Source organism: Oncorhynchus keta, chromosome 9 (genome assembly GCF_023373465.1).
Source record: "Oncorhynchus keta strain PuntledgeMale-10-30-2019 chromosome 9, Oket_V2, whole genome shotgun sequence".
NCBI lineage: Eukaryota > Metazoa > Chordata > Actinopteri > Salmoniformes > Salmonidae > Oncorhynchus > Oncorhynchus keta.
This window is the reverse complement of record NC_068429.1, coordinates 34,801,554-34,906,775: the sequence shown is the minus strand read 5'-3', so window position 1 is coordinate 34,906,775 and position 105,222 is coordinate 34,801,554. Positions and strand designations below refer to the sequence as shown.

The 105,222-nt window shown below is 43.4% G+C and overlaps 4 protein-coding genes and 1 pseudogene across 7 annotated transcripts; 3 read left to right on the top strand and 2 right to left on the bottom strand.

Annotated features, from left to right (window-relative positions):
- Window positions 1–30,087: 30,087 nt before the first annotated feature.
- LOC118387604 (PHD finger protein 24-like) lies at window positions 30,088–60,274 on the top strand. Of its 2 annotated transcripts, XM_035776138.2 has the most exons (9): window positions 30,088–30,489; window positions 37,892–38,316; window positions 40,055–40,240; window positions 50,571–50,649; window positions 52,310–52,512; window positions 57,458–57,624; window positions 59,005–59,037; window positions 59,957–60,037; window positions 60,126–60,274. In XM_035776138.2, exons 2-9 carry the CDS (start codon window positions 37,894–37,896, stop codon window positions 60,220–60,222), a joined length of 1,269 nt encoding a protein of 422 aa, XP_035632031.1. In that variant the 5' UTR covers window positions 30,088–30,489; window positions 37,892–37,893; the 3' UTR covers window positions 60,223–60,274. The 2 variants fall into 2 exon arrangements, with proteins under 2 accessions (XP_035632031.1, XP_035632032.1); XM_035776139.2 differs by lacking the exon at window positions 59,005–59,037 and having other exon boundaries at window positions 30,090–30,489.
- An 87-nt stretch (window positions 60,275–60,361) lies between these two features.
- On the bottom strand, window positions 60,362–62,098 carry LOC127931608 (uncharacterized). Its single transcript, XM_052524741.1, has 4 exons — window positions 62,084–62,098; window positions 61,070–61,185; window positions 60,801–61,022; window positions 60,362–60,752 (listed from the first exon to the last, which is right to left on the bottom strand). Exons 1-4 carry the CDS (start codon window positions 62,096–62,098, stop codon window positions 60,362–60,364), a joined length of 744 nt encoding a protein of 247 aa, XP_052380701.1.
- A 5,625-nt stretch (window positions 62,099–67,723) lies between these two features.
- prkab1a (protein kinase, AMP-activated, beta 1 non-catalytic subunit, a) lies at window positions 67,724–84,710 on the top strand. Of its 3 annotated transcripts, XM_052525729.1 has the most exons (9): window positions 67,734–67,870; window positions 73,092–73,299; window positions 74,413–74,571; window positions 75,449–75,615; window positions 82,692–82,785; window positions 82,956–83,082; window positions 83,263–83,396; window positions 83,529–83,597; window positions 83,773–84,710. In XM_052525729.1, exons 3-9 carry the CDS (start codon window positions 74,443–74,445, stop codon window positions 83,848–83,850), a joined length of 798 nt encoding a protein of 265 aa, XP_052381689.1. In that variant the 5' UTR covers window positions 67,734–67,870; window positions 73,092–73,299; window positions 74,413–74,442; the 3' UTR covers window positions 83,851–84,710. The 3 variants fall into 3 exon arrangements, with proteins under 3 accessions (XP_035632030.1, XP_035632029.1, XP_052381689.1); XM_035776137.1 differs by lacking the exon at window positions 73,092–73,299 and having other exon boundaries at window positions 67,724–67,870; window positions 82,956–83,070; XM_035776136.1 differs by lacking the exon at window positions 73,092–73,299 and having other exon boundaries at window positions 67,724–67,870.
- Window positions 84,711–87,140: 2,430 nt separating this feature from the next.
- LOC118388004 (phospholipase A2, major isoenzyme-like) lies at window positions 87,141–88,174 on the top strand (annotated as a pseudogene).
- Window positions 88,175–94,028: 5,854 nt separating this feature from the next.
- On the bottom strand, window positions 94,029–97,247 carry LOC118387602 (protein phosphatase 1 regulatory subunit 3C-B-like). Its single transcript, XM_035776135.2, has 4 exons — window positions 97,017–97,247; window positions 95,941–96,017; window positions 95,554–95,827; window positions 94,029–95,386 (listed from the first exon to the last, which is right to left on the bottom strand). The coding sequence occupies exons 2-4, from the start codon at window positions 95,952–95,954 to the stop codon at window positions 94,640–94,642; spliced, it is 1,035 nt and encodes a 344-aa protein (XP_035632028.1). The 5' UTR covers window positions 95,955–96,017; window positions 97,017–97,247; the 3' UTR covers window positions 94,029–94,639.
- Window positions 97,248–105,222: the final 7,975 nt, after the last annotated feature.

Below are 105,222 nucleotides of genomic sequence, written 5' to 3'. Positions count from 1 at the left end.
CTGTACTGACCTCGCCTTCTGGATGATAGCGGCGTGAACAGGCAGTGGTTGTTGTCCTGGAGGGCAGGTAGTTTTCCCCCGGTGATGAGTTGTGCAGACTTTCACCACCCTCTGGAAAGCCTTGTGGTTGTGGGTGGTGCAGTTGCCATACCAGGCGGTAAAAGTTTGTGAGTGTTTTCGGTGACAAAACACATTTCTTCAGCCTCCTGAGGTTGAAGAGGGGCTGTTGCACCTTCTTCACCACACTGTCTGTGTGGACTATTTCAGTTTGTCCAATATATGTACGCAGAGGAACTTAAAACTGTACACCTTCTCCACTGTTGTCCTGTCGATGTGGATAAAGGGGTGCTCCCTCTTCTGTTTCCTGAAGTCCACGATCATCTCCTTTGTTTTGTTGATGTTGAGTGAGAGGTTGTTTTGCTGACACCACACTCCCGAGTGCCTCCATCTCCTCCCTGTAGGCTGTCTCATCGTTGTTGGTAATCAAGCCTACTGCTGTTGTGTTGTCTGCACTTGAGAACAACTGCGACCTGGCCAAGATAAAGCAAAGCAGTGCAACACAGACAACGACATAGAGTTACACATGGAATGAACAAACATACAGTCAATAACACAATAGAAAAAAAGTCTATATACAGTGTGTGCAAATGAGGTAAGATAAGGGAGGTAAGGCAATACATAGGCCATAGTGGCGAAATAATAACATTTAGCAATTAAACACTGGAGTGATAGATGTGCAGAAGATGAATGTGCAAGTAGAGATACTGGGGTGCAAAGGAGCAACAACAACAAAAATAACAGCATGGGGATGAGGTAGTTGGATGGGCTATTTACAGATGGGCTATGTACCGGTGCAGTGATCTGTGAGATGCTCTAACAGCTGGTGCTTAAAGTTAGTGAGGGACATATGAGTCTCCAGCTTCAGTGATTTTTGCAATTTGTTCCAGTCATTGGCAGCAGAGAACTGGAAGGAAAGGCGGCCAAATAAGGAATTGACTTTGGGGGTGACTAGTGAGATATACCTACTAGAGCGCATGCTACGGGTGGGTGTTGCTATGGTGACCCGTGAGCTGAGATAAGGCTGTGCTTTACCTAGCAAAGACTTACAGATGACCTGGAGCCAGTGGGTTTGGCGACGAATATGAAGCGAGGGCAAGCCAACAAGAGCATACTGTTCGCAGTGATGGGTAGTATATGGGGCTTTGGTGACAAAACGGATGGCACTGTGATAGACTGCATCCAATTTGCTGAGTAGGGTATTGGAGGCTATTTTGTAAATGACATCGCCGAAGTCGAGGATTGGTAGGATGGTCAGTTTTACAAGGGTATGTTTGGCAGCATGCGTGAAGGATGCTTTGTTGCGAAATAGGAAGCCAATTCTAGATTTAACTTTGGATTGGAGATGTTTGATGTGGGTCTGGAAAGAGAGTTTACAGTCTAACCAGACACCTTGGTATTTGTAGTTGTCCACATATTCTAAGTCAGAGCCGTCCAGAGTAGAGTGTTGGAGGCTATTTTGTAAATTACATCGCCGAAGTCGAGGATCGGCAGGATAGTCAGTTTTATGATGGTATGTTTGGCAGCATGAGTGAAGGATGCTTTGTTGCGAAATAGGAAGCCGATTCTAGATTTAATTTTGGATTATAGATGCTTAATGTGTGTCTGGAATGCTGAGCTATGGTCAATGAACAGCATTCTTACATAGGTGTTCCTCTTGTCCAGATAGGATAGGGCAGTGTGCAGTGTTATGGCGATTGCGTTGTCTGTGGACCTATTGGGGCGGTAAGCAAATTGAAGTGGGTCTAGGGTGACAGGTAAGGTGGAGGTGATGTGATCCTTGACTAGCGTCTCAAAGCACTTCATGATGATAGAAGCGAGTGCTACGGGGCGATCGTCATTTAGTTCAATTACCTTGGCCTTCTTGGGTACAGGAACAATGGTGGCCATCTTGAAGCATGTGGGGACAGTAGACTGGGATAGGGAGAGATTTAATATGTTCGTAAACACACCAGCCAGCTGGTCTGCGCATGCTCTGAGGACGCGGCTAGGGATGCTGTCTGGGCCGGCAGCCTTACGAGGGTTAACACGGAGTCGGAGAGCCCACAGTCCTTGGTAGTGGGCCGCGTTGGTGGCACTGTATTATCCTCAAAGCGGGCAAAGAAGGTGTTTAGTTTGTCTAGAAGCAAGACGTCGGTGTCCGTGATGTGGCTGGTTTTCTTTTTGTAGTCCGTGATTGTCTGTAGACCCTGCCACATCTCGTGCCTGCTACGCTGAATTGCGACTCGACTTTGTCTCTATACTGACATTTTGCTTGTTTGATTGCCTTGCGGAGGGAATAACTACAATGTTTGTATTCGGCCATAATCCCAGTCACTTTACCATGGTTAAATGCGGTGGTTCGCGCTTTCAGTTTTGCGTGAATGCCACCATCTATCCATGGTTTCTGGTTAGGGTAGGTTTAAATAGTCACAGTGGGTACAACATCTCCTATGCATTTCCTTATAAACTCACTCACCGAATCAGCATATACATCGATATTATCCATCAAGCTGGCATCAGAGAGAGGTATGCTAGGCCTAGAGCAGGTTCTAACAACATCAAGGGATAGGTACAGAGAAACAAGTCTCTGAGTTACAGTACATGCTTAAGGTGTTAATACTTTGATGAGGTTACTTAGGAACAAGCTGGTGCAAGAAATGTCTTCTTTGCCATGAACAACTCTCTTGACACTTTACAAATAAAGCATGAACACACTTTAAGTCAGATTTACACTTTTACTTGAATTGGTTATTCCTTATTCTCATAACCTTCATTTCATAATTCTGTTCTTTGCAAGTTCTATGTTTAATTTCCTCTAAAAAAATAATCTGGGGGCCTCCTGGGTGGCGCAGTGGTCTAGGGCACTGCAAAGCTGTGCCACCAGAGACTCTGGGTTCGTGCCCAGGCTCTGTCGTAGCCAGCCGCGATCAGGAGGTCTGTGGGGCGACGCACAATTGGCCTAGCGTCGTCCGGGTTAGGGAGGGTTTGACCGGTAGGGATATCCTTGTCTCATTGCGTACTAGCGACTCCTGTGGCGGGCCGGGCGCAGTGCCTTGCTAACCAGGTTGCCAGGTGCACGGTGTGTCCTCCGACACATTGGTGCGGCTGGCTTCCGGGTTGGATGCGCACTGTGTGAAGAAGCAGTGCGGCTTGGTTGGGTTGTGTTTCGGAGGACGCATGACCTTCGTCTCTCTCTCGAGCCCGTACGGGAGTTGTAGACAAGATAGTAACTACTAACAATTGGATACCACAAATTTGGGGAGAAAAGGGGGTAAATTTTTAAAAAATATATAAAAAAATATAAAAATAATCTGGCCCAAGTTGTGGCCTAGCATATCTCTCTCCGATGATAACAGTATGCCAAAGAATTGAGCATTGGGACATCAGCTTCATGTCTCCCTGTAACTCACCATCTAATGGCTCATGAGAATGTGACATCTCTATATTCATGGAAGCCCCATGTAGGTGAAGTTTCCTCAGGTTACTCCTCTAAATCCCAGCGTCACACCCAGACCTGTCAGACTAATGTGGGAACATACTAACTCCCTCAGATTGACAGTTGAAGTTGAAACAACCAGTCTGTTCTGTCAGGGATGTGACAGAGCCTGGGCTGTATTCATATTCCTATCAAGTTTCAATCCTCTATCCATATATAATGTGTTTCTAGTATTTCTAACCCATGCTGTATGAAAAATAACTCAAATGGGATGTGCCACTGAAAGTCATTTATACAGACATTAGATGAGGGCAGATCATTACAGTGGCTGATTGTCTCCATTTTCTGATACAGGGCCAATTTGGCTGATTTGAGCAGAATCAACAGTCATGAACAGGTGATGGTCAACATGCGTCATCTTCTGGTGATTTATGAAGATGAGGTGAGGTAGAGCATGCTTTGTAAATTAGATTAATTTCCCCTTTTGCTCCACAGGAAATGTGTACCTGCTGTGTGGATGGCTACAGGGTAATGGAATAGAATTACAAAGTCATTTTGCTGCATGAAAACAATATTTAGTGCTAGTGTAACGGATGTGAAACGGCTAGCTTAGTTAGCGGTGCGCGCTAAAATAGTGTTTCAATCGGTGACGTCACCTGCTCTGAGACCTTGAAGTAGTAGTTCCCCTTCCTCTGCAAGAGCCGCGGCTTTTGTGGAGCGATGGTTAACGATGCTTCGTGGGTGACTGTTGTTGAAGTGTGCAGAGGGTCCCTGGTTCGCGCCCGGGTATGGGCGAGGGGACGGTCTAAAGTTATACTGTTACACTGGGGATACTTTGAGTATGACCTTAGAGCAATTCACATAAATCATTTTCGGGCTGGATTTGATTGATATCAAAAGCTGTCTAATGCTAATGTTATATTACAGAAACAGTAGCAGACATACATAGGATCACACACACCAGACAGATCCTGATTTCTTTTGGATATGATATTTTCCCAGCCGGCGGGTAATGATCTGATTTCTCTCTCCACTGGGGCTACTGCTAAGATTAGGAACTTGGACAACACAGCACACACACGCACGCACGCACGCACGCACGCACGCACGCACGCACGCACGCACGCACACACACACACACACACACACACACACACACACACACACACACACACACACACACACACACACACACACACACACACACACACACACACACACACACACACACACACACACACACACACACACACACACACACACACACACACACACACACACACACACACACACACACACACACACACACACACACACCCCAGATGCCCCAGAATCCATCATTGCCTGCAGCCCTGAACGCACCGATTACAGTCCTACACTCTATGATATGAGACTAAATTCAGCTTTTCTCACCACGGTCAATTACTTTCTCAGCAAGGGTGAGGATGTTACTGTAGTTCTCTTCACCAACATTGAGGATATCTGGGGAATGCTTTTCATTCATTATAAAATATAAACAACGTTTTTACATCAAAGCACATTTTGGATTAGCCTTCATCAATTTTGCAGCAGTGGAACAGGAAAGGGCTTGTGTACGAAAATAAAGTTCCCATCTGTCTCTTGCTGCTCTATTTTCTTTCCCTTCCATTTATTCCCTTTCATAGTCATTTTGAGTCAGTCTCATGCACTGCACCCTGTTTCTGGTCCTCCCAGTGTTCAATCCCACTGGTAACTGTTACACTCTGCAATCTGCAATCAAACACCCATTCAGCAGCCTCTTACTCTGCCTCTGCCTCTCTCCCCATCTCTCTCTCTGTCTGTCTCTGTCTCTCTATCGCTCTCTCTGTCTACCTCTCGCTCTCTGGGCTCCCCTCAGCAGTACACTCATGTGGGCACTTCACAGAGCTGCTCCCGCCCTTCTCAACCCCTTGCCACTTTGAGGATGAGAGAGAGCGAGAGACGAGGGGCTGTGATATCTCTTTTCTTTCTTTCAGTTCCCCGGAGCAGAGCTCTGACAGTGCACTGAAAGAGGATGGGAGGGTGTGTGTGTGTGTATCTCTGTGTTTGGGATGGGGCAGTGGTACTGATTTGGCTGAAGGAACACAGGCTAATGGATGGAGCCAGTGGGCTACTCCTTACACTCCTCTAACCTCCAACCTCTGTTCACTAATGCACCATCTACCCAAAGCGTGCAGGGTAATCACTGGGTCTGCCTGGGAGAAACTATGGTAGGCTTTTTATCAGTGTGTTGCAAGAGCAGACTTTGTTGGAGAAGCTACAGTATACTATTTTCTTATACAAATATTGAGCCTATTTTTGTATTTATACTCGAGATATAATGTATCAAGGATTATCTATTATACTGACAAGATACTGACTGTCTAGTCTAACAATGGGAGTACATTTCCTCAAAGGCTGAAGGCAGGCTGGAGGAGGGGGGAACAGGCGGGAATATTCTAGCCAATGAGAGGGAAGATACACGTGAACAACAGGCACAACAACGATATAAAATATTTTTTCTCAAAGTTGCCAGGAAGCCACGTGCATCCGCTTATATCAGTACATTCATAACAACCAAAACATTACAAAACGTCTATTTCACTTAGAAAATTACCAATTCAATTTTATGTTGACCAAATTCGACACTCTCATTGACCTCCATACAAAACATCTCCACTTGGTCTCCTTCACTCTTTATTCTCACACGGACAGATTTTGGGGGGCAGAGTCAGCCCTCTCGCTTCGCCTCTTCCTCTCTAGCTGTATTGGAAGAATATCATAAGAGAGTTCTGAACTATGACCTAATGGCTGTTTAAAGTATTAAACAGTGCTAGGTGCCACGGTTGTTGTGGGCAACTATAGACCTTCTCATCCTTTCAGGACTTGCCTGTCATGACTAGAGGTATAAGCTAACCTGGAGTCGATGTTTTCACTGGTCCATCACATCCTGGTCCGGCTGTGGACTTCCCAATGTGTTCTCAAAACCCATCAGTATAGTTCAGTATGGGATGTGTTAGTTAGAGCAGTGGTTCCCAAACTTCGTATAGTTCCGTACCGCTTCTAAAAATTCAACCTCCAGCTGCGTACCCCCTCTAGCACCAGGGTCAGCGCACTCTCATTATTATCTGACCCTGCTGGTCATCTATGAACATTTGAACATCTTGGCCATGTTCTGTTATAATCTTCACCTGGCACAGCCAGAAGAGGACTGGCCAACCCTCAGAGCCTGGTTCCTCTCTAGGTTACTTCCTAGGTTCTGGCCTTTCTAGGGAGTTTTTCCTAGCCACCATGCTTCTACATCTGCATTGCTTGCTGTTTGGGGTTTTACACATACAGACCGTTAGGGGAATTCCCGCTAGAGAGTAACGGTTAATGTGATTGGATGTTAATTATTTGACTCGGCTACCTGTATTTGACATTGTGTTGTTATTTCGCTGAACACTAGATGGTTTAATTTTATTTATGGCAGTGAAATGAGGCTACTCAGGCCAGAAAAAAACCTCACCTAAATGTACAGCCACGTTGTAAAATATAAAATGGACTGTTTGAAAATGTGTTAGAGGACATGGAAGCAAGCCTTCAAACCAATTCTGTATCTTATTCCATCTTACATGTTTATCTGCAGTTGTTAACATCATTGGGAAATGGGAGGGGAGTGGATAACTTCTGCATTGATAAAGTGAAACAGGATGAGGATGCTGAGTAAATAATCTCCACAACTAACCATCATTATTGATGAGAGCAAAGGGCAGGCGTTTTCTACGTTTGTCTGTGCAAGGCAGGAGGAAAGCAATGGAAGAACCAAACTAAATCACCAAAATAGGCCTCTTTTCCAGATGTGGATCTTTGTGGAGGGCTCCTTTGCTTACCTTCCAAATGCACCTCTCTTCACCAACTGGCATTCTAACAATTATCTGCTTTTGAGCAGATGAGATTAAAGTCTTTATTGTAAATATACAGAAGTTCTATCCCTTCTATAATAAGCTTAAAGTGCATCACACCACAGTCAAGGGTTGCTCGGCTGTGGATTGCAGAAAGCTCCATGTCTTATTGTTGCATACTAAATGTCCAAGTCTGTGAGTGGATACTCAGGGAGTCCCTTATTCTCCAGTAAACCCCTTAAGTGCTCCTAAGAAGCCATGTAAGAGGAATGTGCATGGCTGATCATAGCCCTGGAGGTCTTCAGGGGACCATAATGATAATGAAGCCTGTTCAGGATCACCACTCTTGGCGGATTGGATCATGAAATCCTGCCTGATTCCCAGAGGCTGTCTATCACTGCTCTGTTATGTTACTGCAGCTACTGGCAACACAGAGGAAGGATGTTTTCAGGACTACAGGGTGAAAGCCTCTTCACCGGCTACCACTCACTTCCTGGAGTGAGCAGAATCGATAGTGTTGGAAAATTTATAATGGAGAGAGAAAAAGAGGGACAGTGTTTTTGCTGAGTGTGTTTTGTGTTTTTGCAGTGTGTTTTTGTCCACCTATCTTATTTTGAAGCGTGTGCACAGTCTGCTGTCTGAGTTATTGTTTAGTCCAGTGAGATAGCATGTTGGAATTTTACAGCATTACCTGACCTTACTTGGGGGGCCCAGGAATAAAACGTTGAGGCAGAAACGACCAACTTTGCTGGAAATAATTGAGCCTCTAAAAGCTGTTGAGCAGCTGATGAGCTTTATATCATCAGATTATGCAAATAGTCTGGGCAGTCATTTGGGTAGATGTTCAGGAGTCTTATGGTTTGGGGGTAGAAGCTGTTTAGAAGCCTCTTGGACCTAGACGTGGCGCTCCGGTACCGTTTGCCATGCGGTAACAGAGAGAACAGTCTAATACTAGGGTGGCGGAGTCTTTGAACATTTTTAGGGCCTATCTCTAACACCGCCTGGTATAGAGCTCCTGGATGGCAGGAAGCTTGGCCCCAGTGATGTACTGGGCCATACGTACTACCCTCTGTAGTGCCTTGCGGTCGGAAACCGAGCAGTTGCCATACCATGCAAGATTGCTCTTGAAGGTGCAGCTGTAGAACCTTTTGAGGAGTTGAGAACCCATGCCAAATATTTTCAGTCTCCTGAGGGGGAATAGGTTTTGCTGTGCCCTCTTCACGACTGTCTTGGTGTGCTTGGACCATGTTAGTTTGTTGGTGATGTGGACGCCAAGGAACTTGAAGCTCTCAACCTGCTCCATTACAGCCCTGTCGATGAGAATGGGGGTGTTCTCTGTCCTCCTTTTCCTGTAGTCCACAATCATCTCCTTTGTCTTGATCACGTTGAGGTTATTGTCATTGCACCATAAGGACAGGTCTCTGACCTCCTCCCTATAAGCTGTCTCGTCGTTGTCGGTGATCAGGCCTACCACTGTTGTGTCATCGGCAAACTTAATGATGGTGTTGGAGTCGTGCCTGGCCGTGTAGTCATGAGTGAACAGGGTGTACAGGAGGAGACTGAGCACGCACCCCTGAGGGGCCCCCGTGTTGATGATCAGCGCGGCGGATGTGTTGTTACCTACCCTTACCACCTGGGGGTGGCCTGTCAGGAAGTTCAGGATACAGTTGCAGAGGGAGGTGTTTAGTCCCAAGATCCTTAGCTAAGTGATGAGCTTTGAGTGAACTTTGGTGTTGAACGCTGAGCTGTAGTCAATGCATAGCATTCTCACACACTGAAGGTGTTCCCTATGTCCAGCTGTGAAATGGCAGTGTGGAGTGCAATAGAGATTGCATCATCTGTGGATCTGTTGGGACGGTATGCAAATTGGAGTGGGTCTAGGGTTTCTGGGAAAATGGTGTTGATGTGAGCCATTAACAACCTTTCAAAGCATTTCATAGCTACAGACGTGAATGCTACGGGTTGGTAGTCATTTAGGCAGGTTACCTTAGGGTTCTTGGGTACAGGGACTATGGTGGTCTGCTTGAAACATGTTGGTATTACAGACTCGGACAGGGAGAGGTTGAGAATGTCAGTGAAGACACTTGCCAGTTGGTCAGCGCATGCACGGAGTACACGTCTTGGTAATTTGTCAGGCCCTGCGGCCTTGTGAATGTTGACCTGTTTGAAGGTCTTACTCACATCGGCTGCCGAGAACGTGATCACACAGTCATCCAGAACAGCTGATGCTCTCATGCATGTTTCAGTGTTCCTTGCCTCAAAGTGTGCATAGAAGTAGTTTAGTTTGTCTGGTAGGCTCGTGTCACTGGGAAGCTCTCGGCTGTGTTTCCCTTTGTAGTCTGTAATAGTTTGCAAGCCCTGCCACATCTGACGAGCGTCGGAGCCGGTGTAGTACGATTCGATCTTAGTCCTGTTTGGATGCTTTGCCTGTTTGATGGTTAGTCTGAGGTCATAGCAGGATATCTTATAAGCTTCCGGGTTAGAGTCCTGCTCTACCCTTTAGCTCAGTGAGGATGTTGCCTGTAATCCATGGCTAATGGTTGGGGTATGTACGTACAGTCACTGTGGGGACGATGTCATCAATGCACTTATTGATGAAGCCAGTGACTGATGTGATGTACTCCTCAATGCCATCGGAAGAATCCCGGAACATATTCCAGTCTGTCCTAGAAAAACTGTCCTGTATCTTAGCATCTGCTTCATCTGACCTCTTTTTTATTGACTGAGTCACTGGTACTTCCTGCTTTGATTTTTGCTTGTAAGCAGGAATCAGGAGGATAGAATTATGTTCAGATTTGTCAAATGGAGGGAGAGCTTTGTACGCATCTCTGTGTGTGGAGTAACGGTAGTCTAGAGTTTTTTCCCCCTCTGGTTGCACATTTAACATGCTGGTAGAAATTTGGTAAAAATGGATTTAAATTTCCCTGCATTAAAGTCCCCAGCCACTAGGAACGTTGCCTCTGGATGAGCGTTTTCCTGTTTGCTTATGGCGGATACAGCTCATTGAGTGCGGTCTTAGTGCCATTATCGGTCTGTGGTGGTATGTAGACAGCTGCAAGAAAACTCTCAAGGTGGATAGTATGGTCTACAGCTTATCATGAGATACTCTACCTCAGGTGAGCAAAACCTCGAGACTTCCTTAGATATGGTGCACCAGCTGTTGTTTACAAATATACATAGACCGTCACCCCTTGTCTTACCAGAGTCTGCTGTTCTTTCCTGGCGATACAGTGTATAACCCGATAGCTGTATGTTATTCATGTTGTAATTCATCCACAACTTGGTGAAACATAAGATACTACAGTTTTTAATGTCTTGTTGGCAGTTTATACGTGCTTTTAGTTTGTCCAATTTATTATCCAGTGATTGTACATTGGCCAATAGGACCGATGGCAAAGGCAGATTAACCGTTGGTCAGCGGATCATTACAAGGCGCCCTGATTTCCTTCCTCGATACCTCTTCCGTCTCTTTCTCCTGCAAATGACAGGGATGTGGGCCTGTTCTGGTGTCTGGAGAAAATCCCTGTCGTCTGACTCATTAAAGAAATATTCTTAGTCCAATTCAAGGTGAGTCATCCCTGTTCTGATGTCCAGAAGCTCTTTTCGGTCATATGAGACGGTAGCAGCAATATTATGTACAATATAAGTTACAAACAGTGCGAAAAAAACTAGCAAAATAATATGGTTGAGCCAATAAAACAGCAGCCATCCTCTCCAGCGTCATTACATCACAGTGCACCATCAAAACTGCAACAGATGTTCACTTATCAAGTAAATAGAAATGTGCTTGTGGACACAAACGAGCCAGCATATGTTGGTCTCAGAATTGGAGCTTAGTTTAGTTTAGTTTATTTTATTTTTACAGGGACAGTGCACATTAATCAACGTTTCAGTAAAAGTGCCGGTTTTAGCCAGCCGGCTAATTTTCAACCACAATCCCTGGGCAGGTTATTAAAAACAATTACAATATAGACAATAGCACCATAGACATAGCAACATAGCAACATAGGACAAGCAAGACATAGCATACAGACAGAGCAACATAGAACAAAAAGCAGCAAGACAAAATTCATAAAAGCAACAAAGTGTTTCCATACCTCACAAGCTACAGACAACATGGAAAGCGGCAACACACAGCTAGGGACCATGTTCACAAATCTGATTGACCTTTAGCCATGTCTTCAAGAATTTTGTGAAAGTGTGATATGTGGTGCAGTTATGTGTGTCTGATGGCAGTGTATTCCAGACATGGGAAGCTCTCACAGAGAATGCAGATTTACTAAAGGTGCTTTTCCTTAGGGGAACTATACAGTCACCTCTCATGGCAGACCTTGTGGATCTGCTGCCATATGTCTGGGTTTTCTGTTTAACCAAAATATTGAGTGGAGGGGGAGACAGGCCATTAAGGATCTTGAATACAAGACATGCGTCGGTGTATTGCACAAGATTTTCCCAACTCAAGAGCTCATGTTTTCTAAGGATGTGACAATGATGATGGCTATTGGGCTTCCTATCAAGCACTTTGAGAGCCTGTTTGTAGACAGACTGAATAGGTTTTAATGTTGTACAGCAAGCTTGGGCCCAACTAGTCAAGCAGTATGTTAAGTGGGGGAGTATCATAGATTTGAAGTACAGTTTTGCTACCTCTGTAGTCAAACAATTTCGTATAAATCGGAAATTAGCTAGATTGAATTTAGTTATTTGAATGACCTTTTTCACATGCTTTTTAAAAGAGAGGTTGGAATCAAGTATGATGCCACGGTACTTAAAATCGGATACCACCTGGAGCTTCTCCCCTGACACATAGACATCTGGCTCAGTAGCATCTGTTGCCCTTTTTGTGAAGAACATGCAAACAGTTTTTTTCACATTGAGATGCAAACACGAGTCACAGAGCCACTTTGTAACCTGGACCATTACAGTAGTGAGTTCTTGTGCAGCTTGTTGTTTGCTCTTTGCATGCACATATATCACTGTATCATCTGCATACATTTGAACTTCAGACCCAGTACATACAGAAGGCAGATCATTAATGTACAGGCTGAACAGGAGGGGCCCCAGTATTGACCCGTGGGGCACGCCCACATCATAGCTACGAGTGGGCGACAGCTCATTGCTCACTCTGACACACTGAGTTCTGCCTTCAAGGTATGATTTCATCCATCTCAAGGCATCAGGGGAAAAGTTGAACTTGGACAATTTTGTGATGAGAATCTCATGGTTAACAGTATCAAAAGCCTTCCTTAGGTCCAGAAACACAGCCCCAACAGCACCCCCTTTGTCCATCTTGGACTTCACATTTTCAGAAGAAAGCAGTTGGCCGTTTCTGTGGAGTGTTTCGCTCTGAAGCCAAACTGCATGGAGTGTAATGTGAAGGGGCTGTTGTTGAGGTGGGCAATCAGTTGTTCTGCTACACACTTTTCAACAACCTTTGACACCACAGGTAGTATACTAATGGGCCTGTAGTTACTCACGTCAGCAGGGTCGCCTGATTTAAAGATGGCCGTTATTATGGCCGACTTCCATACCCTTGGAAACACACCGAGACCAATAGATGTGTTGGTGACCTTAGTAATGGGGCCAATGAGTGACTCTTTGTAGTTTTTAAGAAAGGTAGAGTCCATCCCAAACACATCTTTGAGCGATAACCATTTAAAACAAATGGAAGGAGTTTGGTACTGTAAACTCCATGTTACACTGTGGTGAAGGGACAATCTATCTTCATCAGCTTATCTCTGCAGCCACACTCAGCACAACACCAACTGGGGCAAAAAAATAACATAGGGAGAAAAAAGGACTAAATGAGACCAGTCAGTATTGCATGTACCTGTATTTTGTCAAAATGTTTCTCTCACAGCCAATTACTACTTTGTAATTCACAATGTGAACGAGAACGACTCTATGTGTTTGTGTACTTCCTAATTATAGATTTGTCCTCAGAATGGGATATGTCATAATAAAGAATCTATGGCAATCCTACTGGGCGCACACTGGTTGAATCAACGTTGTTTCAACGTAATTTGTCAACGTATTATGACGTGGAATCAATGGATTTGAAAAAGTAATCAACCAGTACATCATCTAATTTCAACCAGCTTTGCAAACATTGAAATTATGGGTCAAACGTTGACTTAAATACATTGACTAACCTCACTAACAGTCCGTTACATAAATCTGATTTAAACATAATCTTCAGAACTACACTGAACAAAAAGATAAACTCAAAATGTAAAGTGTTGGTCCCATGTTTCATGAGCTGAAATAAAAGATTCCAGAAAATGTCCATACGCACAAAAAGCTTATTTCTAGATTTTCTTTTGTGCACACATTTGTTTACATCCCTGTTAGTGAGCATTTCTCCCTTGCCAAGATAATCCATCCACTTAACAGGTGTGGCATATCAAGAAGCTGATTAAACAGCATGATCATTACACAGGTGCAGCTTGTGCTGGGGACAATTAAAAGGCCACTAAAATGTGCAGTCACACCAGATACGGATTGGTTTTCTGATCCATTTTTTGTTTTTTAAGGTATCTGTGACCAACAGATGCATATCTGTATTCTCAGTCATGTGAAATCAATAGATTAGGGCCTAAACAATTCATTTAAATTTCCTTATATGAACTGTGACTTTGAAATTGTTGCATTTATATTTTTGTTCAGTGTACATTTAACTATGCAAGTCACTTAAGAACAAATTATTATTTACAATAACAGCCTAGGGACAGCCTTGTCAGTTCAGGGATTCAATCTAGCAACCTTTCGGTTACTGGCCAACGCTCTAACCACTAGGCTACCTAGTATATGTTGAAATTGTGTTGAAAATTCCTTGTAGACACATTACAAATATTTTGTAAAATATTTTTAAAAATCTCATCCAATATTCAATATATATTTTATATCCAATATTCAAAGGTAAATGTTTTCTATTTATATCATGAATTTGGCTTCCTAATTTTCGGGCTATTGGTAACTACTTCTAAACTTCCATATCAACCATGGATGACTCATAGTATACCTAGCTTCATATTGAAATGATGATGTCCTTTGTTTGGCAAATCAGATGTCAATGTAACCGACATAAACCCAACCTCACTCTGAATTTACTTTCACATACAGCTTGTATAAGAAAAGTTAGAGTTACTTTCAACTATTCAATGTTATTTAGATAGTCTACACAAATGAGTATGAAAGCTGATCAATACCTAAATGTGTTGACATGATAACTCAGCTGAAACGAACACAGCTTATTTCTAACGATAAGCAGGTTACATAAAGGTAATGTAGGCATTTGGATGGTAGCTTGTTCTCACTGAAGTGTGTTCTCACTACTGTACCAGTAGGAGTCACTGTTCAGGCAGAAATAGCTGAACTGTAGCTTCACATTGTATTTCAATACATCTCTTCATCTAGGTTGATAGCATGATGTTGAGACAAGCCTCTGGTTCAAATCCAGGCTGTATCACATCCGTCTGTGATTGGGAGTCCCACAGGGCAGTGCACAATTGGCCCAGCGTCGTCCGGGGTAGGCAGTCATTGTAAATAAATATTTGTTCTTAACTGACTTGCCAAGTTAAATAAAGGTTAAATAAATAAACATTTTATGTTTCCATGTGGTGTGGGGGCTGTGCTTTGGCAAAGTGGGTGGGGTTATATCCTTCCTGTTTGGCCCTGTCCGGGGGTGTCCTCGGATGGGGCCACAGTGTCTCCTGACCCCTCCTGTCTCAGCCTCCAGTATTTATGCTGCAGTAGTTTATGTGTCGGGGGGCTAGGGTCAGTTTGTTATATCTGGAGTACTTCTCCTGTCCTATTCGGTGTCCTGTGTGAATCTAAGTGTGCGTTCTCTAATTCTCTCCTTCTCTCTTTCTTTCTCTCTCTCGGAGGACCTGAGCCCTAGGACCATGCCCCAGGACTACCTGACATGATGACTCCTTGCTGTCCCCAGTCCACCTGGCCATGCTGCTGCTCCAGTTTCAACTGGCCTGGGCCCTAGGACCATGTCCCAGGACTACCTGACATGATGACTCCTTGCTGTCCCCAGTCCACCTGGCCATGCTGCTGCTCCAGTTTCAACTGTTCTGCCTTACTATTATTCAACCATGCTGGTCATTTATGAACATTTGAACATCTTGGCCACGTTCTGTTATAATCTCCACCTGGCACAGCCAGAAGAGGACTGGCCACCCCACATATGCTCTCTCTAATTCTCTCTTTCTTTCTCTCTCTCGGAGGACCTGAGCCCTAGGACCGTGCCCCAGGACTACCTGACATGATGGCTCCTTGCTGTCCCCAGTCCACCTGACTGTGCTGCTGCTCCAGTTTCAACTGTTCTGCCTTATTATTATTCGACCATGCTGGTCATTTATGAACATTTGAACATCTTGGTCATGTTCTGTTATGATCTCAACCCGGCACAGCCAGAAGAGGACTGGCCACCCCACATAGCCCGGTTCCTCTCTAGGTTTCTTCCTAGGTTTTGGCCTTTCTAGGGAGTTTTTCCTAGCCACCGTGCTTTTACACCTGCATTGTTTGCTGTTTGGGGTTTTAGGCTGGGTTTCTGTACAGCACTTTGAGATATCAGCTGATGTACGAAGGGCTATATAAATAAATTTGATTTGATTTGATTTGATGTGGAATTTTGTACGCAATTTCAATGTACACATAGTTCTGATGATTATGTTGAAATGAGATTGATGTAACAACCCGTCAGTCAGGTTAAGTCAATATACCTTTATTGAACTATTTAACTAAGCAAGTCAGTTAAAAACAAATTCTTATTTACAATGACAGCCTACCCTGAACAAACCCAGATGACGCTTGGCCGATTGTGCACTGCCCAATCACAGCCGGATGTGATACAGCCTGGATTCGAACCAGGGACTGTGGTGACACCTCTTGCATTGAGATGCAGTGCCTTAGACCATGTTTACAGCGCTGGTTGAAATGAGATGATAACAGTACTAGTTGATAACTTTTTTCAAATCCAATGTATTTCCCACGTTGATTCCATGTCACAATATGTTGACAAATTACATTAAAAACAACGTTGATTCAACCAGTGTGTGCTCAATGGGATGTGTCAATGCTCATAACAATCCTCCAGGCATATATGTTCTCAGTTTTAAGGGCCCCAGAAATTGATTATTCAATATAAAAGCATATGGAATCTCAACTTTACAGGCATTAAAACAATTAAAAGTCATTCTTTCGAGAGGCTGTGATAAATGCATGAAAAAGAGACATCTCAGAGAAGTATAAGTCAGATAAAAATGACAGCATTCAGTGCTGCATTCAGAAATAAGCAATCGGAAGGGAATACATACTCACCCATTTGTCCACATAGCCACCTTTCTTATCTAATAACACACAGACAAACAGCTAGAAGCATGTAATATCTTAGCCTATCTTGTTCCTGTCATTTCAATCTAGTTGCTACAAGAGACTGTCCTATCTGCTTCCAAACAATAATCCTCTTTCAAACACATTTGAATATCTACAAGAAAAAATAATGGAAAATGTTAATAGGTTCGAAATAGTGATTTTCAAAGACATGCAGAAAGAAAGACCTGCCGGGTATGAAGGAAGAGCGGATGTAGCAGATGACTCAGCCATCTTTATACTGTCAAGTGTAAAATACTTAAAACATGAAAAAAACATCAACATTTAACAAAATACAAAATCCATGGGCTCCGGAGTCTGTTGTCTTGGATCCAATAACAGCTTATACCGTAGGTACGGTTTTTACACTGCTCTCCTTGTCCAATTACTGTAAGTGCACATCCTCACCACAAGGCCGTACAGCCATCCAGGCAGCCTGAAACAGTACCAGTCAAACGTTTGGACACACCTACTCATTCCAGGGTGTTTCTTGAGTATTACTATTTTCTACAATGTAGAATAATAGTGCAGACATCAAAACTATGAAATAACACATATGGAATCATGTAGTAACCAAAACACAAGTGTTAAACAAATCAAAATATATTTTATATTTGAGATTGGTGTGCCTTGTTAAACGTTAATTTGTGGAATTTCTTTCCTTCTTAATGAGTTTGAGCCAATCAGTTGTGTTATGACAAGGTAGGGGTGGTACAGTATACAGAAGATAGCCCTATTTGGTTAAAGAACAAGTCCATATTATGGCAAGAACAGCTCAAATTAGCAAAGAGAAACGACAGTCCATCGTTACTTTAAGACATGAAGGCCAGTCATACCTGAAAATTTCAAGAACTTTTTTCAAGTTCAGTCACAAAAACCATCAAATGCTGAGATGAAACTGGCTCTCATGAAGACTGCCACAGGAAAGGAAGAAGCAGAATTTCCTCTGCTGAAGAGGATATGTTCATTAGAGTTGACTGCACCTCAGATTGCAACCCAAATAAATGCTTCACAGAGTTCAAGTAACAGACACATCTCAACATAAACTATTCAGAGGAGTCTGCGTGAATCAGGCCTTCATGGTCGATTGCTGCAAAGAATCCCCTACTAAAGGACACAAGTGAGAATAATAGACTTGCTTGGGCCAAGAAACATGAGCAATGGAGATTAGACCGGTGGAAATCTGTCCTTCGGTCTGATGAGTCAAAATGTGTGATTTTTGGTTCTAACCGACATGTCTTTGTGAGACACAGAGTATGTGAATGGATGATCTCCGCATGTGTGGTTCCCACCGTGAAGCTTGGAGGAGGAGGTGTGATGGTGTGTGGGTGCTTTGCTGGTGACACGGTCTGTAATTTATTTAGAATTCAAGGCTCTCTTAACCAGCATGTGATACGCCATCCCATCTGGTTTGTGCTTAGTGGGACTATCATTTGTTTTTCAACAGGTCAATGATCCAACACACCTTCAAGTTGTGTTAGGGCTATTTGACCAAGAAGGAGAGTGATGGAGTCCTGCATCAGATGACCTGGCCTCTACAATAACCCGACCATAACCCAATTGAGATGGTTTGGGATGAGTTGGACCGCAGAGTGAAGGAAAGTGCTCAGCATATGTGGGAACTCCTTCAAGACCGTATGAATCTTGAATCTTGAATGAATCGTGAATAATGAGAGAGAAAAACTCTCAAAAGATGCTCAAATATCGTACCCCCACTCAATAGTATTCACTACAAAAGTGCTGTAATGTCTAAACGGTTCACCTGATTTGGAAGAAAATACCCTCAAATTAAAGCTGACAGTCTGCACTTTAACCTCATAGTCATTATATCATTTCACATCCACAGTGCTGGAGCACAGAGCCAAATCAACAAAACATGTGTCACTGACCCAATACTTTTGGAGCTCACTGTAGATTCAGACTCTTGATCTCTCCCCTCTCTTTGTCTCACCCTCTCTTTTCACACTGTAGCCATGCCGACAACAGGATGAGTTGAACCAACAAACAAGGCATTCATAACAGTACATCTCTGATAAGTGGCAGTCCATTTCCTTTCACATTAGTGCCAAAGGGAAAACATTTTCCGCCTCTCATCGCGCACAAAAGCATGCCCATCTTTAATCTGGCCCAGCGACGAAATCAATTATGCATGCAAGCTGAGCCTGTCTTTCTGACTCAAGTACATTAGAGCATCATGGCTGGAGCGGTGACGCCTGCAGTTTGGATGTGATGGATGTATGTCTTTATCTTGTGTCTCCCTTGCACCCATTTTTCCGCAATCTCAGGAAGCACAGCTGGGTTCATTGGTCAAGAATCTGAACAAAAACAAACTTGAGCGCAGTGAGTTGATGAGATCATGTCTCTCCACCTCTCTGTTTGCAAGGTGTCATGCTGCCATGGAGAGAGGCACTTTTTACTTATCCAACTGGTGATTTGGATAGACAGCCGTACAGTAATTTGTGAGGATGTGCGGAAGAGGGTAATTAGATCAGTGAGATGGTAGATTTTCCCCTGCAGCTCTCAGTTTTCAAGCATTACCTCCAAATTATGTCACATATTCCCTTACGCAACAGTAATTTGTTGACCACTTATTAAAGTAGGCCTATATTATGTTGTGTTGATTTATTCAACATTATAGTGATTACTTTTTTATGTTCATTTGGAAGGACATACAAAGTTCAAATATATTCTGGTAAATAGGGCACTGTAATAGGGTACAGTTGCTGCCTTATGGTTGTGAGGCCAATGTAACAATGCCAAGACTATGCTACGATGTTCATTAGCGGCGAAGTCCTCTAAGGTACTAAAAATCTGCTTGAGCTGGCAAATATGAAAATGAACAGACCAAGACCAAGTAAAGAGTCATTTATTTTCTCTTTACATACAAAGAAGTGTTTACTGTAGGTGCGCTCAGTTTGAACGTTTGCTATGTTGTGGTACGGTGTACTGAACGACACGTTTCCACCAAAATGTTCTTAAACGGACTTTGGGGTACGTTTGGTCTCCTTTGGTGGGTGTGGCTTGAAGTAATAAGTGACGTATTTCAAGGGAAATGGCTGACAGCCTTCAATTGGTTGCAAATAGCATGCAATGGAAAGCAGTGCAGACAGGCTTTGTCACATGTGTGGTCTTAACACTCTGGCAGGAGATGTTCCCTCTGATGCTTTGAAAGTTTGAATGCTCAGTGCACCACAACATCAGGTTCTGGTTATACCTATTTCCTTTACAGGAAGAAGTGCTGTAAATCGGTTTGTTGGATTACTGCCACGGTAAGATGGAATTCCTTTTGTACCATCAACACTATTTATATTTGACATCTGAGTGATTGTCTGGCAGACAGAAGGGGCCTTCTTTCTCCTTACTCTAAAGCTAATGCACTTTCAATTCATTACTGTCCAACTTTTATGAAGTTACTCTTCAGTGAAGTGCCCTCACAGTAAATCATAGATATATTGCTAAAAGACAAATTAACAATGAACTACCCTATTGGAAAATAAGAGGAATGAAGTCAGAGGTGGCCATTTTCTGCTCATCTCTTTCTCCTCTTTAATCAGCAGAGATCCTCTCATGTTGAGGTTTTGTCAGGCTGCTGTCAGCCACAGTTTTCAGCTGGCTGTATAAAAAGTATTTAAACATATCTATTTTTGTTAGTAATCCTGTTTGACTTATTACTGCTTGAGGCAGCAGATCTATTCAATTAAAGGAATACTTAAAGCTGAAATCGGCATAAGGGAAACAGTGCCACTGTTCGCCCGAGCACTTTTTATTTTTGTTTTGTTAATGGAACTGAGGAGCATCCAGCATCGTGGTAAATGTGTGCAATGATGTCAGGAGAAAACAAAAACATTGTTCGTTGTTTGAAGTAACTTCTCTGTCGTTGCAATATCGCAAACAGACATGGCAGTCACCATTAGGGATTCCTGCTTTAAAATAACCTAATTAAATCATTTGAATTAGAATCCATTCTAATTAAATTCACACTTTCATAGGAGGAAAAGTGACGCAATCATGCTAATTGTCAAGACTAGATATGTGTTCCTCTGCAGCTATGCATTTAATCTCAGCAGGTTTTTTAAAATATACTTATGAAAGTAGCACGTTTTCAGTCAACTTTTTGTCTTAAGTCTGTAAACTCAACAAAACCCAAAAATATTTTTTCTGCTTTCAAATAAATATGTACCAAATGCCTGTGGATTTATTGTATCACGCAACTGTAATGACGAAGAGTTTCTTTCACTTTCATCATCCAGACACAGAAATAAATATGAAAAATGCTTGAACGCTATTTATGGTTTGTAGAATAATCATGACACATTTCCAGATGAAGCATTACTGTACACAGCTTGATAATCCTATCTATTAATGTAAACTGCTAATTGCATTTCTTCAGATGATTCATTGCTAGTCAAGTTAATGCTTCCTCTCTGACAGTGTACATTTTAGAGAGGAAGCATTAACTTGATTTACATTGTACAAACACAACCCTCTCTCTCTCTCTCTCTCTCTCTCTCTCTCTCTCTCTCTCTCTCTCTCTCTCTCTCTCTCTCTCTCTCTCTTCTCTCTCTCTCTCTCTCTCTCTCTCTCTCTCTCTCTCTCTCTCTCTCTCTCTCTCTCTCTCTCTCTCTCTCTCTCTCTCTCTCCCCTCTCTCTCTCTCTCTCTCTCTCTCTCTCTCTCTCTCTCTCTCTCTCTCTCTCTCTCTCTCTCTCTCTCTCTCTCTCTCAGGTAGAGATGTGGCAGATACTCTCCCCGATGCCCCATTTCTGAAAACCATATGTTTCATTGGGTGCTAATGTCCTCATTCTGGCATAATCAATATCCATCAACTTAATGTAGGGCTATGCGATGTACACACAGCTGGACATTTATATGTTTGTCATTTAGCAGACACTCCTGTCCAGAGTGACTTATAGTAGTGAGTGCATACTTTTGTTGTACTGGTCCCCCATGGGAATTGTATCAAACCCACAACCCTGACGTTGCATGCACCATGCTCTACCAACGGAGCCACAAGTGACCCAAGAGTCATGACGGAAAAGACTGTGTAAATAGAAAAAAAAGTCATTGATTGCCTCACCAAAACATCAAACATGAATCCCCTTAGCACAGCATTTTCCAGGGGGGAATTAGACCCTCCAGCTGATCTGTTCAATTGCATTTATCTTTCTTCTCTTTTTCCGCCCATATTGTTGACAGGTCGGTGTATATATCACATTTATCTGCATTTAAGATTTTTTTATATTTATTTTTCCTCTTGGCAAGCAACACATCATAGTGTCTAGGTTTTGAAATATTGTTTGGTCTAATTATTTTTTATCAGGGGAGATTAAATTATATAAATCTCCTGCTGTGCTCACCAGCATTACAGCCTGTCCTCTGTACTCCAGCTGTGCCATAAATAGGCAGAAACCTGTGACACATTTAATTAAATTCATTGCTCAAGGCTGTCAGCGGTTCTGCCTGGCCGTCTCACTGGTCCTAATGGATGTCTTGTGGTCCATAATGACTGTTTGGCAGGTCCACACTGTTGGCTCAGCTCACATTACTACTGATGCGCCGTCACCTAGCCTTAAAGGCCAACTCCGACACTTTTCAACCTCATATTCATTATCTCCAGCACCAAACCAGTGTCTGTGAAAATGACGCTATCTGTGAAAAATGCTTCTGTGACATCACACGATAGGAATAAAAGTAATAAAAACAGTGATTTTCAAAACCTGCAATGAGTTTATAGCCAGAGGGATGGTATTTTCTTGCTCCCCATGTCACCGTGATTTTCAGTGTTTGAAAACCACTGTTTTTAAAATATAACTTTTGATGTCATTGGGTAGAACTTTAAAAAAATACGTTTTCTACCAAACTTAAAAATGTGCAGTTTTCACATGTAGACACTGGTTTTCATGAATATGAGGTTGAAAGTGGCGGAGTTGCCCTTTTAAGGTTTAAGCTGTAAAATGCAAGGGTCAAAACCTCAAGATTGAACTGTTCCTATCCAAGAGGAGACAAGCACCATTCCGCAGGGTTTCTTCCCTCGTATGTGAATTATTGACTTGGTTCCAATCAGAGGCCGTAAAGCATTGCAATCGACTGCTCAGCAGGAGGCACCATCGATAGATTTCATCTAGCAAACTCAACCAGTCAATTATTTGTTTAATACATTAGTGTCGGTATCTATGCATTGTGTAAGATAACTGGTCCTAACCCTGAACCTATAGACTCTACAAGAAGCAACATCTCTTATCATCCATAATATTAGTCAAGCTATGTTGCTTGATTGTGAATGCTAAGCCACAGACTAATTAACCAGTCCTAGGATCCTAGGCTCTGACAAGTGCTTGTGTGCTTAAAGCAATTTAGTGATGTCTCTGTCACTCAGCATAGGGGTGCAACAGGGTTGCGTGCCTCCCCCCCACTCACTCTACGCATCTGTCAAGCTACTCAAATTTGCAGATGACACCACCTTGATTTGCCTTATCTCTAACGGTGATGAGTCTATATACTGGAGAGAGGTTGGCCGGATAGTTTCCTGGTGCAGTCACAGTAGTATAATATATGCTTTCATCCATGGTAACTTAGTCAGGCATGCATACATTTTATGTATGGGTGGTCCCAGGAATTAAAACCCACTATCCTGGCATTGCACGTGACATGCTCTACCAACTGAGCTACAGAGGACCAGCTCAATAACCTGGAGCTGAACATTATCAAAACCGTGGAAATGGTGATTGTCTTCAGGTAGCATATTGATTGTGTATGTAATATTTTATATTTAATTTTGTGTTTTTAAATTGTGTATAATTTTATTTTCTGCATTTTTGCAAATGAGACCTAGATCTCAATGCCTTTTCCCCTAAATAATAAATGAAAATAATCTATGGCTCAGCTGTAAGTATGGTTGAATCATTCAGATTCCTGGGGACCATCATCTCCCTCAAGGAGGAGGACAACATTACAGCAGTCACAAAGGCACACCAGATGATGTACTTCTTGCACCAGCTGAAGAAATTCAGACTCTTCCAGACGATACTGATCTGGTTCTACAAAGCCATCCTTGAGTCCATTCTCACCTCTTCGATCAATGTCTGGTTTGGGAATGCGTGTGCCTGGTCCAAGGGCAAACTGCAACGGATTGTCTGCTGAGAGGGTCATCGGTTGCACCTGCACTCCATCGAGGTCCTGCCCTGCAGGAAAAGGACGCTTGCAGAAAAGATCCTCGCCGACCTCTTTCACTCCGAGCCTTCCCTCTTCAGAAGACTCCCCCCTCTGGCAAACGGTTCAGGTCAATCACAACAAAAACCTCCAGCCAACTTAATAGCTTTCCCCCTGCGCCATGAACCTTACTAACCGGCCATCTGGTCCACTTTGATCTTCCCGCATTTCACTATTCATGTACGAACTCTGCACCATGCACTTTCATCCCGGACTGCACATTGCTCTCTGCACTGCCTTTTGCACTATGCCACGGACTGACTCCAACATATACACTACACCTGTGTTTCCCAACCCTGGTCCTCCAGTACCCTCAATAGTACACATTTTATTGTAACCCTGGACAAGGACACCTGATTCAACTTGTTAACTAATCATTGTGCCCTCAATGAACTGAATGAGGTGTGTTTTGTGCCGTGCTACAACGAACATGTGTACTGGAGGACCAGGGTTTGGAAACACTGCAGTACGTGGCCAACATTATGTGGACAACTGCTCGTCAAACATCTCATTCCAAAATCATGGACTTTAATGTGGAGTTGCTACCCTCTTTGCTGCTATAACATCCTCCATTCTTCTGGGATGGCTTTCCACTAGATGTTGGAACATTGATGCGGGGACTTGCTTCCATTCAGCTACAAGAGCATTAGTGAGGTTGGGCACTGATGTTGGCCAATTAGGCCTGGCTCACAGTCAGCATTCGATGGGGTTGAGGGCAGGGCTCTGAGCAGGCCAGTAATGTTCTTCCACACTGATCTCGACAAACCATTTCTGTATGGACCTTGCTTTGTGCATGGGGGCAATATCATGCTGAACAGGAAAGGTCATTGCCACAATGTTGGAAGAGCAGAATAGGCTAGACTGTCATTTTATGCTGTAGCGTTAAGATTTCCCTTCACTGGAACTAAGAGGCCTAGCCCGAACCATGAAAAACAGCCCCAGACCATTATTTCTCATACACCAACATTTACAGTTGGCACTATGCATTCGGCCTGGTAGCGTTCTCTTGGCATCTGCCAAACCCAGATTAGTCCGTCGGACTACCAAATGGTGAAACTTGATTCCTCACTCCAGAGAACACATTTCCACTGCACCCGCGTCCAATGGCGACGAGCTTTACATCACTCCAGCCGATGCTTGGCATTGCGCAAGGTGTTTTTAGGCTTGTGTGCGGCTGCTCGGCCATGGAAACCCCTTCCATTAAACTCCTGATGAACAGCTCTTGTGCTGACATTGCTTCGAGGCAGTTTGGAACTTGGCTTTGAATGTTGCAACCGAGAACAGAAGATTTTATGCGCTACACGCTTCAGCCCTCGGCGGTCCCGTTCTGTGAGCTTGTGTGACCTACCACTTTGCGACTGAGCCGTTGTTGCTCCTAGATGTTTCCTCTTCACAATAACAGCACTTACAGTTGACCGGGGCAGCTCTAGCAGGGCAAGAATGTGAAGAACTGACTTGTTGGAAAGGTGGCATCCTATGACGGTGCTAAGTTGAAAGTCACTGAGCTCTTCAGAAATGCCATTTTACTGCCAATGTCTGTCTTTGGAGTTTGCATAGGCTCTGTGTTTGGTTTTATACACTTGTCAGCAACGGGTGTGGCTGAAATGGCTTAATATACTAATTTGAAGGGGGGGTCCACATACATGTATGTGTGTATATATACCTTTACCCCATTGCACATCATCCTGTTACATTGTTTCTCTTCGATTTTATATACAGTCGCAAGTTTACATACACCTTAGCCAAATGCATTTAAACTCTTTTTCACAATTCCTGACATTTAATCCTAGTAAAAATTCCATGTCTTAAGTTTTTCAAACATAACGATGGTCATTATGGCAAACAGTTCTACTTTTGTTTCATCAGACCAGAGGACATTTCTTGAAAAGGTACAATCTTTGTCCCCATGTGCAGTTGCAAATGTTAGTCTGGCTTTTTTTATAGCGGTTTTGGAGCAGTGGCTTCTTCCTTTTCTGAACGGCGTTTCAGATTATGTCGATTTATAAGACCTGTTTTACTGAGGATATAGATACTTTTGTACCTGTTTCCTCCAGCATCTTCACAAGGTTCTTTGCTGTTGTTCTGGGATTGATTTGCACTTTTAGCACCAAGGTACATTCATCTATAGGAGATAGAACGCTTTTCCTTTCTGAGCGGTATGACAGCTGCGTGGTCCCATGGTGTTTATACTTGTGTACTATTGTTTGTACAGATGAACGTGGTACCTTCAGATGTTTGGAAATTGCTTCCAAGGATGAACCAGACTTGTGGAGGTCTATAATTATTTTGGCTGATTTCTTTTGATTTTTTTCCCATGATGTCAAGCAAAGAGGCATGGAGTTTGAAGGTAGGCCTTGAAATACATCCACAGGTACACCTCTAACTGACTCAAAAACTTCTGAAGCCATGACATTTTCTGGAATTTTCCAAGCTGTTTAAAGGCACAATCAACTTAGTGTATGTAAACTTCTGACCCACTGGAATTGTGATACAGTGAAATAATCTGTCTGTAAACAATTGTTGGAAAAATGACTTGTGTCATGCACACAGTAGATGTACTAACTTGCGAAAACTACTTTGTTAACAAGAAATGTGTGGAGTGGTTGTAAAATGAGTTTTAATGCCTCCAACCTAAGTGTATGTAAACTTCCGACTTCAACTGTATATTAGCTACAATGTAGCTTAAGGTGTTTTAAAGTATAGTCTGTAGTTTTTAGCTTCAGTGCCTATAGCGTGAATAAATGTGATTCAGACACCTGAATGACGGAGACTATTGACTGTAGTAGTCTCTATCGCGTTTCAGCATTAGGACCCTAATCCAATTACCATTACATTCTATTATGTCTGGTAAGGTGGTGTGACCAGCAGTTTCTAACTCCCAGGTTTATGAAGGAAGGACCTATAAGGACAGTTGCACAGTGCCAATCGAGACATGACACTTTGCAAGAGCAACAATTCACAAATTGGAGTAATTCTAACTCAGTTGTTTTAGTTGCTCGGCTACAGTCCTGGCATCAACATACATCACTATACTTTTACAACCGCCTCCTATTCATGTTTAAATCTAATTGGTATATGTCACATGCGCCGACTATAACAGGTGTAGTAGACCTTACAGTGAAATGCTTACTTTACAAGCCCTTAACCAACAACGCAGTTAACAAACGTTCCTTTTTAAAAAAAAACTTTAGTTTATTTAGTAAATATCAACACAATACAGTAACATAGGGATGCACAAATATGTTTCTATTTTAAATCCTATCTAACCATGAAGGACTGTTTTAACCTAGTTTTGAAAGAAGGAGGCTAAATGTTATCCCAGAGAATGACACACTCCAGGGTCAGTCATATATAGGTCGTTGATTATTTTTGGAGGGGTGTAAACCCATAGGGTTCTATCTCTTTGTGTAAACCCCTGCACTACTAGAATATTCTATCGTAGCTATTTGAAAAGAGAAGAAAGACCAACCGCCAAGGTTGGGAGTTTCCCTATAGTGAAGCATTGCACTTAAAGTCTTATGCTGTACAGCCTCCGGTTACATGATTGAATCATGTTCGACTAAATAGGTTTGACAGCACCACGTCAGTTTTAAACTCACTTTTCCTCCTATACTGTCTGCTCACTCTGTTATTGAGTTTTGATGGTCCTCTGATGGGGACTGCGTTGAACTGAAGAGAAAAAAGAAAATTCCCCATATTCTCTGAAAAAACTAAGATTTTTTTGGTTAATATTTCAATCATGACTCACAATGATCTGGAACAATCTCCTTGCGGCAGCACATTTGGCCTCTAAACATTCCGGACACTGTTTGGCAGTGTGAGCTGATTTGATGAAGAGTACACTGTGAAAGAACCCTGATAGGTATCGTTGTCTTGGACAAAATACAGATACAGTATAACTGCACTTGGAAGGAGAGGCTGTGGGCATATCAGTAATTGTAATGCAACAGTCCAGCTTGAACAAAAAAGGGAATTAAAGAAGATCAATCTGGAGACACTGAAATATTTTTATAACCTTTGAAAATCTCCAAATTAAAACAACTTGGATAATAGCCAGCTCTCTTTTGTGCTCTCTAAATCTTAATTTATTTGCATGGTATACAACAGATGAAAGCCTTGAATTGCCCTTTGATGAATTCATGTTTTGGGGTTGTTTGATAAAACAGATAATTGAATTACATTTTTATTTTATTAATCATCTTTTGAACAGAGCGAGAGCGTGGATGTGCTTTTCATTATGTTGGTTTGAATCCTGAGCAGTCAACCATTCAGGAAATTCCATCTACAGTGTGACAGTGATGAGGTCACAAGGATCGCAGATTGCAAGGACACTGAAGAATGAAAGGCATTGTAAAGGATCATACTTGAGTTGATGCTCTGTATAAGAAAAGGACAAAGGAAGCAAGCATATCACTCACTCACATCAATCTTGGCTCAACCATAAGGCAATGCAACAATGCAGCAAGGGGATAGGGGACTGTGACACCCTGTCTCTGGTATGGTGCTGGGGCATTTGTTCATTAGGGTGCATGAAAAGCAGCCAAGGCTATTCTCCTAAATCCAGCCAAATGAATACTAATGGAAAATGCTATTGCATTGTGGATGAACTGCTAATGATTTGTTCCATTGCACCATCCCAGCCGATCAGTGTAAAGGAAACTAGTCACTTAAAGGGTAAGATGTCAAAAGCTGTTAGTATTTGGTCCCATATTCCTTGCCCGCAATGACCACATCATGCTTCTGACTCTACAAACTCATTGGATGCATTTGCAGTTTGTTTTGTGTTATGTTTTTCCCAATAGTAAGTGAATAAGTAATTTATTTTTAAGTGATTAGATAAGATGTTTATGAACAATGTATAAATGAATCCTGATAATGCCAGGATTTAAAATGAATCATGAATAATGATGATAAAGGTTAGAGGCTACACCAAAACATGCTAACTAACCTCTTTCCAATAACAGGGGAGCTTAGCATTTGTATGATCTTTGTGCCTCTGTAAATTCACTCATCATTATTCATGATTATGCATAATCATGGTAGCATCCACACAAATGTAGGAGTGTTCAGAATCATCCTCTATTCTTACTTATGACAAAAGTGACTCCAAAATACGACAATATTTTTCAACATTCAGTTCCTTTTGGGCTAAAGATAATCCAAAACAAACATCAAATGCATCCAACAAAATGCATCTCAAATCTAAAATGATGGAATATAGAGCCAGATTAAAAAATGTTGCTTCACTGTCCAAACACTCCCCTCCATATGTAGAAAGGGCAATCTTAGTGAAGTGATGTGCTCAGAAACTGAGGGCTTTTAAAGCTGAGTGTTCAGGCACAAGGACGACAATTTATGATATTAATTTGAATTTCTCCTCTGTTCAAATGTGCAGTACTGCAATTGAATGTGTCTAAATATAATTTCCAATCAATTTGGAAGATGCCTGAACTTCAATTTGAACTATTTGGTATTTATTAGGATCCCCCATTAGCAGCTTCAAAAGCAGCAGCTACTCTTCCTGAGGTCCACATGAATCATGATATAATCCACAGTACAGAACATATTAGTCAAGGACTGAAATACATACATTTTAAAACATCACACAGCCTACATGTCAGCATATACACACAATATCTAGGTCTAATACATTGTGTATATATATTTATATATATGGCTGTGTCTCTCCAGGGCCCTTTGTGCAGTAAAGTGTTATTTTATCTGTTTAAAAAAAACTGGTTTTATTGCTAGCTTGAGTTACCAGGGGTGGCAGAGAGTTCCATGTAGAGTTTCCCAGCCTCTGTTCTGGACCTGGGGACTGTGAAGAGTCCTTTGGTTGCATGTCTTGTGCTGTACCGATGAGTATCCCGAACTGTGTGTCAACAGATAGTTCTATAGGCTTCCATTAAATCTCCAGATTGTATCATGTTGTTTTGAGTTGATGATGATATTGATCCATGAGAGCAGTGAGTGAGGGCTGTGAAAGCCTCCACGTTCCATTTACATGACGTTCTCAACCTTTCTGGGAGGTTATTGGCTATAAGTGTATCCTGGCGGAAACTTCATTTTTTTTAGAACTGGTCCCGGCCAATCAAGAAGGTAGATTTAGTAGCCTACAAGTTATCTATCTCCTCGATGCTTTCGATTGACTAGCAAGGCGTGTTAGTGTGGGTGTGATTAGTGCATAGCACTTGCTCCATGGTTATTTATTCTGGCTGTAACTGTGCTGTGCGTACGGCTGCATTTTCAAGGGCGCGTTCCTCTTGGCGGAGCTGCACTGTCGCTCTCCACACGTGCAAGTGTCAAGAAAAATATTTCAGCACTGGAGCTGTCCACTTCAGCGTTTTGACGGACTCTTGTCACTCTTATCACGGATAGGTAATTCGTGTCACATTTGCAGTATATATTTTTGAAATCCAGGCTATTTTGAGTAGGCTAAACGCGTACTTTTCATTCAATCGAAGCCTTGCAATGCTGGGTAGCTGTTCGTGAGACACAAGGAAAAAAAGTCCCAAATCGCGGTGGAGAGTTGTCCGATTTTATCTCAGGTAAATTCCATTTATTTTCAATATGACATACAGACCAAAAGCAAAATTGTTGCATAACACATTTCAGAGTTGCATTTAATTTAATGCATGACGAAAAGGCTTCTCGGTGATTTGCAGGAGCTAGGCTATAGCATTTTTCTTCATCTGCCAATGATTGATGGCTGTGTTTTTAAACTAAACATTCATAGGCTGGATATAGTGACCTGGTGTCAGCAAGGCCTTCGCAACGCTATGTGTGTGCTATAGGGTTGAAACCACAGATGTCTTATTCAATTACTAGAGTGGCTATGGCCCCAATTTCCAAAATGATATGAAAATGGCAGCCATTGTGGTCAGGGAGAAATCCAAACCAGTCTAATTTGAATGAATGGTAGTTGTGGCATAGGTGATGCAATTCTTGCTTTTTCTTATGCAGGAACTTGAAAGTAAGGCATCTGATGTATATCAGAGATTGTGTTATATACTGTCAACCTAATATTGTCATATGATTATAAATACATTAAACTGGTTTTATACCAATATAAATAGCCTCTAAAATATATGTAAACAGACCATAAATGTTTGTTTTCTAGGAAAACTGAGTGTTATGATAAAATATCAGTACTTGTTGCATTAAGTCCTATCATCAACTGATTTCAGCTACTGTATGGCTGTTGATTGACTGCATTGTTTGTATGGAAAGTTGGCATACTGACAGTTAATTTGAAAACTATTTGGAATCATTCCACTTATACTGGCTGGAATACAGCACGTTTCGCAACCGATTTAGGTCGGCACTCAGCTGGGGGCTAGATCCTAGCCACGTTTGATCATTTTGTGCATCATAACCTCTCTTTGGGCAGTGTAGGATGGCTCACTTCAATTAATGGTGGCAGGAAAAGGAGTTAGTCGTGTGGGTGGGGGGAAATAACATCCTGCTATTCCTCAAGACCAAAGGCTGAATCATGTCCCACTATGTAGGCTACCTGCAACAGAGCAGAACAGAGCAACAGAGTTCATTACTACCCCAGGTAGTATGTCCCATCCTGTGGTAATCCTGGGGTCAACACAGGTCCAGTACCTAGGGAGTTCTGGATCCCTGGACTGAGTCATGCTCAACAGCCTGCGACAGATCCCTGCAGCCTGTGCATGTTCCTCTGCCGTTCTCACAGTGACCATTGTCCTCTTCTCTCAGCCTCAGTGTATTGACTGGCACAGCCGTTCTGCTTGCCTGGCAGCCTGTCAATGCCAACATAGGAGCTGCTCTCTAAGGATGCATTTAGATTTAAATTCCTCTACTTCCAGGCGCCTCTGTCTGTGCACCATGGTACAGCACACAAACAGAATTTGTTGTTGGGACCAACCAAACAGTTTGTCAGCCCGCTGGGTGTCTTTGTTGGGTTCTAGGACAGAGAAGAGAAGAGGTGTTCTCGGTGTACCAGAGATGAGGAGTCCCAGCAGGGCAAGGAGATTTGGTCTCAGTCATTCTCTACATGCACAGATAACTATGGCAGTGGCTAACACAGATGTGATTATACAGCTTCTGCGTGATGGACTGTGTTTCCAAAAAAAAAAAATGTTGTCTCTGCCATTTTTGTGTATGCTTACCAGTGTGTGTGGTTGTGTTTGTGTACGTTTTGTAAACCATTCTGCTCATTGGCGAACTTGTTAGTGTAATTAGTTCCAGGTCCTTGCTCTGTGGGTCCGTGGATGAGATCTTTGGCTAAATAGGATTCATTCCCATGAATGCTTTGTGACCCCCCCCAATGATCCCAGCATGAAAAGGAGGACTGGTTGGGATTCTAATCAGCACATACCCAGAATGGACCTGTGAAGAGAAACATGTCACAACTCTAGTCAGACCTAGAACCTCAAGCCTTACTGTGAAAATGGATTCATTGAACTAATCTTTTAAATCCACCAGCTTGTATAATGCAGGAAGGGGAAAAAAATCATGTAGGCGCTAAACTTGGATGACATTCCACAGTAGCTAGGTTTCCATCCAATTTGCGACAGATTTTCATGCGAATATTATATAAAATCTGCATGGGGGGGGGGGAAAAATCTCATTTTTCCCAGCAGAGGTTTGTTTCCATCGACCTGACTTGTTGCAAATAAAAGGCTGTGTGTGACGACAGTGCACATAAAAACCACTCTTGATAAGTTCTCATGTACCAAAAAAAAACAAATTCAATGTTTCCATTGGAAAATGCAATCTATTGATGGTTTTGTCACAAACTATTGCAATAAAGGGCAAACTTACCCAATCAGGTTTTTGCGCATGCTCTCAAGGCATAAGTTCACTCCCATCTCCAATTACTCAAGCTAATAGCAAAATGACCTTTATTAAATAATGGTTTAAACAACATCTCATGGAATGGCAGGGACTGTGAGGACACACACACACAGAGAGACACATGATGTCATTGCATACAAATTATGACCCTAGATATTTATTTGTGAAGGAGCATCAAGCTCATCACCATACACTTTCACCACCCTGTGAAGTTCATTCTAACTTTCATCTGTAGCCTAATAAACTGCATGCTTTTTCAAATTGTAGTGGGCACACACTGGTTGAATCAACTTTGTTTCCACACCATTTTAATGAAATTATGTTGAATTGATGTCTGTGCCTAGTGGGATGACCGCAACTTTGCCTTTACATGATGGTTATTCTATCAAAAATTGAGCAAGAAATCGTTTCCACTTCAATTTGTCGCATAAATAATTTTACAGGCACAAAAAGATCCCACTGTGTCAAACGAATAAATTGTCTTTTGACAATTATAAAACTGTACCGACCCTTCCTGTTTCCATCACAGATGTCATGATTTATTTTTGTTATACGGTATGACTTTAGGCACATAAAACGTGTTTAGAGACCTGTGCAGAGGAGGTGTCAGACTGAATACTAATGGAGAACCAGGGTGTCCTGATCTGCCCCTGATACACGGCTCACAGGATTCAACCCATTCTAATTCCAGTCCACGATTACTTTCCTGTTTGGCATATGCTCTGTCTTTGCCAAAAATGTCTCTGCGGGACAAAACTAGATTCTATATAACACCCAATAACTCCCATCAGAGCTACCTGGCAGTGCCAGACATGGTCTCGTTCTGATAGATCATGTCTGACCAGTGGAGTGTAGACAGCCTACATACAGGATTACTGGGAGTGAGCGCTAGATCAGAGGGATTTAAAGAGCACCATGGTGCTCTTATCTTCCTCCAAAATTATCAATATTTAACTACACCAAGACGGTGCAGTGAGCGTCACCCATCTTGTTCACCACCATTGGGTGCCTTGCTTCTACAGAGCGCAAACACAGGTTGAGGTCTTAGTTCAAATTAACAAGCTAATCAAACGGATTCAGAAGTTTCTGTAGAAAACAATCCACACTTGGATCCACACATTGAGTAAGTAGTAGTGTAAGAAATCTAACAGTGTGTGTTGACCACTCATTCACAAAATTACATTCAGAGATGGTCACTGCATGTGAAAGTGCTCCTCTTTTAGCTTGAGCAAATTCACTATGCTGTTGCTCTGCCAAAAACACTGCACAATCGTTTTTCTTGCTTTATTACAGTAATACCCAGTTCTTCATAGGTATTACGGGTCTTGTTAAACGGAAAAATATGAAAGATACAAGTGCCAATAAAAGGGTCTAGAATGAAACCCATATCTCAAGACCTAGTGGAAGAATATTCAGGCTGTCGCAGTGCAGCTCATTCAGACTGGGCTTCTCTCTCTGCCGTGCATGTATGTCAGGTCCGGCCCCAAGGAGTGGCCATGTTTTCCGCTCCATCCACCCCCACCCCCCAAAAGTATCCAGGGGCATTTAAATCATTCAGAGTGGTCTGACCCAGCTGCTCCTGCAGGAAACGAATGAGAAGCCAGCCTGACAGAACCACAGCACTCATCCCCTACATATTTCTCTGGATTTAGCCTGAGTTGTATGTGGGCCAAAAGATAAAGGTTGTTGCCATCTTAGACATATTGAGTCTTTATCCCCTTTTGTAAATAAATGTCGTTTTCACTGGAGTAAATTCTGGATCATAGGCTACACATTCTGAGTGTCTCATGAGGTAAGATTCGTGTAAAACATTCTTACGAAAACACCAGCCAAGTGTGAGGGGAAGTATATTATTTTGTGACAGTTACTTGGCAAAAGCTTTGGTTTAGGAGACCTGCTAGACAACCAGTGGAATATTTCTCAATTCCCTTTATGGTACAAAGCACTGACCAACTTGTCAGCTTCACCTTGCCTCCACAAGAAAAATAAATAAGTTAAAACCCCCATTCAGTCTTTGTTATTCATTTAAGTAATCACTATGTCTAAACCACTGTTTAATAATTTATTTCCCTCAGCCTGTTTTGGCCCTTGAAATGCTCAGTGGTCGTGCAGGCATTAGGAAACAAATGGGATGATATTTACAGACATTGTCACGTCTACTCCAGCTCACCCACTCTGGTGCTCATTGTTGCCAGTTTACTTATTATTACGCACACCTGCCACCATCGTTATGCACACCTGCGCCTCATCAGACTCACCTGGACTCAATCACCTGCTTGATTACCTTCCCTATGTCACTCCCTTTGGTTCTTTCCTTAGGCATTATTGTTTCATGTCTGTATGCTACCCGTGTTTCTTGGTTTGGTCCATGTTCATTTATTTATTAAATGATTCACTCCCTATACTTGTTTCCCGACTCCCAGTGAACATGTTACAGTATAACGCCTCACCAAAGGGGAGCATCGGGGAGTGTTTTGCGTTATTATTATTTTTGTTAGTGTAGGTAATGTCGGGTCCAGGTACCGGAGAAATCGGGGATGCCTCAGCTGGCTCATCAGGCTTCCATACCTCAGCTGGCTCATCAGGCTTCCATGCCTCAGCTGGCTCGTCAGGTTTACAAGACCCGGTTTCGCCATCAAGCGTCCGTTGCCATGTCTACCGAGGATGCCTCAGCTAGCTCAGGCTCCCATACCTCAGCTTGCGCGACAGGTTCTCCATGCCTCATCCGGTTTGTCACGCCCCCGCGCCTCAGCAGAATCTATCGACTCGCTCCTGGTCTCCGGGATCGTACCTCTCGTCGACGGCTGGAGCTGTGCGTCAGGGAGAGGGTACTGTCACGTATACTCCCTCTCTGGCGCTCAAGGTTGTCAGGCTGCTCATTATTATGCACACCTGTCACCATCGTTACGCGCCTCATCACTCACCTGGACTCAATCACCTGCCTGATTACCTTCCCTGTAACTGTCACTCCCTTTGGTTCTTTTCCTAGGCGTTATTGACTCTGTGTTTATGTCTGTACGCTGCTCATGTTTCTTATTTTGTCCATATTTGTCTATTTATTATTAAATTCACTCCCTGTACTTGCTTCCCGACTCCCAGTGTACACGTTACACACAGCCTTGATTGGCTGATAGGATGTTCTAGAGCCCACTCCCTTACCCAGATGAACAGTCATTGGTCTATTATAATCAGATCACATTGTGACATCATGTGGGCCAAAAATTCCATCCTTCCTGAAAAGGCTGAAATTCTGTTTTCTTTTTCTTCTCCAAACGGCTCACACAAAGGGCATTTTATGTAATCTTCACAATTTCAGAGTGTTATTTGGAAATATAATATAAAAAAAAACGGAAAATCATGTTTATAATTGCACTGCCCCTTTAACCTCAAAACGGTGAGGACTGCTACACTGCTCAGTCTCTCTATGAGCAGTTCCAGCTCCAGGGGAAGATGTTTAGTAATGAGAGGCGGATTATTTATTAGATCTATCAGGGAGTGCCAGGCCCTGTAGTCAGGATGGTAGTGTGTGTGTGCCAGGTCTGGTCAGCCAGCGATAGCCTCCCTGTGGTTTCCCTCGGATGCCCTGTGAGCTCTATAGACTCTTCCCACAACCGGGTGCCATGAGTCTTGCAGCAATATGTGAGCTCCAATTCCCAGATACAGTCAGACTTCCCATCATAGAAGATATCTAACACGAGCAAAGGAGATGATTATTCTTTTTAACCTGCTCTTGTTTTTATATGATCCTCTGCATGATCTTTCCTCTCCTTATTCACAGTGCAAGCTCTTCACTTTCATATAACTTAGTTCTAGTGTCTGGAAACACCTTTTACACTAGCTAACATTTGAAATTATTTCCTCTTTCCATTGATATTTAATACTGCATTGTTGGGAAAGAGCTTGCAAGTAAGCATTTTCACTGTACTGATTTACACCTGTTATATCCTGTGCACGTGACAAATCGTATGTTTCCTCAGTACATTTTGAGTAGATTCAACAAAGATGACCACCCTGGACCTTGCTACTCCTGATTTCAATACCGTCTAATATGAGACAGCACACAGACAGACCACTCCGCAGACACATCCTCGCTCCTAAGCCTCATCACTGCGTCTCTGTATCACCCGTCCCCCATCACCTCAACACTCTGAGCTAAGGGAGGAAGGACACATCACTGGGTGAGGTTAATTACACCAGCATAATTATCGCCTCCTGTCACTTAGAGGACTTTGATGAGCTTGTGTTCACAATCTGTCTCTGTCTGTCTGAGCTGCTAGTTAGTGGAGGTCCACAGAAGGAGTCTGTATCAGTAAAGGGCTATGGGTGTGAGGAGAGAGTGTCCTCCAAATCCTGTCATTGAGCAGGAGGGAATAGTACACCAAAAGCCCTAAGAACTGAAGCCTAAAGCCCTTCAACTGGAGAATGACAGGAGAGGACAGAGTCACAGAAGGACAGAGTCACGGAAGGACAGAGTCACAGAAGGACAGAGTCACAGAAGGACAGAGTCGGGACTCCTGTTGTACTCTGGATGAATGGGATTGGATTTCAGATCACAACATGTGTCCTTTAAGTACCGTGTAATCAACTTGAATCCAACTGCCCCATTTTCAATCATGGACTTCATGGTCACTTATAAACCGAGCGGAATGAGCACAAGTAGTTAGTTACATGTGTTGTGTTTGTTGTCTGGAGATTACTGGGTTTTGTTCTACGATTCCCATCCATTTCATTTGTTGGTTTATGTTTACTGCTCCATTTCATCCCCCTGTGCACTTACTGGTTGAATCAACGTTGTTTCTACGTGTTTCTATTTCAATGAAATTATGTTTGAACCAAGTGGAATAGATGTTGAATTGACATCTGTGCCCAGTGGGATGTGATTGAGCTCAGCTGCTTCTGCTCATCAATCTGGTGATGGATCATATGTCACTAGGCCTGAGAATGGAACCATTAAGAGCAAGGCATGTAATGCAAGCACACAAACACCACACAAAGTTGTTCAGTATATCAGTTTGATAGTAACTCTTGATAAAATGGCAAGTCTAATTAACCATATTGCTCAACCGATATTTATGCCATGCACACAGTAATGAACACCTCTCTCACCCCCCCCCTCTCTATCTATAGTAATGGGAGTGCTCATGTCTAAGAAGCAGCAGGTGCAGAAATGCACCTCGGTCGTCTCTGCCTTTCAGCAGGGCATGAAGGAACGCCCTCCAAACACAACAAACCAGGGGGAAAGATCTGGAGAGGGGCCGGCTGAATCCTTGCCACTACCAAATCCAAAGGAGGAGGGGGAGCACGGGGAGGCAGACGGCAAAGTGGGACCCTCGGGGACCTCCCAGCAAGCTGCTGCTCCAGGTCCGGCTCCCACCAGGGACGAGTGTAAGGTCAACCAGGAGGCCTGGAATAGGTTACGGGATGGGAAGGGGGTGGAACCTGAGGATCTGGACAAGACCGGCCATCAGCTCATCCCACCTGCATTTGTACGTCCCAAGAGAGATGCCAATGATGACCAGCCTGTTGAAATAGCACTGGGACAGAGAGAGCAGGTAGGGTATTCTACAATAAGGGTTTACTTTGACTAAATCCCCGGATCTTGGAATTTTAAAGATGAGTGTGAGATTTTAAAGGAATTACCATGGCAACCGTATTATCTCCCATGCATTCCAGTTGAGTTGATGTTCTGACTGAAAAGAGACCTAAACAACTGTTAAGTATGGTGAGTCTTATCATTTTCTACCATAGGTGAAATAAGCATTTATAGATGAGGAAGGAAGCATTTCGTTGGACGGTGTATACCATGTCTATCCCGTGCATATGACTATGATTAAACACACCAGCTATTTCCACGCCATGATATAATTTTTGTCTAAGTGCTCTTCATAGAGCGCGCGTGCTGTGGTGTGGGCGGGTACTCGGGCTGTCTCAGAGAGGAGTCCTTGGCCCTGCCTCACCATAACTAACTAATTGGGATCCTGATGTGGTCAGGGATGGGGGCGGGGTTCAGGAGTGTACCAGATGACCAATCAGCCGGTTGGGGCTATTGGGAAGAGCACATTGTTATAATAGGAGTCTTAGAGAGGATTGTTATGCTTTCTATCACTAATGGTGCTCATCAGATATACCAAATTGAATAGAGAGTGGACTACTTGCAGCAATTAACAATGATATGCTACAATAATACGAGCTCCAGGGTCCGACTGGAGAGGAAAAGATAAAACATTAACATCTGACTGAAACGGATGGCCATAGCAGCAACAAAATGAATGGCATATATTACTATAGCACTTACAGATCAGACCTAAATTACACTGTTTATATTTGGAGCTGTAGGATACTTGGCATAAGAGTAAAAAAAGTAAAAATAATTTGTCATCAAGGAATTACAAAAACATCTGCTATAATTGTGATATTGGAAAGCAGTTTCAGCCTCCTTCCTGGTTGGGTAGAACCAATAGTCATTTCTCCATTCCGATCAGCCTCTTCAGAATAATAAGAATCCTCCCACATAATGAGAAGACAAGCTAGTTGGAAACTACTGTTGAGTTGCATTCGTTTCATAATGTGATGAGTGTAGACCACACTGTCTGTGGGATATAATTAATAGGTTTGAGTATTGAGCATGGAGGAGGTATGGTTCCTTCTGGCTATGGTCACCTGTCAAGGACCAGGTTTGACAAGGTCAGTCCAGAGGACCATGATAGGATAAAATCTATGGTTAAAAAGGTAAGTACACAGACAGTGAATTGAATCTAACTTATTATTCTAATAATAATAACTTCCTGTGCTTTGGTCAAACTTCCCACTATAATCATTTTCACTGTGTTGACAGTCAAGTGTGTACCTCCTGTAAATACAGTCCTGAGGGACAGACCTGAAATCAGAGGAGACTAAACCCGATACTGCTAGAATGTCACTCCAAACGTATCAAATTACTACGAAAGAAATCATTGCTGTCTAAGCTTTGAATCCAAACATAAATAAACATATTTGAGTATGTGACATAATCAGCAGACAATGGCATAATTATTTGTATTCACTGTTTAATCAAGCCAATACCCAGTCAAGACTTTAACTTCAAGGAGTGGACCGCTAGACTTCATCATGGTGCCATCTGATTCAAAGCTGCTCTGTCTGAGAGTCTGTGTGTGAGTGAATTTCACAGACCTACGGATGCATCTTTCACCTAGTTGATTTGAAATAGAACTCGCAGTCCTCCTACGTAGGCATCAAACCCCAATGAGTTTTATGATTTAACCTAGTGACCTTAATTGTCTTTTCCTCCAGCCGGTCAATGATGAGATGTGTGAGGTGTGTGAGGTGTGGACGGCCAACGACCTGTTCCCCTGCAGGACCTGCACACGAGTCTTCCATGACGGCTGTCTGAGGGAGTTGGGCTACCTGCGCACCGAACTCCTGCAGGAGATGAGGGAGACAGCACACACTTCGACAGGCTGGAGCTGCTACTACTGCGTGAGTCACTCAGTCTGAACCTCCCATTGGCTATTCACATGGACCAACCACGCTCCGCAAAGTTCTGTTTCAAATATTTTTATTAAACACACACAAGAATGGTGTATAGGTATACATGACAGGTATACAATTCTTATCTAAACATAAAAGAGCAGACAGGAACAACAAGACCCAGAGTTCTGGGTGCAGAACAAATAATACAAAACACGACATACAAAACAAGGACACGTAGAAAGAAAGAGGGAAGATGTACCCCCCAGATGCAGATTTAACCCTGTGAATCATTCGGTCATTCACATTTTTTCGAAGTTGTCTGGCGAGTAATTTGTGTGATTTGTCACCAAACTCAAAATATTTTTGCTTGGCATAGAGAAAAGATTTAGCAATTTTAGCTGAGAGAATCTGATTATATTCAAATTTTAAAGAGGTAATTTTTTTATGTTTCTCCATAGATGGGTGGCTAGCATTCTCCCTATCCAGTAAGTGAATTTGTCCCTCTAGTTCTTCCAGTTTTCCTCTGTTTTGCCTACTCCTGGCAGCCTGAAAGGAGATGATACAGCCTCTCAGATAAGCCTTCAGTGTTTCCCACAATAATGCTGGGGAGGTCTCTGTGTTGTCGTTGGTATCAAAGAAAAATTTAATTTGGTCTTTAAGATATTCACAGAATGTTGGTTCTGTGAGGAGCTGAGGATTCAACCTCCAGACCCTCTCGTTTGGTACAATGTCACCCAATCTCAGGGAGAAGGTGAGTGGACTATGGTCCGAGATTATAATATCATGATACCTCACATTACAGGTATAGGGGAGTAGTCTAGCATCCAACAAAAAGTAGTCAATTCGAGTGTAAACCTTGTGAACATGAGAGTAAAGGAGTATTCCCTACCCGTAGGGTTAGCGATCCTCCATATATCAAATAAGTTTGAATTTTTTTATGTAGGTATTCAAGAATTCGCTTGAATAGGAGGTAGGGGTTCGCCGGGTAGAGGATCTATCCAAATATTGGTCTAGCACACAGTTAAGGTCCCCTCCAATGACCAGGTTAGTATGGGAGATATCTGGAATCAGGGCAAGGACTCTTTTGAAAAAAGAGGGGTTGTCAATGTTTGGCCCATAGATATTTAGTAGAGTTACTGAGGTAGAGTGGATTTCTCCTATTGCGATCACATACCGACCCTCTTTATCTGCAATAGTGGTTTTATGTAGAAAGGGAATTCCTTTCCGTACCAGAATCGCTGTGCCTCTCGTTTTGGCAGAGAGGTTAGAGTGATACACTTGCCCCACCCACCTACACTTAAGTCTGCTATGAGAGTTATTCTTCAGATGGGTTTCTTGCAAAAATATAATATCAGACGAGAGTGCTTTCAAGTGGGCTAGGACCTTGCCCCTCTTAATTGGTTCGTTTAAACCCTTGACATTCCAGGAAGTGAATGTAAGCCCCGCCCTCCTCTCGTTTGTAGTTCCTATGGTGGCCTGCATACAATGTAACTTGATAAAAAGGTAAGAAAGCGCACCAAACCATCACGATCAGCATATGTAGCACCTACACCCGAGCAGTATCCAACCCACCCCTCCCCCCTGCAAGCACCTTTACTTCCCACCCTGTTCCCCTAATTTCCCCAACACTTACCCCCCCATCAACCCACATTTAACAGGCATGTACAAACAGGAGAGAAAAAAAAGGAAAAATAAAAATAATAAACACATTGTCTGGCCGATGCCAAAAAAGCACGGCGCGACCTCGAACCAGAGGTAAAACAAAAATAAAATACCAACTATACGTTCACCTCTCACTATCCTAGAACTTCTACTAACATATGAACTGAGGAGGCTCCCGCGAGTTAAGTGTTCAGTTAGCATCTAATAAACCTAAACCGAATAAGTTGCATATTGCGCATTTAAGCGCCATCCTGATTCAATCCCAGAGATAAGCAAGATATAGCCTCAAGATAATATTGCTAAGCACTGCCGGTCAAAAAATAAACCGTCCGCAAACGACAAAGTCAGCTGTACTTTTACATACTGTGGGTCAGGAGATCGGAACAAGGATTTGTTAAATTAAACGTTCCCCCCATAAAAAAAAATGTGTTTAATAAAAAAAAAAAAATATATATATATATATACACATACACACATACACACATATATACATACATACACATACCTGTATATAATATATATAATAATAATAATATATGCAATTTAGCAGACGCTTTTATATACATACATGCGTCCTTACAGTCATGTGTGCATACATTTTACGTATGGTAGTGGTCCCGGGATCGAATGTATGCCACTACCCTGGCGTTAAAAGCGCCATGCTCTACCAACTTAGCTACAGAAGGATACATACACATACCTATATATATATATACATACACACACACACACACACACATATACATGTATGTATACATACCCACACAAAAAAATCATATATAAAAATATATATTTAAAGAATATGTATATACATCCATATGCACACATACACATACAAACATTCATACCCCAGAATAACAATCTACACTGATTTAAAATATACACGTACATAATACTAAAATGCTAAGTGAAAATAGTAATAAAGTACAAATAGTAATTATATGTACGCACACCTACACATACATAAGCACTACAGAGGGCTGGTGGGACTCTAGTCGGGAGAGAGGCCCACGGCCAGACAAAGGCAGAACAGCACAAAACATCAACTTGCTAACCAGGCGTCTGCCCCCTCCCAACCATCACCCCCAGTCCCCTGCAAGCAATAAATAAATGGTATGGTAGTAAGAGTGATGCAAGGATTGTAAAATAAATAACGAAACAAAACAAAAGTGGGGGAATATAAGTATATCCATCCGAAGGTGTCAGTGATCAAACCTGGAAGTAAAAAATATGCATCGCTGAGCACAGCCGGGATGGAAGTTAATTTAACGTTAAATGAGAGCTCTGACCGCCATCCATTGGTCTGCTCAGCGTCTTACATGCTCTGTAGCCCTTGTTGAGCCCATTTAATACGTTTTCACCCAATATGGTATAGTATGGATTCGAGTCCATGAGCAGACCCTAACACGCAACAACAAGGTACTCTAACCTGTACGGGGGATTGGTGTATATCCCCGGATAAACTTCTCTGCATCCAAAACCGAGGAGAGCCAAATCTTCTCACCGGAAGGCGGGGTAATTCTTAGTCTTGCAGGGAAGAGTAAGGCTGGGCGAAGATGGAGTTTGTAGAGTTTGGTCATGACATCTCTGTAGTCGGCGCGATGCTTTGCCACATCGGGCGCATAATCCTCATAGACACGGAATGGATGCCCTTTATGTGACAGGTTGCCCCTCATTCGAGCTTCACGCAGGATAAGATCCCTGGTCTTGAAACTGTGACAACAGATGATTACTGGGCAAGGAAGTTGGCCCGGTCCAGGCACTGGGACAAGGGAGCGATGTGCACGGTCCAGCTGGGGATCCGAAGCCAAAACATCCGATCCCATTGCATCCTTCAATAGCTTGGCGAAGAAGTCGGTAGGGCGAGAGCCCGCCTCTATCCCCTCTGCCAGACCAACAACGCGAAGGTTATTACGTCTGGATCGGCCCTCCAGGTCCACCACTTTCACAGAAAGCCTCTGCACAGTATCCTGCAATGACGTGCATAGCTTCTCTAACTCGTCGATCCTACCAGCGTTGAATTCAGAAGCTTTCTCAAGGTCCACAATACTCTGGCCATGCGAAGCGACCGTTCGAATGACGCTCTCGATTTTGGTGTCCAGCTCAGCAATAGTGGCCTTAAGATCCTCAGCTATAGCAACACGTAGCTCCCCCAAAGCTCCCCCAAAGCCCGGGTAAGTTACATGTGCCTCCCGCAATGTCTGTCTCGTTGTTTAGTGGGGAGTAGGCCTCCGAGTGTGGATTTATTGTCCTTTGGTCGCTTATTACTCGGCATTTTCATATAAAAAGTTACAATCTTGTATTAGAAAGAAACGTTTGTTGTAAAAAGTGCCATAAAGTAGGTTAAATTAGATTATTTCGCAAAAAGTTGCAGGAGCCTCTCACGCACAGCCGTTCACTCCAACATGCTAGCTCCGCCCCCACGCTCCACAAAGTTGTTTTACATTTTTTGTATCTCTATTTTTTTACCTTGAGTCATACCCGCTACTGTTAAAAAATAAGAAAAAAATAGTTTTATTGTCACATACACCGGATTGGTGCTGTGACATGTTGTTTTACAGGGCAGCCCTAGCAGTACAAATTAAGGTTAAGTGCCTTGCTCAAGGGCACAAACATATTTTTCACCTTTTCAGCTCAGGTATTTGAACCAGCAACCTTTCGGTTACTGGCCCAACGCTCTGACCACTAACAGCACACACTTTATGAACATGAACACACCATGTACCCAAATACTATGCAGCACAATTCTGCCAATTGACTTTTTCCTATCTGGCCCAAGATCAGTGTTTTTTATTTTTTAAATTTTATTTCACCTTTATTTAACCAGGTAGGCTAGTTGATAACAAGTTCTCATTTGCAACTGAGACTTGGCCAAGATAAAGCATAGCAGTTTGACATATACAACAACACAGTTACACATGGAATAAACAAAACATACAGTCAATAATACAGTAGAAAAAAAAAAAGTCTATATACAGTGAGTGCAAATGAGGTAAGATAAGGGAGTTAAGGCAATAAATAGGCCATGGTGGCAAAGTAATTACAATATAGCAATAAACACTGGAATGGTAGATGTACAGAAGATGACTGTGCAAGTAGAGATACTGGGGTGCAAAGGAGCAAGATAAATAAATAAATACAGTATGGTGATGAGGTAGTTGGATGGGCTGTTTACAGATTGGCTATGTGCAGTGATCTGTGAGCTGCTCTAACAGCTGGTGCTTAAAGCTAGTGAGGGAGATATGAGTCTCCAGCTTCAGTGATTTTTGCAGTTCGTTCCAGTCATTGGCAGTGGAGAACTGGAAGGAAAGGTGGACAAAGGATGAATTGGCTTTGGGGGTGACCAGTGAGATATACCTGCTGGAGCGCGTGCTATGAGTGGGTGCTGCTATAGTGAGCTGAGATAAGGCGGGGCTTTACCTAGCAGAGACTTGTAGATGACCTGGAGCCAGTGGGTTTGGCAACGAGAGTGAAGCGAGGGCCAGCCAACGAGAGCGTACAGGTCGCAGTGATGGGTAGTATATGGGGCTTTGGTGACAAAACGGATGGCACTGTGATAGACTGCATCCAATTTGTTGAGTAGAGTGTTGGAGGCTATTTTGTAAATGACATTACTAAAGTCGAGGATCAGTAGGATGGTCAGTTTTACAAGGGTATCCTTGGCAGCATGAGTGAAGGATGCTTTGTTGCGAAGTAGGAAGTCAATTCTAGATTTAATTTTGGATTGGAGATGCTTAATGTGAGTCTGGAAGGAGAGTTTACAGTCTAACCAGACACCTAGGTATTTATATTTATCCACATATTCTAAGTCAGAGCCGTCCAGAGTAGTGATGCTGGATGGGCGGGCAGGTGCGGGCAGTGATCGGTTGAAGAGCAGGCATTTAGTTTGGGGGAGAAGGAGAAAGTGAAGAGATGAAGAGTGATAGTAGAAGAGGGTGACAGTGAGAAAAAGACACCTTTTCATCTCAGAAGATTTCAGCTCTACACTCAATGTGCTATCTAGAAGCTAAAAGTGGTTTTTGGCTGTCCTCATAGGAGAACCCTTTGAAGAACCCTTTTTGGTTCCAGGTAGAACCTTTTCCACAAAGGGTTCTACATGGAACCCCAAAGAGTGGAACCAAAAAAGGTTATCCAATGGGGACAGCCAAAGAACCTTCGTCAACGCTGCAGAAACAAATACTATTTATTTTATCGCCTAGTACAGTCATCCAAAATGTCTAGCTGTGTCCCCATTTGACATTTTAATTTCACAGCTTTGGTGTTGTGCCATTATCACCTCTCTTCTCATCCACAGGCTTGGGGCTTTGACTGAAGTGGTTAGAGCTCATGCTGCTATCACTTCTGACTAGACTTTTCCACTGTCAAGGGGACCAGAAAGTCACAGCAACATTGTCCCTACATTTTATTGTTATTGCTTAAGGGTCTTTGTAACATAAAAGGAATTACTTTTAATATGTTATAATTTGATTCGGTGCACAAATCCCCAAAGTGCTCATGATAGGTTATTCTATTTAAATTTGTTTGGATTGTGGATTAACACATACATAAAAAAAACTCCAGGTGTTACTCGGGAGATGACAATATCATCAGAAATATCTAGGGCAGGTCATCCAATTTATTACTGTTGTTGTACTATATAAAAGTATGTGGACACCCCTTCAAATTAGTGGATTCAGCCACACTCATTCATGACGTGTATACAATTGAGCACACAGCCATGCAATCTCCATAGACACACATTGGTAGTAGAATGGCCGTACTTGTAATGTCCGGGATGTAGTGGAGGAAGGAGTCAGACGCAGGAGACAGAGAGTTCAGAGTAGGCACGTCTTTAATACACCGACCAGGTGAAAAAGCAGACGCCACTCAACACAAATACCCCAAACCACAGGGGAACTAAACTGTATCCAAAAAACAGCTCATGTACATGAAACAGCCGTGACATACATGCGTGCACGACAAGTACACATAGAACAATCCCGCACAAAGAGCAGGCGGGCCGGCTGGCTAATAACGCCCAACTAATATCCAAATTAACAACCGGTGTAACCAATAAACAGACAAGGAGGGGGAGGAAAAAAATCAGTGGCAGCTAGTAGGCCGGTGACGACGAGCGACACCCGAACGGGAAGGGGAGCCACCTTCGGTAGGAGTCTTCAGTACTGAAGAGCTCTGTGAATTTCAATGTGGCACAGTCATAGGATGTCACCTTTTGAAAAAAGTAAGATTGTCAATTTTCTTCCTGCTAGAGCTGCCCCGGTCAACAGTAAGTGCTGTTCTTGTGAAGTGGAAACATCTAGGAGCAACAACAGCTCAGCCACGATGTGGTAGGCCACACAATCTCACAGAATGGGACTGCTGAGTGCTGAAGCGTTTAAAAATCATCTGTCCTCGGTTGCAACACTCACTACCGAGTTCCAAACTGCCTCTGGATCAACATCCGCACAATAACTGTTTGTTGGGAGCTTCATGACATGTGTTTCCATGGCCGAGCAGCCGCACACAAGCCTAAGATCAGCATGCCAAGCGTCGGCTGGAGTGGTCATTGGACTCTGGAGCAGGGGAAACCACGTTCTGGAGTGATGAATCACGCTTCACCATCTGGCAGTCCGACGGACGAATCTGGGTATGGTGGATGCCAGGAGAGCGCTACCTGCCCGAATGCAAAGTGCCAACTGTAAAATTTGGTGGAGGAGGAATAATGGTCTGGGGCTGTTTGTCATGATTCGTGCTTGGCCTCTTTGTTCCAGTGAAGGGAAATCTTAATGCTACAGCATACAATGACATTCTAGAATATTCTGCTCTTCCAACTTTGTGGCAACAGTTTGGGGAAGGCCATTCCTGTTTCAGCATGATAATGCCCACATGCGCAAAGCTAGGTCCATACAGAAATGGTTTGTCGAGATCGGTGTGGAAGAACATTACTGGCCTGCACAAAGCCCTGACCTCAATCCCATCGAACACCTTTGGGATGAATTGCCTAATCGTACATACATCAGTGCCGACCTCCCTAATGCTCTTGTGGCTGAATGGAAGCAAGTCCCTGCAGCAATGTTCAAACATCTAGTGGGAAGCCTTCCCAGAAGAGTGGAGGCTGTTATAGCAGCAAAGGGGGCATCAAATCCATATTAATGCCCATGATTTTGCAATAAGATGTTCGATGAGCAGGTGTCCACATACACTACGTGAGAAAAAGTATGTTTACTATAGCTCCCTGAGGATTTCAAATGGGATTATTTTCACCATGAACTGATCTTGAGCAATAGTTTAACAAACCTACCAGAGAATACACATACATACAGTAGCCAAGAAAGTGGGTTGTGGTGTTTTAATTATACACCAAGTTCAACACATCCCACTATGTACAGATACAGAACAGATTTTGCTCTTTCAAACATGAAGTCAGCAGTCTCCCAGTGCTGAGGTGATTTGATCATGGTGGATATTGAGTGAGAGTGCGTATGGAAGACTGCCAGGCCCAGGAAATTCCGTCCCCATGCAGACTAATCAATGCACTCACAAGTATGGGATTATTTGTTGACTCAGCGGACCCGGGTGCTAGAGGAGGTACGCAGCTGGAGGTTGAATGTTTGAAGGGGTACGGGACTATAAAAAGTTTGGAACCACTGCACTACTCCCATCTTTCCTGAAGCTACTGTTGATTTGATTCCTTAAAGGGGCTAGTGAAAGCCCAAAGAGCACTGGACTCCATATCCTGTTTTCAAGCTCCATAGTAGTGCGTAAAGCTTTAATCTAAATATATTTTGGTGGGTGACGCTACTGGAAATCAAATTGGTTTGATATTCATGTGATCTCATAACCCTGGGTGACCCAGAGATTTCACCCATCATGGCCAATTATCCAACCCAATTATTACCTTCTGTCCTCCAACTGCCTCCTCTCAACCTGCTCATCAGGGTTGAGGGCCTCTGCATCCACCACACACCTGCAGATAATTAACTTAATTTAAGTTTTAATGTGTTCGACCTGAACTGCTCCCTCTTTTTAGCGTGAACAGCATGGTAGACAGAATCAGGTAGACATATGGTGCACATTCAGACTCATCACCTTTCTGGAGTGTAGTAAAATGGCTGCTAGGCTTATATTTTCCTATTACCGTGGTTGTTAATTTCAGGACAGGTTCTAAGAAGCAATACTATAAAACCATCTAGCAGCCATTTTACGACAGCGCATGCACTTGACATACTTGATAATAATAGCTTCAGAGAAACTGCATAATAAGCACACCAAGGCTTTCTGGAACATGTATGACGCATGCTGAACTTAATGCATTCAGACACACTGCACATTAATCCATAAGGGCACGCACCATATAATCTACTACAGAACACTTCAAATAATTATGATACACGCCACTATAGCGCATGCAGTGGGTCACACCTTTTGCTAGGGCTGGGCGGTATCCAGATTTTCATATCGTCATACCGTCCTTCTCTCATCCTGGAATGTATGGTATTACTGGCTTAGTATACAATGGGGCAACAAAAACAACTCACAAAATCCCATTGGGTGTCTATTACCAAATTTGCAGAAGTAATAGTGAATTTCCACGCTAGCTAAATATTCTAACGAGCGCAAACAAATATAAGTGAATTGCAAAGGTCAAAGTTTTATACATATAGGTAGGAGCTACCGAATTTAGAGCAGCATGTGTACATGCCCTGCCTGCTCTGCTCGGAGAAGAGGGGGGGAGAGCAGAGGCACAAGAACAGAGAGGAGAAAAAATGCAAGGAAATCATAGCAGCTGTACAGACTTCTCAAACACAGCCGAAAGCGAACACTATATGATGCCCCATCTCCTCATTAATTCAACCACTTGCTTAGTTAACTAGCAAGTTAAACTTAGGGGAAGCGTCAACGCAAAATTATGATATTTGTTTTTCACAAAATGAAAAAAAGATAAAACCCGTAAGGAATGGATCGAAATGTACAGAATAAGTACCTGGAGTAAAATTGGAGGGTGAAGGGTCATGCTTTTTCAATTTCAATCAAGAGGAGGATTTTAGTTAAAAAAATAAAATCTAGTCCATGGGAGGGTCATGTAATTGTTTGATTACATTTTGAGAATGACCTTAGTAATTAAAACAATCTTGGGTATAGGGGAGGGTCAACTTTTAGGGAGGGTTTAGGTCATATATATATATTTTAGAGGGACATTTTCATTTAAGAGATGTCCAATTTTCTCCATGTAACCCTTATTATAGTTTTCAATCCCTAAGATATCTTGCTGCATTTTGTAAACACAAATGCTTCTTATTTAAATTTTTACTAGGCATCAGACACATTTTGTCCTCCAGTTGCTTCTTTTCTCTGGTAAAATGCAAGATTAACTTTAAAGCAAAACATTAGGAAATGTAGCTGGCTACATTATTTCTATGTTAAACATTAGAAATATGATGGCCATGTGTCGTTTTTGCCAAAAAAGACCTTGCACAAGTTGACTGGAGGTATTTACTTAAATAAGCTATAAGTATAAAAATGTATTGATGGTATTGAAAAAAACATCCCGAGGCTATTTCCAAATACCTCAGTATACGGTATCCCGCCCAAGCTAACTTTGTGCTGCTTTCCAGTACCTTCTACTTGACTTGACTTCAGATGCCAGTTTGTATCAGATCTCTCCCCATTTAACCGTGACCTTTCCCTCCCACAGGACAATGTGAACCTGCTTCTGACTGAAGAGGAGATGTACAGCCTAATGGAAACCTTCAAGCAGTGCAAGATCATCCCTGGTCAGTAATACTGCTGCAGCTCTAGAGAACAATACATTTCATAGCTGACAGATCTCCATAAGCCGGGACAAGTATGCTTTATTTGGTACAGCACAGTTGACAGATTAATAGATCAGTACATGTATACAGGACTGTTCTCATGTGATTATTATTATTTGACCATGCTGGTCATTTATGAACATTTGAACATCTTGGCCATGTTCTGTTATAATCTCCAACCGGCACAGCCAGAAGAGGACTGGCCACCCCTCATAGCCTGGTTCCTCTCTAGGTTTCTTCCTAGGTTTTGGCCTTTCTAGGGAGTTTTTCCTAGCCACTGTGCTTCTACACCTGCATTGCCTGCTTTTTGGGGTTGTAGGCTGGGTTTCTGTACAGCACTTTGAGATATCAGCTGATGTAAGAAGGGCTATATAAATAAATTTGATTTGATTCTCATACAGCTCTTCAAGTATCTCTGAAACAACCCTCTGAGCGCATTGAGTACAGAAAGGTGCCAAAAGCTCTCTGTTTTGTAATGCGCACATGCCTATAACTAAAAAATGTCTCTATACAGGAATCTGTACCTGTTAATGTACAGTGGCGAGAACAAATACTTGATACACTGCCGATTTTGCAGGTTTTCCTACTTACAAAGCGTGTAGAGGTCTGTAATTTTTTAAATCATAGATACACTTCAACTGTGAAAGACGGAATCTAAAACAAAAATCCAGAAAATCACATTGTATGATTTAAGTAATTAATTTGCATTTTATTGCATGACATAAGTATTTGATCACCTACCAACCAGTAAGAATTCCGGCTCTCACAGACATGTTAGTTTTTCTTTAAGAAGCCCTCCTGTTCTCCACTCATTACCTGTATTAACTGCACCTGTTTGAACTCGTTACCTGTATAAAAGACACCTGTCCACACACTCAATATCCCTAGCGTCGTCTGGGTTAGGGAGGGCTTGGCCGGTAGGGATGTCCTTGTCTCATCGCGCACCAGAGAGTCCTGTGGCGGGCCGGGCGCAGTGCGCGCTATCCAAGGTTGCCAGGTGCACGGTGTTTCCTCTGACACATTGGTGCGGCTGGCTTCCGGGTTGGATGTGCGCTGTGTTAAGAAGCAGTGCGGCTTGGTTGGGTTGTGTATCGGAGGACGCATGACGTTCAACCTTTGTCTCTCCCGAGTTGTAGCGATGAGACAAGAGACAAGATGCTACTAAAACAATTGGATACCACGAAATTGGGGAGAAAAAGGGGTAAAATCCCCCCCCCCAAAAAAAGGTTTCTTTACCAAATATTAAGTTCTGCTTTTCTGATGTATCAAATACTCATGCAATAAAATGCAAATTAATTACTTAAAAATCATACAATGTGATTTTCTGGATTTTTTTATTTGTAGATTCCGTCTCTCACAGAGCTCTACATGCTTTGTAAGTAGGAAAAGCTGCAAAATCGGCAGTGTATCAAATACATGTTCTCCCCACTGTATGTATTTGTTAGCAATTGTCTGTTTACAGGTAGCTATAAAACTGCACACTATTACAGCCTTGTTTCCTACTTTGTGAAGGGAAATCAACAAGAGGCATTTCACCTTCGTAAAATGAATCATAAACTAATTGTATTTTGGATCACTGCTTGTGGAGATTAATTTTTTTTCATTTGCTCCTGCTGTGTAGAGTCGTGCCTGGTGTCAGATGAGCTGCTGCAGTACCGCCACTTTGTGTCCAAGCAACTGTTTGAGAAGGACCTGTCTGATGAGCAGGAAGAGGAGGTACTGGCTCAGTTCGCTGCCCTGGACTCAGAGAAGAGGGGCCAGATTGAGTGGTCTGACTTCCTATACCATGAGTCCCTGGGAGTGCTCAGGAAGTTCCGCACAGAGGTACCAAAACCCATCAAACACACACACTCACATACTCCGGATTCCCATGTTCCAGTGTTCATTTGGTCAACAGAAATAGTGACTCAAACACCTATTTTTCAGTGGCAATTGACGATACCATAACTGTCTAAATTGACCCAGAAACTATAACTAAAAAAAACATTATTTTAATTTCAGATGTCTAAAATGAGACGAGACAAAATCATATCTAAATGGACTGGAAAATAGTTTTTGGAGAGATTGAGAGCTTTTCAGTGATAAGCACAATAAATATTAGAAGCGCAGTGCAGTTCTGTTCAGTAACGGGATGTACATGCCACACCTGGCACACAGCCTGCATCAGCTGGTGAGCTGCAGGGGAGAAAGTGATGTGTGGCGGCATACAGGCTCTGGCTCTGCTCCAGGGAGTGTGGGCATACAGGCTCCGCTCCAGGGAGTGTGGGCATACAGGCTCCGCTCCAGGGAGTGTGGGCAGACAGGCTCCGCTCCAGGGAGTCTGTACAGACAGGCTCCGCTCTGGCTCTGCTCCAGGGAGTGTGGGCATACAGGCTCCGCTCCAGGGAGTCTGGACAGACAGGCTCCGCTCCGGCTCTGCTCCAGGGAGTGTGGGCAGACAGGCTCCGCTCCGGCTCCGCTCCAGGGAGTGTGGGCAGACAGGCTCTGCTCCAGGGAGTGTGGACAGACAGGCTCCGCTCCGGCTCTGCTCCAGGGAGTGTGGGCAGACAGAATCCGCTCCAGGGAGTGTGGACAGACAGGCTCCGCTCCGGCTCTGCTCCAGGGAGTGTGGGCATACAGGCTCCGCTCCAGCTCTGCTACAGGGAGTGTGGGCATACAGGCTCCGCTCCGGCTCTGCTACAGGGAGTGTGGGCATACAGGCTCCGCTCTGGCTCTGCTCCAGGGAGTGTGGGCATACAGGCTCCGCTCCGGCTCCGCTCCAGGGATTGTGGACAGACAGGCTCCGCTCCAGGGAGTGTGGACAGACAGGCTCCGATCCGGCTCTGCTCCAGGGAGTGTGGAAAGACAGGCTCCGCTCCGGTTCTGCTCCAGGGAGTGTGGACAGACAGGCTCCACTCCAGGGAGTGTGGACAGACAGGCTCCGCTCCGGCTCCGCTCCAGGGAGTGTGTGCATACAGGCTCCGATCCGACTCCGCTCCAGGGAGTGTGGGCATACAGGCTCCGATCCGACTCCGCTCCAGGGAGTGTGGGCATACAGGCTCCGCTCCGCTCCAGGGAGTGTGGGCAGACAGGCTCCGCTCCGACTCCGCTCCAGGGAGTGTGTGCATACAGGCTCCGATCCGACTCCGCTCCAGGGAGTGTGTGCATACAGGCTCCGATCCGACTCCGCTCCAGGGAGTGTGGGCATACAGGCTCCGCTCCGGCTCCGCTCCAGGGAGTGTGTGCATACAGGCTCCGATCCGACTCCGCTCCAGGGAGTGTGGGGATACAGGCTCCGACTCCGCTCCAGGGAGTGTGGGCATACAGGCTCCGCTCCGCTCCAGGGAGTGTGGGCATACAGGCTCCGCTCCGACTCCACTCCAGGGAGTGTGGCCATACAGGCTCCGCTCCGCTCCAGGGAGTGGGGGCAGACAGGCTCCGCTCCGACTCCGCTCCAGGGAGTGTGGGCATACAGGCTCCGCTCCGACTCCGCTCCAGGGAGTGTGGGCATACAGGCTCCGCTCCGCTCCAGGGAGTGTGGGCATACAGGCTCCGCTCCGGCTCCGCTCCAGGGAGTGTGTGCATACAGGCTCCGATCCGACTCCGCTCCAGGGAGTATGGGCAGACAGGCTCCGCTCCAGGGAGTGTGGGCAGACATGCTCCGCTCCGACTCCGCTCCAGGGAGTGTGGGCATACAGGCTCCGCTCCGACTCCGCTCCAGGGAGTGTGGGCAGACATGCTCCGCTCCGACTCCGCTCCAGGGAGTGTGGGCATACAGGCTCCGATCCGACTCCGCTCCAGGGAGTGTGGGCATACAGGCTCCGCTCCGACTCCGCTCCAGGGAGTGTGGCCATACAGGCTCCGATCCGACTCCGCTCCAGGGAGTGTGGGCAGACAGGCTCCGCTCCGGCTCCGCTCCAGGGAGTATGGGCAGACAGGCTCCGCTCCAGGGAGTGTGGGCAGACAGGCTCCACTCTAGCTCCACCGCCCTCTCTTGCTTCCTTGTAGCTAACCAGTCACCACCAGCCTTCTAGTTAGCTACCCTTTGCCTGGTTAAGAAACACAAGCTGCTTTACGAAATTAAAAACAATAACAGCATTCAGTTTAATAGCAAAACAACAGTCTAGCAATGCCTTTGTCTCCCTTGAGTGTAGAAAAGTAGAATGTCTTTGAATGTCTTTCTCCCTCAACCTTCCCACATTCCCCATTGCATTTCATTTACATTCATAGAGCATATAGCAGGCCATTCTAAACTAGGCTACTTGTGGACCGGACCCGTTAACCATTTTAGGCTACACCTTGTTCAGTTATGTTACCTCATTAGCTAGCGATAGCTAACATAGGGCGTGTTCAGCAGGACGGAACATTTTGGAACATTCAGATATAGAAATATGATCTGTAAAACAAACATGTTTTGCTGACGTGTTGCATAAGGAACAACGTCGTTTCTATTCATGGAATTTCTACCTGCAACATTCAACAACGTTTCGCAACCGTTAACATTACCAATAATATTTGGTGGCACAGAGGAAAAGGCATAGCAAACAATTTATTGACCAATTTCCTTTTTCCACTACACTGACTTGGTAAATATTGTTATTTTGAGTTAATGTGGACCCAGTGACTCAGACTTGAGCAATTGGACCAGGACTTGAGCACTGGGACTTATGACTCGACCATTGGTGAATCGGACTTTGTCTGGGACTTGAGTACAGGGGACTTGGGACTCCTGATTTGGAAATGCGGTTAAGTCACTCAACTACATCACTGGGCGAAACTCCAATTGTGGCCGATTCATCTGTGGAACATTGACAACAATGGCAATGACGCGAGGTGCAACCCACACTACTTTGCCAATACTTTGCTGCACCATCTGGTGATTGTGCTTCTCCCTGTCTCTCTCTGTTTTTTAAAATGTAATGAGTAATATCTATGAAGGCTGAATTAGGAATTTACATGGCCAGCTAATTCTTATATAAACTCAGCAAAAAAATTAACTTCCTCTCACAGTCAACTGCATTTATTTTCAGCAAACTTAACATTGTGTTATTGACTATACGCGTGTTTATTCCATGTGTAACTCTGTGTTGTTTCTGTTGCACTGCTTTGCTTTATCTTGGCCAGGTCACAGTTGTAAATGAGAACTTGTTCTCAACTAGCTTACCTGGTTAAATACAGGTGAAATAAAATAAAAAAATGTGTGAATCTATATATGAACATAACAAGATTCAACAACCGAGACAAACTGAACAAGTTCCACAGACATGTGACTAACATAAATGGAATAATGTGTCCCTGAACAAAGGCGGGGTCAAAATCACAAGTTACAGTCAGTATCTGGTGTGGCCACCAGCTGCATTAAGTACTGCAGTGCATCTCCTCCTCATAAACTGCACCAGATTTGCCAGTTCTTGCTGTGAGATGTTACCCCACTCTTTCACCAAGGCACCTGCAAGTTCCCGGAAATTTCTGGGGGGAATGACCCTAGACCTCACCCTCCGATCCAATAGGTCCCAGACGTGCTCAATGAGATTGAGATCCGGGCACTTCGCTGGCCATGGTAGAACACTGACATTCCTGTCTTGCAGGACATCACGCACAGAACAAGCAGTATGGCTGGTGGCATTGTCATGCTGGAGGGTCATGTCAGGATGAGCCTGCAGGAAAAGTACCACATGAGGGAGGAGGATGTCTTCCCTGTAACGTGCAGCGTTGAGATGGCCTGCAATGACAACAAGCTCAGTCCGATGATGCTGTGACACACAGACCATGACGATCCCGCTCCGGAGTACAGGTCTCAGTGTAATGCTCATTCCTTCTACAATAAACGCGAATTTGACCATCACCCCTGGTGAGACAAAACTGCGACTTGTCAGTGAAGAGCACTTTTTGCCAGTCCTGTCTGGTCCAGCGACGGTGGATTTGTGCCCATAGGTGACGTTGTTGCCGGTGATGTCTGGTAAGGCCTACAAGCCCTCAGCACTGATGGAGGGATTGTGCGTTCCTAGTGTAACTCGGGCAGTTGTTGCCATCCTGTATCTGTCCTGCAAGTGTGATGTTCGGATGTACCGATCCTGTGCAGGTGTTGTTACACGTGGTCTGCCACTGCGAAGACGATCAGCTGTCCGTCCCGTCTCCCTGTAGCACTGTCTTAGGCATCTCACAGTACGGACATTGCAATTTATTGCCCTGGCCACATCTGCAGTCCTCATGCCCCCTTGCAGCATGCATAAGGCACATCCACGCAGTTGAGCAGGGACCCTGGGCATCTTTCTTTTGGTGTTTTTCAGAGTCGGTAGAAAGGCCCCCTCAGTGTCCAAAGTTTTCATACCTGTGATCTCAATTACCTATAGTCTGTAAGCTGTTAGAGTCTTAACGACCGTTCCACAGGTGCATGTTCTTTAATTGTTTATGATTCATTGAACAAGCATGTGAAACAGTGTTTAAACCCTTTACAATGAAGATCTGTGAAGTTATTTAGATTTTACGAATTATCTTTTGAAGAGGGTCCTGAAAAAAGGAAATTTATTTTTTTGCCGAGTTTATGTTTGTCATATTTCTGCTGTTGGGTAGGATGTTATGTTATTTTATGCATTAAAATATGTTGGTAGGACAAGACTATGTATGTTTGTGCACATGGTCACTGATTATGTTAACTATAGGTTAATGAGGCAATAAAAATGTGATTAAAATGAAAGGGCATTTATTTCACTAAAATGGCCCACTGTTTTCATGAGACTGGACTAAATCTAAAAAAAGAGAGCCAAAATTAACACTGCCATGTTCCCAGAACTCGTTGGTGCGTCTGTTGAGCGCTAAGGAGAGAGACCACGTGCGGTCAGTGTTCGTGGGTTTGGACCTGGATAAAGATGGTGTGGTCACGGGAGCAGAGACCCGCTGGGCCCAGCAGTCCTGGTTTCAGAAGTTCAGCAAGGAGTCCCAGTCCTGCAACGTGAGGTGAGCATAACGCTGGTGAGACTGAGCTCATGGAGATGAGGTTAATAGTTCATTCAATGTCTGTCACAGACTCGCAGTCAGGCGCTCCTACTCAATGTGACCCATTTCTATCCGCCTCATACTCTACAACAGGGAACATCAACTAAATTCAGCTGCGGGATGATAATAATTACAAATATTTTGTAGACTGCAAATTGACTGCAAGAAGCCCAAACGGATATAATTTTGTACTAAAACATAATACTTTAAAACCTTGCTTAAATGTGTATACAATCAAATACAGTATCTCTATTATGCGTGGGAATACTTGGGAACAGATTTCCGAAGCTCCCTTGGAGCTGATTTTACTGGTGTTTTCAATTTTATGAAAATTGCAGGCCGCCAGTTGGGGAACCCTGCTCTACAAACAAAGAACTAATATTAATTTTTTTCATGGTGTGAGATGCTGCAAATTGACTGTGCCTGTGAGAGCTGTGAACTAAAGCTGACTGCTGGGGTTTCATCTGAATTTTCTCACATTGCTGTAGATGCCTCAACTTTTAATCATATTTCAGTGCCAACAGCACAGTCTGCATTGCTGACAAATGCCCATCCTGTCTTTGAAGAACACTCAGTGGGGTCCATTTTGTTGTTGCTTGGCTGTGGTTGCCATTTCATGTTGCAAGAATGTTCGAGCCACATTAAACTCCACCGGTTCAGTTTTGGTTAGATGCAACAGGTTGTCAGTTGCTATTGACTGGGGTAACAGAGGTACAGGTGCTTGTTGTGATGTTACCCTTGTGCTGCTGGTGATAGGCCCTGGCTCTTCTCCATCTCAGTGGTCGGGCCTGCCGCAGGCTCATCAGTGAGCTTGGGATCGCTCTCAACATGGTCCTCTTTAAAAAAAGAAATTGTGCTCTTGGCAGTGCCCAGCCATTTTTGGATGTCCATGCTGATAAACGCTTAGCCAACCACCTATAATTATTCAGCTTGTTGCTACCAAAACGCAACAAAGCTAGTATCTACTAGCTAGGTTATTATTAGCTGTCTGCAAAAATGAACAACTTTTTTTTCCCCCCTGTGAGGAAAGAAACCCCACCCTGGGATCCGATGAGCTTCCTTAACAAGGTAATGGTGGTACCTTATGACATAACCAGGCCCGGCTTTGCTACCTTGTAGAGCTGGCCCTGTTCAGGGCTGCTCTGGGCTGTATGAAATAATTTACCTAAGCTAGCATTATTTCTATAACTCACCTTTCTTCATCTCAGTGTTGGTCTCTCTGTGATCTAGACCTTCTCTCTGATACCAATTAATTCACAATAAGTGTGTGCATGCATACACTACCCTGTGTTACCCTCCTTCATTGTTATATGTCATGTAATGCCATTCCATCCTTCACAGACTCTTTGGATTGTGTTCTCCTGTGAATTGTGGGTAAGTGACACAGCACGGCATGGGTTATACGTATCTTTCTTCTCCTCGGCACATCCAAGTCCTCAATCCACAAGTAATCTCACACAACCTATTCCCTTTTGACATTCCACCCATCATTTCACTCCCCCACCCACCAAGGCCAGGATAAAGTCCACCTGAGGAATAATGAAATCACAGATCAAACAATACAGGTGGTAGCTATAAAGTTGAAAGAACAATTGAGATGTCTAGCCTATACTCCAAGAGTCCTTCCTATGATGATTCCCTGTTGGTTAGATAAGATCGATTCAGTCCTCTCATTAGCAAGATCAAAAGATAGGCTTTTGTTTTTATGTGAAAAGCTCTAGTAGGCTTCACTCGTCAGGTTTGAGGACACAGTTGTTGACGTGAGAGGGTCTACGCCCAGAACTGAGAATGCATTCTAATTCACCTCTTAGGTCAGAAGCTGCTGTTTTCTTTTTTGAAATCTTTTTTTTTTCATTTTTTTTTTCACAGCTTTTGCATAGAGCTTACTTATTTATAGTATATGATAGACATCATTTTAAGCCGGAGAATGTATCATGTAAACATAATATTAAGCCAGAGAGTGCGAGAACATTGAGGATGTAACCAAGTGTTCAAGTATTAAGCTTTCATAGAGGTTCACAAAGCAGACCTTAAACCTTTCTCTATCTTTTAATAATTCATGAGTTTGGCTGTGGCCTGGAAGAGCGCTGTTTGGTCTCAGTAACCCACTGAGACATTTTCAGTGGGAATGTGGTTTCGCACTATATTTGCACCTGACCTCTTCACAGCTGAAACAAAATACTTTTTGAAAGAAAAGGGTGTCTTGTCCTTGGCAGACATGTTGGAAACTCAATGCCACCAATTGTAGTGTATAGTGATACAATATTTCTGTCGTGTGTGTTTCCTGAGGCAGTATTAGCCACGTTGGCCCCATATCTGAGAGCAGTCCAGCCAGCTCCAGCAGTGAGAGAAGCAGTCAGAAAGATGACAACAGGTATGTACTAAATATAATTGTGTGTTTGCAGTAAGCAAGGCTCAGTTTAGAGGAGTTGGCTCCCTAACCTCTCTGTTCCCATCACCAGACCAGTGAGCTGGGAAGACTTCCTGAGGGAGAGTGCCATCTACATCCTGGCTGCACGGCCCAACAGCTTGGCCATGCACATCCGCCTACCACTATAGCCCACGAGACCTCACCCTGCCTGGGAGAGCATATTCCATGGCACTATAGGGGACAAACCTGAGCAAATAGAGGAATACTGCACCACTAAGAGACTAGACAGCACAAGCCATCAACAGATCTCCTGCTTCACACCACCGATCAACGACCCACTGACAACCACCGATCAACGACCCACTGACACCACCGATCAACGACCCACTGACAACCACCGATCAACGACCCACTGACACCACCGATCAACGACCCACTGACACCACCGATCAACGACCCACTGACAACCACCGATCGACAACCACCGATCAACGACCCACTGACACCACCGATCAACGACCCACTGACACCACCGATCAACGACCCACTGACACCACCGATCAACGACCCACTGACAACCACCGATCGACAACCACCGATCAACGACCCACTGACACCACCGATCAACGACCCACTGACACCACCGATCAACGACCCACTGACAACCACCGATCGACAACCACCGATCAACGACCCACTGACACCACCGATCAACGACCTACTGACACCACCGATCAACGACCCACTGACACCACCGATCAACGACCCACTGACACCACCGATCAACGACCCACTGACACCACCGATCAACGACCCACTGACACCACCGATCAACGACCCACTGACACCACCGATCAACGACCCACTGACAACCACCGATCGACAACCACCGATCAACGACCCACTGACACCACCGATCAACGACCCACTGACAACCACCGATCGACAACCACCGATCAACGACCCACTGACACCACCGATCAACGACCTACTGACACACCGATCAACGACCCACTGACACCACCGATCAACGACCCACTGACACCACCGATCAACGACCCACTGACACCACCGATCAACGACCCACTGACACCACCGATCAACGACCCACTGACACCACCGATCAACGACCCACTGACACCAACGACCCACTGACACCACCGATCAACGGCCCACTGACACCACCGATCAACGACCCACTGACACCACCGATCAACGACCCACTGACACCACCGATCAACGACCCACTGAAAACAACATTCAATGACCTACAAGTACTTACTGACAGTAAAATGACAACACAAGCTGACAACCCACTTGTTATAGACACTCATGAAACACTAAGGATAAAAAGGCAACGGGCCATTTTCACACACAAGCCAACAATTCAGTGGTGCTTTGAAGGCTCGGGGTATCCCGGGAGGCTCACTTTCCCCTAAATCAGTGCTTCACAACTCTTGATTTCTCCCAACGGCACACATTTTTGTTGTTGCCCCGGACAAATTAAATCAGATGTTTTTGTCAAGGGCTTCATGATTAGTTGACAAGTAAAATCAGGTGTGTTTGTCTGGGGCCACAACACAAATATGTACATTTTGGTGTACTTGAGGACCGGAGTTGGGGAAACTAAATGATTACTTGATACATTCCATTTGTCATGTTACAGTCTAAGACACCTTTTGTGTGATCAATTTTGAATTGGATAAGAATTACATTGATAGCATAAGACTATCACATAACCTGCTATTGGTTCAAGCATCTTATTTGGATCATATTCTGTAATTGTATCATAATTGTTGAAAGTAAAATAGTATCTCTGTCATTGAGGGAGATTTTGAAGCCCCTTCAAATCTTGGTTGATGAACGGATAGACTTCTGTGTTAAGACTGACAGTGCAACTGCTTCCTGATCAGCACATGTACCAAACAGGAATAAAAGCTATGTGCATACGTAATATTATATATCGAGACATATGCCATATAAGTATAATGACATATATTATTATGCATTTAAAACACTATTTATTCTACCCTCCATTTTTACACTCACTTGTTTTAGATCCATTTGTTATCTTTAAGCGAAGACTATGATGAAGGTTGTGAATTTGTTGTTGTATTGGACACTAATCCAGTAGCTGGGCCTGTTCATTCACCTATAAGTATATTTGCTCCTGTACTGTAGTAGCCTTCTACAACCACTGCACATGACAAAGTGGAATACTCTGCTGCTGCCATTCTAATATTTTATTTGAACACTGAAATTTAGAATTGTACAGCTTTTGAGGATTATTTCTTGGAATTGAAATCATGCATTTAAAAGGGATCTCCGTAGGATGAGTGAGGTTGGAGCCCACACATTCGGCCTTCATGATACTTGCAGTAGCATTGCTTCAGACTCGACTTGTACATTAACTGTGAAATGTATTGGCGTTATGGAGTGGCATTACAGTTTGGGTTAGTTAGGGGAACATGTTGATACATTTTCCCAGGTGCGACAGTATATCATGTTTATGCTCATGTAATGAAGGTCTAATGTCTGGTACTTGAATGCTAAGATGGTAAAGGCTGGGGAATATGTGACAGTGCTGAAATAAATGCATGGCATTAACCCTCCTAATGGGCTCTATGTATTACGTGTTTCTTTGCTAAGTGTCCAATGCTCAGGGAACAAACGTTAGTGTCTTTACGAGATTCCATTTGCTCTATCAAGATAAATGTAAACGTGTAAAACTGTAAATAAATGCCAAGAGTACTATATAGATAGTGACTAACCATTGTGTCCTAAGCAGCTCACTGAAGTGTTGTTGAGTGGAGTGGCTCATTGAAACCCCTCAGGTGTTCATGTGGCGCCAGTATGCGTGAAAGGCACAGAGTGATCCACATTATTCCTGGCTTGGTGGTTTTCTAAGAAGTGGTGGGAGTAAAATGGTTACTGCGAGTGGGTACTGCCACCAACACCACTGAACACTATCCCTGGGAGTTTGTCAAGACTGCAAGACTGTTCTTCTGAAAAACAAAGATTGGATCCATCTCTAAATTGAGTTTTAAGCTTTGGTATATTTTCTTAGATGAGCGTTTATAATGCTTTCAGAACAGATTAAGTGATGATATTCTGTTTATTGGCCGCTCCGAAGAAACTCAACTAATCTATGTGAGAATGTTGTTCATTGACTACAGCTCACCATAGTGCCTTCCAAGCTCATCACTAAATTAAGGACCCTGGGATTAAATGGCTCCCTCTACAACTGGATCCTGGACTTCCAGGCGGGCCGCCCCCAAGTGGTAAGGGTAGGCAACACAAACACCACGCTGACCCTCAACACTGGGGCCCCTCGGGGGTGTATGCTTAGTCCCCTCTTGTACCCCCTGTTCACCAACGACTCCATGACTCCAACAACACCGTTAAGTTTGGCGACACAACACAACGGCAGTAGGCCTGACCACCGATGACAATGAGACCTACAGGGAGAGGGTCAGAGACCCAACAACATCGACAGGGCTGTAGTGGAGCAGGTTGAGAGATTCAAGTTCATCTGTGGCCATATCACTAAGGAATAATCATGCTCCATACAGACCAACACAGTCGTGAAGAGGGCATGACCATGCCTCTTCCCCCTCAGGAGGCTGAAAAGATTCAGCATGGGCCCTCAGATCCTCAAAACGTTGTAAAGCTGCACCATTGAGAGCATCTTGACTGGCTACATTACCGCTTGGTATGGCAACTTGCATCACTGTGGCCGAGCTCGCTGCCATCCAGGACAGGACCTCTATACCAAGCGGTGTCAGAGCAGGGCCATAATAATTGTCAGACTCCAGCCACCCAATTCATACTGTTCTCTCTGCTACCGCACGGCAAGCGGTACCGATGTACCAAGTCTGGAACCAACAGGACCCTGAACAGCTTCTACCCCCCAAGCCATAAGACTGCTAAATAGTTAGCCCGGGGAACTATTTTGCACAAACTCTTTTTACTCATCACGCTGCTGTTATTGTTTATCTATCCTGTTGGTTAGTCACTTTATCCCTACCTATATGTACATACAGTTGAAGTCAGAAGTTTACATACACTTAGGTTGGAGTTATTAAAACTCATTTTCAACCACTCCACAAATGTCTTGTTAACAAACTATAGTTTTGGCAAGTTTTTGCACTTTGTGCATAACACAAGTAATTTTTCCAACAATTGTTTAGAGACAGATTATTTGACTTATAATTCACTGTATCACAATTCCAGTGGGTCAGAGGTTTACATACACTAAGATGACTCTGCCTTTAAATCGCTTGGAAAATTCCAGAAAATTACGTCATGGCTTTAGAAGCTTCTGATAGGCTAATTGACATCATTTGAGTCAATTGGAGGTGTACTTGTGGATGTATTTCAAGGCCTACCTTAAAACTCAGTGCCTCTTTGCATGACATCATGGGAAAATCAAAAGAAATCTGCCAAGACCTCAGAAAAAAATTGTAGACCTCCACAAGTCTGGTTCATCCTTGGGAGCAATTTCCAAATGCCTGAAGGTACCACGGTCATCTGTACAAACAATAGTTTGCAAGTATAAACACCATGGGACCACGCAGCCGTCATACCGCTCAGGAAGGAGACGCGTTCTGTCTCCTAGAGATGAACGTACTTGGGTGCGAAAAGTGCAAATCAATCCCAGAACTACAGCAAATGACCTTATGAAGATGCTGGAGGAAACAGGTACAAAAGTATCTATATCCACAGTAAAACGAGTCCTATATCGACATAACCTGAAAGGCAGCTCAGCAAGGAAGAAGCCATTGCTCCAAAACCACCATAAAAAAGCCAGACTACGGTTTGCAACTGCACATGGGGACAAATATCATACTTTTTGGAGAAATGTCCTCTGGTCTGATGAAACAAAAATTTAACTGTTTGGCCATAATGACCATTGTTATGTTTGGAGAAAAAAGGGGGAGGATTGCAAGCCGAAGAACACCATCCCAACCGTGAAGCACGCGGGGCATCATGTTGTGGGTGTGCTTTGCTGCAGGAGGGACTGGTGCACTTCACAAAATAGATGGCTTCATGAGGCAGGAAGACATCTGAAGACATCAGTCAGGAAGTTAAAGCTTGGTCGCAAATGGGTCTTCTAAATGGACAATGACCCCAAGCGTACTTCCAAAGTTGTGGCAAAATGGCTTAAGGATAACAAAGTCAAGGTATTGGAGTGGCCATCACAAAGCCCTGACCTCAATCCCATGGAAAATTTGTGGGCAGAACTGAAAAAGCGTGTGCAAGCAAGGAGGCCTTGAAACCTGACTCAGTTACACCATCTCTGTCAGGAGGAATGGGCCAAAATTAACCCAACTTCTTGTGGGAAGCTTGTGGAAGGCTCCCCGAAATGTTTAACTTGGGTCAAACAATTTAAAGGCAATGCTACCAAATACTAATTGAGTGTATGTAAACTTCTGACCCACTGGGAATGTGATGAAAGAAATAAAAGTTGAAATAGAGTGATTTATCTACTATTATTCTTACATTTCACATTCTTAAAATAAGGCGGTGATCCTAACTGACCTAATACAGGGAATTTTTACTAGAATTAAATGTCAGGAATTGTGAAAAACTGAGTTTAAATGTATTTGGCTAAGGTGTATGTAAACTTCAGACTTCAACTGTGTCCACCTTAATTACCTCATACCTCTGCACATCGACTTGGTACTGGTACCCTGTGCATATAGCCACGTTATTGTTACTCATTATGCATTCCTCATGTTATTATTTTTCTATTATTTAAAAAAAATATATATATATATCTTGGCATTGTTGGGAAAGGCTGGTAAGTAAGCATTTCCACAATTTTTTACAAAGTGTGACAAATACAATTTCATTTGAAGTTGAATTTGATTTAGCCTTTGTCTCAAAAATAACTCACAGCACTGCTATTCTTTACAACAGCAATGATCCACTCAGTGACAGCAGGGTCAGGGCCCATTCAAGCGAGAGTGTGTTTATGCAGAGTCTCTTGTGTGACTGAATGAAGGTCAGTGTAAATCAATGTGAAGGGTAACAAACGTCCCACTGAGCTCAGAGGAAGGACTGCTGACTGGCCTGGCCTCTAGGGGCATGCTGTGCCATGTGATTGACAGCCAGGGCACCACAGGGATGCTGGACCATCAACACCATCCTGCTCCCAGCTAGAAAGCAAAGCTCATTATTTGAATAAAAGGCATTCGGGTGAAGGAAGATTGAATTCTAAACATGGGGCCATAATATAATGATTATGTTTTTCGATAGCTTGGTAATAATTAGCCTCCTACTGTCTGTGGGCATCACAACCCAGCACCCCTTTGAACAGCACTTTGATCCGAGACCTCATTATGAGCCATAGCAAAGGGCACAGGCTCCCTGTGCGGTAGCAAGCAAAACTAGAGGGTATCTGTATGTTTGTGAGGATGCCTTATGTATGTGTACCTGACCTATGCATGAGAGAGAGAGAGAAAGAGAGTGTGTACGTGTCTATGTCTTGATAAGTGCGTTTATTTATTTCACCTTTATTTAACCAGGTAGGCCAGTTGAGAACAAGTTCTCATTTACAACTGTGACCTGGCCAAGATAAAGCAAAGCAGTGGGACAAAAACAACAACAGAGTTACACAAACAAAGGTACAGTCAATAACACAAAAGACAAATCTATGTACAGTGTATGCAAATGTAGAAGAGTAGGCAATAGGCCCTAGAGGTGAAAATAAATACAATTTAGCATTAATACTGGAGTGATAGATGTGCAGATGATGATGTGCAAGTAGAGATACTGGGGTGCAAAAGAGCAAGAGGGTGTGCTATTTACAGATTGGCTATGTACAGGTACAGTGATTGGTAAGCTGCTCAGACAGCTGATGCTTAAAGTTCGAGAGGGAGATATAAGACTCCAGCTCCAGAGCTATGTGTACCTATGTATAATGAGTGTGTCTGTTTATGAGTGGATGAGCGTGTGTATCACAGGTGGCTGATGGCACCTTAATTGGGGATGATGGGCTCATAGTAATGACTGGAACGGGAATACTATGGACTGGTATCAAATGCATCTAACATGGTTTCCATGCGTTTGATACCATTCCATTCTCTCCATTTCAGGCATCATTATGAGACATCCTCCCCCCACTAGCCTTCTGTTTGTGTATTATTATGGAGGGAGGCTGGAAAGGGAGTAATTGGTACAGGCATATAGGACATGCAGAAGGTGAGGATAAAACAGGGACAGAATAATCAGGGACCGTCTCCTTTGTAGCTCTCCTCACACTCAGACGGACTGAAGATAGGGAGCCACCAGACAGTGCAGCCAGGGCCAGCCAGCCACCCAGGGCTATTTCACAAGCTGCTGAGAGCTGTAGGGTGTTGGAAAAACCATATCAGAAGTTTCTAAGCAAGTGACCATTCTTGTTTGTTTGACTGCCCGTCATCATGATTGTAAAGTAGACTTGAAAGACCTCCATGAAAAACACAAGGACTAGTAGTTTGATTTTCAGCACAGGGATTATACATTATGTGACTGTAGATATACACAAGGAAAATGTTTGAAATAATGTCTAAATAATGCTTAAATAATGAGTGTTTAGCTAGGATGGTTATAACTTTTATGTCCTACAAATCTAGCTTTCCCTGCTGGACTGAGCCTTGATAGCCCATTAAAGGTCGACACTTCCACCCTTTGGTAAGAAAGGGAAACTGCATGCGCTCTCTGACCGTTAAGAAAGAAAGAGGCGGGCCCTCTGGAATGATGAGGAAGGTTGTGTTGTCAACAACAGAACGTGGGAAAATTGTCAAATAAAAGACGAGCATTTTAGTGGTGTAAACTGACATCAATTCTAAGGTATGGTTTTCAATATTCATATTTCCTTCTCAGTTTGTGGTTCTTGTCAACGTTAAATCAGATATAGCCACAGAGGGAGCTAGTTGTTTACTTTAGCTCGCTAGCTCGTAACTATAGCATCCTATGATCCATCATGAGCTTGCCCGATTTCCTACACAGCACGCATCTATTATCTGTTCCCGGTAAAACATTTAATATCCGACCATGTGGAAAAGATTTACCCCAGGGACACACACACAAATAATTTGACATAGATACTAAACATTGCTTGGTAACGTAAAGCGAACGTTAGCTCATGTTTTTAGCTAGCTACGTTTTTAGCTAGCTACGTTAACACAGCACCCTAACCAGGGATATCAAACTGTCCGGTGTTTCCAGATGTCTAGTATGAAATACAATACGAGTTAAATAATTTTCCTTCCAAAAAACAAATTGCAATTATGTAGCGTATCTGGGCCCTGTTGCGGATGTATTTCGTTGTTTAAAATAGTAGAATATAAAGAGTGTTTTAAATGATCTCAAAACAATTTATCCATTCACCTGCAAGTGACGTTTAGCGTTATAAAAAGCGTCATTCCCGTATTGTTTACTGCGTTTCCCGGAATTGGAAGTTGATCCATTGATTAAAAAAAACGTCAGCCTGTTTTAAAGGTGAACTATGCAGAAACAAACAGGAAGCGGCAAAGCGAGGCTCCACTTGATAGAAAAGCTGTCTCCCTCAAGCAGTTGGTGTTTTTTTCGCCCACCAAGCAAGGAGTTTTTGTATAGAGATCAATGAGATTGTTGAATTTGATCAACAACAAAAAACAAATGGTTTATATCGGAGTTGTCACGACAAGGCTATGCATAGAATGGGGGTCGCTCTGCCATTTCCTGGTTGCTAAATTTCTAATAATTTGCATGATTTTGGTGTATGTGACAAAACAAGCATAGAGAATGTAGAGAATCATTGTACCATCTAAACTACTGTGAAATATATGTTCAATAACTGAAAATATAGTATTTAGAACGTGAAGCATAGACATAGTTCACATAGGACTTAAATATCTACCACTTTTTAGACTGTCTTTCAAGGAGAATGAGAGGCCTATAACTCTTTTCTATGTGAATTTGGTAGGGTTGCCTAAAAAGTTTGATATTGCAGCTTAAAGTAACTGTCCAGTTAAAACATTGTAACACTACAAAATGTGGAAAAAGTCAAGGGGTGTGAATATTTTTTGAAGGCACTGTAGCAAGCTATCATTATGGATTAAACCCATTTTAATTCAATCACTCTTTGATAGCACCCCTTTTTATTTGAACGAAACCTTTCCAATTTTAGAAATGCTCAGAAAGTGCTTTTTTAGGGGGACCTTAATGCCAAAACTTTCAAGGGATAAAGCTGCCCAGTTGACCTATTTTGCATACCCCACCATACATACATGCATACATAGATGCATGTCTTAATCACTGCAAAAATCACATTTGAGATTTATGTAATTTAAATGCTTACAAGCGGGCTTGTAAAACTATTTAATCAACATTAGGTCAACATTGGATCATTCAGAGATCCTCACTGAACTTCTGGAGAGAGTTTGCTGCACTGAAAGTAAAGGGGCTGAATAATTTTGCACGCCCAATTTTTCTGTTTTTGATTTGTTAAAAAAGTTTGAAATATCCAATAAATGTCGTTCCACTTCATGATTGTGTCCCACTTGTTGTTGATTCTTCACAAAAAAATACAGTTTTATATCTTTATGTTTGAAGCCTGAAATGTGGCAAAAGGTCGCAAAGTTCAAGGGGGCCGAATACTTTCGCAAGGCACTGTATATGTGTGTGTGTGTGTGTATATTAGAGGTCGACCGACTAATCGGAATGGCCAATTTAATTAGGGCCGATTTCAACAATCGAAAATCAACAATCTTAACAATCGGAAATCGGTATTTTGGGGCTACGATTTAAAAAAGATATATATATATTTTTATTTGTATATTTGATATATACCTTTATTTAACTAGGCAAGTCAGTTAAGAACACATTCTTATTTTCAATGACGGCCTAGGAATGGTGGGTTAACTGCCTAGTTCAGGGGCAGAACGACAGATTTTCACCTTGTCAGCTCGGAGGATCCAATCTTGCAACCTTACAGTTAACGAGTCCAACGCTCTAACCACCTGCCTCTCATTGCACTCCACAAGGAGCCTGCCTGTTACGCGAATGCAGTAGAATCCAAGGTAAGTTGCTAGCTAGCATTAAACTTATCTTATAAAAAACAAACAATCAATCAATCATAATCACTAGTTATAACTACACATGGTTGATGATATTACTTGTTTATCTTGCGTGTCCTGCGTTGCATATAATCGATTCAACGCTGGGGGATGATTTAACAAAAGCACATCTGGGGAAAAAAACAATTGTTGGATGACTGTACCTAACCATAAACACCAATGCCTTTCTTAAAATCAATACACAGAAGTATATATTTTTAGACCTGCATATTTAGCTAAAATAAATCCAGGTTAGCAGGCAATATTAACCAGGTGAAATTGTGTCATTTCTCTTGCGTTCATTGCACGCAGAGTCAGGGTATATGCAACAGTTTGGGCAGCCTGGCTCATTGCGAACTAATTTGCCAGAATTTTACGTAATTATGACATAACGTTGAAGGTTGTGCAATGTAACAAGAATATTTAGACTTAGGGATGCCACCTGTATTTCCCGAAAATAATAAACGTGTTGTTTTCGAAATTATAGTTTCCGGATTTCGACCATATTAATGACCGAAGGCTCACATTTCTGTGTGTTATGTTATAATTAAGTCTATGATTTGATAGAGCAGTCTGACTGAGCGATGGTAGGCAGCAGCAGGCTCGTAAGCATTCATTCAAACAGCACTTTTGTGCATTTTGCCAGCAGCTCTTTGCAAGCACAACGCTGTTTCTGACTTCAAGCCTATCAGCCTAATGGCTGGTGTAACCGATGTGAAATGGCTAGCTAGTTAGCTGGGTGTGCGCTAATAGCGTTTCAAACGTCACTCGCTCTGAGACTTGAAGTAGTTATTCCCCTTGCTCTGCAAGGGCCGCGGCTTTGTGGAGCCATGCGTAACGCTGCTTCGAGTGTGGCTGTTGTTGATGTGTTTTTGGTTCGAGCCCAGGTAGGGGCGAGGAGAGGGACGGAAGCTATACTGTTACACTGGCTATACTATAGTGCCTATAAGAACATCCAATAGTCAAAGGTATATGAAATGCAAATGGTATAGATAGAAATAGTCCTATAAATACTATATTAACTACAACCTAAAACCTCTTACCTTGGAATATTGAAGTCTAATGTTAAAAGGAACCAGCTTTCATATGTTCTCATGTTCTGAGCAAGGAACTCAAACGTTAGCTTTTTTAAATGGCACATATTGCACTTTGTTTTTGCATTATTTAAAACAAATTGAACAGGTTTCATTATTTATTTGAGGCTAAATCTATTTTTCTTGGGGTATTATATTAAGTTGAAATAAGTGTTCATTCAGTATTGTTGTAATTGTCATTATTACAACTTTACAAAACGGCCAATTAAATCGGTGTCTGCTTTTTTGGTCCTCCAATAATCGGTATCGGTGTTGAAAAATCATAATCGGTCGACCTCTAATAGACAGTGGGGCAAAAAAGTATTTAGTCAGCCACCAATTGTGCAAGTTCTCCCACTTAAAAAGATGAGAGAGGCCTGTAATTTTCATCATAGGTACACTTCAACTATGCCAGACAAAATGAGAAACAGAATCCAGAAAATCACATTGTAGGATTTTTTATTAATTTATTTGCAAATTATGGTGGATGACAGAGGTCAAATGTTTTCTGTAAGTCTTCACAATGTTTTCACACACTGTTGCTGGTATTTTGGCCCATTCCTCCATGCAGATCTCCTCTAGAGCAGTGATGTTTTGAGGCTGTTGCTGGGGAACACGGACTTTCAACTCCCTCCAAATATTTTCTATGGGGTTGAGATCTGGAGACTGGCAAGGCCACTCCAGGACCTTGAAATGCTTCTTACGAAGCCACTCCTTCGTTGCCCGGGCGGTGTGTTTGGGATCATTGTCATGCTGAAAGACCCAGCCACGTTTCATCCTCAATGCCCTTGCTGATGGAAGGAGGTTTTCACTCAAAATCTCACGATACATGGCCCCATTCATTCTTTCCTTTACACGGATCAGTCGTCCTGGTCCCTTTGCAGAAAAACAGCCCCAAAGCATGATGTTTCCACCGCCATGCTTCAAAGTAGGTATGGTGTTCTTTGGATGCAACTCAGCATTCTTTGTCCTCCAAACACGACGAGTTGAGTTTACCAAAAAGTTATATTTTGGTGTCATCTGACCATATGACATTCTCCCAATCTTCTTCTGGATCATCCAAATGCTAGCAAACTTCAGACGGGCCTGGACATGTACTGGCTTAAGCAGGGGGACACGTCTGGCACTGCAGGATTTGAGTCCCTGGCGGCGTAGTGTGTTACTGACGGTAGGCTTTGTTACTTTGGTCCCAGTTCTCTGCAGGTCATTCACTAGGTCCCCCCGTGTGGTTCTGGGATTTTTGCTCACCGTTCTTGTGATCATTTTGACCCCACGGGGTGAGATCTTGCGCGGAGCCCCAGATCGAGGGGGATTATCAGTGGTCTTGTATGTCTTCCATTTCCTAATAATTACTCCCACAGTTGATTTCGTCAAACCAAGCTTCTTACCTATTGCAGATTCCGTCTTCCCAGCCTGGTGCAGGTCTACAATTTTGTTTCTGGTGTCCTTTGACAGCTCTTTGGTCTTGGCCATAATTGAGTTTGGAGTGTGACTGTTTGAGGTTGTGGACAGGTGTCTTTTATACTGATAACAAGTTCAAACAGGTGCCATTAATACAGGTAATGAGTGGAGGACAGAGAAGCCTCTTAAAGAAGAAGTTACAGGTATGTGAGAGCCAGAAATCTTGCTTGTTTGTGTGTAAATCTTTACTTTAGTCTGATGAGTCCAAATTTGAGATTTTTGGTTTCAACAGGTGAACGGATTATCTTCGCATGGTTAGTTCTCACCTTGAAGCATGGAGGAGGAGGTGTGATTATCAGGGTGTCCTTTGCTGGTGACACTGTCAGTGATTTATTTAGAATTCAAGGCACACTTAACCAGCATGGCTACCACAGCATTCTGCAGCGATACGCCATCCATCTGGTTTGTGCTTAGTGGGACTATAATTTGTTTTTTCAGGGACAATGACCCAACACACCTCCAGACTATTTGACCAAGAAGGAGAGTGATGGAGTGCTGCATCAGATGACCTGGCCTCCACAATCCCCTGGCCTCAACCCAATTGAGTTGGTTTGGGATGATTTGGACCGCAGAGTGAAGGAAAAGCAGCCAACAAGTTCTCAGCATATGTGGGAACTCCTTCAAGACTGTTGGAAAAGTATTCCAGGTGAAGAGCTTTGAGAGAATGCCAAGGGTGTGCAAAGCTGTCGTCAAGGCAAAGGGTGGCTACTTTGAAGAATCTAAAATCTATTTAGATTTTTTAACACTTATTTGGCTACCATATGTGTTATTTCATAGTTTTGATGTCTTCACTGTTATTCTGCAATGTAGAATATAGTCAAATTAAAGAAATTCCCATAAATGAGTAGGTGTGTCTGAACTTTGACTGGTACTGTATATATGTATATACACAGTGTATTCGGAAAGTATTCAGACCACTTGGCTTTTTCCACATTTTGTTACATTACAGCCTTATTCTGAAATGGATAAAGAAATTAAAAAAAATACTAATCTATCTACACACAATACCCCATAATGACAAAGCAAAAACAGGTTTTTAGAAATGTTTGCAATTTTATTAAATATAAAAAAACAGAAATACCTTGTTTACATAAGTATTCAGACCCTTTGCTATGAGACTTGAAATTGAGCTCAGGTGCATCCCGTTTCCATTGATCATCCTTGAGATGTTTCTACAATTTGATTGAAGTCCATCTGTGGTAAAATTCAATTAATTGGACATGATTTGGAAAGGCACACACCTGTCTATATAATGTCCCACAATTGACAGTGCATGTCAGAGCAAAAAACAAGCCATGAGGTCGAAGGAATTGTCCGTAAAGCTCCGAGACAGGATTGTGCCGAGTCACATATTTGGGGAAGGGTACCATCATTATTAAATGGAAGAAGTTTGGAACCACCAAGACACATCCTAGAGCTGGCCGCTTGGCCAAACAGCAATCGGGGGAGAAAGGCCTTGGTCATGAAGGTGACCAAGAACCCGATGGTCACTCTGACATTGAATCATAGAAATATAGATCATAGAATAGACATGACCATTTAAGTTGACATTCGCTGGCACCTTTATCTCCTGAATGTGTTGGCATTCATGTCCAAAAATAATCTTTCTGACCACTTCTTCCATGGGAAAACATGTATGCATTTACCCTACGCAAAGTCTTTGGATGTGCCCACGTTCTCTGTCCATGATGTCCCTTATTGATTTTAGTTTATTTTACTGTTCCATTAGTTTAAGCAATTTTCCAACCTTTGTCCACAGTGATTTTGGCTTATTGACACAGAGGGGACCATGGGGAACACTAACACCGGTATGGGTACGGGACACAGGCGGGACAGCCGTGCCAAGGAGGGCGACAGGCCTAAAATCCTCATGGACAGTCCAGAGGATGCTGATATGTTCCATGGAGAGGACATCAAGGTCAGTTTTACAGGAGAGAACCTCTGTAATTATGTAGGGTGTCCAACCACTGCCCCAGAGAAAATGTGCTTTGGTGATAAAATGTAACTTCCTTATGTTTATAAAATACATTTTACCAAGACAAATATGATTATTCATGTTCGGAATTATTCGAGTAGGGTCGTTCTCTATCATATCATTAACATTCTATCCAAAAAGACAGATTTCATAACCTAATACATCCGATAATAAGCACCGAGCTCTGTTGACAGTGTTGCAGGTTTCTCGTAATAACTGTTGAGGATTTTACATTTTGTGGTCATCAACTTCAAAGTTATTTCAGTGGGTCTTAAAAAGCTAATTGAGCATGACATGAGCTGAAATAAATGTAAAAGGCTTTGAAAATAAAAAGCTGGGTATGAGCTCAGTGCTCTGTTGACATTTCACAGAGATACGGTTGTTTTTGTGAGAAATATTCTTAAAATAACGTGAATCTTAAAAGAAAATGCTACATATCATGTATGTACCTCTATTGTTTTGTGTCCTGTGGATTGTCAGGTAGACAGTAGCCTCAATTCTTGCACAGAATCCCGCCTAGCTGACTTGATGCCATTTTTCCAGATTTATTACCACTTGTTTTCTCTGTCCTCCATTTCGTCACCATGTAGGATGCCAAACTAATTCTGTCTGTCCTTCAAGGGTAAAAACTTCAATAACTTTTGAATGGATTATGATTGAGACATTAGGTTTGGACCATTGGTTTTCTTAGAGGATTGTCTACAGTATTAACGTAGTATTTTACCCCTTGGTCAAAACACACACAGAGAGACTCATCTCTCCCTCTTCCCATTTCTCACACACACAGAGACTCATCTCTCCCTCTTCCCTTGTCTCCTAGGCTCCACTAGAGAAAGAGGAGTACCTTGCATGGCGGCAGGACCTGGAGGCTGATAAAGGGCCCACACTGGACCGCCCCACCGTGTTCCGCTGGACTGGAAGCGGAAAGGAGGTCTTTCTGTCCGGTTCCTTCAACAACTGGGCCAACAAGATTCCCCTAACCAGGAGGTGGGTTAGCAGCCATGAGAAGGGCATCATACTTATAACATTATCGTTGACCTGCCTTTGGTGCAATTCACACAGAGTTGTGAGTGGGTATACACTGAATGTACAAAACATTAGGAACACCTGCTCTTTCCATGACATCGACTGACCAGGTGAAAGCTATGATCCCTTATTGATGTCACCTGTAAAATCCACTTCAATCAGTGTAGATGAAGACCGGTTATAGAAGGGTTTTTAAGGCTTGAGACAATTGAGACATGGATTGTGTATGTGTGCCATTCAGAGGGGGAATGGGCATGACAAAAGATTTAAGTGCCTTTGAACAGGGTATGTTAGTAGGTGCAAGGCGCACTGGTTTTATTCGGTCAAGAACTGGAACACTGCTGGGTTTTTCATGCTCAACAGTTTCCTGTGTTTATCAAGAATGGTCCACCACCCAAAGGACATCCAGTCAACTTCACAGAACTGTGGGATGCATTGGAGTCAACATGGGCCAGTATCCCTGTGGAACACTTTCGACACCTTGTAAAATGGGGTGTAACTCAATATTAGAAAGGTGTTCTTAATGTTTTATACACTCAGTGTATACTGTATGTATGCCCTTACTGTTTATTTTAATTTTATTTTAGGGGGGTAGATCAACTTTAAAATTACAGATAGATTGTGGTCGGGTGATTGTGGAGGCCAGTTCATCATATGCAGCACTCCATCACTCTCTTTCTTGGTCAAATAGCCCTTACACAGCCTGGAGGTGTGCTGGAAGATTGTCCTGTTGAAAAACAAACGATAGTCCCACTAAGCGCAAACCAGATGGGATGGTGTATCGCTGCAGAATTATGTGGTAGCCATGCTGGTTAAGTGTGCCTTGAATTCTAAATGAATCATGACAGTGTCACCAGCAAAGCACCCCCACACCATCACACCTCCTCCATGCTTCACGGTGGGAACCACACATGCAGAGATCATCCATTCACCTACCGTAATTGCTGGACTATTAAGCGCACCTGAATATAAACCGCACCCACTGAATTATAAAAAAATATGTATTTTGTACATAAATAGGCTGCACATGTCTATAAGCCGCAGGTGCCTACCGGTACATTGAAACAGATGAACTTTACACAGCCTTTAAACGAAACACGGCTTGTAACAAAAATAAATAGGCTTTAACGAAACACGGCTTGTAACAAACATTAAAACAGTAGCCTACCAAGAAGGTCATTGGTCACTATCTTCCTCCTCCTGTGCACTGAAACCACTGAATTCATCTCCTTCGGTGTCAGAGTTGAATAGCCTCAGAATTGCTTCATCCGATGTTGGATCGTTTTCATTGTCGCTCTCGTCACTTTCATCCGGAGGCAAATACCCACGCTGAGCTCATGCTGCCCCTTCAACACGCAGCAGTCCAGCCTTTCGAAACCCGTTGATGATAGTGGATTTTTTGACAATGCTCCACGCTGTCAGGACCCACTGGCAGACTTGACCATAATGCTCTTCGCATGCAGCCCGTTTTAGTGAAGGATTTGTCCCCACTTGTCATCCAAGCCTCCCACTGAACAAGGAGCGCCACCTTAAATGCACGATTTACACTGATGCCGAGTGGCTGCAAATACTTTGGGCCATCTGCTTTTCTTCCCTCTGAAAGCTTTTGTTGTCTTTCTGCACTGAGTCAGTTCCTCACGCTGCTGTTTCCAACGTCTTATCATCGACTCATTAAGGCCAAGCTCCCATGCAGCAGCTCTATTTCCTTTTCCAACAGCCAGATTTATCGCCTTCAACTTGAAAGCTGCATCATATGCATTTCTCCGTGTCTTTGCCATGATGAGGGTGACAAAATTACTACCGTAATCAGAATGATGGGAAGTTTGAGCGCGCTCGATTTACGTCACATTATGTGACGGTGCTCAGTTTTTTGGCGGCATGAATCTTGTGAAAGCGGGAAAAATCCATAAATTAGCCGCGTCATTGTATAAACCGCGAGGTTCAAAGTGTGGGAATAAAGTAGCGGCTTATTGTCCAGAAATTACGGTACTCTGCGACTCACAAAGAGACAGCGGTTGGAACCAGAAATCTCAAATCAGACCAAAGGACAGATTTCCACCGGTCTAATGTCTATTGCTCGTGTTTCTTGGCCCAAGAAATTATCTTCTTATTGGTGTCCTTTAATAGTGGTTTCTTAGCAGTGTCGTGTCTTTACTATCATTAAATGAAGACTTTTAGTTTTTATCAAAGATTCCCTGTAATTATTATTACGCGATTAAACTGATTAATCATGTAACTGTAATTATCGAGGAAGTCGGGGCACCAAGGAAAATATTCAGATTACAAAGTTATAATTTTCCTAATATAACTTTTCAGATATTTTAATATCTGATCAATAGTCTTCTGAGTAATTAATTATTTATTTTACCTCACGTTAGTCTCATTCCAAACGTCGGAATTTGTTGGTTATCTGCACGAACCCAGTCTTCACTATGAGTCATCCATACATCAATTGTCTTAAATCATTTATTTGTTAACTAACTAAACAATCACAGAAATGCATAAACAAACAAACAAAGTAAATATGGTTACAAGAAATGATAGGGGAATGTACGAAAGGGAAGTGGGGGTCGACTGAGAAGACAACACACAGTTGATCATTGAAATGCGAATCCTTTGCACATGAACGCTCACTCATTCGGGAACAATTGCAATCAATATATATATTTACGCTCAGGGTGTCGTCGGGATCTCTGCTGAAAAGTTAGTTTCTGTTGGAGAGTTTCCGTCCTCTCTCGCTCTCTCTCTGTCTTGGTTAGAAGGGATAGTTCAGAGTGACATTCACTCATGTTGTTGTAGAATGGATGTTTCGGCGGTTGTCGTTCTTCGCGTTAAATGATACCAAATTCCTAGCTGCAGACTAGTAATTAATATCAAAGACTTATTCTTATTCTGTCGGTATCGATAGTCTAAGAGTTTAACCACGTGGTATGGTTAAAAGATTCAGCAACGGTCTGCAACCTTTGTCCTCTCGTGATTGAGAGAAAACATGGTCTGTTACCTTTGTTCTCTCGTAATGGAGAAATACATGGTTTCGTGAGAACTTCACAAAGTTGGGGTTTTATTCAGGAGTTGCAGAAAAGGGCCTGTCCCAGGATGCCCGACCATACCTGGGCTGATGGGCGGTCCTCTGATGTAGTTAAACTCAAAAGGGAATTGGAGTTTCCTTCATTAAAAAGTCCAAAATCACATTACACAATTTTTACAAATAGTATCATCCTCACTCATTCATCTTATACAACAATTAGATGTAAACCTCATATCCGAGGCTATTATATAAACAGCATTATGGTAATGTGGCCGCACCGTCTCTCATTAGTTTTTCAAACTTGTACCAAACGGACCAGTTCGTCGTTGGATTCTTCACCAATCTTGTATACCTTCTCCGGAATATAAATGTTGTTTAAAGCAATTCCTTTGTTCTCTATAAAACTTCACTCTGCCTCTATACTGTGTGGCCATGCGGCAGGATCTTCCTGGAATTTACGACCTCTGACCACAGCAGCCTAGTTGTAGGAGGCAGGGAGAGGGGGATGGGGCTTGCTGTACCCAAAGAGGGCAACGTCATGACAGCAGCAATTAGACCATGAAGGCCTGATTCACGCTGTCTCCTCTGAACAGTTGATATTGAGATGTGTCTGTTACTTGAACTCTGTGAAGCATTTATTACCTCTGCGGCAGAGGTAACTCTGGGTCTCCCATTCCTGTGGTAGTCCTCATGAGAGCCAGTTTCATTATAGCGCTTGATGGTTTTTGCGACTCAACTTGCAGGAACTTTAAAAGTTCTTTGAATTTTCCAGATTGAATGACCATGTCTAAAAGTAATGATGGACTGTTGTTTCTCTTTACTCATTTGAGCTGTTCTTTCCATAATATGGACTTGCTCTTTTACAAAATATGGCTATCTTCTGTATACCACCCCTAACTTGTCACAACACAACTGATTGGTGCAAATATTTCACAAATTAACTTTAACAAGGCACACCTGTTAATTGAAATGCATTTCAGGTGGCCACCTGAAATGGTTGAGAGAATGCCAAGAGTGTGCAAAGCTGTCATCAAGGCAAAGGGTGACTACTTTTTAAGAATCGGTTTCAGAGGAAGGCCCAAACAATTGCCAGACTCCAGCCACCCTAGTCATAGACTGTTCTCTCTGCTACCGCACGGCAAGCGGTACCGGACCGCCAAGTCTTGGTCCAAAGGACTTCTTAACAGCTCCTACCCCCAAGCCATATGACATTTACATTTAAGTCATTTAGCAGACGCTCTTATCCAGAGCGACTTACAAATTATGACTCCTGAACTCCACCCACACCCCCATTGTTATGCTGCTGCTACTCTCTGTTTATTAGCCATGCATATTCACTTTACCTCTACCTAAATGTACATATTACCTCAACTACCTGGACTAACCGGTGCCCCTCACATTGACTCGGTACCGATACCCCCTGTATGTAGCCTCGCTGCTGTTATCTTATTGTTGGTCCTTAATTATTTTTCTCATTTATTTTATACATTTACTTCAGTTTATTTTAGTAAATACTTTAACATTTTTTCCCTTAACTGCATTTTTGGTTAAGGGCTTGTAAGTAAGCATTTCACTGTAAGGTGTAATGTGACAAATACAATTTGATTTGAATTCTTCAGCCATACCTGAGACCAAAAACAAGCTACATATGGACAGTACCAAAACATATGATCTGATGGCACTCCAATTTGCTTACCGCCCAAATAGGTCCACAGACGATGCAATCTCAACCACACTGCACACTGCCCTAACCCATCTGGACAAGAGGAATACCTATGTGAGAATGCTGTTCATCGACGACAGCTCGGCATTCAACACCATAGTACCCTCCAAGCTCGTCATCAAGCTCGAGACCCTGGGTCTCGACCCCGCCCTGTGCAACTGGGTACTGGACTTCCTGACGGGGCGCCCCCAGGTGGTGAGGGTAGGTAACAACATCTCCACCCCGCTGATCCTCAGCACTGGGGCCCCACGAGGGTGCGTTCTGAGCCCTCTCCTGTACTCCCTGTTCACCCACGACTGCGTGGCCACGCACGCCTCCAACTCAATCATCAAGTTTGCGGACGACACAACAGTGGTAGGCTTGATTACCAACAACGACGAGACGGCCAACAGGGAGGAGGTGAGGGCCCTCAGAATGTGGTGTCAGGAAAATAACCTCACACTCAACGTCAACAAAACTAAGGAGATGATTGTGGACTTCAAGAAACAGCAGAGGGAACACCCCCCTATCTATGGAACAGTAGTGGAGAGGGTAGCAAGTTTTAAGTTCCTCGGCATACACATCACAGACAAACTGAATTGGTCCACTCACACAGACCGCATCGTGAAGAAGGCGCAGCAGCGCCTCTTCAACCTCAGGAGGCTGAAGAAATTTGGCTTGTCACCAAAAGCACTCACAAACTTCTACAGATGCACAATCGAGAGCATCCTGGCGGGCTGTATCACCGCCTGGTACGGCAACTGCTCCGCCCACAACCGTAAGGCTCTCCAGAGGGTAGTGAGGTCTGCAAAACGCATCACCGGGGGAAAACTACCTGCCCTCCAGGACACCTACACCACCCGATGTTACAGGAAGGCCATAAAGATCATCAAGGACAACAACCACCCGAGCCACTGCCTGTTCACCCCGCTATCATCCAGAAGGCGAGGTCAGTACAGGTGCATCAAAGCTGGGACCGAGAGACTGAAAAACAGCTTCTATCTCAAGGCCATCAGACTGATAAACAGCCACCACTAACATTGAGTGGCTGCTGCCAACACACTGACACTGACACTGATTCAACTCCAGCCACTTTAATAATGGGAATTGATGGGAAATGATGTAAAATATATCACTAGCCACTTTAAACAATGCTACCTTGAATAATGTAGGGTATGTAACATTATATATCTCATATGCATACGTATATACTGTACTCTAAATCATCTACTGCATCCTTAAGTAATACATGTATCACTAGCCACTTTAACTATGCCACTTTGTTTACATACTCATCTCATATGTATATACTGTACTCGATACCATCTACTGTATCTTGCCTATGCTGCTCTGTACCATCACTCATTCATATATCTTTATGTACATATTCTTTATCCCCTTACACTGTGTATAAAACAGTAGTTTTGGAATTGTTAGTTAGATTGCTTGTTGGTTATTACTGCATTGTCGGAACTAGAAGCACAAGCATTTCGCTACACTCGCATTAACATCTGTTAACCACGTGTATGTGACAAATAACATTTGATTTGATTTGATGATTCTGTCTATTCGCGGCAAAATCTTCAGAGCTGGGATGGTTGTATCCCCCATATATGTAACGTTATATATGTTGCAAGAGTTTTGTCAAATCATTTAAATTGAATAACTCTTAGGTTTTGAATCCGGCATCCTTTTGTGTATCAGTTCATGAACTATGTGCCATGGAATCAGTGCGTCAAATCTCTTCCTAACTATTTTGCCATCTATACAACACAGCTGTCAATTCTTTGGTCCTTTAATGAAACTGGTATACATTTTATTCATCACAGTTTTCTTTAACCTATTATGGTCTGTAATTCAGGGCCGACAAACAAGTTCCTTACTTTCTCCCCCTTTCACTTTCCTCCTCCATTTTTGTGGTAATGCTGCAATCAGTTGGTTGTAATTTTGGACAGAGCTGACATTTCCAATTAAAAAAATTATGAGAGTTTAACTATAATATTTGTTGTAATATTTGTTCTGTCTTTTCTGGTGGATTAAACTGAAATTGCAACCAACTTTCTATAGCTTGTTCTAAAAATAGTGATATTTTGGAAATTATTTCATTTTCAAACAAGTGAGAGGTTGTAATCTGAATCAAGGGAAAAAGGCCACTCTTGAACACTGGGTGAGCCATTCTTACCTATCTGATAGAGAACCAGCTTTTGTATGAATGAAGACCTTTAGTGAGAGGTATAATGCTTGAATATTTAATCATTTCTGCTCCCGAATTCATAACGCTTAATATTAGTTTGTTCTCTATTTCAGTCAGAACAACTTTGTGGCAATTGTGGATCTGCCTGAAGGGGAGCATCAGTATAAGTTCTATGTGGACGGCACGTGGACCCATGACCCAGCTGAGGTGAGCAGCGTGTTTTGGGGACCAGAACGACCTCTGTTTTACATGTTGTAATGGCTTTATAGGAACAACTGTCTCCTCAGCTATTTACACAGGCATATGGGAGTGAATGACTGGAACAGATTTGATGTTTATGAGTTCTCTGTTTGATTGCTGGTTTTGTGGTCCTCCAGCCTGTTGTAACCAACCAGCTAGGCACAGTCAACAATGTCATCCAAGTGAAGAAGACTGACTTTGAGGTGTTTGATGCACTTATGGTGGACTCACAGAAATGCTCTGATATGTCAGGTCAGTGTCAAGGTCAGTATCCATAACGTGTTCATCCATTCAAGTTATGCTACTGTATTGGAAAATGTCTCCATGGTGTTAGAAAGTTAGATTTCAACTTGCAATAGCAAAATATTAACTAGACAAATCTTGGTGTTCGCTCTCACATTGTATTTATTAACTTGCCCCTCCCCCCATCTGTTTGTGAGTTAGACCTGTCTAGCTCTCCTCCCGGACCCTACCATCAGGACCCTTACATACCCAAGCAGGAAGAAAAGTTCAAGTCTCCGCCCATTCTCCCACCTCACTTGCTACAGGTCATCCTAAACAAGGACACAGGAATCTCTGTGAGTACAAGACGCTAACAACTGAATCTAAACCCTCATGGGAATATCAATGATGAAGACATGAGAGCTATTCATGTAATTGACAGTAATGTGTATGCACTGGAGTAAGATGTCTTCTCTCTCCCTCTTCAGTGTGACCCTGCATTGCTCCCAGAACCCAATCATGTCATGCTCAATCACCTCTACGCCTTGTCCATCAAGGTAAGACCACAGGGAGATCAGAAAGATTAAATCAAAGCCATGGAGCCTTAGTAGATTGATTCAACGTCTGCAAGAGGTAACAGAAGGACTCCCAGAAGAGTTGCTTTTGGAGAGGTGAAGATAAATGTCAAGTATGTGCTAATGGAGTTGTATATTTCTCTCTCTCTCCTCTTAGGATGGTGTGATGGTGCTTAGTGCGACTCATCGCTACAAGAAGAAGTATGTCACCAGCCTGCTGTATAAGCCGATCTGACCAGAGGTCTATGGCGTCTCTGCCTTTGCACCACAGACACCACAGCTTCTCACAGCACAGCCTCCAGCATTACACTTGTACATATCTCAGTTTAGAATGATTTCTATCACCCCAATCTTCCTCAGTCTGCCTTTCCTCTTGTTCAATGACTGCCATCCCATTTGCTGATCACCAGCCTTGCTTTGTTATAGACATAGAGGAGTACTAGGTAGCAGACTAGTTACGCATAGGAAGGATAGAGACGTTTTAGGGGTGGTGGTGAATTCTGACTGATAATACGTAAGGGTTGTGTTGTGACCTGTGCTTGATGACAGGAGGTCCCTTCATCAGACAAGAACAGGAAATAGTATAACAGGAAGTAGTAGGTAAGATGCAGTATCATGGAAAACCATACAGTGTTTGATTTTGGACAGATGCCCCAGTGTTCTGTACAGTAGTAATAATCATGGATTTTGCCAGTGGAGTTTTTTTCCTGCCTTTTTATTGTGATTTTCTCTTCAGCCTCTGTTACTTGCCATTTGGCCAGTGTGCCTGGCCTTTGTATCATTATGCTTCACCAGCTATATCCGTTTGCGTATCAGTGCACATGTTTTATTTAAATAGTAGTAAGTTAAGTAATCATTAGATAGTGCTGTGTATATTTTCTAAATTACTATATATGGTCTAAAACACCTCCCTTACATGTGAATCCAAGGGACCAACTCAGTGCGGTGACAGACAAGCAGAGTTGGAGATGGATTAATGAGGCTTGAAGCTCCTTTGACATCCTTGTTAATGTAACCCTCTTGGACCATGTTGTGTACATTTTTCTTCTTTGTTTCCAGATTTCTATCCCAATAAAGATAATTGATTTTATAGCATTCTTATTGTGTGGTATCTCTGAAATAAAGGGTCTACCAGTATGGATAGGAATACAACTCTTGTAGATGGGCGTAGCCCCTTGACTATCAATTTGACTGTCACATATGGGAGATCTAATCTAAATGTATTCCTCCCCTTTGTTTGATCTGATTTCCACAGTATTCGTTGAACCAAAATATTGTGAATCTATTGAAGTGTTATACTAGTATCTTTCATGTTCAAGTAATAGGTAACATTTTGTTGAGGCATGGCCCTATTAATCCTAGGGGAAGGAGCCAGATGGCATTCTAAAAGTGTGAAGATAGCAATATGTCAGTGGGAAGAAATGATCTTCCCCAATGCAATATGAACATTTGTTTCCTGGACATGTTTTGGGGTGAAAAGGGTAGCCTAGTGGTTAGAGCGTTGGACTAGTAACCGGAAGGTTGCAAGTTCAAATCCCCGAGCTGACAAGGTACAAATCTGTCGTTCTCCCCCTGAACAGGCAGTTATCCCACTGTTCCTAGGCCGTCATTGAAATAAGAATTTGTTCTTAACTGACTTGCCTAGTAAAATAAAATATAAAACAAATTGCAGGAGTACACACAGCCCTAATTTCCAGACACATATTTCTCACCATGTCTTTCCCCATACAACCACAACATATCTGTTTCATCTAGATGAGTATAAATGTGTGATGTATTGTTGCATCAACTTTAAAAAAAAACAGCATTTGGACAACTAGTAATGTGACTCTTTTTGGTTTGCCCTGAGCTCAATTGCAGTGAAAGTTGTCATATGTTTCCAAACACTCACCCAATTGGTGGAAATTCAACAGTGTTACCTTGTCTTCTTATCTAGTAGTGTGTCTGTTCGTTGTGTCATGCCATGTTATCTCAAAGCTATTCTGGGAACACATCCGCCTGAGTCTGGGACACTATAAATTCACTAACACTACTGTACTGTATCTTGTACATTACTTTTCGAATAAATGTATATCAATCAAATCAAATTTGATTGGTCGCATACCCATATTTAGCAGATGTTATTGCGGGTGTAGCGAAATACTTGTGTTCCTAGCTCCAACAGTGCAGAAAAATCTAACAATACACAGAAATCTAAAAAGTAAAATAATGGAATTAAGAAATATTAAGATGAGCAATGTCGGAGTCCAGAGTGTGTGTGTATACCATGGAAGTCAGAGGTTGGAGTCATTCTTTAGATTAGTGGAGTATCTGGAGCATCAGCATTTGTGGGTTCGATTAATGGCTCAAAATGGCCAGAAACAAATAACTTTCTTCTGAAACTCACCCGTCTATTCTTGTTCTGTGAAATGAAGGCTATTCCATGTGAGAAATTGTCAAGAAACTGAAGATAACGTACAACGCTGTGTTCTACTCCCTTCACAGAACAGCGCAAACTGGCCCTAACCAGAATAGAAAGATGAGTGGGAGGCCCCGGTGCACAACAGAGCAGGAGGTCAAGTACATTAGAGTGTCTAGTTTGAGAAACAGACGCCTCACAAGTCCTCACCTGGCAGCTTCATTAAATAGTACTCACAAAACAGTCTCAATGTCAACAGTGAAGAGGCGACTCTGGGATGCTGGCCTTCTAGGCAGAGTTGCAAAGAAAACATTAAGATGGGCAAAAGAACACAGACACTGGACAGAGGAACTATTCACTGTTGACATTGAAACTGGTGTTTTGTAGATTTCCATCAGTCTAATGACCATTGCTTGTGTTTCTTGGCCCAAGAAAGTCTATTATTCTCATTTGTGTCCTTTAGTAGTGGTTTCTTTTCAGCAATTTGACCATGGGGGCGTGATTCACACAGTCTCCTCTAAACAGTTGATGTTAAGATGTGTCTGTTACTTGAACTCTGTGAATAATTTATTTGGGCTGCAATCTGAGGTGCAGTTAACTCTAATTAACTTATCCTCTGCAGCAGAGGTAACTCTGGGTCTTCCTTTCCTGTGGCGGTTCTCATGAGAGCCAATTTCATCATAGCGCTTGATGGTTTTTGCGACTGCACTTGAAGAAAATTTCAAAGTTCTTTAAATTTTCCGGATTGACTGACCTTCATATCTTAAAGTAATGATGGACTGTAATTTCTCTTAGCTTATTTGAGACAAGACAAGCTCAGTTGTGTCTGTCTGGACTGGACTGTATGTTCTCCTGCGATCTCAGGTGCGGCTGGAAGTAAGGCACTTAACCCCAATCGCTCTGCATAAGAGCGTCTGCTAAATGACTAAAATCTCAATCTCAGACATGAACATATGTGTCTGGAAAGAGGGGCTGCATGTTCTCCTGTAAACAGTATCTGCCACAATGTCTACTACTGGTTTGTCTTGGAAAGAGCCTCAAGGTCGCTGAGTTACAAGTAATATAAGTAGACCCTATTTCAGAGATTTACTGTAGGTCCAGAACTTCACTTCTCATTGGCTGACAACATGAACACCCTTCAAGCAGTTTTCCTTGTGGCTTTGGGCCTCTCTGTTGGTGACCAGCAGCTTCACACGATCTAATTATAATCGGGAACGTTTACCTGCAACAGTTTCAATTGCATTTTGTCATGCATAAGTCTCGATCATTATCATCATCCTCGTTAGCATTATCCAATATTTGTGAATATGTTAAATGTATTCAATGGATGAAGAAAACAAGTAAAGGGTTCAAATCTTAATATTTATATTAATCTGATCTGACCCATCCTTTATTATCTTTCTTACAGCCCAGGCAACCAACCTTAACAACAGGGCCCTGTGGCAGTTCAGAGACATGATCCCCTGCACCATGCCTGATAGTTGGCCCATCTTGGACTACACTGACTACAGATGCTACTGTGGCAAGTGAGGCTCTGGTCCCCTGTGGACGATCTGGACAGGTCAGGGGTTAAGGGTCAAGGGACAAGGGTTGGGAATATGGCGATAGGGTTAAAACCATTCCAGTCCACACACATTCTATCCCAACCACTAATGAATCTGTGTTGACTTGACATCAATGAAGGTTTTGCTTTAAAGTGTTGTTTCTTTGTTACTAATTGCTGCCACCAAGGTACTGACGAAAGTGTTGCCAGTGTGTGTTATTATGATATTGTCTCAGAGTTAGTGTGTCCTATGGTATCATCCAACAGGTGCTGTGAGGTCCATGGCAAGTGCTACAGCACAACGATGCCATGCAACACAATGAATGATGGGCCATCATTGACAATACTTACACCGAGTCCTATGCCCATGACTGTGACCAGAGCCTCAGAAAGGTCACTTGATGCTCCAAAGAGTCCCCTCACCTCTCACCTTATTCACGACAATGATTAGCAATGTACTGCATTATTTATAGTACTGCTCATGGTATTCATCAAACTCTTTACCTTGCTCTTTCCATGTCACTCTCTTTCTCTACCCTCCTTATTGTTCTTTCTCTCACATTCTCAGGCAACAATGACGGTTGTGAGAGGTTCATCTGCGAGTGTGACAGGAAATAAGGCCTACAGAGGACCCTGCTCCTGCTGGATATCACACAACATAGTTCAGATAGCTCCTTCACAGTGGTGTAAATTACTTAAGTGAAAATACTTTAAAGTAATACTAAATAAGTTTTTTTCAGGTATCTATACTTTACTATTTATATTTTTGCCAACTTTTACTTCACTACATTCCTAAAAAAAAATAATGTACTTTTTACTCCATACATTTTCCCTGACACCCAACAGTGCTTGTTACATATTGACAGGAAAATGGTCCATTTCAGACACTTATCAAGAGAACATCCCTGGTCATCCCTACTGCCTCTGATCTGGCAGACTCACTAAACACAAATGCTTGATTTTTAAATTATGTCTGAGTGTTGGAGGGTGCCCCTGGCTATCTGTAAAAAAATAAAATATAAATACAGGTTTGCTTTATATAAGGAATTTGAAATGGTTTATACTTTTACTTTTGATACCTACAGTAAGTACATTTTAGCAATTCCATTTACTTTTGATACTTAAGTATATTTAAAACCAAATACTTTTAGACTTTTACTCAAGTATTATTTCACTAGAGTCATTTTCTGGTATCTTTACTTTTACTCAAGTATGACAATTTAGTACTTTTTCCACCACTGCTCCTTCAGTGCTCCAGGTAGCTCCTTGTTCAATTGCTTTCCCCCACTAAAACCACCTTATTTTTTCAAGTCATTACTTTTTAACTGAATCTATTTGGTTGTCAGCTTTTGATGTTACCTGTTGTGTACTATATCTGGTTGTGACCTACCAGCCAGAAACTCGCTCCTACCAGCCAGTAACTCGCTCCTACCAGCCAGTAACTCGCGACCTACCAGCCAGTAACACACTTTGTTCTACTCTACTCTTGGATTTATTTATATTTGAGATTGTGTGGATGATAAACTAAGTAACAGATGAAACTTAATAAAGATTGAGAAACTCGCACTAGTGTCACTGTCTCTCTATTTGGATAACTGTCCACTATGGAAGTAAAGAAAGAGGGAGCCAAAGAGATTATAATTCAAACAGGGCCCAAATATTGTACTATGCAGGCCAACATTCAAACCCCCAGTAGAGGGAACCAATGTTTTCATATGTCCTAGTGACAAGTCCTCCACTTTGAGAGGAACATGCACAACATATTTTAACACCTGCCAAACTGTGGAACGCAATGTTACCAGTTCTCTGTTTGTCTGCTCAGGCCCATCTCAGGTGTGCTGCTGACAAAAGAGCTCACAGACAAAAGAGTGTTCCCCCTCTTCCTCTTGTCATGGTGAAGAGCGGCAGCAATAAGCGACAAAAACACTTCACACAGCAACATAAACCCTCTGTTTAGCGAGTGGTTCCTAAATGTTAGAAGCATTCAGGTGGGACAACACTAGACTCAACAGGGGAGCTTTCAGAATGGCACTGTGAAGCAGACTGGTTGGCGGCAAATTACTGGCCTGCATTTTAGAAAAAGACCACCGACTGACATTTCATTGGGAGAGCTTTACACATGTCCAGACATTTTAACTTGGCATAGTTATTGGGTAATATGTAGTGTTTCTGTTCTTTGGAACAGCATGTGCCGTTTCATTGTGAGGTTGGAACTTGGAACATTCCACAACATGTAGGCCTACCTGTACCAGCCTGCCAGAACAGCCTGGTCTCAGACGTCAGACATAACACAGTAAATGTAAACCCAGGACTCTCATATTAGTATGATACCTGTATGTTATGTTTGGTTACGTAAGACAGATGGTTACCTTAAGGCAAAATCTAGTGGGGTGATTGGTCGAGGTGGATGGGTGGGAAAATACAACACAAGTTCAAATCTCATCACAGACAACTGGGCCAATTGTGTACCCCCTCATGGTTCTCTCCGACACAGCCCGGGATCAAACCCAGGTCTGTAGTGATGCCACTGTGATGCAGTGCCTTAGACCGCTGTGTCACTCGGGAGGCCCACAGACAACTTTACAATTTTAGCAACTTTAACTACTTACTACTTTTAGTTACTTTGCATTTAGCTAACTCTTCCCCTAACCATTTAACTAAACTCCTAAACTTAACCCCTAGCCAAGCTAACATTTGCCAGCTAGCTAAAATTTGTAACATATCATACATTTAGCAAATTCCTAACATATAGTACGTTTCGCAAATTTGTAACATATCATACGAAATGGCTGATGGATATCCACAAATGAATACATACAATACGAAACATATATCATACTAAATGGAGCGTCTCAGATATACATACAGAATAATATGAAATGCTCCAAGTCCATGCTCGTCAGAACATACAATAGCGGACACATGCTGCCTTTTGACTTGTATTTAGAAATAGAGAACTATCATGTTTATGTTTTGTGGGGAGGGGTCATGACACATGGCATCACCTTTCATGATGACCATACAATGTGAGATTCACACACTAGTTTCAGGCTGACCTATCTACCTGGAACAATTCACAACATCTTTAGTCCAAGGACATTATAGTCCTGGGGGGGGTAAGAGACAAATGAAAGCAGACTCACATCACTCTCTATTCCGAACACATGGTGACTCCACCCTAGCATGTAAACAAACACATGCTCCAATGCTGCCATGGTAACAAACCACTTGCTGTGCTTCTACCGCCCAAGTGAGCTGATGTTCACGTTGCCGGAGGCTCTACAGCATTACCCAACAGTACTGCAGGTAGTTGGGCGTGTCAGTCAAGGTGGCTCATGTGGAGGCATGCCATTGTATCACTCCTACACCCAGAACATCCATTGACATAGGCTGTTTGGAATGCATGATGTGGCAGATAGGAAGACACCCAGGGAAATCTGAGCCTTGTTGATGTAGAGCGCAATAACAAGCTTTTAGATAGTGTTCGGTAGTGGAAGCATGAGCAAACTACACACCTGACTTATATACTAATGTGGACACAACTCAAAAGCGTAATTAGTTAGGATGTTGACAACTGTGCCATACAGATTGCAAAATAGTTGGGAAGAGATTTTTGATGTACCGATTCCATGGTACAGGGTGTATGAGTTGATATATTAAACAACGCAAGATTCAAGACTGTGATTTTCAGCTAAAATTATATAGAATCCTTGCCACCAACAAAATGTTGAATATTTGGGGCATAAAATCATCGAAGCTCTGCAGATTTTGTTGTGAGTATACAGAATCAATAGACCATTTATTTTGGTATTGCCCTCAGGTAGCCCGTTTCTGGTCTCAGGAATGGCTGAAAATGCATATCATTGATCTAAAATTGATCCTAGAAATAGTACTGTTAGGAGATCTGGGGAGACCGGGTCAGTCAATTACTAATATACTAATACTCTTAGTAAAAGTATTTATCTTCAACACTCAATCTGTAGATTCTATTCGATTAGATAGATTGAAATTGTACGTTAAACATCATAGCATAGTTGAAAGATATGTGAAACACAAAGTGGGTGTCCCAGCAGAGAGAGATGGGATGGGCTGAGGGAAGCGCAGAGAGAGATGGGATGGGCTGAGGGAAGCGCAGAGAGAGATGGGATGGGCTGAGGGAAGCGCAGAGAGAGATGGGATGGGCTGAGGGAAGCGCAGAGAGAGATGGGATGGGCTGAGGGAAGCGCAGAGAGAGATGGGATGGGCTGAGGGAAGCTGAGAGAGAGATGGGATGGGCTGAGGGAAGCTGAGAGAGAGATGGGATGGGCTGAGGGAAGCTGAGAGAGAGATGGGATGGGCTGAGGGAAGCTGAGAGAGGGATGGGCTGAGGGAAGCTGAGAGAGAGATGGGCTGAGGGAAGCTGAGAGAGAGATGGGATGGGCTGAGGGAAGCTGAGAGAGAGATGGGATGGGCTGAGGGAAGCTGAGAGAGAGATGGGATGGGCTGAGGGAAGCTGAGAGAGAGATGGGATGGGCTGAGGGAAGCTGAGAGAGAGATGGGATGGGCTGAGGGAAGCTGAGAGAGAGATGGGATGGGCTGAGGGAAGCTGAGAGAGAGATGGGATGGGCTGAGGGAAGCTGAGAGAGAGATGGGATGGGCTGAGGGAAGCTGAGAGAGAGATGGGATGGGCTGAGGGAAGCTGAGAGAGAGATGGGATGGGCTGAGGGAAGCTGAGAGAGAGATGGGATGGGCTGAGGGAAGCTGAGAGAGAGATGGGATGGGCTGAGGGAAGCTGAGAGATGGGATGGGCTGAGGGAAGCTGAGAGATGGGATGGGCTGAGGGAAGCTGAGAGATGGGATGGGCTGAGGGATGGGATGGGCTGAGGGAAGCTGAGAGATGGGATGGGCTGAGGGATGGGATGGGCTGAGGGAAGCTGAGAGATGGGATGGGCTGAGGGAAGCTGAGAGATGGGATGGGCTGAGGGAAGCTGAGAGATGGGATGGGCTGAGGGAAGCTGAGAGATGGGATGGGCTGAGGGAAGCTGAGAGATGGGATGGGCTGAGGGAAGCTGAGAGATGGGATGGGCTGAGGGAAGCTGAGAGATGGGATGGGCTGAGGGAAGCTGAGAGATGGGATGGGCTGAGGGAAGCTGAGAGATGGGATGGGCTGAGGGAAGCTGAGAGATGGGATGGGCCGAGGGAAGCTGAGGGTTGGTATGTGGAATTGGAGACAAGTGGGAGTGGAGTTGCTGTGAGAGAGAGAATGATGGTCAAAAGATCAAGGGGAAAAAAAGTCTAAATAAAACACAAAAGTACATTTGAACACATTAAGTGGAAGTGTTTTTACAACTAATGCCGGTTTGCCTGAGGCTGATGCCGTGCAGGTGTTTGTACACATGCATATACACACTCTCATTCAAATAAACACATACAAGAACACACATGTAATAGTGCCAGACATGCACACAAACATATACAGTTGGCATTGCTGTTATGATTTCAGTTGTCCTTGAGGTCCTGTTTTACATTTTGTTTTACATTGTTTGTCAATCCTTTTTAGTTCAGGGTTCTTGGGGGTGGGGAATGGAATTAATTGTCTTTTTTTCTGGGGGGGTGGGAGGGGTCTGAAATGATTGAGGGACAGCTATTGGGGAACATCTTGTAGGGTTTGGATTTCACAAGATTGTGATCAAGAAAAAGGAAATGGATATTATCACTATCACGCATACAAGGATGGCTCTGTTGCAGAAAGACTGATACGTTGATAGTGTATTGATGCCGTATGGTTTGTCCTTCATGTTCTAATACTTTAATGTTCCCCCCTTTAAGACTTAAGCTTGATTAGTTTTAAAACGCTGCTGTTAAAAAAAAAATTAAAAAAAAAAAAATCGGCTTTGGACAAAATCCTGCTCCTACTGCGTTCCATTCATGTGACAACAGAAAGAATGCGCAAGATTCCATCCACATTTGTCAAAGTAGGCTCATTTGCGTTGCTCATTTTGGTATACATGCTTATTGTAGGGGTTAGCTTAGAGGTCTTCTGATAACTAGTATAGGAAACTGGAGGGTGGTATGTTGTCTGTTTAGCTATCCATAAAGTCAGAATTTATTTACTTCACCTTTATTTAACCAGGCAGGCCAGTTGAGAACAAGTTCTCATTTACAACTGCGACCTGGCCAAGTGTGGTCCTTCCGTAGCTCAGTTGGTAGAGCATGGTGCTTGTAACGCCAGGGTAGTGGGTTCGATTCCCGGGACCACCCATACGTAGAATGTATGCACACATGACTGTAAGTCGCTTTGGATAAAAGCGTCTGCTAAATGGCATATATTATATTATAACGCAAAGCGACAAAAACTATTACAAACAAACGTACAGTCAATAACACTAGAACATCTGTGTTCAAATTAAGTAAGGAGGGAGGCAATAAAAATCAGCCGTAGTGGCAAAGTAATTACAATTTGATATGTGCAAGTACTAGAATGAGAACTTAATATTATTATCAAATGTTTAATAAAAACTCAAAGCACATATTACATTTGTTCAAAGGCCAGTCAGGGTGGCTGAAGTTGGAGTCTGCATGGCAGTTATAAAGAACATCCAGCCTCAGTGGGAGGGCATTGAGTTTGTACAATTAGTCCATCATATACACCTAGAAACAAAAACCTCTGGACGTTTCCCAGAAGCTTAGATCCACTAAAATAATAACTTATGATCTTGGTGCTGGGAAACTCACCCACTGAAATGGGTAAAAAAAATAAAGTAACACAGGACTATATTCTGTAAGAAATACAATGGTGCAAATCAATTTCACATTAGTTGGGGCCCAGATGAGCCGTGGACGTTAAGGGCCACTACAAAGGAACACATTGTAGTCCTCCTAACCTCTCCCATCAGATGGGGTCATTCCATTTTAACAGTCAATTCAATGAGTCACTTCCTCAATCAAGATTAAAATCATTGCACATTTTCTAAGCAACAGATTTCCCAGCTGGCAGTTGAGACAGCTACTTAGATCCACACCTGAATCAGAAATGGCAAGGCTGGCTCGCTTCCTGACCAAACTAGGGAGAGTTCACTCTACCAGAAAGTGACAGTTATCCAGTCACCCTAAACTCTGGCTGATGAAGGCTTCTGAGGGGTGGGAGAGTTCAGGGTAAAGGGGGCTCTTCAGGCTGGTACCCCCACTCCTTGGCCATGAGGGGGGACGTTGGAGGGAGCGGGGAGTGGTGATGCGGCGCAGTACCGGGGCTTTACTATACCCAGCCCCCTCAGGCTCTACACACACACAGTAGTTCTGTCCCCCGTTGTTGTCCCAACGCAGCGCGGCCCCGCTCCCTGGCCGGAACAACACACAGAACTCCAGGCGCTCGCTGGGATCCAGGTTTTGGGGGAGGGGGACATCAAAGGCAAACATGTCAGTCTCAGTGGCCCCGTAGCGCTGCTGCAGGTAAGAACAGGGGATGTCCTGGTGGCTTTGCCACGAGTCAAAGGTTACTCGCACGTACACAGTCTTCTCAAAGCTGACATTGCAGACACGCACAGTGCCACTCAGTGATCGCTCAGTCACACTGCAGCTCTCCAGCTGCACCAGGACCTCCTGCAGGCGGGCTTGGAAGGTCTTGAAGTCTGCCATGGGTTGCGGGAAGGCCAGACTTAATCTCAAGAGCTGCTGCTTCCCACCGGCAGGACCCGGCCACAGGCCCTGCGGTCTGATAGGAGGGGAGGAGGAGGTAGAGGGGGAAGAAGAGTCAGCCCTCTGGGTCGTGGAAAAGGAGTTGTCTGGGATATATAGTCGCACTGCAGTGAGAGACAGCCCCTTAGTATCAGCAAACACTACACGCTTCTTCTTGTGGTCCTTCTGTAGCTCAGTTGGTAGAGCATGGCGCTTGTAACGCCAGGGTAGTGGGTTCGATCCCCGGGACCACCCATACGTAGAATGTATGCACACATGACTGTAAGTCGCTTTGGATAAAAGCGTCTGCTAAATGGCATATATTATATATTATTATTATTCTTAGGGCTGGCACTGCTCCTGCGCACACAGCTCTTAGTCTCAGACCGCTCTGGGGAGGAGGAGGATGAAGATGAGGAGTGCGGCGCAGCAGTGTGAAGGCTGGCTCTGGGAGACCGGTAGTCTCTGGTGTGAAGGTGAGGTCTCAGGACCTTCAGAGGGGACACACCCTGTAGACGACAGAGGGGCAGGCTCTGGCTCAGGCACAGTCGCATGGCGAGGTCCACTGGCATGGCAGACTGCTGGGGTATGGAGTGGCCGACAAACGAATGAAGCACTCTGAAGATGGAAGGAGAAAATTATGTTGAGAAATGGGGATGCATCCCCCCCCAAAAAAATATATCACATCTACAAATGTGTTGGTGAGATCCAATGGATTAGTGAACACTTACTGTGTACAGTTCATTCTCAGACTGGACGTTGTATGGAGTAGAGCTAAAAGTTGCTCTAGCAAAGACCAGAGTGATATCTGTGAACAAGAAAAACACCAAATGTAATACTCAATCTATAATGATACTGTTAAAACCCTAATGTCATGGACAGACATAACCAGAATGAGCATCTGACACTTAAGGTTTACATTTTTTTAAGTTTCTGAGATGATTAAAACCCAAACTACACTATGGAAGTTTAGGATGTAGCATACATTAAGAAGCCGTCTTGATTAGTATTAACTTACTTTAAAAATAGGCATGTGTAAAGTTAGTGTAACACCAGTGAAGGTAACACTATAAACACCAGTGACTGTGACAAATCTGCAGACAAGACGCATAGCTAAAATGGCACCCATAGTAGCTTGAACCACAATTCTTAAAATGTAAATAAATTCACTTAATCATGATTTGATCAATTAAAATGTACTTTGCCCTGACTATAAAACCACTGACACATCTTAAGGCCTTGCATGAAATGACCAAATTTCTAGAACGCACACCTACGATGTGCTTAAAAATAATTTAAAAATGGCCCTGCCTCCAATGAACATTTGACCCAGGAAAAAGTTGAAAGGATGTTGATTTTTTAAATTATTTTTTTTATTAAAAAAAGGGTATGCGAACATCAGTGATATGGAATTGAGGCAGCTATTCCCTGAAATTATTTTACATTAGTAATAGTTAAGTAGTCAACTAAATAAAGCTAATTACTTCTGTATGACATTTAAAGATAAACATTTTTTTTTTTAAACAAAGTGTCTCTAGACCAACTCATGACCCCAGAGATTATCCAATTTAATGCTACTGATCCTGTTCTACAACACAAATAAAAGTGTTTGTAATTTAACTTAAAACACTTCAATTTAAACAAAAAAACATTGTCAGTCAAACACTTGTGGGACAGGAAAGCCACTGTTTTCGTAGAACGACCCAGTTAACGAGCTATAAAAACTAAACACATGGACAAACACATTTCATTCGAAGTAGCCCTAATTTGTGAAGAAAAAAAATAAGAATAAGCGTAGGTTACTTACGGAATATTCACGCCAAAATCACTCTAATAAAGTTCATCTGTAATTGGCTTGAAGAACAGAGAATAAACACACTGAATATCACCTCCCAGTTGTTTCCATTCTAAACGTTGTTACAGTATCAACCCTTTCGACGGCTCATGTGAATGTTCTCTCAAGACATCCAAGGGCTATTTAATGAGATACTACTCGTGAGTCGCGCCCCCAGCAGTTGAGTCTTCACGTGAACCGTGTGGTTTAACCAATCAAATGTCTCCTGTCTCCTCCTTCGTCAAACGGAGCTTCCTGTATGAATGAAGTGTGGCATGATCAAATTAATCTAATGTAGCAGACTGGTCTAATAGACTAGACGTAACATAATAGGCTAAATGTAAATCCGAGACAATCAAATTAAATATGTTATGTTTGGTATGGTTACATAACGTACATTACGTGTAACACACATATTGAATGTAATTAAGGACAACTGCAGCATTTGAGCTATTTAGACATGTTGCAACTACTTACTACTTTTCACTACTTACTTAGTGTGTTAGCTAACCCTTCCCCTAACTCTAACATTAACCCTAACGTTAGACACCTAGTTAACGTCAGTCACAACAAATTGTAATTTGTAACAAATTATATGAAATGGATGATGAACATCAACAAATATATACATACCAATTGGACAACATACATATTTACATTTACTATGTTATGTCTATCCATGAGTCCAGGTTGCAGCTAGCAGGCAAAAATAATTGTCAGAAACAAGATCCCCTACATACCAGGGCATTCTTCTTCTTTGGGGTTTAAGGGCAGTTGGCATCCAACATATTGCATTACCACCCCCAACTGGACTATAATTTAAACTTTGACATACAAAACGGAAAAAAGTCACACACAAAACATTTTTTTTAAATAATACAAATAAAAAAATACAGTTCCAACTAACCCTACACTCATGAAAAATCCACTACCCCATTCCACTACTTTGAACCTATATATATTTTTTCTTCCCACCTTTATTTAACCAGGTAGGCTAGTTGAGAACAAGTTCTCATTTACAACTGCGACTTGGCCAAGATAAAGCATAGCAGTGTGAACAGACAACAACACAGAGTTACACATGGAGTAAACAATAAACAAGTGAATAACACAGTAGGAAAAAAATAGTCTATATCCATTGTGTGCAAAAGGCATGAGGAGGTAGGCGAATAATTACAATTTAGCAGATTAACACTGGAGTGATAAATGATCAGATGAACATGTGCAAGTAGAGATACTGGTGTGCAAAAGAGCAGAAAAGTAAATAAATAAAAACAGTATGGGGATGAGGTAGGTAAATTGGGTGGGCTATTTACAGATGGACTATGTACAGCTCAGATAGCAGATGTTTAAAGTTGGTGAGGGAAATAAAAGTCTCCAACTTCAGCGATTTTTGCAATTTGTTCCAGTCACAGGCAGCAGAGAACTGGAAGGAAAGGCGGCCAAATGAGGTGTTGGCTTTAGGGATGATCACCTGCTGGAGCGCGTGCTATGGGTGGGTGTTGCCATCGTGACCAGTGAACTGAGATAAGGCGGAGCTTTACCTAGCATGGACTTGTAGATGACCTGGAGCAAGTGGGTCTGGTGACGAATATGTAGCGAGGGCCAGCCGACTAGAGCATACAGGTCGCAGTGGTGGGTGGTATAAGGTGCTTTAGTAACAAAACGGATGGCACTGTGATAAACTGCATCTAGTTTGCTGAGTAGAGTATTGGAAGCTATTTTGTAGATGACATTGCCAAAGTCGAGGATCGGTAGGATAGTCAGTTTTACTAGGGTAAGTTTGGCGGCGTGAGTGAAGGAGGCTTTGTTGCGAAATAGAAAGCCGACTCTAGATTTGATTTTGGATTGGAGATGTTTGATATGAGTCTGGAAGGAGAGTTTACAGTCTATCCAGACACCTAGGTACTTATAGATGTCTACATATTCTAGGTCAGAACCATCCAGGGTGGTGATGCTAGTCGGGCGTGCGGGTGCAGGCAGCGAACGGTTGAAAAGCATGCATTTGGTTTTACTAGCGTTTAAGAGCAGTTGGAGGCCACAGAAGGAGTGTTGTAGGGCATTGAAGCTCGTTTGGAGGTTAGATAGCACAGTGTCCAAGGAAGGGCCAGATGTATACAGAATGGTGTCGTCTGCGTAGAGGTGGATCAGGGAATCGCCAGCAGCAAGAGCAACATCATTGATATATACAGAGAAAAGAGTCGGCCCGAGAATTGAACCCTGTGGTACCCCCATAGAGCCTGTCAGAGGACCGGACAACCTGCCCTCCGATTTGACACACTGAACTTTGTCTGCAAAGTAGTTGGTGAACCAGGCAAGGCAGTCATTAGAAAAACCGAGGCTACTGAGTCTGCCGATAAGAATATGGTGGTTGACAGAGTCGAAAGCCTTGGCCAGGTCGATGAAGATGGCTGCACTTTACTGTCTATCTGCTCCTGCACCATGCCAACGGCTTGAGAGGACCGGACACCAACACTCAACACACCCTGTAACTCTTCTGAAGTCAAATCTCGTATACCAAAATACGTCTCTGCAGCTGCCTACATCTATTTTCTATGATTAAGTTCCATTTCTGCGGCACAGTTGATAACCTTTGCTATGAACGCTAAGAAGCCAACCTTACTGAAGCATATATCATTCGTTGGCCTAGCCCTCTGTGCTGGCACAGATCTGCTAGTCACAGGGATCCTCTCTGGATCCCTCACCCTTGACCCATCCTCCTCCACTTTCATCCCTGCCTCAGCATACTACACCTTCTGCACTACTCTGACTCTGGCCACCTCAACCTGCCTCTCTTACACTGGACACTTCATAGGATGCCTCTTTTCCAACAAGTAAGTTAGTCAAATGTCTGCCTTGCTACGACTGTCCCGGTGAACTGTAAGTGCTGTTTTTGTGAAGTGGAAACATCTAGCAGCAACAATGGCTCAGCCGCAAAGTGGTAGGCCACACAAGCTCCTAGAACGGGACTGTCGAGTGCTGAAGTGCATAGCTTGTAAAATCTCTTGTGCTTGGTTGCAACATTCACTATCGAGTTCCAAACTGCTTCTGGAAGCAACATCAGCACAATAACTGTTTGTCGGGAACTTCATGAAAGGGTTTTCCATGGCCGAGCAGCCTAGGATTATCATGTGCAATGCCAATCTTCTGCTGGAGTGGTGTAAAGCTCGCTGCCATTGAACTCTGGAGCAGTGGAAATGTTTTCTCTGGAGTGATGAATAACGCTTCACCAGATGCCAGAAGAACGCTACCTGTCCGAAAACATAGTGCCAACTGTAAAATTTGGTGGGGGAGGAACCATTGTCTGGGGCTGTTTTTCATGGTTCGGACTAGGCCTCTTAGTTCCAGTGAAGAGAAATCTTAACGCTACAGCATACAATGACATTCAAGATGATTTTGTGCTTCCAACCTCGTGGCCCTTCCCTGCTTCAGCATGACAATGCCCCCCGTGCACAAAGCAAGGTCCAGACAAAAATGGTTTGTCGAGATCGGGGTGGAAGAACATTACTGGCCTGCACAGCACCCTGACCTCAACCCCATCGAACACCTTTGGGATGAATTGGAACGCGACCGCAAGCCAGGCCTAATTACCCAGCATCAGTGCCCGACTTCACTAATGCTCTTGTAGCTGAATGGAAGTGTGACGTAGAAGTCCGTCACTGGCCGCGGGCAGCATTTGGTTCTTTAACGCACACACATATTCATCACTCCTCCCTGCGCCATTATAAGATAAGTTAACAATGTGGGTCGACACACAAATTAACTTCTGTCTTGGTGCATACATTTCACACCTGTCAATGTTCATATTTGAGAGATATAATAATTATTATACTTATCAATGTTGTGGATGAGCGCATTGTTTGTTTGTTCTGTTCCTTACTCTCCATCTCTGTAGCTTCCGGGTATGCTGGAAAAGGACCCGAGCTAAGGGAATTGGGTTGGCTTTATAGTGCCTGTCCCAAATGGCTCATTAATGCATATGGGCATATTGAAAGATATTGTCAGTAGTGATGTAATGTTGTAAATGTTATGTTGTGATATTGTTTAAAACCGTGTTGCAATGTATATCCTTTAGTATGTTTAGTTCATGGAAAATGTAGGTTTGTATTGTTAATTGATTAATTAATAAGGGTTAATTGTTCTGAGGGGAGGGGCTAGCCCTACAAAAAGGAGCCTCTCTTTCAGTCATAGAAGGGTTATTTTGGATTGAGCTGTGGATGGGGCAGCATTGTTTTTAAGCTGTCCCATAAGGTAGACGTTGATGGCAGTACTGTTGTTTTTTGTTCCGGAATTCACTTGTAAATAAACACCTTTGCACAGAAGAACTTTTGCGGTTCCGCCATCTTTTTATTTTGATAGAGGTTAGGTTATCCAGTTTAGCCTTCTGGCCTACTCTATGTGACATATGGTGGCAGTGGTGGGATGGCGTACCGCAAATCAGTGAATTCCAACAAGAGAGGTAAAGGAATGCGTACAGGATTGCGTTCTCAGCAACAGCATCAACAGTCAGAAAAGGTACCTGAAGTTGAACCGGGGTGGAATACCATGGAATCGTCTGGTGAAGAAGAGGTCAAGTATGAGAAACTAGGAGCCCGACCGCGGGGCCAAAGACAACCAGAACTGGGTGAGCTGCTGACTGAAGGAGCAGTTGGGGGACCAGAACCACACCCAACCATGGTAACCCTTTTTCAGCAACTTTTCACCTGCCTTGAGAGGAGGGACGAAGACCTCAAGCAGGAGTTACGTGGCCTACGCCAATCTATCCTCACAGCTCCCCACCAGGCGGAACTCGTCAGTGAGAGCCCAAGATTGGGTCTTCCAACACCAGGACGACAAAGGCTCGATGCAGCAGGGACTTCAACTCCACAGCAGGCACCCCAAGCAGTAATGAGGCCAGCACCAGGAGACCAGTCCAGCAGGGTTAACGTCCATCTTCCAGCATTCCTGAGGAAGGAGCCAAAGATGCCCTCATACCAGCAGCGGGAGGACATTGAAAACTACCTGCTGAGGTTTGAGCGCATGGCTAAGACGTGGCAGAGTAGAGTGGGCCTGCAGGCTTGTCCCATTGCTCACGGGCAAGGCCTTAGAGGCTTACACAGCAATGGATGAGGGGCTGTCCAATGTCTACAAGGGCTTGAAGGAAGCGCTGCTGGTGAAGTTTGACATCTCACTGGAAACCTACCGTCAACGCTTCAGAGCTGCATCAACGCCATCGGGTGAGTCGCCGACAGAGACGTACCACCGCCTCAAGGGTCTCTACCGACGATGGGTTCGACCGGGGGAGAAGACACAGGACGAAATCGGGGAGGTCATCATCCTCGAGCAACTTCTACAAGTTCTACCACACGACATTCGAACCTGGGTCCGAGAGCACGAGCCCAAGGACGGGCTTATGGCGGCCAAGCTTGAACTGCAGTATCTTAATGCACGTAAAGGGGGCCCACCACAACCTGCAGCACCCGCTCCAAGGAGTCTCAGAGACACAAGGGACATCAGAAACGCCAGAGATGGTGGAGGTAACTCTGAGGGTTATGTGTCTGGGAGGGAGGTAAGGGATCATGCAGTTCGCTCTGATGGGAGGGGTCTGACCTGTTTTTACTGCCGGCAGCAGGGGCACAAAGCTTCAATGTGTCCGCTACGTAAATCCAAGCTCTCAGGTTACTGTTATGTACCCAGAGAGGGGGATGGTGTTCAGAATAGACAGACTCTGGAAGGGTCATGCTTGGTACCTGTAAAAGTGAATGGTAAAAGTCTTACTGCAATGATTGACACCGGCAGTTCCCTGTCATTGATCAGAAAAGGTAATGTACCTGTTAATGACATTGATTATGGTCATCAGACACTGATCCAATGTGTCCATGGTGACCAGTCACAGCAGCCCACAGCTGAGCTCACAGTTGAGATTCAGGGTCAGAAATACCTCCTCAAAGTTGGGGTAATGGAGAAGCTACCTTTTGAGATGATTTTGGGGAGGGATGTGCCTGTACTCTCTGATTTGTTGGGAAGTGTGGGGGTCAGCTATATGAGCAGTCAGTTTGCCAGTCTGATGTTCAGATGGCATGTTCAGTTGTCACTCGTGCCCAGGCCAAAGCTGGTTTACAACCTCTGCCTGACTTGTGTGATAGTCTGTGCGAGGGGGAACCAAAGGGCCCAGAAAGTCACGCCGCCAGCGGCGTCTTGAGAAGTATGTGGGAACCCCTGTACCTGTTGCTGATGTGTCTGGGTTAGAGGTGCAATGGGATGTTCCACAAAATTTTGCTACACTGCAGAAGTCTGACGCAACCGTGAAATGTTTGTTTGACAAGGCCTTAGCTGGGGACAGTCAATCTTCATGTGGGGGATTTACTCAGTAGACAACCACATACTCTACCTTGGGTCAGAGGCAGATAGCAGGAAGTTGGTGGTGCCATCTACCTGTAGACCACTTGTTCTCAACCTTGCACATACAGTTCCATGGGCAGGCCATCTAGGGCAACATAAGACCTATCTTAGGCTAGGCTCCCGTTTCTTTTGGCCCTCCATGTATACTGATGTACAAAAATACTGCAAATCATGCCCCATGTGCCAGAAAACCAGTGCTGTCCGTAGGTCTGAACGGGCTCCTCTATGTTCACTGCCTGTTATCTCTACCCCATTCAAGAGAATTGCAATGGACATTGTTGGACCCTTGGAGAAGAGTAGTGCTGGTTACAAGTATATATTGGTGATCTGTGACTATGCCACCCGGTTCCCAGAAGCCTTCCCACTCCGTTCCATAACCACTCCAAAAATAATCAGTGCTCTTGTTCAGCTCTTCTCTCGTGTAGGAATCCCAGATGAAATCCTGACGGACCAAGGGACAAACTTCACCTCGCAACTGATGGTTCAACTCCACCGACAGCTGGGCATTAAAGGTTTGAGGACTACTCCCTACCATCCCCAAACGGATGGGCTCGTAGAGAGATTCAATCAAACGCTCAAGAACATGTTGAGGAAGTTTGTGGCTGACACTGGTAAAGACTGGGATAAGTGGTTACCCTTTCTGCTTTTTGCTTACAGGGAGGTGCCTCAGGCATCGACAGGTTTCTCGCCATTCAAACTCCTCTATGGATGGCCAGTGCAAGGACCACTGGACCTGCTGAAGAAGTGCTGGGAAGGTTCCCCAGTAGCTACCTCAGGACAGGGGATTGTCCAGTATGTCCTCCAGATGCGAGACAGGTTGGAACGGTACCGAGAGGAAGCTAGAGCAAACCTTCAGCAAGCCCAGAAGGCCCAGAAGAGAGGCTATGACCAGCATGCTCGCCACAGAGAGTTTGAGCCAGGACAGAAAGTCCTGCTCCTCCTTCCCTCGTCTACCAGCAAGCTCCTTGCGCAATGGCAAGGACCGTACCTAATCGGGAGGAAGATGGGCCCAGTGACCTACGAGGTGCTGCACCCGGACAAGGGTAAGAAGAAGCAAACCTACCATGTGAACCTTCTCAAGGCCTGGGAGGAGAGAGAGGAACTCTCCAAAGGAAAGTCCTTTCTGGTCCGCAGAGTAGAAGAGGATGAGTCGGATGGGGTCACAGAGGCATGGAAAGAACGAGCAGAAGTCATACTGGCTCACCTGGAAGAAGACAAGCAAGATGAGCTGAAGCAGCTGTTTGGCAAGTATCCGGCCCTCTTCAGTCAGAGACCAGGAAGAACCAAAGTCCTAGAACACGTCATTCGTTTGAAACCTGGCCAGAACCCTGTCTGCCAGCATCCTTACCGTGTGCCTGAGAGGCTGGTGGTAGCCCTCAAGGAAGAGGTCCACACCATGATAGAGATGGATGTTGTCGAGCCATCTTCAAGTGAATGGAGCAGCCCTATTGTCATTGTCCCAAAGAAGGATGGCTCTTTGCGCGTCTGCATGGACTTCCGTAAGGTGAATGCCATCTCCCAGTTTGATGCCTATCCTATGCCCCGCATTGACGACTTACTGGAGAGAATAGGTAGAGCTCATTACATCACCACATTGGATCTCTGCAAAGGGTACTGGCAGGTGCCCCTGGATGAACAATCCAAGGCCTACACTGCATTCCGGACGCCAATGGGCCTGTTCCAGTTCAAGGTCATGCCGTTTGGCCTTCATGGGGCCCCTGCGACTTTCCAGAGGCTGATGAACAAGGTCCTCCAGGACTGTGACGATTACTGTGCTGCTTACTTGGACGACGTGGTG

What these genes read in the sequence shown, in the direction of transcription:
- LOC118387604 (XM_035776138.2), top strand. Translation starts at nt 37,894, where the DNA reads ATGGGAGTGCTCATGTCTAAGAAGCAGCAGGTGCAGAAATGCACCTCG. An exon ending in TCAGGAAGTTCCGCACAGAG is followed by an intron (nt 52,513 to 57,457) that starts GTACCAAAACCC and finishes CCATGTTCCCAG; the next exon opens with AACTCGTTGGTGCGTCTGTT. An exon ending in TCCCAGTCCTGCAACGTGAG is followed by an intron (nt 57,625 to 59,004) that starts GTGAGCATAACG and finishes CATCCTTCACAG; the next exon opens with ACTCTTTGGATTGTGTTCTC.
- LOC127931608 (XM_052524741.1), bottom strand. An exon ending in TTGATCGGTGGTGTCAGTGG is followed by an intron (nt 61,023 to 61,069) that starts GTCGTTGATCGG and finishes GTGTGTCAGTAG; the next exon opens with GTCGTTGATCGGTGGTGTCA. An exon ending in TTGATCGGTGGTGTCAGTGG is followed by an intron (nt 60,753 to 60,800) that starts GTCGTTGATCGG and finishes TGGTGTCAGTAG; the next exon opens with GTCGTTGATCGGTGGTGTCA.
- prkab1a (XM_035776136.1), top strand. Translation starts at nt 74,443, where the DNA reads ATGGGGAACACTAACACCGGTATGGGTACGGGACACAGGCGGGACAGC. An exon ending in TCCATGGAGAGGACATCAAG is followed by an intron (nt 74,572 to 75,448) that starts GTCAGTTTTACA and finishes CTTGTCTCCTAG; the next exon opens with GCTCCACTAGAGAAAGAGGA. An exon ending in TATGTCAGGTCAGTGTCAAG is followed by an intron (nt 83,083 to 83,262) that starts GTCAGTATCCAT and finishes TTTGTGAGTTAG; the next exon opens with ACCTGTCTAGCTCTCCTCCC.
- LOC118387602 (XM_035776135.2), bottom strand. An exon ending in GCAGGAGCAGTGCCAGCCCT is followed by an intron (nt 95,387 to 95,553) that starts AAGAATAATAAT and finishes CAGAAGGACCAC; the next exon opens with AAGAAGAAGCGTGTAGTGTT.